The sequence below is a fragment of the Silene latifolia genome, chromosome 9, assembly GCF_048544455.1.
Source record: "Silene latifolia isolate original U9 population chromosome 9, ASM4854445v1, whole genome shotgun sequence".
NCBI classification, from domain to species: domain Eukaryota; kingdom Viridiplantae; phylum Streptophyta; class Magnoliopsida; order Caryophyllales; family Caryophyllaceae; genus Silene; species Silene latifolia.
The window spans coordinates 121,915,252-122,059,430 of NC_133534.1; the positions used below are offsets into that span (position 1 = coordinate 121,915,252).

The 144,179-nt window shown below is 39.1% G+C and overlaps 1 protein-coding gene and 2 non-coding genes across 3 annotated transcripts; 2 read left to right on the plus strand and 1 right to left on the minus strand.

Annotated features, from left to right (window-relative positions):
• Window positions 1-37,413: 37,413 nt before the first annotated feature.
• On the plus strand, window positions 37,414-37,520 carry LOC141603477 (small nucleolar RNA R71). The gene has a single exon (XR_012525351.1). It is a non-coding gene; the product is annotated as a small nucleolar RNA R71 (small nucleolar RNA).
• Window positions 37,521-52,213: 14,693 nt separating this feature from the next.
• LOC141601537 (uncharacterized) lies at window positions 52,214-92,448 on the plus strand. Its single transcript, XM_074421831.1, has 9 exons — window positions 52,214-52,292; window positions 88,017-88,658; window positions 88,701-88,946; window positions 89,185-89,485; window positions 89,573-90,453; window positions 90,547-90,804; window positions 90,893-91,479; window positions 91,793-92,028; window positions 92,145-92,448. The coding sequence occupies exons 1-9, from the start codon at window positions 52,214-52,216 to the stop codon at window positions 92,446-92,448; spliced, it is 3,534 nt and encodes a 1,177-aa protein (XP_074277932.1).
• A 13,397-nt stretch (window positions 92,449-105,845) lies between these two features.
• On the minus strand, window positions 105,846-105,952 carry LOC141603228 (small nucleolar RNA R71). The gene has a single exon (XR_012525119.1). It is a non-coding gene; the product is annotated as a small nucleolar RNA R71 (small nucleolar RNA).
• Between the last annotated feature and the right edge of the window lie 38,227 nt (window positions 105,953-144,179).

A 144,179-nucleotide genomic window follows, 5' to 3' on the forward strand; every position in this document is an offset into this window, starting at 1 on the left:
TATATAATGAATGGCCTAAAACAAGAAAAAGGCCGACTATCTAATTCATTCAAAATTTCATCCAACCGAATTTTTACCCGCAACCCTGACCTGCGGCAGTGCACGGGTCAAATTGCGGTGACCAATCACTCGATTAACGACGACATCGCATCACCAAAGGGACTAAGGCTCGGTTTTAAGACAATCAACAAAACATTACAATTATCACTATAAAATTCATTTTGAGCCTATAATTACAATTTCATTTTGTAAACTATCCTAACATGTGATAATTATCAATATAACATAATTTATCTACCATTAACATAACTTTTAGTTACTAATATGATTCACTTCACAAGTTTAACCATGTGTACTTATTCTAATTACATCCTTAATGAACCTAAAATGACAGAAAAACATGGAAAACCGCGAAACAAGCAACGGGCCGACCCGGGCCAGCCGTGGGCCTGCCACGGGCCTGCCGGCCTGCTGCCCGTCACCCTATTCCTCTTTTTTTTTCCGTTTTTTCTTCACTTTAACTCGTTTTAACATCATCTAATCATTAATTAATCGTTCCATTACTAATATCCTAACTTAAACTAATCAAAAGGCATAAATTAAGCATGCATGCAACCATATTTTAACATGTGAAAATTATTACTTAAACCAAAAATCACAAAACATCCAAAACAACAAAGATTGTGACGATCTTTCGTCGAGTAACTCGAAATATGTTACCTTAAGCTAGAAAAAGAGCAATTAGCACCTCAAAACCCAAACCCTAACGACACCAGCCGCTATCCTCTACAATATACGAGTCCCCGAACTCGTCTTCCAATCCTTCACCTAAATAAACAATTAAAACACAATAATAAGCATATAAAACCGAAAATACCGAAATTTCATCTTAAAACAACTTAATGAAAACTAAAGTTAGAACATACTAAGTTGTAGATCTCGGCGAGGGGATTCCGGAAAGGTAAATTTCGTGAAAATCCGATAAGAAACGAAGGAATTATGGCCAAAACAGCTTGAATTTAGGATGAAATGTGTTTGGTTTTGTTTTAGAGGATGGAAGATGAAGATAGGAACAAAAATCAGAAAAAAGAAAGAAAAGGGGGAAGGGGGTGCCGTGTAAGGGAGAAGGAAAGGAGGAAAGGAGGTGCGGGATTTTTAGTCGGGATTTTTACGAGTCGGTTTTGACTCGTTTCAATAATAATTAAATCCGTAAGTCAAACGCAAAATCCGTCAAGACCAAAGTTTTTAAACACGAGATTACAAGAAAATTGAGTATTCATACGACCCATTTCCAATTTCGTTTACCCAACGTTCAAAAGAATTGTCATTTTCCCCCCGATACGCCCTTATTTCGAAATAAAAAGTTTTACACGGTTTAAACTATTTTTAAACATTTCAAAACTATCAAAATAAATACTTTTCTTCAAAATATAATAAAATTATATTTCTTTGAATTATTTTTACTTTAAATACACTAATGTCAAATTTTACTTGATTAATTAATTATTTTCGAAATATATTAACGGTCCGAAATTTACGGGGCGTTACAATCACTCCTCCTTTTAAAAAGTTTCGCCCTCGAAACTTAGAAGGAGAAATTATAGTTATAAGAAAATATAGGTATCTTTTCAATGAAACGGTGATACTCTTGTTGATCAGACAAGAACATCCATATTCATATCAAGATATAAAAATATTTCTACACTAATAAATGAGAAAACCCATTATTGGGACGTCTCTAACAACGAGATTTAACATTCACTAATGTTAAAATCATTGAAAATCATAAAAGCATTTTCAAAATTTTAGTTTAAAGTTCTATAATAAGAATAATATCTTTACTAATTATGATTAAATACGGCTTAGTACCGCGGAAAAGAAGTAAGAAAAAGGAATCATTACACAAAACGAGAAAGGTTCACTCAATTTTCCAACCACAGAGTCATCTTACTAGATCCTCCAAACATCAACAGGGCAACAATCAGAGGCCACACTAATCCAAAGAGCCATCTGTACCACTCATCGACAAGTCTATGCATAAGCTAATCCTTGAGACAATCCTATTCTCTACAATATTCCAATTCCAATAGAAAGATTCCTCAAAGGGTTCAATATAAGGTCCAAATTTACAATAACATTCCAAAACAACTTTCATAAGCCTAAGGTTAAGGCTTCCAACAAAGTTATATTCGTATCCAACTAGTGTCAACTATGGTTCCTCAAACATTCTACAAGGTTTTCATTTCAAAACAAGGTAGTAACATACCAATCCCAAAATAAAAAAAAATCAATAGGATCTCACGTTCCTTTATCCTTTTATTTATTAAGGATTGCCAAAAGCGGAACTACACTCAACTACAACACTGTCCCATCATCTCAAGTACTCAATGCGACCTCAAGGTCTATCAAACTATAGGTTTAACAAATTCTTCTCAATACTAAGTCTCTCTCAACTCAAAAACTCTCAAGAGCCAATTAATACCAAATCACATCACCAATCCATTCTAGTCATCTACATCCCCAAGGAGTATTCTTTCAAATTTGATATCCTAAACTTACTTACTATCTAATTCTCAAGGAACAAGGTCATAATTGTAATAACACTATATCACCTTAGAGTTCCTAAAACCATTAATTGAAATTATGTTCCTTGACCTAACAATTGGTGTCAACCATACCATTACCTCAATAGTAATCAATATCGCTCACTAAGACCAACTAATAATCCCACCTTTAACATATCTCACACGGTAACATATACATTATCAAACCCTCATCTCCAAAGTGATTATGAAAGCCCAACCCAAACTCGGCTACTTAGTCAAACCTATATCCTCAAATCACATCTCACAAACTCTGTAAACATGGTCAACAGGGTACCAACTATACTAAGGAGGTAAGGAGTGATAACGGAATAGAGAAACAAGTAAAACATTTTCGAAGGGTGCATGCATCGACAAGTTAGGAAACTAAGGAGTCGACCGTAAAGATAACGGTTGACAAAAATAAGAGGTATTCGAGTTAAGAAGATATCTCGGGAAAGAAGAAGTTACGTAAAATTTAGCATAAAAACAGGGTTCAAAGATCGTTAAAGAGAAGGAAAGGAGAAAAAAAAGACATAATGGAAGGGTTATCGCTTACCAAACACTCATCAAAGCTTATGATCGATATGATAAGGTTACATCACTAAGGTGCTCAACAAAGCCCCAAAAGTCTACCAAATTATAAGACTAACAAGGATTCCACAATGGTAGATATTCCTCAACTCAATTGGTTCTAAGAGCCAAAATCAGTTCACCACACAAATTCATTTATTACCACCCATGTCCCAAAATATCTCCTTTACAATTCTCGTCATTGAACTTCACTTACTATGTCATCCCCAAGTACCATAGCTTGTCTACTCTATCATCTCACCACTTAATACTTCTAGTCTCCGATACCATAAATTGGAATCACATCCTTGAACTCATGAACTACATCGAACAATATTCCACCAAAATTCCCAAATCCAGATATGATTAATAAGGTCAACCATGTGTTCTCAAATTTCGAAAGGTCAACAAGGCTACTCTATACTAGATTTGGTCAACTCAAAAGGTTTAACAAACTAACTAATTCCAAAGTACGATACCAAACCATTAAGCAACGTCAATATCCTATTGTATTCCTTTCAAGGCCTACAAGGATTAGGGCTAACTATCATTCCTTTAATTCTCCATAAGAAACATCGAGACTCTCAAATGAAGTAGCTCAGGTTCATTCCATCTTATGTGCTAAGGTAGTACCTCATACTCAATCACCTATATCAAACAAGCTCTCAATAGACATAAATCCAAAGGTGTTCCTAAACTCACTAGGCTTTCATATCATGCACAACTAACAAGTCTCACCAAAGGATCCCAAGTTATATTCTCCTATACCACTCAAACCTTAACCAATCAATTTCTCAACTCTTTCACACCCTCCAAAGTTACATTCTCTCAAAACCGGGTTCTCTTGAACAAGGGGACTATCCTGTGGAATACAAGGAAGGTGTCCACATGGACTTTATTATAAGAAGAAAACGAACCCAAGATGAATCGGGAGAAAGAATTGAAAGGTAGTTACCAAGGCGAGAGAAGAGGAATTTGAAAGACGAATAAACAACGAGATTTGAAAATTAAGGTAAGATTGCATTATCTACATCTATTGGAGAGCCATCTTACAAAAGAGAAAATCAATTAGTACCTAACAATTAGCAATCACAAACAGACTACCACATAAAATCCTAAATCTACCCATCCTACCCATCTCTCAAGTTTATTATTTAAAGGTCAAGTGATTTTAAGTGGGGTGCACAAACGTGCGTCGGGAGCAATAGGCTCTGATACCAACTTTGACACCCTTAAATCTAGCCTTAAATTAATTACGTAAATTCTACAGAAAAACTGGTAGGATATGTTTGTAAATGGTTCAGCTAGTCAAAAACCTGCAATTTCAAAAAATTTTCTAACTAAACCATTCACAACCAATCCAACTCAAGAAGTCCAACATTCCCAATAGACGGGGGCCAACACCTGCAATTGCTAACAATCTAACTTACTTACACCGCTAAAGGTAAGAAAATTACATAATGATACAACCCAAAATAGAAAAGGGAGACATATGTCCCTCCAAATTATTTACAAAACCAAAATTAAAAGGTTATATACATAACCAAAAGATAAAAGGTTTCTACAAAAGAAAGCCAAACTAGGTCCAAGGTTCCTTGCTCACTAGCTCGTCTGTGACCCCCAACAAAGCATCAACAACCTGTCAATCGCATTTTATACAAACACGAAAGCCACAATTCAATGGGGAGTAACTTCGAGTCCTCCCAGCCACGAATCGTCAAAATTAATGTAACATGTAATGTAACATGTAAACAATTTGATAAACCATTTACTTATCATGTATTCTAACAAATGACCCCTAAACTGACCAAACTAAACTATCATGTGAATCATATAACAAGTAGTAATCCAAACTTTATCAATCAGAACAAGCTTACATCTCACCTATTACGATTCATAAAATCACCATACAAGAAAGGGCAATATATCAAAGACAGGCATAAGTTCTTAGCACCGTCAATAGTCACTTTGTAACTCGAGTCTATACCACGAGGTAGGGAAGGTAATCGAACCGGTATCTTGGCTCAGCGGTTAATATTAATAAAACATGGCCAAGAGACAACACAACCCTAGCCTAAAATCTGCGCAGACCTAGACATGCGGATACACACCACCGCACCCAAGACCCACAACTTTTTTTAAAACAAAGTGAAGTGAGTACCCTAAGGACACCACCGAAGGGTTGGCTAGTACTTAAGCCGACCCCATACTATCAAAATAAGTACCGAGGTCATGCCCCAACTTGGATATAAATCCACTAGTCGGGAACACAAAGGCTATCAAGCAGTGAACATATACTCGTCAAAGACTATAAAGACTTATCTATGATGAAGGCCGAAGTACTCACCTAGGACCTAGTCCCACTAGTCCCGACTTGAATACTTTAGCCCACACCACACAAGACTCACCACACAAGTCAATTAAGACACCCACTTAACCATAAGAGGGCAAAAAGTCCAACTTACCAACATAAATTCTAATATTCTATCATGTGAAAGGCTATATAAATGTCTATTCAGCAGATAAACCAACAGAATCCTCAATACAAATTTCCAATTCTAACAATATTAATCAAATTAAAGGCTTCAGGGAATGTAGGGCCGTTTCTACAATATAAAAAGCTACTTAAATTCAACTAACTACACATGTGAAATAAATATATAATGAATGGCCTAAAACAAGAAAAAGGCCGACTATCTAATTCATTCAAAATTTCATCCAACCGAATTTTTACCGCAACCCTGACCTGCGACAGTACGGGTCAAATTGCGGTGACCAATCACTCAATTAATCGACATCGCATCGATCCAAAGGGACTAAGGCTCGGTTTTTCAGACAATCAACAAAACATTACAATTATCACTATAAAATTCATTTTGAGCCTATAATTACAATTTCATTTTGTAAACTATCCTAACATGTGATAATTATCAATATAACATAATTTATCTACCATTAACATAACTTTTAGTTACTAATATGATTCACTTCACAAGTTTAACCATGTGTACTTATTCTAATTACATCCTTAATGAACCTAAAATGACAGACAAAACATGGAAAACCGCGAAACAAGCAACGGGCCGACCCGGGCTAGCCGTGGGCCTGCCACGGGCCTGCCGGCCTGCTGCCCGTCACCCTATTCCTCTTTTTTTTTCCGTTTTTTCTTCACTTTAACTCGTTTTAACATCATCTAATCATTAATTAATCGTTCCATTACTAATATCCTAACTTAAACTAATCAGAAGGCATAAATTAAGCATGCATGCAACCATATTTTAACATGTGAAAATTATTACTTAAACCAAAAATCACAAAACATCCAAAACAACAAAGATTGTGACGATCTTTCGTCGAGTAACTCGAAATATGTTACCTTAAGCTAGAAAAAGAGCAATTAGCACCTCAAAACCCAAACCCTAACGACACCAGCCGCTATCCTCTACAATATACGAGTCCCCGAACTCGTCTTCCAATCCTTCACCTAAATAAACAATTAAAACACAATAATAAGCATATAAAACCGAAAATACCGAAATTTCATCTTAAAACAACTTAATGAAAACTGAAGTTAGAACATACTAAGTTGTAGATCTCGCGAGGGATTAGGAAAGGTAAATTTCGTGAAAATCCGATAAGAAACGAAGGAATTATGGCCAAAACAGCTTGAATTTAGGATGAAATGTGTTTGGTTTTGTTTTAGAGGATGGAAGATGAAGATAGGAACAAAAATCAGAAAAAAGAAAGAAAAGGGGGAAGGGGGTGCCGTGTAAGGGAGAAGGAAAGGAGGAAAGGAGGTGCGGGATTTTTAGTCGGGATTTTTACGAGTCGGTTTTGACTCGTTTCAATAATAATTAAATCCGTAAGTCAAACGCAAAATCCGTCAAGACCAAAGTTTTTAAACACGAGATTACAAGAAAATTGAGTATTCATACGACCCATTTCCAATTTCGTTTACCCAACGTTCAAAAGAATTGTCATTTTCCCCCCGATACGCCCTTATTTCGAAATAAAAAGTTTTACACGGTTTAAACTATTTTTAAACATTTCAAAACAATCAAAATAAATACTTTTCTTCAAAATATAATAAAATTATATTTCTTTGAATTATTTTTACTTTAAATACACTAATGTCAAATTTTACTTGATTAATTAATTATTTTCGAAATATATTAACGGTCCGAAATTTACGGGGCGTTACAATATGTCTACTTAATGAAGCATAAAAGTGAGTCCTTTGAGAAATTCAAGGAATACCAGAAGAGGGTTGAGAACCAACTGGGTAGAAAGGTTAAAGCACTCTGTTCAGATCGGGGTGGTGAATATCTTTCAAATGAGTTTGATCAACACCTTAAAGACTGTGGAATCGTTCTACAGTTAACTCCACCTGGAACACCTCAATTAAATGGTGTGTCCGAACAGAGAAATCGAACCTTACTTGATATGGTTCGATCCATGATGAGTCACACGGTAGTGCCTGATTCATTATGGGGTTTTGCTCTTTTGTCAGTTGCTCTTATACTTAACCGAAGTCCGACTAAATCTGTCGACAAGACTCCATATGAAATGTGGAAGGGAACGGTCCCTAACTTGTCCTTTATTTGGGTTTGGGACTGCGAGGCTTATGTCAAGTGGAGACACGAGGATAAGCTCGGCCCGCGATCGGTCACGACATACTTTATAGGTTATCCAAAAGGAACATTTGGTCATTACTTCTATTCGCCTATCGAACATCGAGTTTTTGTTGCGGCTAGTGCGACGTTCTTAGAGAAAGAATTTCTCGAGAACAAGACGAGTAATAGAACCTTCGAGCTGTCAGAGATTCCAGAACCAACAACGGAGGAACAGATGGAGGAAGTTGTTCCTCCAACTGATGATACGGTTAATATTCCTGAGGAACCTAGGAGGTCGGGTAGAGTCTCTCATCCTCCGGACAGATACATTGGTATGGTCGAGGAGAATGATGTTTTACTCCTAGAGAGTAATGAACCCGCTACCTATAAAGGTGCTATGGCCTGTTCCAACTCAAAGCTATGGCTCGAAGCCATGCAATCCGAGATGGACTCCATGTATGAGAATGACATATGGGATCTAGTTGATTTACCTAACAAGGTAAAACCTCTACAGTGCAAATGGCTTTACAAAATAAAGTGTTCTGTAGACGCGCAACCAGATACCTATAAGGCACGACTAGTGGCAAAAGGTTTTACTCAAGTGCACGGATTGCATTATGATGAGATTTTTGCACCTGTAGTCATGCTACGTTCCATTCGGATAATCTTAGCGATTGCCGCTTTTCATGATTATGAAATTTGGCAAATGGATGTGAAAACCGCCTTCTTAAACGGTTATTTGTAGGAAGAGTTGTACATGGTGCAACCCGAAGGTTTCAAAGATCCTGAACATCCTAAGAAAGTATGCAAGCTTAAGCGCTCCATTTATGGACTTAAGCAAGCTTCTCAGAGTTGGAATCATCGTTTCGACCAGGCGATAAAAGAGTATGGTTTCACTCGATCGGTCGAAGAACCATGCTTATATATCAAGTCGAGTGGGTGCAAGATTGTATTCTTGATATTGTATGACGATGACATACTCCTGATTGGGAATGACATTCCTCTCCTATCTTCGGTTAAAGAATGGTTGAAGAACCATTTCCATATAAAAGATCTGGGTGAGGCACAACGCATTTTGGGAATCCGTATCTACCGAGATAGATCACGACGGACGTTATCACTTAGTCAGGAGTCTTATTTGGATAAGATTCTTGAGAAGTTCAGCATGACCAACTCCAAGAAGGGGAACCTTCCAATGACGCCGGGATGCGGTTGAGCAAGTCTCGCCATCCCACGACGCCCTGAAAGGATTGAGCGCATGAGTCGTGTTCCTTATGCATCCGCAATAGGATCAATCATGTACGCCATGATATGCACACGTCCAGACGTGGCATATGCATTGAGTATGACGAGTCGGTACCAAAAGAATCCGGTGAAACACACTTTGGATAATCTGTTAAAAATATCCTTAAGTACCTACGGAGGACTAAGGATAGGGTATTGACTTATGGAGGCGATACTAAGCTATGCGCAATCGGTTACGCAGATGCTAGCTTCCAAACGGATCGAGATGATTCAAAATCTCAATCCGGGTTCGTCTTCACTCTTAATGGTCTTTGCGGTCGGTGGAAGAGTTCCAAACAGAGTGTTGTAGCAGATTCTACTACTGAATCCAAGTACTATGCCGCTTCGGAAGCAGCTAAGGAAGCGATATGGATGCGTCAATTCTTACAAGGACTTACGATAGTTCCTAGTTCGAATGACCCGATCACCATCTATTGTGACAATAGAGGTGCCATCTTCCAGGCTAAGGAGCCTAAGTCTAGAAACAAATCTAGACATGTACATCGGAAAGCTCACCTGATCCGTGATTACGTGGAGCAAGAAGAGATAGTGATTGACAAGATTGCGACGGATGATAACATCACGGACCCTCTCACTAAACCGTTGAATTTTGATAAGCATGAAGGGCACGTTATTTCCATGGGAATTAAACGTGTTCCTAAGTTGTAGTAGTTGATTATGAATTTGATACATTATCTTTTTCATATACTATTTATAACTTCATCGTTTTATTATAATATTTTGTTTTTCATGTGGATTGTACTGACAACTTTGAACGCCACAAAGTGAACTGAATTACATTATATTTTGTTTGGTCCGTAATTGCCTCCAAGAGCTGATAACTCTGGCTATTATATTGTGCAGTCGATTGATGGTGGGTTCAACGAACCATAAGTCAAACGGTTGACTGATCGTTCACAAATACGAGATTATAACGATACCTCGTAGGACAAATTTTTTGTGACAACGTAATGGAGTCCTAAATGTTTAAAAACATTCGGTGCCAGGTCGTGGATAGGACATCCATTGTGTTCCTAGAGTCGATTCTTTTGACTATCGACTGTCTCTTGAGATTAAGGCAGTTTTTGGGTGACTTTGGTTTCTTTCTCACGATCTGCCGTAAGAATCGGAGGCTAAGTAGATTTTTTCTGGGTCATTTCATACTGTGCTTACATCTGCAGGATTCGAGTTGAGGAAAATATCCAACCCTTATCAGGTATAGTTATTTCTCAGGGCCACTCGAGGAGTTTGATAGGCTATCACACACCTATGCAAAAAATACCCTTTGGTACAACAAATGAATGTAGTATCTAAGGGGTCGAATCCCACAGAGAGCTCGGTGGTTATTATTTAGTTGTTATGAAATGAGTTTTATCCTAGTAGAAAATGGTTGGTGGGATTGAGTTGATTTATAAATAATGATGTAAAAACTGTGAATAAAACAATATATGAGAATATGCAAAAACAATATGATTAAAAGATTGTCTAGGGAAATTGGGTCACACATGCAAATTTATAAATGTATCATGTTAAACTCGGATTAGGTAACGTTAACTAATTGTTTAGGTCATTAGACACCCACCTCTCGGCATTAGTGTCCCAACCATAGAACAGGTCCTAGAGAAACTCTCGTCCATGACTAGGTCGTCCTACTACACATGCTTAGTCTAATTCAATTCCGTGCCTCTCGACTTATAGAATGAATGAACAAACTTAATCAATGAATAAGGCCTTTAAACATAGATTAAACGTGACGATGCAAACATGTGATAGAAACAATTTATCAATTTAACTTAGCCTCATTTTAACATTTACAATTTACTTAGTCATGCATGGTTTCCTTTATTCCCTAGACAAAGGAAATTACTCTAACATGTTGGAGTTGTAAACTAAACTAATGTTAATTAGAATGATAGATAACATAGTGCAAATAAGAAATAGAATTACCTTGAAGTAGGAAATGGAAATGAAGAACAAATGCAAATGGAAATAACTTGAAATGAAGCTTGAAAATAACTTGAACTTGATAGTAGAAATGTTGTAACAAACTAATATAAACTAAAACTAAACTAAACTAAACTACCTACTAATATTTAGAGAGAATTTAGGAAGAAAAATATGTGTAAGAGGTGTCCAAGAAGTGTCGACCAAAGCTTCTATTTATAGGAGTGAAGGGAGTAACGGAAATAAGCTACAGGGGGCTAAACCCGATCGGGGCCACCCAACCCCGATCGGGGTCATGTATTTCTCAAATTTCTCTTAATTTCGTCTTAACTTTGCACTTAATGTTGATGCGGAATCCGATGCTTATGTCTTAATGCGTTCGTCTAAGGTATCTTAAGCATCCTTTGGCATCCAATGCAAACTCTTATCATGGGCTTTCATTTGGATTTCATTTCTTTACATATCCACCAACTAAGATTGGTTTCCTCTTGCTCGGGTTTTCCAATTTCTTCCCAAAATGCCCCTATGCTTCTCGAAACTCCTTTGCATGATCAAGACTTGCTCTCATTAGCCTCGTGAACTCTTTTACTTGCTACTTTGACGGGAAAAAGCTACTAAAAGCTTAATTTCCTACAAAACACAATAGAAAACAAGCAAGCACAACTAGAACACGGAATTAGCTCACAAACACTAACATTAGTGCAAATGACATGTAAAATAGAGCTAAAATAAGGGGTTAAAATGTATATAAAATGGACCTATCAGAGTTGTAACTGAAATGCATGGCCATGCTCGAATGATGATTCGTTTATCAGTTAAGTTACTCTCTAGTCGGGGAAACCACTCTTGATACTGATCGCTTGTAAAATACGACCTTTTTGAATACGGATTTGAAATTGTTTTACATTGAGTGGGAGAAATTTTAGGATATGAGAATCGGTTATCGCACATACGCTTGTGAGGACAAGTGGGAGTTTGTTGGAGCTAGTGTCCTCCACAAATTAGTGTGATAACATTTTTAAATCTCTTACAGGTTCACAAGGGTATACTTCGTATTTTAATCAGATCAGTTGATTAATGATTACCTAATAACGGTTGGCTTGCTAGAAAGTTTGACGTTATTATCATACAGATGGCGGTGATCAGCTGGTCCCTAAAGGTCACACCTATAGGATGTGTTTGAGAGATGTGGTTATAGGAATATAATCACATTGATGCCTTATATGACTAAACAGTTAGTCAATGTGTTGATGAGACAATTATTTAATGAAGATTAAATAATATTAGTTGAGACGAATTAACTGTCAATTCGTAAATTGAATATAATAAGTTATATTTAATTAAATGTATATAATGTTAGCTTGGACGAATTAATATGTTAATTCGTAATTAAATGTAATCGGTTATATTTAATATCAACAAGATGAATGTGTCATAGTGGTAATAGTGAGGGTACTCAAACCAAGAGGTTATGGGTTCGATCCTCACTAGATGACAATTTATATATAACACATTTTATACATTTTTGGAATAACCGAAAATAAGGAAATTATACTATCTTATTTTCGGATATGGGCCGGAAATTAAAAAAAGAAAAATCTACCCTAATTGCTCAACCTACACGGTTTATAGGTAGAGTATGAGTAGCTTTTTCTAACCTAATTTTTCCTATCCCATTCTTGCCTCCATCTCATCAGAAGAAAAACACAAAAACCTAAAAATTAATTAGTTAATTTTTGGATCGATTCTAGCATAATCAAAGGGCATTTCTCATATCGTCTTGGGTGCAACTGATAGGCTAATATCAACTTTGATATTGTTCTTAGGCCGTTTTTGCTAGGACCGAAGGTTATTTCTTAATCCTTTACAATTTTGTTTATGCAATTTATTTATGACTAGTTTCATCATGTTATAATTCGTTATAGTCCTAAAATTTAAAGGGATGCATACAGATAAATCCCACAGTTACCAATTCCCCATTTACTATAAAGGCCGCACCTTCTTTGCCATGGTCGATCGTAAGCCACCTTTCGATTAAGAGTTGAAGAATATTGTATTTCTGGGTGAACTTCTTATTGACATTCAAGGTTGACTCAAGATAGATGAAATCAAGTTTGGTGAAATGATTAGTCCCCTTCCTAGAAATAAGAGTATTTCCCACAACCTTGTGCCACACCCTTATGCCCGGATGGTGAACATAAAGGGCCCGACACTCATGGTATGATTCGAATTTTCTTCTGGTGATAGCTTTCCATAAAGGGCGCGATCATATTTTGAAGGTTTCTTCACATAAGTCGAGTCATTATCAATACCGAACACCTTGCCAAACTCATTAAAGGACATCTTTCTATCCACATACTTAAGGCGGAATTCAATATTCCTTCGAGTCTACACCTTTGTGACTTTCAATGAACTTAGAAATTCTAAGGTGAGGGAAGGGTAGGTCAATTCTTGCATATCAAATAATGTAAGCAACCCCATAGACTCAAAGAAGTTCTTGGTTCTTTCAAAGACACCCAATTTGGTCAAAGCATCTTGGCAAATAAACTTGGTGGGCAAAATCGATTTCTTAGCAAGAGACATAAAATTTTTCCTATGAGAATCGGATGTGAAAGTTACCTCCGGATATTCATGTAATTGCTCAATAACCGGAATAGGAGTAGTAGCTTACACCATAGGAAGAGGAGTTTCTTGAATTTCCACTCTTGCTTGTTGAACCACTAAAGCTTTGGAAGCTTGAAGAGCTTGTTGCCTCTTTGAAAGATTTGATTTTGTAGGTGCCTTGTTTCCACCTTTAGTCCTAGCCATTGTTCTTCTCCTTGTATGTATCAACAATCAATGATTTTGCTTGAATTCTTCTAGTATCCTCAAGCTTTAATGAATCCCAAATCGATTTAGGATTTTCGAAATTTGCTTATAACCCTAGAAAATCGATTCAATTTTTGAGGATTTGGATGTTTGAATGGCTTTTTGTTGATAAAGGAGTGATTTTATTGAGTTTTGAGGAAATTTGGGTTTGATTTTGGTGAATTTGGTTGAGGAAATTAAGTTTTATGGGTGGAGGGATTGAGGGTTTTGAGTGTTTTGAAAGTGTGTTTGTGTTTTGTATAGAATGAAATGAAATGGGAAAGGGGGTTTTAAATCCCATGTTTTTGAATTTCAGCAGAGGGAGACGAGCGTCTTATGCACGGGACGCTCGGATTGTAATTCAGTCAGCATTAGAAAATGAAACCCGTGTTGAGATGAGTATCTTCAGGAGGAGACGAGCGAATTCTGGCTTGAGACGAGCGGATTGTTCTGGGGACGCTTGGATTCATAGTCAGAGTAAAATCCCAAATTTTGATGTAACCAGGACGAGCGGATTCTCACTGAGACGAGCGTCTTTGGACTGAGACAAGCGGATTCATGAGGAGACGCTCAGATTGTAGTTTAGTACCAAATTCTTCTTTTCAGCTCTGCCAGGACGAGCATCGCTCTGTCAGGACGCTCGGATTTTCATCCAAGATGAGCGGGTTCTTCTTGAGACGCTTGGATCATCCCTTTACCTCACGGGTTCAGTTCCACCCGTGGGTATTTTCATATCTCAAGTCATTTCTTCTTCATTCCTTTGGTCTTCATTGTGGGTGCACTACGAAGGCTCGAATAGCCTAGGCAATTGCTATCCCCACACTAAGTCAAAACACTACACATCAAGAAATATTTGAGTCCCTCCCTCACTTTCTCTCAAAATGATAATCTTGATCAAAATGTACAAATGTAAATCCAAAATTGACAAAAATGCAATACAAGAATAAAAATGCGAGTTAAGGGGTTAGAATATTTACAAGTGGTGGTTTAGGGAGTACTCCACCAAACTCTCACTCTTGAGATGAGATGTCAAGGGGGCATAGCCAAGGTGTTGTTGATGTTGCTTAACACCTTGTAGAAGTAGTCGAAGGCTTGTTCATTGTCATTATAAAGATCTTCAACAGATCTTTGCACATTGTGTTCTTTATGGTGGTGACTTAAGTCAAAGTGGTCACCAAAGCCTTGGTCTATAGCATTGCCAATGTAGGGATTGACTAACCCATCGAATTCATCATCCCATAGACCACATACTTTACTAGCTTGATTCCCTATAGTATCATGAGTTGATGGAAACAACTCCTCTTTCTTGTTATCATGGCCAATGAGGCCTTCTTCATTACTTGTCATGAGTGGTGGTGAGCTATTCAAGCTCTCATTGTTGCAAATTCTGTTGGGGTTGGTGTCCTTAACAGTTAGTGCAAGGACTCATAAACCTCTAAAAGGATCAAAGGGCATACTTTGGTATTATTATCAGTTGATCCACGTTTATCAATAACGGTTGGCTTGCTAGATAAGTTTGACGTTATTGTCATACAGATGGCGGTGATCAACTGGTCCCTAAAAGTCACACCTATAGGATACGTTCGAGAGATGTGACGGTGTGAAAATACTGTCATATAGATGCCAAAATTGACTAACCAGTTAGTCCGAGTTATTTGACTAGTAATTAGTCAAATATGTGATGTTGAGATATTATATTTAATAAGGATTAAATATCATGGGCTAAGGCGAATTAACCAGTTAATTCGTAAAATTAAATATACGTGATTTATATTTAATTAAATGTATATTGAATGTAATTATACAATCTTTTTGTTTTGTCGGACACGAATTAATAATTCACTAACCCGTATTATTAGCCGATGCCTTAATTTCCGATAACCGATATGATTTATAATCAGACCGCGTCATATACACTTAGCGAGTTTTGGACCGGACCGCAAGCTTAAGTGAAGAGGAAATTAAAAAGCCCATGAGGCTCCCTCCTCACGGTTTGGCCGAGCCATCCAAGGACATAAGGAGAGCTTCTCCTCTTGTCTAACCTAATGTTCATCAGTGAAAGAAATTAGGGTTTCGAAAAAGAGCATTCTTCTCTGGAGAAACCGAGATCTCACATCTCAAGCAAACTCACATCAGTTCTCCCAATATTGCAAGGCAATCGGAGAACACTATTCTAGCACAAGGGCATATCTCGGACAAAGTCTTGGGTGCAACGATTAGGAGGAAATCTGCTTAGATTTCTGTTCTTTACGCCGCAATTTAAAGGACCCGAGGTTGATTTCTATACACTTATCGTTTCTATTGTATTTATGTTTTATGACGATATTCGCATGTTAAATTTACGTTATAGTCCTAAATTTAAAGGGTAGTATACGGATATTAACCCACAAGTGGTATCAGAGCGAGGCCACGTAAATTTTCTATGTGTTTTTCATAAAACGTTTTGAGACGATCATGTTTTGTCTAGAAAACCGTGCGGCTGGAATTTTATTTCAGTTGTTTTCTGTTTTTTTTGTAAACCGTGTCATGTTTACACACGGCTGACCCTTGTTTTCAATTTGTTTTATACATATTGTTGTTTTATACGGAGATTAAAACAATATGTCAAGTTTTATCAAATTGTTAAATTTGTTTTGATGCGTTTTGATAAAAAATTGAAATTGTTTCTGTCTCGAAAACAGTTTTCACGAGGGTTTTTAAGTTTTCAGAGACTTTTGCACTCGATCGACCAAGTTTCTAATCGATCGAGTGGCTTTTCTGTATGATTTTTGCTCGATCGAGTCCCTGTTGTACTCGATCGACCCTGACCCAAATCTTTTTGCTCGATCGAGTCCACGCTGTACTCGATCGACCAGCTTTTAAAACCCCACTGCTCGATCGAGAGGTCCTCGTACTCGATCGAGCAGTATTGCTGATATAGGTACTCGATCGACCACCAGTGTTGTCGATCGAGCACCTCCTGATTAGCATACCTCTCGATCGACTTGCGGTTGATCGATCGAGCCCCTCTGTCCCTCGATCGAGCACTCGTGTCCCTGGATCGAGGGATTTTCGTCTTTAATGACTTTGAAAATTTGTTTCTTTTGATTTAAATTTTCTTTTGGCTTCAATATGTACTTTATACGGATATAGTACACTCGCTTAATAGTGAATCGGTTCACTCACGTACCATATAGTTGTTTTAAAGCGTCTTTAAAATGACGGATTATAATGGATTAAAATTAAATGATAGAAGCGGTTTTATCACATGTATTTTAATCATTAAAAGGTGGTTTGGATAAATTTAACATAATTACGGAATTATGTCACGAATGAATTTGTTTTAGTTGATGCATTTTTATTTATCGTTAATTTATGAATGCCGTGAATGCCTTTTATTACGTATTTAAATTTTTGCAATCAGTTGTAACTTAGTGTGGCCTTAGTAGAACGTGTTACCGTAATGATGGAACACGGTCTTGGTTGTATTTTGAGATCTTGTATCTCCGTTTTGGATTTTTCACTTGTAATTACAGTTTTAATTAGAATGTAAATAGGTTTATATTTGTAATTTTAAATTGTAATTTTTGAGAAGACTAAAGATGGAGACCGGATGCTCACTCCCGCTACTTGGATCAAGATGGAACATCAAGACAAGCTTTTCGGGTCCAACGGTGGATTCCAAAGTTGTATCTTGTTCTTTTACTAGGATAGGCCACACTAGGAATTTTTATTTACGTATCGCATTCCTTTTTTTTATGCAACGATAATATGCATCATATTCCGCCTAAAAACCAAACCACCTATAACTTATTGCATGAAAAACCGACACATATAGAGGTCACGAGTTAGTTTTCATTGACATTCTCATGTCACACGTTTCTAAGCCATCTTCCAAATAAATTCATTCACGACAGACGCTAGTTATTCGTTCACTTAAAATGAATTATAATTTTGTTGATGGGATCTTCCTCGTATAAACCAAAATTGAGAACGGTCTTTATAGGTCAAACTCCAATGAGTCCCTTCTTCGTCGGTAGGCATACTATGACCCCTTCTACGTCGGGTAAGTTGGAACCGATTGACCTATTTTATCTCAACACTATGGTCACTCGTACGATCCTGTGACTATGGTGGACTATAGATAGGATTTACGGAAATCTATCGACCAAGAGTTCTTCCGGAAGAATTAGCTAAACAGTTGGCTTATCAATTTACAGAAATTGAGTCTTGGGATCACTTGTATCATTCTTGAGGGAGATCAATTATGCAAGTGCGAGAGTCTACATGTTTAAAATGAATTTTAAAATAGACTTAAATCACCTCGATGAGTTGCTTATTTCGTTTTGTTTTTCTTTCTTTTTCGGTGTAGATCACGTTTTTAAATCGCTAAACATCAAATGGTGGTTCAAGTGATAACCCAATGCCAAGTGCCACATTGGACCGTGAGTCCTGGCTTAGGATCTTCATGAGTCGATGAATCGGTCCACTCGATCAAGAATGACGGATCCAACCGCGGATCGGGAGGCAAAGATTACGGAATGCCGCTGGCGACGGAAAGCTCAAATATCGCTTGAGCCCATGCCGTTAAACCCAGGTCCCACGGCCGGAATTAACGAAATCAACAAGTATAACGATTTCGCTTTAGAAGCTGGTGCGGTAAAGAACGTACTTATTTTTGCAATGGAACCCAATTTGCAGAAACGCTTCATAGCCCAAGGTGCAAACAAGATTTTCACCACGCTCACTAAGGAATTCTCGAAAGCACCGAGAATCGTGACCTATGAGCATACCACTCGCTTCTTTGATGCGAGACTCCAGAAGGGCCAACCGGTTAGCCCACACATTCTCAGCATGATTGAGAATGTCGAGAAGCTGGAGACCTTTAACTGTAACATCAGCGAGAATATTGTTATCGACCGTATTCTTCACTCACTCCACGATGGTTATTCGCAATTCAGAGCGAATTACTATATGAATGATTTGAAGAAAACTCCCCATGAATGGCACTCCCTCCTCGCATGCACCGAGAAGGACATGAAGTGCAGTGGGAGTTCAAACAGGATGTCCTCGTTGTGTCAAACAAAGGGAAAGGTAAGGGCAAAGCTCCGGCAAACCTAACAAAGAGGTAAGGCGAAGTTCAAGAAGTCGGGTTCAGGGAAGAGTGGTCCTGGTGAGGCGAGTAACTCATCAGGCATGACAAAGAGCAAGAGTGAAAACAAGGAATGCCATCATTGCCACAAGACTGGGCATTGGAGACGCACATGTCCTGTTTATCATGAGGACTTAAAGGCAGGTCGTGTTAAACCTGTTGGTATGTCTTCTCTCTCTCTTCTACTTTTATTCATATGATTGAGATTAACCACGCAAGTTACGGAACTTGGGTACTTGATACTGGTTGTGGTTCTCATCTGTGTAATCATGTGCAGGGGCTCCGAAACATCGAACCCCTCGTAAAGGGTGAGGTGGACCTGCGTGTTGGGAATGGAGCAAGAGTAGCTGCCATCTCCAAGGGGACATATGTGATCCAGCTTCCAAGCGGATTTGAGTTGTCATTATATGACTGCTATTATGTACCTAGTCTTTCCAAAAACATTATTTCAGTTTCTGCGCTTGATAAACATGGTTTTTCATTTGTAATAGAAAACAATGCTTGCATTTTCTCATTACACGATATGATTTACGGCAAGGCAGTTTCCATGAACGGAATTTATGTTTTAGATCAGACCTCGGAAATATTACACGTAATGAATAAAAAGTTAAAGGTTGGTGACAAAGATCAAACATATCTATGGTAATCGCCGCCGTATGGGACACATTAATGAGAAACGCGTGAAAAACGGCTCATCAAACATGGAGCTATCTCGGCCTTTGATTTTCAATCATTTGGCACGTGTGAATCATGTCTCATCGGTAAGATGACTCGGATTTCCTTCAAAGGTGTTGGAATGCGCGCTGCGGACCTATTAGGGCTCATACACACGGATGTATGTGGTCCTATGTCAATCACCGCACGAGAAGGCTATAGGTATTTCATCACTTTCACGGACGATTTGAGTAGATATGGCTATGTCTACTTAATGAAGCACAAAAGTGAATCCTTTGAGAAATTCAAGGAATACCAAAATAGGGTACAGAACCTATTAGGTAGAAAGATTAAAACACTACGTTCAGATCGTGGTGGCGAGTATCTTTCTCACGAGTTTGATCAACACCGAAGGACCGTGGGGTTGCCCTACGTTAACTCCACCTGGAACACCTCGGTGAACGGTGTGTCCGAACGGAGAAATCGAACACTACTTGATATGGTTCGATCCATGATGAGTCACACGGTTTTACCCGATTCATTGTGGGGTCATGCTCTTATGTCGCCGCTCTAATACTTAACCAAGTCCGTCTAAAGTTGTTGACAAGACTCCATATGAACTATGGAAGGGAACGGTCCCCAACTTGTCCTTTATACGGGTTTGGGGCTGCGAGGCTTATGTCAAGTGGAGACACGAGGATAAGCTCGGCCCGCGATCGGTCAAGACATACTTTATAGGTTATCCTAAAGGAACACGTGGTCATTACTTCTATTCGCCAACCGAACAACGTTTTTTTGTTGCGGCTAGTGCGACATTCTTAGAGAAGGAATTTCTCGAGAATGCAAAGAGTGATAAAACCTTCGACCTGTCGGAGATTCCAGAACCAAACACCGAGCAACCATTGGAGGAACCAATTCCTTCAATCCCATTTGCGGTGAATATTCTGAGGAACCTAGGAGGTCGGGTAGAGTCTCTATTCCTCCGGACAGATACATTGGTATGGTCGAGGAACATGACATAGATGACGTTCTACTCTTAACGAGTAGTGAACCCGCAACCTATAAAGGTGCCATGACAAGTTCTGACTCAAAGCTATGGCTTGAGGCCATGCAATCCGAGATGGACTCCATGTATGAGAACAACGTGTGGGATCTTGTTGACTTACCTGCTAAGGTTCGTCCCCTTCAATGCAAATGGCTTTACAAGATAAAGCATTCTCGTGGAAGGTCAAAGCAAGATATCTACAAAGCACGACTAGTTGCTAAGGGTTTCACCCAAGTGCCAGGTTTGCACTACGATGAGATTTTTGCACCCGTAGTCATGCTGCGTTCCATTCGGATTATCTTAGCGATTGCCGCTTTTCATGACTATGAAATTTGGCAAATGGACGTGAAAACCGCCTTCTTAAACGGCTTTTTGGAGGAAGAGTTGTACATGGTACAACCCGAAGGTTTCATCGATCCTGAACATCCTAAGAAAGTATGCAAACTTAAGCGTTCCATTTATGGACTTAAGCAAGCATCAAGGAGTTGGAATCATCGCTTCGACCAAGTGATAAAAGACAATGGATTCACTCGATCTGTCGAGGAACCATGTCTATATATCAAGTCGAGTGGGAGCAAGATTGTCTTCCTAATATTGTATGTTGACGACATACTCCTGATTGGGAATGACATACCTCTCTTAACTTCGGTGAAAGTATGGTTGAAAAACCATTTCCGGATGAAAGATCTGGGAGAGGCACAAAGAATTCTAGGCATCCGTATCTATCGAGATAGATCACGACGGATGTTATCTCTCGATCAGAGTCTTACATAGACAAAGTCCTAGAGAGATTCAAAGCATGACTAACTCCAAGAAGGGGTTTCTTCCTATGGCTCCAGGGGTGCATTTGAGCAAGTCTCGGCACCAGAGACACCGGAAGAGAAAGAGCGCATGACACGGATTCCTTATGCTTCGGCTATAGGATCAATCATGTATGCCATGATATGCACACGTCCGGACGTGGCATATGCATTGAGTATGACAAGTCGATTCCAACAAAGAACCAGGTGAACCACATTGGTTGGTGTCAAGAACATTCTTAAGTACCTACGGAGGACTAAAGATTGGGCATTGACTTATGGAGGCTCTCAAACGCTATGCGCAACCGATTCGCAGATGCTAGCTTCCAAAGGATCGTGATGACTCGAAATCTCGGTCGGGATTCGTTTTACTCTTAATGGCGCTGATCATTTGGAAGAGTTCGAAACAAAAACATTCTAAAGAGATTCTACGATCGAGTCCGAGTACTATGCCGCGTCGTCGAAGCAACAAAGGAAGCGATATGGATGCGTCAATTCTTACATGGGCTCTCTGTAGTGCCTAGTTCGAATGACCCGATCACCATCTATTGCGACAATAGTGGTGCCATCTTCCAAGCTAAGGAGCCAAAGTCTAGCAACAAATCTAGACATGTACAACGGAAAGCTCATCTAATCCGGGATTACGTGGAGCAAAAGGAAGTAGTGATAGAAAAGATTGCTACCGATGATAACATAGCAGATCCTCTCACTAAAGCATTACGACAAGATAAGCATGAAGGGCACGTAAATTCCATGGGAATCAAACGTGTTCTTGAGTTGTAGTACTCTTTTATGGATCGATTCATTCTCCTTTTTACTCTATACGACATCATCGTTTTGATATTTTTTATATATATATATTTTGTTTTTCATGTGGAATTGTACGACAATTTTGAACACCACAAAGTGAAATGAACAAACATCATATCTTGTTAGTCCTTAATTGCCCACATGAGCTGATAACTCGGCAATTATTCGTGACGTTGGTTGATGGTGGGTTCAACGAGCCATAAGTCAACAGGTTGGTGACCAATCACAGAGGCGATTTATACGGATATTTCGTAGGACACAATTGTGACATCGACGTGGAGTCCTAAATGTTTTATAACATTCGTTACCCGGTCGTGGATAGGACTTCCATGGTGATCCTAAGAGTCGATTCTTTGACTATCGATTGTCTCTTGAGACTACGACAGATTTTGGGTGACTTTGGTTTCTTTCTCACGGTCATCCGTAACAGGGGGCCAAGTAGATTTTTTCGGGTCATTTCATGTTTGTGCTTAGATCGGAAGGAGTCGAGTTGAAGGAAATATTCAGCCTTTATCAGGTACTCGATATTTCTCGGGGCCACTCGAGGAGTCAGAATCGAAATGCATGGCCATGCTCGGATACGGATTCGTTTTATCAGTTAAGTTACTCTCTAGTCGGGGAAACCACTCTAGATACAGATCGATTGTAAAATACGACCTTTGTGGATCCAGATCTGCAAATTGTTTTACATTGAGTGGGAGAGATTTTAAATGAATATGAGAATCGGTTATCGCACATACACTTGTTCGGACAAGTGGGAGTTTGTTGGAGCTTGTGTCCTCCAGTTAGTGCGGATAACGTCATTGCACATACACTTGTACGGACAAGTGGGAGCTTGTTGGGGTTGGTGTCCTTAACAGTTAGTGCAAGGACTCATAAACCTCTAAAAGGATCAAAGGGCATACTTTGGTATTATTATCAGTTGATCCACGTTTATCAATAACGGTTGGCTTGCTAGATAAGTTTGACGTTATTGTCATACAGATGGCGGTGATCAACTGGTCCCTAAAAGTCACACCTATAGGATACGTTCGAGAGATGTGACGGTGTGAAAATACTGTCATATAGATGCCAAAATTGACTAACCAGTTAGTCCGAGTTATTTGACTAGTAATTAGTCAAATATGTGATGTTGAGATATTATATTTAATAAGGATTAAATATCATGGGCTAAGGCGAATTAACCAGTTAATTCGTAAAATTAAATATACGTGATTTATATTTAATTAAATGTATATTGAATGTAATTATACAATACTGTTTTGTCGGACACGAATTAATAATTCAGCTAACCCGTATTATTAGCTGATGCCTTAATTTCCGATAACCGATAACAGTTTATAATCAGACCGCGTCATATACACTTAGCGAGTTTTGGACCGGACCGCAAGCTTAAGTGAAGAGGAAATTAAAAAGCCCATGAGGCTCCCTCCTCACGGTTTGGCCGAGCCATCCAAGGACATAAGGAGAGCTTCTCCTCTTGTCTAACCTAATGTTCATCAGTGAAAGAAATTAGGGTTTCGAAAAAGAGCATTCTTCTCTGGAGAAACCGAGATCTCACATCTCAAGCAAACTCACATCAGTTCTCCCAATATTGCAAGGCAATCGGAGAACACTATTCTAGCACAAGGGCATATCTCGGACAAAGTCTTGGGTGCAACGATTAGGAGGAAATCTGCTTAGATTTCTGTTCTTTACGCCGCAATTTAAAGGACCCGAGGTTGATTTCTATACACTTATCGTTTCTATTGTATTTATGTTTTATGACGATATTCGCATGTTAAATTTACGTTATAGTCCTAAATTTAAAGGGTAGTATACGGATATTAACCTACAAATTCCTTGCTCTTTGGACGGAGCATCTTGAAGATTATCCTCTTTCTTCTTCCATATGGGTGGTGATTCTTTACCCATAGCTTGTTTCTTGCATTGAGATGCCAACTTCTTCCTATCACTTTCTCGGCTATAATGATCGATCATGAAACATGGCTCATGTAAGCGGGGAGCTCTCATTGTCTTGTCGAGGTTAAAAGTGATTGTTTCATCTCCCACTTCAAGTGTGAGCTCTCCATGTTTCACATCAATCACCGCTCCCGTGGTATCTAAGAATGGTCTTCCTAAAATGATAGGAATATTGGATTCTTCTTCCATGTCAACAATAACAAAGTCCACCGGGATGAAGAACTTGCCAATTCTTACCGGCACATCCTCTCATACCCCTAAAGGTGTCTTCGTTGATCGATCCGCCATTTGAAGTGTGATATTAGTGCACTTGAGTTCTCCCATTCCTAGCCTTTTGCACACCGAGTATGTCATGACACTCACACTTGCCCCAAGGTCACATAAAGCTTTGTTGATTGTAGTGTCGCTAATGGTGCATGGAATAGAGAAACTTCCCGGATCCTTGAGTTTTGGAGGTGAAATTCCTTGTAGGATGGCACTACTCACCTTAGTGAATGCAATAGTCTCTAGCTTCCGGATGGACTTCTTCTTTGTGATAATATCTTTCATGTATTTGGCATAGGCCGGAACATGATTGATTAGTTCCGTGAATGGAATTGAGACTTCCAAGTTCTTCACAATCTCCATGAACTTTCCAAGTTGTTCATCGAACTTAGGTTTAGCTTGACGACTTAAAAATGGAAGTCTAATCACAATAGGCTCTTTCTCCTTAGCCTTCTCTTCATTCTTCTTTTTTTGAAACTTCTTGAATGGTGGTGGGTTTTTCTTCTTTCTTAGAGTTTTCAACAACTCTTTCCTTGTCACTAGCATTCACAACATCTTCATCAATGGGCCTCTTCGGCCCTTCATAACTTGTACCACTCCTCAAATGGATGGCACTCACTGAATCATGTCTTAAGGGATTACTTTGAGGTGGTAATTGCCCCTTTTGTCTTTGGGAGCTAGAAGATGTTAATTGAGACATTTGTGTCTCCAACATCTTTGTGTGAGCTAGTATGTTGTTGATGGTGATATCTTTTGTTTGGCTATCTTTTTGCATTTGAGTGAAAAATTCTTGTTGATGCTTTTGCATTTGGAGGACCGCTTTTTGAACATCAAAGCCTTGGTCATTGGATTGATTGTAAGGGGGTTGATTTTGATAACCTTGGCTTTGGTAAAAGGGTCTTTGAGCTTGATTTCTCATTGGAGGTGGGGTGTATGTTGGTTGAGGATTTTGAACATTTTGGCTTTTGTATGAAAGATTGGGATGAATTTGGTATTTTCATTGTAATAGTTGGAATAAGGGGTGCCACTCTTGTATGCTCTGAAAGCATTCACTTGTTTCCCTACATTCACTTTGGTCATGTCCCAAAGTTCCACAACTCTCACATACTCCACTTGGAATTGATGGTGTGTAGATACCTCATTTCTGCACCTCCCGCCAAACACCCAGTGATGATTGGGCCGCATGCCTAGCATATGTCGCGATTTTATGACGTTTCGTAAATCGGTTAATAAAAGTTAACTCAAACACTTGTGTCTACCTCATGGTCGTCATCTAGGTGTCATTACGGTTGTTTTCGCAGTAATTAGAGTTCATTTGGAGTACGGGTAAAAAACCGTCTTCATTTCCTAAAACCGTCAAATCCCGAGTCAATGCAATGTGCTTGTCTACCTAAGGTTAGGATGTCATAAGATGTCATGATTATATCTCATTTTGAGTCACATGTCATTTCATTAGGTTAAACTTAAAGTTTACATTACAAAATGTGCATTTCATTTAGCTAAAATGACAACCCGACCTTTAGGCCCATTTTACGAGGTGATAAGGACTTTTTTGGGTCGGGCCTATTTAACACAAAGTTCTAGATCTCTTTCTTAGCTTTCCAACGCAACCAAAATCACCTTAATCCGAGTTTTTTAGAGAAAGTTATGCCTAAAATACGACAGACTGTCAAACGCGCTTTCTTGCGCAGGAGGAACCCGCTGAGGAAAGGACGCAGCAAATGCTGCGCCTCTTCCAAGGGACGCAGCACCTGCTGCGCCTTTTCCTCAAGGTTTTCTTTTTGTCCAAGTTTCCGTGTTTAACCTAAGTCGGTTGTTTCCGGATCTTTCTCTCCTTACCCTACTTCCGTCGTGTGATTAGTATAAATAGGGACCTTCGTTCCTCATATTTCTCACGCGAGTGTCCGCCCTTCTCTTCTCCCTTTGCATTCTAAAACCACGCTCTTGCTTATTGGCGCCTACGTGCTTGAACTTTCGACCACGTAAGCTCGGATCCTTCCGAGTACCAGCCTCGTTTTGCATGACCGACCAATTTGACCAACTCCACTACACCATAATCAATTAATCAATTCAATTTGCTTTTAAATCCTTTTTCAAGGGCACTTTTATATTTGCATTATAGATCGAGTCTAGTTACCACTAAAAACCGATTTAGTTAAATCTCGCGACGCTAACATGTAAGTCTGAGGGTGTATAATCCTTCTTTTAATTATTGTTCTTTATTTTTGTAATCATCTTGTAAGGTTTATGTCAAAAATACTCTTAAAACCGATTTGTAAAACCATGTTTTAAAACCCTTTTTAAGGATTATCAGAAGGCAACCGTCGAGAAAGGACGCAGCAACTGCTGCGCCTCTTCGAAGGGACGCAGTACCTGTTGCGTCTCTTCGTGAGGCTGCCGCAGTTCCTGCTTCTTTTCTTCTTCTTTCGTCTTTTGTCAATTCGTTTGTTTTTATTTTCTTTCGTTTGTTCTTCGATTCTTTGACATAATAGCATAATAATTCCAACATGTAATACATTATTCATCGTCATTAGTGTTTAATTCATCATTAATCCCGACTTAAATCCCTTATAATTCATATTTGCGGGTTTTCGTCATCAAATCAATTCGGTTTTTAGAGATTCGATTCATTAATATTGAGTCTCCGGAATTCGATCTTTGATATATTCCCATCTGTTATTTATCATATCCATCATTAATTCGTCATTAATAGTTTGTTTAACCTAATTAATTTGTTAAATAATCTTATTAGTCTTGTAATAATTCATCCTAATTAGTTTCTTTCATGTTTCATCGTTTTTATGACCTCAGTCACATGTAAATAATATGTTAATCACTTTCATCCGAGTCAATCATTCATAATCAAGCATTAAAATCACCAACGAACATTAACGATTTGCAATTCCGGCTTCACATCCAGACTTGAGTCAAGGAACGGACGCAGCAAGTGCTGCGCCTCTTCCAAGGGACGCAGCTCTGCTGCGCCTGTTCCTGGTTGACTGCTGTCTCTGAACTCCTGTCTTGCTTTGACCTAGTTATTAGCTTACGTATTAATTAACTACTATTCGTATTATCACCTTTAATTCCTGTTCGTTAATTTGTTTATTTATTTCTTTCTCAAATTATCCGTTTTAGAAGTATTTTCGACTTAAATCCATAAATCCAATGTAATTATTGTAATTTTCTTTGTTGTATTTATTTTTCTTGTCTTGTATTGTATTGTATGTTTTCACATGTAATCGATCCTAAATCTCAACTTCGACCCAATTGTATGATAAATTACGTGATAACCGACTTAGCATTAATTCTCACATGTTAGGATCAAAACTTGGATGTTGCATTGCATGCATATAAATCGACAATATATCAAGTATGGACAATTTTCCCTAATCATTAGTAGAGGCCGCTATCGAGGCGGGCTGGATTAGGTGTTCGATCAAAAGAACTTCCTAATACGTACCCTCACCCCTTACTCTAGGTCTCTGTGAACATCCGTGTTCATTGGCATCCACGAGAGTCATTCTAGACATAGAATGCTAAGGGTAACGAGTGCTTAGTGTTTATGTCACTATTTTGTGTCTTGACATGGCACGAGGTATTCGAACGGTTTCTAATTTTCCACAATAAATTGGTGGCGACTCCACAAATGCAAACGCTTGTTCCCAAGCACCCCCGTGGGCCCATGTCCACAGTTTGGCGACTCCGCTGGGGAATAATACACTTACTTTAGCCAAAAGGGTGAAACTTGAACAAGGTTAGGGAATAATTTGTACAAGACAATTGTCGGTTTTCATAACTCGGTCTTCCTAGATCTTTTCATTCGGCCTTCCTAGGCCCAACCCAACCCATTCGACCAATCGTCCCGTCTAAACGGTCCTAATTCTTATTTGGGCCTAAGGATGGATATCGATTGACGTCATCCATACCATGGTACTTACTCTTGTTTGTATCAAGGACTTTCACTACTTGAGAAAATGGACTAGGAATCGGCCTTACTCTTGTTTGGTACGAGCCTCTCCACAGACCCCGGGTTTGATTGTTCGGTATGGCAACCCACCCTTTAAACCAAAACCCTTTTAAATGCACTCATCATCCCGTTATAATGCTTGTATATATGTTTGTATCATATGTGATCACCATTTTGTAAACAAAACCATTTTGTAAAATAAAATCCTTTTCAAAAATGTAAACATTTTCAAAACAGCGCAAAATAAGTCAAAACCCTGTCCATATGTCGAGTCAAACTTCGGGTCTAAAACCCATTTCAAAACCCGTGTAAAAAAAAAGAAACCGAAAAAAAAATCCAAATAAAAAAATCCAAAAAAAAACAAAAAAAACGTAAAAAAAAACAAAAACAATAATAAAAAGACGTTTCTAAAACAAAATATTTTCCAACAATGTAAATGTAAATATGTAAATTCAACTGGGCTAAGTTAGAGTCAAAATTCAACCCGACTATGTCCTAGTCGGAACTCTGTCGAGTCATAAACCCGTCTTCCTTTACATTTTGGGTCACTTCAAGTTCAAGTCAAGTCCTAAGGCGTCACGCCGGCATTTTGGACCCCCATTACCCCAATTCAGTTAGGATATAAAGATTTCCACACCTCGACTCACGCACTCGAGGCTAACACATCAAGTCATTCCAATATCCGTTTCTTGAATTCTACTAATGACACGTTCGGGACACACATACCCGAACCTCGAGTCAAGTCTGACTTAAACAACACAAATTAGAATTAACACGTGTCATCAATTCCGTCAATAAAGTGAATCATATGAAGGTCACTCCGTCAAAGGCAACACTCGAGTCTAAAATTATAGTCAAGCACCGTGAATTCAAACACGAGAAGTCGCTCACGACATTTCATGAATTCACAAGTCAAGTCTAGATTTGTCATCTCATCCCTTCCTTTGTTTGTTGCATTAGTATGCGTGATCCCATGTCGAATCAAGTTGTAATGCGCGTCATTTCTGTCGAGTAGGAATCCGGCAAGTTCTGTTAGTCAGCAAAGTCACGAAGGAGTTCAAGCCATAATCACCGTGTCTCTTCAAGACGTTTATGCCATGGTCCTAGGAGTTCAAGCTACAGTGGAAAATTTGAGCATTCGCGTCCTCACCTTCGAGAATGGAATGGTGGAAAAGAACACACCACCTGGAGAAACATCTAGTCTAGGTCGTCCAAAGCTTATCTCTTGCATTAACCATCGTCCTAGAAAGCCGAAAACAACTGAAAGGAAACCTGGGAGGCATCAAAGGGTGCTTACCGATTTAGGCATGTCTTATGCCGATGCTTTGAAGAGACTCTCTGCCCAAGGCAAGCTACATCCAATAGAACCGACTCCGGATCCACCTTTAGAGAAACAGATGAACCTCTGGAAGGGCAACAAATACTGCTTATATCACCAAGGTAGAGGCCATGATATTGAAGAGTGTTTTCTCTTGAAACACACCATCCAAAATATGATCGAAGAGGGCAAGCTTCCTAAGCCACCTTCTGTCGCGCAATCCAAGAAAATCGGCCCTCTTGGGTCTAATATCATTAAACATGACGAAGAATCATCTCTAGACTGTTCTCATCTCCTCGATCCTTATGACAACGGAGATGTCAACGTGATTGAAGACGACGATATCCAAAGTGAAATGCTCATGCTTTCCATTGCCTTCAACAACAAATTTTCAAAAATAGAGGGAGCTATTGATAGCCTAAACTCTCGGCTTTCCAACATAGAAAACCAGTTCGCCGAAATGGGTAAGAAGCTTGATGCCCAACCTCTCAAAATGAAAAGTGTCCAGACAAACCCTCAACTTGACAGTCTTAAGGAGAAAGCAACGAGTGGGCAATCCATTCCTAGTTCTTCTCATCCAAGAACCAAAATCAACAAAGGCAACCTCATGGAGCCTTCATCAAAGAAAGCTAACAACTCTTCAAGGTCATTCACAAAGGCTTCCGAGAAGAAAGATACACCCCCAAGAAAATTTACCAACATTGGTATTACTTACACCGATGCCCTTCATAGACTCATAGAACGACGAATGTTGAAGCCTATCGGTCCTACACCTGATCCAGAAAAGAAGGCTAAATTTTGGGATGAGAACGTCTATTGCCGGTATCACCGGGGCAAAGGACACGATACTGAGATGTGCCATAAGCTCAAGCATGTGATCTAAGATATGATTGAAAGCGGGAAATTGTCTCTCTCAACCTTTAACTCACACGACATGTTAGGCAATCCTCATGGATACACCACTTATCAGGAAACTCTTCTTGACTGTTATCCTTCAGTGTTCCCAATAATGAGGACGGGGTGCTCAATTGGGTGAATGCTCAAAGTTAGATGCCGAAGCTAGTTGCTGGAAGAGTAAACGTTCAAGCGTGGGCCGATGATTACGAGTCTAGATCTGAAATCGAGTCAAAGTCCGAGTCCGAGTCTTAGGCTTTATATCCCATAATTTTGTCATAGTGTTTCTTTGTGTCCATTTCCATTTCTAGTGACAACCTGGGGGCTGTCCCACGAGTCACATGTCTTTTCGAGTCTATGTTAAGTACATTCATTACTCATTTCAATAAAAATACACTTTTCATCCATATATTCTATCCTATATTATCTTTTATCCTTCTCCTGTGACAACAAGAACTGATGTGAAACTTTTTTTGTTAAAAAATAATAACGACAACGCATGGCAGGTTAATGTGAGTGCGCTTAAATGATGTTCCATTCCAAGTTGTAGAGGACCCGAAACTCCGTGTTCTTTTCTTACCTATTCCATGTCTGACAATAGAAACCACAATATAACCCTAGTCTAGGACGAGCATATCTCTAGAGATTCTAGGACGAATCCAGACTATCTCCCTTGTTGACAATCCATGATGGAAGGCAAGCCCATTCCCCACAATAAACAACCCGTGTTACTAAAATACCAACCCGTTTCACACTAAAGGTGCTAGTCTGACCCAAGTCCATCCAAGACGATACGAGCCATGATGAAAGACAAAAGGCTCAATCAAGAGAAACTGAGGTCAATATCCATGGCCACAATTATGCCCGTAATCCAAGACAAAAGAGTCAAAAGAAGAAGGCTCAATCAAACAAGTCAATATCGAAAGTCAATGTTATCCTCAAAAAACCGAATCAAAAATCTGAGCAAGAAGCCGAGATATATTCTAGGACAAGAATCTGAATCTGAATCAAGAACAAGTCTGAAATCAAATACTAAACGGAATACTCCTGAAGTCTATATAAAATCAAGTTACAGCATAGAACCTGAGACATCAATAAAGATGGTCAGCTAGCACCCTCACTTAGCCTTTCACACATCACACCCTAAGTCCTTCTCGAGACCGTTACCAGTGAGATAGTTAGGAATTTTGAGAATCCTCTAAAGCTTGTCAAGTATACCCATTCCTTTAGGGCCAAGACATGGAAGCTTGATCCCACGTCATTTTAACCTACCTTTATGTGCTCAGGCTACATCAAGCCAAGAGACTCCATTTCCAAGCCATATTACAAGCCATAACCCCATAAAGCCATAACTCCACAAAATCAAGCTCCAGAGATTTGTTCATCAAAGCCTCTTATCACCAAGCCCCATATTCCAAATATCCAATCCAGTTTCACCTTGACCCATACATGGAGTTTTAAAATACTTTTCTAGCTAGAACAGGACATACCCAATTCATCCTTAGGGTCCAGTTTCAAGTGCGCTCATATGACAAGGAAATTTTTACAGAACAAGTTAATCCTCTTTGGTCGATGATCAGAGGGAGTTATCTTAAATCGATTCTTCGAGTCACCAAAGGAATATACTCTCCTGACCCCTGCACTTTAAGGCCCTGACAACATAGCTTAGGCACACACCTGAACTACGAGCATGGGTTGATTTCACCTTTTTAGGTGGATACGTAGGCAGTCTTTTCTTACACAAGAAGGATACAACCACAACACCTAAACAAAATTAACCAAACCTCAGAACTACGATCTGGTTTGATTTCACTTCACGTGAATACGTAGGCAGTCCTCAAGGACACAACCATCCCAATTAACAACTTTTAACCACCTCACTCAACCATCCCAACTTTCAACCTCTATTTCAACCTTCCAGCCTCAATTAACATCCCTTCCACAACCAACACCTCTATACTGGGGGCTCCTTATTGTCGCCCAGCCTCTTTTTTTACCAAAGTCTAGAGTCATCTTCTCATCCTGGGGGCTTCTCTTCCCAGATGCCACCCTTCCTTTATTCCTCTAATTCTAGCTAGTGCTCGGTCCAGACAATGACAAAGGTCTTAGATCAATTCTCTAAGTTATCGTGCCTCAAGAGGGGTCTCTTTTACAGCAAACAGTGTCAAAAGATGTCCAAGTAGACAAATGATCCATGGCTCATGCCTTGCCTTTATATGCTTTCATCATTGTTGCAATTCTTCTACCTTTGGAACCGATACGCATTGTCACCCACACTTGGCTAGGGGTTGCGCATACTTAAACAAAGTCTGTCAAAGTCATCCCTGTGTCGCGTCAAATCTAAGTTAGTGTCGCGTCAGTCAAACCTAAGTCTACATTTCGCATCACGTCCATATAGGTCTATGTCATGTCAAGTCCTATGTTTAAAGCCCATTTGAATATGCATAACGCATTACAAACGACAAACTTCTTTGAACAAGTTTTAAACGACTTTTAAAAAGAAACGACTTTTGCAAAACCTATGTATTTCCTCATTCGAGGTCCATGTGATAATCGCTTACGTGCATATATTAGATTGCATTATTGTACGGCTACTAATCATGTAGGTAAGTATCAGAAGCAGTACTTTATCAAGACCTCGCTTGCCACAACGAGTGAATATTCTTTGACAGGTGTTTCGACACACCTCTATTCTGTTCCCCCAGCGAGAATACACGGATAGACATTCCCTCTTGAGACATGGAGATTAGTTCCCGATTATGTTCCCCTAGCGAGAGTACACGGATAGACATTCCCTCTCGAGACATGAAGATTAGTTCCCGATTATGTTCCCCCAGCGAAAGTTCACGGACAGACAATCTTCCCTCTCGAGACATGGAGATCAACATCAACTCCAAGACTTATCGAAGTTTGTTTGAAGACGACCCAAGCAGATTTCTCCCGGCAGTTTCTACCGACGTTTTTGTTTCCTCACGGAGTTCGGCAAAGGTGTCGTTCTCTAGAAGTTCCCAAACCAGAGCCTCCTTCCTTAGGTTCGTAAACCCAAAGTTAGGATTCTTACCTCTAGATTCTTAGATCCCAAAATGGCTTCCTTTAGGTTCATAAACCTTTAAGCTCCCACACGAACGACCTTAGGTTCATAAACCCATAAATCCTTTTGGAGTTCTCATACCTCAGAAATCTTAAACGCACGCGTTTAAAACAAGAATTAGTAACCCAGTAGTTCCTAAACTTAACCCTAGGATCCCAAATCCTCTTAGGTTCACAAGACTTTAAGTTCCCATACCAGCCGTCCTTTTATGTTCATATACCCAGGTTCACACACCTAGCTTCTTTTAAGTTTCCAAACTCCCTAGAGTTCATACAATTTTCCCCTTAGGATCACATTCCTTTAGGATCACCTTTTCTTAGAGTTCCTACACCCAAACCTTGATTACCCCTTAAGTTGAACTTATATTTAGCCTCCTTCCCGTTGATGCTTTCCTTTAGGGCCCACTCCCTAGCACAAATCCTTACATAACGTTTAGGTCTTACCCTTAGCTCCTACGCTTAACCTTAACTCTTATGAACCTCCAAAAGCATCTCAAGAAAGAAGTATCAGGTATGGTCTCTTCTTATGGCTGGCGAGCTTCCTTACGTATTCTAATGGACTTTAAACGACCCTCCCCGATAGTCGACAGACTTTAAAATGTTCCCGACGACAGGTCCTTGGTTCAGACCCCTTGAACCGCCTCGCGTCGCCATAGTCGTCAGGTTGTAATCTTCGATTGACCTGATGGCTATACTTTGTCTTTTGCCTTGTCCAAGCCTCGGTCAAAGTGGGGGCTCTGTAGATACCTCATTTCTGCACCTCCCGCCAAACACCCAGTGATGATTGGGCCGCATGTCTAGCATATGTCGCGATTTTATGACGTTTCGTAAATCGGTTAATAAATGGTAACTCAAACACTTGTGTCTACCTCATGGTCGTCATCTAGGTGTCATTACGGTCGTTTTGGCAGTAATTAGGGTTCATTTGGAGTCCGGGTCAAAAACCGTCTTCATTTCCTAAAACCGTCAAATCCCGAGTCAAAGCAATGTGCTTGTCTACCTAAGGTTAGGATGTCATAAGATGTCATGATTATATCTCATTTTGAGTCACATGTCATTTCATTAGGTTAAACTTAAAGTTTACATTACAAAATGTGCATTTTATTTAGCTAAAATGACAACCCGACCTTTAGGCCCATTTTACGAGGTGATAAGGACTTTTTTGGGTCGGGCCTATTTCACAAAAAGTTCTAGATCTCTTTCTTAGTTTTCCAACGCCACCAAAATAACCTTAATCCGAGTCTTGTAGAGAAAGTTATGCCTAAAATACGACAGACTCTCAAACGCGCTTTCTTGCGCAGGAGGAACCCGCTGAGGAAAGGACGCAGCAAATGCTGCGCCTCTTCCAAGGGACGCAGCACCTGCTGCGCCTTTTCCTCAAGGTTTTATTTTTGTCCAAGTTTCCGTGTTTAACCTAAGTCGGTTGTTTCCGGATCTTTCTCTCCTTACCCTACTTCCGTCGTGTGATTAGTATAAATAGGGACCTTCGTTCCTCATATTTCTCACGCGAGTGTCCGTCCTTCTCTTCTCCCTTTGCATTCTAAAACCACGCTCTTGCTTATTGGCGCCTACGTGCTTGAACTTTCGACCACGTAAGCTCGGATCCTTCCGAGTACCAGCCTCGTTTTGCATGACTGACCAATTTGACCAACTCCACTACACCATAATCAATTAATCAATTCAATTTGCTTTTAAATCCTTTTTCAAGGGCACTTTTATATTTCCATTATAGATCGAGTCGAGTTACCACTAAAAACCGATTTAGTTAAATCTCGCGACGCTAACATGTAAGTCTGAGGGTGTATAATCCTTCTTTTAATTATTGTTCTTTATTATTGTAATCATCTTGTAAGGTTTATGTCGAAAATACTCTTAAAACCGATTTGTAAAACCATGTTTTAAAACCCTTTTTACGGATTATCAGAAGACAACCGTCGAGAAAGGACGCAGCAACTGCTGCGCCTCTTCGAAGGGACGCAGTACCTGTTGCGTCTCTTCGTGAGGCTGCCGCAGTTCCTGCTTCCTTTCTTCTTCTTTCGTCTTTTGTCAATTCGTTTGTTTTTATTTTCTTTCGTTTGTTCTTCGATTCTTTGACATAATAGCATAATAATTCCAACATGTAATACATTATTCATCGTCATTAGGGTTTAATTCATCATTAATCCCGACTTAAATCCCTTATAATTCATATTTGCGGGTTTTCGTCATCAAATCAATTCGGTTTTTAGAGATTCGATTCATTAATATTGAGTCTCCGGAATTCGATCTTTGATATATTCCCATCTGTTATTTATCATATCCATCATTAATTCGTCATTAATAGTTTGTTTAACCTAATTAATTTGTTAAATAATCTTATTAGTCTTGTAATAATTCATCCTAATTAGTTTCTTTCATGTTTCATCGTTTTTATGACCTCATTCACATGTAAATAATATGTTAATCACTTTCATCCGAGTCAATCATTCATAATCAAGCATTAAAATCACCAACGAACATTAACGATTTGCAATTCCGGCTTCACAGCCAGAACTGAGTCAAGGAACGGACGCAGCAAGTGGTGCGCCTCTTCCAAGGGACGCAGCTCTGCCGCGCCTGTTCCTGGTTGACTTCTGTCTCTGAACTCCCGTCTTCCTTTGACCTAGTTATTAGTTTACGTATTATTTAACTACTATTCATATTATCACCTTTAATTCCTGTTCGTTAATTTGTTTATTTATTTCTTTCTCAAATTATCCGTTTTAGAAGTATTTTCGACATAAATCCATAAATCCAATGTAATTATTGTAATTTTCTTTGTTGTATTTATTTTTCTTGTCTTGTATTATATTGTATGTTTTCACATGTAATCGATCCTAAATCTCAACTTCGACCCAATTGTATGATAAATTACGTGATAACCGACTTAGCATTAATTCTCACATGTTAGGATCAAAACTTGGATGTTGCATTGCATGCATATAAATCGACAATATATCGAGTATGGACAATTTTCCCTAATCATTAGTAGAGGCCGCTATTGAGGCGGGTGGGACTAGGTGTTCGATCAAAAGAGCTTCCTAATACGTACCCTCACCCCTTACTCCAGATCTCTGTGAACATCCGTGTTCATTGACATCCACGAAAGTCATTCTAGACATAGAATGCTAAGGGTAACGAGTGCTTAGTGTTCATGTCACTATTTTGTGTCTTGACATGGCACGAGGTATTCGAACGATTTCCAATTTTCCACAATAAATTGGTGGCGATTCCACAAATGCAAACGCTTGTTCCCAAGCGCCCCCGTGGGCCCATGTCCATATGATGGTGCCACCATAGCATTAACATGTTGCTTGGGTGATTTGGAGGCCTCTTCAAGTTTAGCCATGGCCTTCTCAATTTTCAAATTAATGGTGTCAATGTGAGCACTTAGTTAAGCACCCAATTGAGTAATGGAATCCACCTCATGCTTTCCTCCTCTAGTAGCCTTCCGAGGTCTACTATATTGCGAGTTATGGACCGCCATTTCTTCAATTGTGTTCCATGTTTGATTGTCATCAACTTCGGTAAACTTACCATTGGATCCCATATTGAGAATGTTTCGAGAGTCTTCATATAGACCATTCCAAAATTGTTGTACAAGGAACCACTCGCTAAGTCCATGGTGTGGACAAGAACGACAAGTGTCCTTGAATCTCTCCCATGCTTCATACAAAGATTCCTCATCCCTTTGTTTGAACCCGGTGATTTGGGCTCTCAACATGTTAGTCTTTTCCGGAGGATAGAATTTCTTGTAGAAAGCAAGTGCCAATTTCTTCCAAGAATCAATACCAAGAGTAGCCTTGTCTAGGCTTTTCAACCATTGTTTTGCGGTACCAATCAAAGAAAAAGGAAATAAGACCCATCGGATTTGGTCTTGAGTAACTCCGGTTTGAGGAATCGCATTACAATAGTCACAAAAAGTCTCCATATGTGAGTGAGGGTCTTCACTAGGCATCCCTCCAAATTGACTTCTCTCAACTAATTGTATGAATGCGGATTTGGCAATGAAATTACCGGTTAAATGTTGTGGTGTAGGAGTACCATTTGGTAGGTTCTCCTCGGTTGGTACGGAATGTGATGAGAATTTAGGCATTGTGGGTTGATTTTGTGGTGGGTTTTGTATTGGGTTATCCTCTCATTCTCTTGCAAAAGGGTTGGTAAACTCAATGTTATTTGGTTGAATGTTCACAATTTCTCCAATACCTCTCAAAGTACCTCTAGCAAGTCTTCTATTGTTGGTCAAAGTTCTTTCTATTTCAAGATCAATGGGTAACAAGTTACTTTGTGATCTCCTAGACATGCAAAATATCAAACAACTTGAAAACAATTAGAACAACCTTGAAGAGATTGACTTCCCCAAGGTAAAGAAAGACAACTAAAAACAATTAATGAAAATCAAATCAAGTTAACACCGTCCCCGGCAACGACGCCATTTTTGGTGTAGGTTAAAACTCGTCGTCAAAAGCTACCTAACCAAAACAATATTTATAACTTTACAAACTACTCTTAGTAAAGAGACAAGTAAAGGTCGGATCCCAAGGGACGGGTATTGATGTAGGATTTTCAATTGCAAATGGTTGTGTCTTAGGGTGTCACAACTTGGGTTGAGATAGGAGATCAACTAAACTAATTAACAATATAAAAGCAAAGTAATAAAAGCAAGCAAGGTGATTAAAATGAGATGTAAACAATTGATTAAAAGCACTAGGGTGTCATGGGTTCAAAGGGGGTTCATGGGAGTTGATCATAGAAACATGTTCTCTACTAGATGCAAGCACTTATTGTTATGATGGGATCGAGTTGGTGTATAAGCTTACAATCCCTAAGAAGGTTTGGGTCCCGGAGCCGAATCGATTAGATTGTACAACACCTACAAGTCGACTTAGTCCTTCCTATCCAACTATATGCATGGTCTAATGAGACTCGAGTTGGTGTATAAGCTTACAAGTCTCATTGAAAAGATAAGGATGGGTAAAAAATGCAAGGATTCATAGGCTCGCATTTCATCAAACATAACATGTGCATAAGTTGAAATCACAACAAGCAAGCAAATTAATTATGAAAACATATTAGATTAAGCATGAATCAATCCCCATGTTGGTTTCCCCTAATTCCCCATTAACCCTAGTTAAGGAAACTACTCACTCATTATCAAGTTTATCATGCTAACAAGGTTGTCAATCATACTAGCAAGGCAAAACATGATGAATAAATGAAAATGATTAACAATAATTAAACAAGATTAAGAGAGAATTATACCTATGAAGATGATTCCAAATAATAATGCAAAGAATAATATAAGTACTTGATGATTGATGGAAGGTTGTCAATCCTCCAAATAAACCCAAATAATCTTCTAATTACCCAAAATAAATGAAGAACAATAGAGAATTTAAGAAAAGATTAAGTATTGAGATTTGTATTAAGACTAGATTAAAAGTTGATTACAAGATTAAGAGAGTATTAAGATAACATTAAGATTGCTTACTAATTGATTTCAACTTGATGATAATCTAGGTAGTACAAAGGGGTATTTATACTAAAGATTAAGTACAAAAATTAGGGTTACTAAGGGCTTAAATGACTATTAAGACCCTTAAGAAAAGTTGAGGAAATGCTCCTCTCCAAGGAAATGAGCATTTCCGTTTTGCTAGTCCCGTATGGATATGCTCGTCCCGAGCGGCTTGAGTCTTAGCACGGTGGGTTCTGTCATGTGATCCGAGCTAATCATAAAGGAGACGCTCGGATCCTTTGGCTTCAAGACGAGCGTCTTGACTGGAGGACGCTCAGATGGTGGTGAAGAAAGACGCCTGAATTGGTGGCAATCCGCTCGGATCCTGGGTCAGACAGCTTCTTTTCTCTTCGTTCCTCAACAATCCGCGGGGATCTTGTTGAGGATGCAAGGATCCTTTCGTCATTGCATGTTTTACTTTATGATCTACATATGCCTTATAGTATCGTCTTCTCTTTGATGCTTGGTCATTAGATGCGATCAATTTAGCTCTATTTCGCAATGTAAATGCAAGGTTAGCACTCCTTTCTTACCAAGGGGGACACAACCTCAAAGAATACACAAAATGGGAAACTAAAGATAGTAAATGACTCAATTATGCACTATAAAGCATAGGAACGAGGTTAATTCAGGGACTAAATGTGCTCAAATATGAGTCACATCAATTATTCAGTAACTGACCCCGTTGTTGTTTTGTAAAATCTGTGGTGATCCATTCGGGGATGGTGAGCAGATTGTGACAGGTGATGATGAGTATTAGCTATGGGGACAAGATAGGGAGTCATCACTCGAGTCTAGCTTCCGCTGTCATGAGATTTATCTTTTAGTTTTTGTTGTTGAACATTAGTAATCTTTATTTCGGTTTTGGTTTATGGAACATATAATCATTAACTATTTATACTTTAATAAATGTTGTTTTGGAATGGTAATTATGATATGCTAACCTCGGACAACTGAGATGGTAACAGTCTCTCATGCTAGGGTAGTCCTTGGGAAGCTACCTTGGTATGAGGGGGTGTTACGAAGTGGTATCAGAGCGACGATTCTGGAAACTAAAACAAATGAACCTAATGAACATAGGGAGTCTAAATAAATTGAACCCGGAGAGAGTTGTTTGGAGCTACCGCAAAGACTTGGGAGACGTCTCGAAGTCGCATTAAGGCCCTTACGATCTCAAGCCGGTCACATGGGGGAGTCTTGGGAATCGTTATGTGTTTCAAGTCATGTGTGTAGTACTTGTAGCTGCGAAACTTGTATATAGTTGTTGGATGAAGTGAAAGGATTCGACCATGGTGGTATATGATAAGGGAATTGCGTAGTTGTGTGTGTCAGATCCTGAAGCATGTTATGTGGTTACTACTTGGCTTTTGAAACGGGTAGTGGAGTGTCATATATATATTGAAAAGCATGTTTAAGTATGTTAACGAAATGTGAAATTGGAGTATATATAATGTGAGGTGGGATGTGTCTATATGATCATGATGATGTTAATGTTTGGTTTGTTGGTAGTAACATGTGATTACGGTTATGCGTCTACATACATGAATGTTGTGTTTAATTTTAATGCGGGTGTGATAAAAGTTCACATATATACTGTTTTTTTTAGAAGTATTGAGTTGTTATTGTTGCTTTATTCATGTTTTAAGTTGTTTTGTTAAGAAAAATTGATTTGTATGAAAACCGTTTATGAAAGGGTTGTCTTAAAACTATCATAAGTCTAGTTCTAGAAATGATGTTGTCGTGATTCCAATTGGAGGTGATAGCTCGTCCTTTTACGATTCTAACTATTGGTCACACGCCCAAAATGACCAAGTAACGAGTGAGATATGACTGTTTAACGAAAACTGAACGTTGCTGAGAACTGAGTTGGTACTCGACCTAGTAAGGTAATACTTGACCAAGTAAAGGCTACTCGGCCGAGTATTCCCAATACTTGATCGAGTAATCCTTCTGTGACAATTGGGTCAGCTTCTGGAGTCGAAAACTCGGCCGAGTAATATTGTTACTCGACCGAGTGTCCTGTACTCGATCGTGTGTCTTGTACTCGACCTAGTATGCCATGTACTCGACCGAGTACCTCAGTGGGCGGTCATTTTGAGTCGGTGGCTATGTTCTTACATTTGTTTTGAGTCGTGGGGTATGTGCACACGTATGTTTTGGGTCTTAAAGCATTCTTTATGTATGTGATGGTCTTGATACCTAAGTTACCAGCTACTATGATGTGGAGAATGCCGGCTTATGAAGGATATGTGTTGGGTAGGGAGGACATGACTATACGGGATTGTGATGGATAGTGGAAAGAATAAGTGAAGTTGACGAGTTGTTGAGATGAGGAGCACATTCTGTGAGCTATGGTGAGTGAATTCGTTGTTGACTTAAGTGGTGTAGTGATGATTGTATATGGTCAAGTGAAGATAGAGCAGTAATGTAAATTTGAGGAATGTTAGAAACAAAAGTTAAAATGAGGGATGTGAAAATTATGGTAATTTGGGATATATAGTGATTTCTGGAGAGAGATGATTATGACGATGTTGGATAAGGAGATGAAAATGGTGTCTAGAGAGCTTAGATCAAGGGATGCCGCAATAAGGATTTGTAGATAGTAGTTGCTATGGAGATTTATATTACTAGAAGGTGAGCCTAGTGTATAATCATTTGGGAGGTCACGGGATAAAGTGAAGCTTGGTTATCTAGGATTATTTGAAGAAGATGTAATGAATTAAGGAGAAATCATTGAGTGGTGGATCTATCAGTGGAGAGTATGAGTGAAAAGTGTGATGAGAAGGATTGTTGATAAGAAATGAATGAGAAATAATGACACAGGCTAATAGAATTTGATTTTTGGAAGTAATGGAAAGAGAAAGATAATGGTAAGTTGATTGAACGTTAACAAGAATTAGGGGACATGAAAGTCAGGCAACATAAAAATCTCTAAAAATTTTTTCTCTCTAACAACCTTTTCCTAAAACCGTTTTCTAACAAACTTTTTTCACTTCTTTTTCATGGCTTCCATCTAGTTTCTCTTCTCGCCTTCTCTAACGGCGCGAACTATGGGTCACATTTCTCATTCTAAGGCCTCCATAGCTCCATCCATGGCGGTGCTTTCAACTGAACCTCTAATTGAAGATAATGGTGGTGATTTGGGAGAGTTATCTCTGGCGCCAAATCCTCCGAATACGGTGAATGTATTGATTGCTTCCGCCATTAAAGCAGCTGGTATTTCTCAACCTTTTTCTTTAATTCGGTCTACTGGTCCTACTTCTACCTCCAAAGGTTTTTCTCTCTCGGCTAAGTCCCCAATTCAAACTATTAACTGTTCGATTAATTCCATCTCTGTTTCGGATTCTTCGGTGGATAATACTGTAGATAATACTGTTACTCATGTTCATGCGGATACTTTGCTTGATACTACTACTGTTTTGACTGTTGATAATACTGTTAAAGACACTGTTAAAGATACTACTGCAGATGCTATACATAATTCGGTCCCTACTTCATCTAAAATTGGGGGAAAATAGAGTTCTGTGGTTAATAAGCCTCAGAAGTTAGGTATGAACCTCTTTTATTGTGAACAAAGTGTTCAGTCTACTGAAATTGATCTTGAGGAATCTGACTTTGCTGCTGAACTTAAAATTTGGGAAAATACCTTAATGGGTCATGTTCTTGGATCTAAACCCTCTCTTAAAACTATCCAGGATTATGTTTCTTCTCATTGGGGCAATATTGATTCTCCTATTGTTCAGTATTTCAGAAGTGGGTGGTTCTCTTTTCGTTTTAACTCAGAAGAGGAAATGTCTAATGTTCTTAGGAAAGGGCCATGGAAAGTGGGCTCAAATTCTCTTATTCTTAAACACTGGTCCCCTTCTTTTTCTCTTGAAATGGAGAGGGTGGCTAGAGTTCCTGTTTGGATACTTTTCCCTGGTTTGGATCCCTACCTTTGGTCTGAGAAAGTTCTTAGTAAAATGGCTAGTAAGATAGGCAAACTCCTCTTTGCTGATCCTGCTATTACTGAGAAATCCAAGCTTTCCTTTGCTAGGATAATGGTGGAAGTTGATGTTTCTAAGGATCTTGCTACTCATGTAGTTCTCAATGTTCCCAACATTGGTTAAATCACTCAAAAAGTGGTCTATGAATGGTTGCCCTATTATTGTAGGGAGTGTGGCAAGCTTGGTCATACCTCTTCTACTTGCAAAAAGTTGTAGTCCAAACCCAAAAAGCCTGCAGTTGTGGTCCCTGCAGTGGAGCTAGGTGGTACCTCAAGATCATCAGGGAAGAAGACTAGTAGTGTGGAGGAGAAAGTAGACTCAGAATGCATTTTGCTAGGTCAGAGATCTCTTCCTCCTGCTAGCTCTATTTCCCAAGATGTTCCTGTAATGCACTCAGTATGCTCCAGTACTGCTGTCCCATCTGAGGGTTTGCTAACTACTAATTCTTTCCATGTTCTCACTGAGACTGTTCCTGTTACTGATAAGGAGGAGCTCCAGCTCATTTCTTCTAGCACTATAGAGCAAGGTGGTACCTCAGGTTCCTCTGGGCAGAAGACTAGCAGTGTGGTAGAGAATGTAGACTCAGGATGCTTAATGCTAGGTCAAAGATCTCTCCTACCTGATAGTTCTTCTTCTCATGATGTTCCTGTAATGCACTCAGAATGCTCTCCAACTTCAGCAGCTTTAAAAGATGGTCAGAGTACTAATAATTCTGTTACTTTTATGAAGAAGGGTCCTCTTGTTACTGAACTAGGTGGTACTTCATCTCTAACTGCAGGGGGGGTGGTTTTAATGAGGAGGAATGTAGGCTCAGAATGCCTTGAGCTAGGCCATAAATCCTCTTCTATTGAGCCTTCCTCTCCTGTAGCTAAAGATGAGATGCATCAAGCATGTTCAGCTCAGATTTTAGTGGTTATCCCTAGTGGGTCTGATCCTCCTGATATTTCTCAATGAAGGTTGCTTCCTGGAATGTTAGAGGATTCAATTGTCCTATAAAGGAGTGTGATGTTAAGGACTTCTTGGTGCACAATCAGCTTGATGTTCTTGCTATCTTGGAAACAAAGGGTTAAAGAAAATAAAGCAAGGAAAATTATAAGTAAGGTTTTTGCAAAGTGGAAGGTCATTTGTAATTACAATGCTCAATATAATGGCAGGATTTGGTTACTCTATAATCCTACTACTGTCTCTCTTAGTAATATTTTGAGTGAGGCTCAGTGGATTAGCTGCCATGTTCATCACCATCTTTCAAGTTCTGACTTCCAGCTGAGTGTTGTCTATGGTAGCAATGATGCTTCTGAGAGGCTTCATCTTTGGAATAGTCTCAATCAAATTTGCACACCTAAGCCTTGGATTGTCTTGGGTGATTTCAATGTTATTAGAAGTCCTGAGGAGAAATTGAGCTCTAATCCTCCTATTTTGCCAGATATGTTGGCTTTCAACTCCTGTTTGGCTTCCTGCTCTCTTGATGATATATCTAGTTCTGGCACTGATTTAACCTGGACTAACAAGCAGAATCAGCAGACAAGAGTTTGGTCAAAATTGGATAGGGTCCTTATTAATTCTAGCTGGGCCACTTCTTTTTCTTCTTCTAGTGCTCATTTTCATGAATCTGGGCTCTCTGACCATTCCCCAGTGGTGGTTACTGTGTTCACTGAAAGGAAAATCCCTAAAAGGTTTAGTTTTCTTAACAGCTGGATTGAACATCCTGACTATGAGGACACTGTCAAGAATGCTTGGAAGACTTCTAAAGCAGGCAGTCCCATATTTTGTTTTTTTGAGAAGCTTAAGAATGTTAAAGCTGCTCTTAAGAAATTGCACCAGTCTCATTTCAGTGGTATTTCTGATAAAGTTAAAACTGCTAGGCAAAAACTCAAGGATGTTCAGGCAAATTTGCTCACTGATCCTTTCTCCTCTACTCTCATTCTTGAGGAGAAACTTGCTATCAAAGAGTTTACTCGTCTCAAATCAATTGAGCTTTCTATCCTTTAACAAAGAGCAAAGATTACTCACTTACAATAAACTGATACTAATTCCAAGTTTTTCTTTGCTAAAATTGCTGAAAGAAGACATCAACAATTTGTTGGGTCCGTTAAGGATAAAAATGGTGTTATCTATTCTGGTCAGGAAGGAGTTACTCATGCTTTTCAAGACTATTACTCTGATCTTCTTGGTTCTAATCAACCTGTCTCAGTCCTGGATGCTGATTTGTTAAGACAAGATGGGTGTGTTTTGCCCACTGACCACATAAACCTTCTCAGGGATGTTACTCAGCTGGAAATTAAGGAAGCAGTTTTCAGTATTGATTCTAACAGCAGCCCAGAGGTTGATGGTTTTTCTTCAGGCTTTTTTAAATCTGCCTGGTCTATTATTGCTAAGGATTTTTGTGCTGCTGTCCTTAGTTTTCTCAGAATTGGTCATATGGCCAAGCAAGAAAATGCTACTCTTCTTTCTCTAATTCCAAAGAAGCAGGTCCCTGAATCAGTTTTGGACTACATGCCAATTTCTTGTTGCACTGTTTTCTACAAAACTATTAGCAAAATCCTGGCCAATAGACTCCAACATGTCTTACCCTCTATTGTTGGCAATGAGCAGGCTGCTTTTGTGAAAGGGAGAAGTATTTTTGAAAACATCATGCTTTCTCAGGCTCTTGTTCAAGGCTACAATAGGAGGAATATTTCTCCCAGATGCTTAATCAAAGTGGATATTAGAAAAGCATTTGACTCTCTCCAATGGGATTTTCTCTCTCAAATGCTTCAGGTTTTAGGGTTTCCTCCTTTATTTTCTAAGTGGATTATGGGTTGCATATCAAATACCTGGTATTCATTTAAGATAAATGGCAATATCTCTGGGTTTTTCCCTGGTAAAAATGGTATAAGGCAGGGAGACCTTCTTTCTCCTTACCTTTTTGTCCTAAGCATGTAAATTCTCTCAAGGTCTCTCAGAAGGATTTGCACTCAACCTCAGGTCTCCTACCATCCTAAATGTAGTATACTCAATATCACTCATTTGATCTTTGCTGATGATTTAATGCTTTTTGTAAGGGGAGATGTGCCCTCTGTTAATGCTGCTAAAACTGCTCTATCTGAGTTTGCTCTTTTCTCTGGTTTACATGCTAATATTGATAAAACTAATATCTACTTTGGTGGAGTTTCTCCTTCTATTATGCATGAGATTTTGGAAGCTACTGGATTTTCCCTAGGAGAATTCCCTTTCAGATATCTTGGGCTTCCTCTTGCAACCTCAAAGCTTAAACTTTCTATGTATGACTCTTTAATTACTAAAATTCAGAAATGCATTCACCACTGGTCTTCTCATGCTCTTTCCTATGCTGGAAGGGTTCAGCTCCTGAATTCAGTGCTTTTTGGGTTGGATAATTACTGGTGTTCTAGTCTCCTTCTTCCAAAGGAGGTCATTCATCACATAAATTAAATCAGTAAGGATTTCTTTTGGAATATTCCTGCGGGTACTAGAAGACTTGTGTTCAAAAGTTGGTCTGCTATTTGTGCTCCTTGGACCTATGGTGGCTTCAATATTAAGGATCTCCTCTCCTGGAATCAAGCCTTGCTCATGAAGTGGGTTTGGAAGCTTTCTCTTCCTGATACTGGCTTGTGGGCTCTTTGGATCAAGACCTATGTCCTGAAATAGGATTCTATTTGGACAGTAATCAGTAAAGATCAGTTCCCTTCTTGTTTCAGGGATATTCTCAAAATCAGGGACCTCTTTATCACTCTCTCAGGGTCTGCCCAACAAGCTCGGCTCCAGCTTAATGCTTGGTGTCTTTGGTTCCCATATTCCTGCTCACCTTCTCTACTTGTTCTTTAGACAGATTACTCCTGTTCGGGATTGGGCTACCAGTCTAACCTACTCAGGGATCCTACCTAGTCATAAAATTATTGCTTCTATGGCTGTTCAAGGGCAGCTTACTACTGTGGATAATCTTCAAAGAAGAGGGTTCTCCCTTGCAAATAGATGTTGTCTGTGTGAGTGCCATGAGGAGAACCATGCTCATCTCTTCTTCTATTGTCCTTTCTCTAATCATCTATGGTTTTCTGTTCTTCAGTGGATGAAAATTATCAGGCCTGCTTTATCTTTGCAGCAAGAACTCACTCTTCAGGTTTCTCTGCCAAATTGGAGGAAGCATTGGTATCAAATATCCATTGCTGCTGTGGTACATTCAATATGGACTGAACGGAATCGCAGGATTTTTGCTCCGGAGAAGCTCTCCCCTTTTGCTCTGCTAAACAAGCTTAAGTTCCAGATAGCTGTTCGTATGCATATGCGCCATTCTGAGCTTTTTATAGCTAGTGTTCAGTCTGATTAATGGCCTATTTCCTTTAGTTTTGTTGTTCTTTATTGGATAGTTTTGCAAATTGTAATTTATTTTCTTCTTAAGAAATGAAATGATAACTTTTTTGCAAAAAAAAAAAAGTCAGGCAACATGGAATTGTGTGATGCTACCATGAGGGCATGAGTTAGAGGAGTATATATATAAATTGCAGGGCGACTTGGCAGACCTGAGTTTGAGGATTTAAAGGAGTGGGAAGTTGGTAGAGTGTTTGTACGGTACGAGGCTATGGTGGTGAGGTGGATGATTATATAATCAAGGTTAAAGTTTGGATAGTTGTTGAGGTAAAATTTGTTGATGGATTTAATGTTCGTTATTTGGGGTGATAACCAGGAAAGGAAATGAATTGTTATATTTAGAGGTGATGGTAGTAGAGTAGTTACATGAAAGATTGTGGCGTCGTAGTGTTGTCACTAGTGGTTAAGAATGATGTTACATAGGGAAGTTAGCTGTTCTAAAGAGATTGATTTTGTGGAGACTGATTGGTATGTATGGTTGTGAGGGAGTATAAGATATGGATATAAGAGGTGGTAACTTACGTAATCAGGCTGGAATAGTTAGATTTAATTATGGGTCTATGATGTGTGTAAGTGATTGTGTGAGGTTCTGATCTCATGAGTAGTAGTATGGTATGATGTTCATAAAGTTGTTATCTAATTATTCTGTGTAATATGTTATGTTTTGGTGATTTAATAAGGCGGTATTAAGAAAGTTTTATTTTATCAAGGAAGTTGTACTGAGTCAGTTTTTAGGGGATTGTAAAAGTTGCGATGACTATCGATATGGTTGTTGTGCCTCGAGAGGCATTCCGGGCACGGTTATATAGATTGTTGTTTATTTACTGATGAGACAAACTTTCGAAAGTATATATCAGTTACTTAGATTGTTGTTTGTTTGCTGTCAGTGTCGGTCTGGGCATATAGTGTGTCGTTTTGTTTATTAATGTTTCTTACGAGTCTCGGCTTGGGAGTGTGGGTAGAGTAGGATATGGAAGAAAGTTGAGTATGTTTCCGTTGTTGTCATGGTATAGTGATATTCTGTTATTGGGACATAGTGGTGGCAAGAGTTTTGTGGAATGGGTGTATGCTGAGCTAGAAGCGGCAAGTGGTTCGTGATCTTTATTGGGACAGTGAGTGTATGGTGTTGGGAACTAGTATTATGTTGAGTATTGGATGAGTTTTACGGCAATAAACAGGAGAACTTGAGGATCTAGTGTGAGTGTATGTAACAGTTGTGAATCGTGAGTTATGATTGTGGAGATAAGTGTATGTATAAAGCAATATGTCATTTGTGGTAGAGGTTATGTGGTGTGCCGAATGAAATGAGGTATGAGAACAGCTAGAGTAAGAGAGCCTTGGGTATAGGAATGGATGTAGTAGGTGACTAGGTGTTGAGGCTATAGGCGGATATCGTTGACATGCGGTGGTGATGAGGATAATGAGAAGATATAGTTGAGGATAATGAGAAGATATAGTTAAGGATCTAGTATTAGTGAGTTTCAAGGACGTAACATTTATCTTAAAAGGAGTAGGATGCGATAAAGAGAGTTTGATGGTTGAACATGTTATAGTATAATTGAAAATGAGTGTTGGTGTAGAGTAAAGGATGGATTTGTGTTGTGGTTGATTTTATTACAGGTAATGGCAGTGCTTGTAGTAGTATGATGTTTACGAGTGTGAGTAAACTTCGATGGTGTTAAACGGATTGGGTGATGATGTTTATGTGTGTGAGTAAACTTCGAGGACGAAGTTCGTTTTAAGGGAGGTAAAATGTAACATTCCCGTATTGATGGTTGATCTTGTTTGGTGGATTGTCTTAGTATTGAGTTGCTAGTGAGCGTTTGGAAGTGAGACAGAGTTGGCAACACTTATGTTATGGTTATTCGATAATATTATGGAGTTAGTATCGAGAGGCTATGCTGTAGTTGTGACGATATCGTGAGCCGTGTTGTGGAAGTAAGCTTGGTTGACGGAGTTAGCATTAGGTGTTCATGTTTTATAGGTTGGGTTCAAACTTCGGGGACGAAGTTCTTTTTAAGGAGGGAAGACTGTAACACCACAGTTTTTCCTAAGTCTGCTACTCAGCCGAATATGGCTTACTCGGTCGAGTAAGTGTGTCGTGTGTTTCTGAACAACTCTCTGCCCAGGAATACTCGGCCGAGTATGGGAATACTCGACCGAGTAGAGGATACTCGGCCGAGTATACTCTATACTCGACCGAGTATCCGGTCTGACGGGTGTTATTTCCGCGGTTTTGATTAAATGATTAGAGATTATATATAAGTCATTTGTCAGTTTCTAAAATCATTTCTTCCAAAACATAAACTACGTTTCAGTCTCCTCTAATCATCTTCATCAATTCCAAGACAAAGGTCGTCGATTGTGGGTTCTAGAATCTTATTCCATGTCAATCGCTGTAGTAAGTGTCTTATCCTTGTTGACCTATTGTTGTTCTTATAAGTTAACAAACCTTAATTTGGGTTAATTTGGGGGTTTAGGGTTTGGTCATCATATGTGTGTTAATTGTTGATTATCATTATTGTAGGTGACGATGTGGTATTCGTTATGCATTTGTATGATTGATTGCAGTGTAGCGGATTGCGAAAAGGTAGGGTTTCCCTACTCGGTTTACTGTTTAATTAAATTGAGATTTATGTGGTAATTGTTGTACGATTGATATTGTGATCATTTGCTGGTGTTGTTTTGTGTTGGTGTTGGTGTTGTGATGATTGTGGTGGAGTCACTTGCGGGAGTTGCTTCATACCCTAGTTCGCCCTCCGTAGAACTCGCCACGGGAGGAGATGTGCACATTAAGGGACGGGGTTATTGCTCGTTGATAAGCGGGACCTTGGTGGGTGTGGCTGCGGTCCCCCACCGGGTTGTGAGTGGGAGTTGGAGTTATTGCTCGTTGATGAGCGGGACCTTGGTGGGTGTGGCTGCGGTCCCCCACTGGCTTGTGACTGGGAGTTGGAGTTATTGCTATTGCTCGTTGATGAGCTGGACCTTGGTGGGTGTGGCTGCCTTCCCCCACCGGCGTGTGATTCGGAGTTGGAGTTGGCTGATGATCAATGATTATCTTTCGTACTTGTCTTGCTTTGATTATTCAGTAACTGACCCCGTTGTTGTTTTGTAAAATCTGTGGTGATCCATTCGGGGATGGTGAGCAGATTGTGACAGGTGATGATGAGTATTAGCTATGGGGACAAGATTGGGAGTCATCACTCGAATCTAGCTTCCGTTGTCATGAGATTTATCTTTTAGTTTCAGTTGTTTAACATTAGTAATCTTTATTTCGGTTTTGGTTTATGGAACATGTAATCATTAATTATTTATACTTTAATAAATGTTGTTTTGGAATGGTAACTATGATATACTAACCTCGGGCAACCGAGATGGTAACAGTCTCTCATGTTAGGGTAGTCCTTGGTAACGTACCTTGGTATGAGGGGGTGTTACAAGTTGTTTCAAAACCTAGTTTTAACTCGACTGTTGAATCAACGCTTAACTTGGTACGAAGTAATAAAAACCCTAAATTAAGTTCTCAATTCAAGGAGAATATGTCCTCAGCCAAGGATATTGCATCCTCCATTCAGGACACTGTATCCTCATCCAAGGATACCGTGCCCTCGCTCAAGATACCGTATCCTCAAGCAAGGATACCGTAACCTCGGATTTAGAAAGGAAGATTAACTCGTTAAATGAACAAGTTTCTGATTTAACTAATAAACTTATTACTCTAAAAGCTGATTACACTGTCATGAAAAATTCTTTAACTAATAAGATCATTGAACTTCAATCTAAATTAGATAAAGCCAAAGATATTCCGGACAAAATTGTTGAAGCATGTTCCAATTGTGAAAAGCTAACAAAAGAGAAAGAAGAACTTAATGTTAAATTAAAAAATGCTTTTAATGTTAGTAAAAGTTGGAAAACAAGTGAAATGGTTTAAATTTTCTAACCAAACAATCCAATAGACATTTCAAAGAAGGGTTAGGTTATCAAACTAGATGTCGACAAGAATATGTTAAGAAGAATAACAAACCCTTTGATCGTGATTTTCTGAAAAGAGAATATGTTGGTTTGCCTGAGTATGTTATTTTCAATTTTTGTGGTAAAACATGTCATACCTTTTATTCGTGTGAAAAGCAAAGCATATATGAATAAGAATAAGAAGTATGCTAAGAATGCTAGGTTTGATACTGAAAAAGCTGATCACAATAAACAACATGCTAAACCAACAACGAATAACTATAATCATGATAGTTCAAACAAATAAAAGAATTATGCTAACCTTAATAAAACGAATCATAGTAGTTCGAGTAAAATGAATAACAATGGTAATCTTAATAAGCAGAATTGTAATTCGAACTATAATCATAAGGATAATTCTCATTATAGATCCAATAAGAAATACATGGTTAAATAAATGTGGATACGCAATGATTTACTTCCAGATATTAATAAAAGAAGACCCAACTTTGTGTGGGTGCCTAAAACCAACAAGTAAACTTCTTGCAGGTCAAGCCGAAGAGAAGCAATCAATGGTATGTCGATAGTGGTTGCTCGAGACAAATGGCTGGTGATAGATCAAAGTTTATTTCGCTGGAGACCTATAACGATGGTAATGTGACGTTTGGAGATAACAAAAAAGGTAAGATTATTGGTATTGGCAAAATAGGTATCTCTAACACTCATTCCATCGGTAATGTTTTATTAATAAAAGGTTTAAGGCACAATTTGCTTAGTATCTCTCAACTATGTGATCGTGGGAATAAGGTAGTATTTCATTCAAACGTTTGTCGTATTTTTCATGAAGGATCTAGTAATGTCATATTAGAAGGTAGAAGAAAGAACAATATTTATATTTGTGATATTAATGTTATACCATCTACTTCTCTAACATGTATGAGTGCAATTATTAATGATCCCTTAATATAGCATAACCGTTTTGGTCACATAAGTTCTTATAGTCTTAATAAATTGAAAAGGATGGATCTTGTTGACGGACTTCCCTCCGTAAAATTTGATACTGAAAACTTTGTGATAGTTGTGTTCGTTGTAATCATGTCCGATCATCTTTCAAGCTAAAAAAGGTTGTAAGTACTTCTAAACCTTTAGAACTTGTTCATATGGACTTATGTGGTCCTATGAAGGTAGAAGTAGAGCTGGTCATAGATACGTGTTCGTTCTAGTAGACGATTATTCAAGATTTGTTTGGCCTATCTTTTTAACTTCCAAGGATCAAACTTTTAACGAGTTTGATTGTTTAATAAAATTGGCTCAAAACAAATACTGTCATAATCAAAAATTAATTAGAACGGGTCACGGCGGTTCTGAATTTGACAATCAAACTTTCATTCAGTATTTTAGAGAGCGTGGTGTAGATCATAATTTCTGAAAGATCATAGATCCATATTAGACTCTCTAATAAAAATTAAATTATCTCATAATTTATCATTTTGATGATCTATGTAACATGCATGCAATATAAAAGCATATTAGAATAAAAGAAGAGGAAAATAATTTTCCTTACATTGAGAAATGGTAGTATTTGGGCACAACCAAGATCACCCATCTTGGTTGTTCTTGAGCTATTACGAATGGCAAGATCATCCAATCTTCAAATTAGAAGAGCTCCTTTAAGTTGCACCCAAGAACAAACCTCCAACTCATATGATTAATTTTAACTAGAAATTAACCATATAACCCTTGAATATTATGTAAATAATACTAACACTCTTAGTATTTATTTTGTTTTACTAACAATCTTAGTAAAAATGATGCTTACGATTTTTAGAGAGATAGACAAATTGTTGTTCACGTGCAAAAATGTACAAGTGAAGTAGTAGAAAAAAAAATGAACAACAATTTGGAGAGTATTTGGGGAAAGTGGCGGGTGGAAGGGTAGTGTGTAGGAGTCAACTTGTTTTTAATATTGTCCAATCTTTTGTCACATGCACAAAGATGTTATGACAACTTATGGAAGAAAAACAAGTAAAAGTGAAATGATTATGATCATCCACTAACTTCATTTACACGGTCCAATGTTCCATTTACGGGTCCATTTTGGTTCTTATATTTGTCGCACAAATACGTGTAAATTTGATTTAAACATCGTTTCATGTTTAAATGCTTCCAATTAATTTCGTCCAAATCACTCCGTATATATACGTGTACCACTACACATATTATTTACGTACTAATATTAATCACACTAATCAATTAGTACAATTATAGTGAATTAACAATTAATTAACTAAAACCCGTCTCATAAAACTTATTATTTAATTATCGCGTAATTAAATAATAACCGCCGCTCCTCGAGTTCGCAACTCGAAATCTCTCTAAATCAATTTAATCGACTAACTCTTAGTCAATTTAATCAAGGGACAAATTTAAACTATATCTCATATAATTAATTAGCTTTCGTGTTGGGGCTCGTTCCTTTAGGTGTGACCGAAAGGGATCAGCTGAACACCGCCGTCTCACGACAGTAACGTCAAACCCTAGTTGGCCAACCGTTACCGATCTACGTTGATCAGCTGACTAGTATTGCCAATGAATATCCCATGCATATTCCTTAATGAGATTTAATAATATTATCATGCACTATTGTGGAGGACAAAAACTCCAACAATCTCCCACTTGTCCGAGACAAGTTGTGCGATGATTATAACACACAATTGTGGATAACTCCTTATCTCAACAATATCCTCCTTGTACTCTACAAGGGTGTGTTACCAATTCTCTTGTCCGTTTTAACAACAATCTCCCACTCAATGCAAGGTGTCTTTCAGGTCGCACTTGCACATGAACATATCGTGAGTGGTTTTCTCGATCAGGAGTGTGACTACCTGACCGGAAAAATCTCCCATAGATTAATTTCGAGCGTGGCCACGCATTTGTAGTCATAACTCCTCGAGTGGCCTTGAGATGTTTAAACCCAACGTGGGTGGACAATTCCTGTATGCCATATCTATCCTATTGCACAATACAGATCACCATGACCCAGTAGATGTCCTTGGCCCCCTTTCACGGCATGACCTAGGACAAAAACCAAAGTCACTCGAAAACTGTACAGGCTCAGATAATAGTCTCCAGTTTAAAGAATCGACTCATAGGATTATCATAGAAGTCCCTGCCACGACCAGGCGTCTATAATAGATCTAAGGGACTCTATAAATGTCACTGCCCGGAAAAGTGTCCCACAGTCTGCCTATATAAATGACTAGTCATCCTTATGACCTTATAGTGCTGAACCTACCATCAATCGTCTTAAAATCTAGTCACTCCGAGACGTCACCTCATTAAGTAACTAGGGGCTAATACAATGTTCATCCTATTCACTTGAATTGGGGCTCAACATTGTCTCCACAACCAATTCGGATAAACAAGGTATTCATGTTTTCAGTCAAACTGAATAATTGAGTTCTTAAAGAAACTCTAACAATGAATGCGATAATCACTTATGTAAATATCAATACTCTATCCAATATTTTCATAACGATCTTTAGCAATTAAGGCATACTCCTCAATTACATTGAGATGACATAACCATCATGTCTACCTTATGCCTACGGCTTTGGTTAGAGGATTAGCAACAGTTGCATCACTCTAATTTCCATTGCTATTTTCCTTTGTTCTATGCAATCTTTTTATCACATAGAGCCTTTCTAAGTACATGTCTAAACAAGTTTTTAGACGCTGGTTCTAAAGCCAGTCAAACACTCCCACTGTTTTCACAGTCTCTTGGAAACGATATTCGGCTTACCGAACTACTCTAGTTCCATTAAAATCCGGATATCAATTATCTCTTTTACAACATCGGATGCTGTAATGTACTTAGCTTTCGTTCATGATTTGTATGTATAACACTTATACATACACATCCTTCATATGACATCTTTTATGTATGACACCTCATACATATTTGCTTTATACATGTATAACTTCTTATACATATATGTATAACTTCTTATGCATATTATTATTTATGCACATAGCACTCTTATATGATAACCATTCCTTAATGAGGCCCATAACATCTTATAAACATAGGAATGTTTCCGTGTAATCCTTTTACACAAAATTCATAAATTCCTCCAAACTACAAGAGTAAATCCTCAGTGCTTCTCAAGTACTCAAGGATGCTCTTGATAATCATCTAGTGACACTCACTAGGAAATGATTGGTAATGACTTCTCATATTCTCAACATGATAAGTCCCGACGAGAGAAGCTTTTAGCATATTTAATAGATCCTGCAGCGGAAGCACAAGAGATCATATTTATTGTTCAACAACTTGAACGAGTCAAGAATCTTATCACATAAGTCTCTTGATTGACTATAATGCTAATATCCATGGAGATCTATCTCATTAGATCCAGATATTTATGATGCGCCATGCTACTCTCAAATATTCACCCGAGAATATTTCTAGTCACTAATATGTCAAACACATATTTTAGACAAAGAAATATCATCTTAGCTACATTTCTAGTCATTAATATGTCAAGCACATATTTTAGACTAAGAAACTTACTTTAGCTTCCACTAAACTCCATGTATCATCATGGTACCTCGACACTCGAGTAATACCATTTTGATAGACTACATGATTGAACCCAAAGTTCTAACGCTTTGACGTATATAAGATCACAAAAGGGATCTTTCAAACATGGTAGGCTTCTTAACATTGACAAGATCAACAAAATTTCTCCCAAGGAAAGAATTTCGTTATTCTTTTGCCGAATCTCATCCTCATGAGAGGCTATATTGCTAAGAATATACGAATTGATAAAGGCATTTGGGTTGTCACAAACTCTCTATAACCAACCCAAATTTTAAACATCTTATGTAACCTTTACGACAAGATCAAGGTAACCAACCAAAGTATTCACCTTAAATCAAGTCTCTAAAACATCTCGTGTTTCCTTCCTTATCGCATCGTGTGCAAGGAGATCAATTCGAATTGCATGGTGACACGCCATCACATAGAGTTCATACTATATAAAAGCCTTTGATGAGGGTTTAAGATTCGTCACTTTTGAAAAGTAACGCAATATTATCGCAAAATTATCTCCTTATAACCACTGAGCCACAATAAAGAACGTCTTCTTGCATTATACTCAGTTTGTGGGTCTTGGCCTTCCGTAAGTTCAAAATTTCTCCCACTATGTCTTCCAGAAAATGAAAATCTTTACGGAAAAGACAAGATTATGAGCCACAAACTCTTTGTTCTCGTTTTGGAGGAGTAAAAACCAAGTGGTTCAATTTTGGATAACCCTCACAAATATACAAATTGGTTCTGAACATAAACATTTATGATCCCAAATGTATAAAAAGACAAGTTAGGGACCCTCCCTACCCATATCTCATATGGAGTCATTGAGGCTATTATAGCCGGGTTTTAAACTTTTAGTGAGAAAATAGCTTGCAAAATTGCGAAATACTCAAACTATATCTCATAAAGTTTGGTTTATCTTTTTGACTACACCATACTCTATGGTGTCCTTAGGAGTAGGTATATGTGATCTGGTTCACAATCTTCTTAGTGATTATCAAGGTCATTACTTGATATTACCCATTTGATCTTGAAAGTCATTACTTTGAAACTTCCGATCAACATCTTGATCTTGACGTGCTTTTGGTTTACTACTTCATTTTGAAAATATTCCACGTTTCAAAAATTACTTTTATGTCTTATTAAATAGATATGAGGCTTTCATATCTACTTAACATTACGGTAAAAGTAAGAAGTATATATATATATAACTATATATATATATATATATATATATATATATATATATATATATATATATATATATATATATATATAACCAACTATCGACCTTAAGCATCCGTATGTATATGGTCAATCACCTCACTATTGTGTTTCTTTTCTGCAAAAGAAAACACATAATACATGCACACATACCATAAGACTCACAATTAAATGGTTGTTCAATGTGCTTTTCGTTTACTCGTTTGAAACGAATTTACTTGAGGTTTGATCAATTGGGTTCACCAGATTAGAGACTTTAAAATCTACAAGATAGTATAACATTTAGTTTTCATGAAGAATGTAAAATTCCTCTAACTTAAGTGGTCTAAACCAACCACCAAGTTATCATAGGAGTAGGTACAACCTTTTGTTTTAAATCACATGAGTGATGCCTTCTATGTATAAACATAGATGATTACATTCTTTTAAAACCAAATTTAGGTACATTTGTCCCTATCGAAATTATTGCTACTCTAGCACCATTTCGATACAAAATGTCCTATGCTAGACGTCTTACGTTTTATCAATTCATGTAAACTTCTTTACAAAGAAATGACCCGTACTTGGTATCTCAAACCAAGATAGTGGAACTAGCCTATCCATTGAGTAGATGTCTCTTTCAACTTTGTTCTATCGCATACATCAAGGGTTGATACTTCTTAACTCCCACTCACTTTCACATTTCTCTTTGCTTCAATCAAGCAAAAATGAATCTCATGAAGACCTATCTTCATGTCATTCGTGATATTTTATACACTTAGTAAGAGTGAATTACTATAAGGTGAGTGCAACATGTGGCAAAATCTCAACTTCTTGCGAAATTGGACTACCTAACCATTCAATTGTTATAATATGCCTAAACTCTTTAGCGCATAAACAATAGATTTGGCCTTTATCGAAGTGAGCCATTTGACGGTATCATATTGGAGAATTATAAGTGTTTTTGAAAACTCTTTTCGCAAACTTTTGAATTACACTTGAGTAATTAAAACTAATATGTCATCATCATGACGGAGGAGGTGTCACTTCCGAAATCAAGACTCTCTTGATAAAATGTGACTTCCTTTTAAACTCGTAATATAGTTTGCGACATGAAACCCCTTTTTAACATGTATGGACGTTAATTAAGTTGTATAATAACCGCAAAAATCGTTGTAAGCTTATGTAGGTGAATTGGTAAATCATGTTACCAATCATTAATTCCTCCAAAGAAACCGCTTTCTATGAAAGAATGAAACAAGTATAACAATAAATAGAGAAAGGAGGATGAAGTGCGCGATGTCATACATTTATGAGAAAGAACGAAAAATAGGAAAAATTAACATTCAATGTTTTAATTTTACTTGTGAAACATCTTTAACAAGTTTTAACATTTATATAATGATCTCCCACTAAATTATATAAATGATTCCAAGACCCAAATATTAAACAAAAATGAGCATGGCTTGGGCGAAACATCCCATAATTGTGTAAATTCGGTAAGTCACGTTGACTAATTCTACCTCTAGAACTCTTGGTCGGCGAATTTCCTTAAATCCATCTACTAGCCCCGGAACACAAGACCGTCTTATATCCCGTTGAGTCCAAACAATTTTGGCGTGTGATAACCGCTTACCACCCTACTTACTCAAGGTAAAAAGAGAACACCCCGCTTGGGCGAGCATGGCTCTAATGAACAAGAGATTCATAGGTGTTACTAATTGATAAGGCTAATCTCAATTTTAGTTATGTGAGAGACCTTGTCAATTTAGTCATAAATTCCCTATAAGTGAACTAACTCGGTGAATGTAAATGACGTGAATTGACAATCGCGAAGATAAAATGCATGTGAATGGCGATTTTGGCATGCGCGAAAATAAAACAAGCAAACAAGTAAGCATATGAATAAATCCTAGTATGGCCACCTAGTTAATAAAACCTAGTCTATTACATTTCGGAAACCAACTCCTTGGTCCCTTGCCTCTTTATACCATAAGTGGCTCCTTCTTGTGGGATTTGGAACACCTTCCAAAAATAGACTCCGTCTCGATGTAATCCGTTTTTTGGGAACGCCGGTAAAAATAACTATTACAATTGAATTACATAGCTATTCCTATTATACATTAATTAATAAAATAAATAAAACTATTAATTAATTACAAACCGACGATACGAGATCGTATTTGAATTACAAACAAATCGCTATTCCCATTCATTTCGGGTAATAACGATTAAATTAAATTAGGGCATAGTAGGTACAACAAGATAAATACTTTAAATAAATGACAATCATTCATTCAACTTAAATAAATATGCTTAAAATGCTGTAAAATTATGCCAAAATCGCCCTATCCATCAATCGTTGGTATCCATCTCGGGTTTTTGTGGATTTAATCGATTTTTAACATGTAAAAATCAATAATCAACTCTTAAATCTCATTTAAGTCCAAAATAATTGTCCAAACTGTTTTGAACCTCAAAATTAGTCCTCACTAATGTTATGATAAATAATTAGTTTGATTTGGTGATAATTTGCTAATTTAATCGGTAAAATCATAATATTAAAGTAGAAATCGAAAATAATTTAAACATTACCCAAAAAATTGAAACAAAAATTTTGAGTATTCTGGAACACTCCCAAGAACACCAAAATGTCAGAAAAATTTCCCCAAAAATCCAGATAAAATTTATGAATAAAAAGATCGATATTTATCGGTTTTTAACCACTAAAACCAATAAACATCAAAACAAGGTGAAAACACATTTTAAAATTCACTTTTAACATTTAAATAATATTTTTAAATGTACATAAATTTATCATGGGCAGAATCAATTGTTTCGAAATTATGATTAATTTATTTCACTTTTATCGACTTTTATCTCATAAAATCAATAAACATGCAAAAGTTTCGAACCAACCTTCGACCTTTTGCATACAATCAATAAAAAACATGCATGAAATACCATAAAAAAATCCATGGACCGAATCAATTTTTAACTATTTTTAGTCAATTTTTAATTAAAATACGACATTTTGACTCGGTTTTTTACCATAAATCTTTAAAAATAGCAAAATAACTTCATAAATCACCAAACTTAACCACAAATCCTTTGAGATCAGTAGATATGCATGTCCCAAAAATTTCGTGCTCAAACCTCTTCTAACACACTTTTTGAGTTTTTATAAATTATCTCATAATTCATTAATATGCTTAAAATCAACATGCAAATTACAAGCATAAGCTCTGATACCACTTGAAACATCATAGATCCATATTAGACTCTCTAATAAAAATTAAATTATCTCATAATTTATCGTTTTGATGATCTATGTAACATGCATGCAATATAAAAGCATATTAGAATAAAAGAAGAGGAAAATAATTTTCCTTACATTGAGAAATGGTAGTATTTGGGCACAACCAAGATCACCCATCTTGGCTGTTCTTGAGCTATTAAGAATGACAAGATCATCCAATCTTCAAATTAGAAGATCTCCTTTAAGTTGCACCCAAGAACAAACCTCCAACTCATATGATTTATTTTAACTAGAAATTAACCATATAACCCTTGAATATTATGTAAATAATATTAACACTCTTAGTATTTATTTTGTTTTACTAACAATCTTAGTAAAAATGATGCTTATGATTTTTAGAGAGATAGACAAATTGTTGTTCACATGCAAAAATGTACAAGTGAAGTAGTAGAAAAAATGAACAACAATTTGGAGAGTATTTGGGGAAAGTGGCGGGTGGAAGGGTAGTGTGTAGGAGTCAACTTGTTTTTAATATTGTCCAATCTTTTGTCACATGCACAAAGATGTTATGACAACTTATGGAAGAAAAACAAGTAAAAGTGAAATGATTATGATCATCAACTAACTTCATTTACACGGTCCAATGTCCCATTTACGGGTCCATTTTGGTTCTTATATTTGTCGCACAAATACGTGTAAATTTTATTTAAACATCGTTTCATGTTTAAATGCTTCCAATTAATTTCGTCCAAATCACTCCGTAAATATACGTGTACCACTACACATATTATTTACGTACTAATATTAATCACATTAATCAATTAGTACAATTATAGTGAATTAACAATTAATTAACTAAAACCCGTCTCATAAAACTTATTATTTAATTATCGCGTAATTAAATAATAACCGCCGCTCCTCGAGTTCGCAACTCGAAATCTCTCGAAATCAATTTAATCGACTAACTCTTAGTCAATTTAATCAAGGGACTAATTTAAACTATATCTCATATAATTAATTAGCTTTCGTGTTGGGGCTCGTTCCTTTAGGTGTGACCGAAAGGGATCAGCTGAACACCGCCGTCTCACGACAGTAACGTCAAACCCTAGTTGGCCAACCGTTACCGATATACGTTGATCAACTGACTAGTATTGCCAATGAATATCCCATGCATATTCCTTAATGAGATTTAATAATATTATCATGCACTATTGTGGAGGACAAAAACTCCAACAATTTCTCCGCACCACAAACTCCACAACCGAATGGAGTTGTCGAAAGAATGAATAGAATTATTGAAGATATATCTCGCAGAATATTACTTTGTAGTGGTTTACCTAAGAATTTCTGGGTAGAAGCTGTAAATACCGCTTGTTAAATACATAATTTTGCTATGATTAGACCAATCAGACCAATCATTAAGAAAACCCCATATGAACTATTACGAGGTAGAAAACTGAATATTTCACACCTAAGATGTTTTGGTAGCAAGTGTTTCGTACACAACATTGGCAAAAACAGATTAGGTAAATTTGATCCTCGTAGTAATGAAGGTGTTTTCTTAGGATATTCTACTCATAGTAAAGCTTATAGAGTATATAAAAAAACGGACATTATGCGCAGAAGAAAGTATTCATGTTATCTTTGACGAATCTGATATACTTGATCGATATGAACAGGAAGAACTTGAAGATGATAATGATCCATATTTTTGGCTTACACATAAAGATCCGCCCGAGTTTTAACAGAACAAAAATCAAGAGATTAGTAGGACAAATTGTAACACCCAGATTATCCGGCCAAGATAATTGGAGCGTTACCATCTCGGTTTCCCGAGGTAGTGTTTCAAAACTCCAATCAAGAACATTTTATTAATGTAATGTTTAATGAATTACATAAATGTAAACAAATGAATAAATAAAATATAACTCGTGATATCTATACTCTTCTAGCCAACTAGACTCGTCTCGTGATATCATCAAGCTCGTCCCGTCTCCCGCGTACTATCCAAACAACCTGATCATAACCTCACAGCAAATCCGCATAAGCAATCCGTCACACGAGCTAGGTCCGTCTCGTAAAACCGTCTCATAAAACACATTTTCTAAAATACGATAATAATCAAATACGTATAAATATACTCATCTAATCATACAAATACGTATAAATATACTAATCCAATATGTATACCAATACGTATAATATACTAATATATATATATATACCAATACGTATAAATATATTAATACATTATATAAATATGTATACGACTAAATAGATACGACTTAACTTAATTAAATAAAACATGTCTTATTAATTAACCAAAAACCTGACTTAACCAACCACCACCACCTACTGCCGCCACCGTGGCTACCACCACCAGCCACGGTGGACCACGACCGGCAGCAGCCACAACCTACAACAATGACAACCACACGACAACTACAACAACCCCCACACCCGACACCCTTCCACTTTCACCACACAAACCACCAACCGTGGCCACCACCGGCCACGACCGACCTCACCAACACCCCCACCTTGACCCCCAACCTTAGTCGGCACCGACCCTCCACGACAACCACCAGGAACACGACACTAGCCACAACAACAACCCGACACATGCCTTAACCCGTGCCCGTACACCCTCCTTTCTACCCCAGATCCCGGCCACCACAGCCACCCTACCCACCACCCAAGACCACCACTACGACCTCCTAACTTCCCTCGACACAACCCACCCAACGTCCACCCAAAACAGTCACGAATGGTGGGTCAAGAACTCGTCTTAAGACCGTCACACAAAACAGCTATAACAACAATTTAACCTCAATAAAGTCACGGTCAAACCCTTATTTGGGTGGTCAACAGCGGTCAAATGGGTGGTCAACCACGACCAAAGGTGAGTCGGGGTCAAGGCGGGTCGATGATATAAATTAATTAAGATAAAAGACGGTATTACCTTACGATATCGAGGCGATGTGGCGGAATCTCCCTTGTTCTTCTAATCTCTCTTTTCTCCCTTTTTCTCTCTTGTAATTTGATGTTGGATTTTATGAGATTGCAAATGGAGAAGGGTAAGGGATAAGGGTGGATAAGGGTAGTATGTATATGTATGGTGGGAGTATATAATACATGTATAATGTATTATTATTATTTATTATTATAATCATTATTATTCCGTCTCAACATAAATCGTATAAATAAAATATTATTATTATATAATTATCAAATACGGAGTATTACAATCTTCCCCCCTAAAATAAACTTCGTCCCCAAAGTTTCACCTCACTCTTCCCTTTTCGACTATTCCCTCAAATCTCATGTGTACTCTCTTCCCAAAGTTCGGTGTTCCATTCTCACTACTTCCTCACAACTCTCACTATTTCCTCATATTCCGTACTTCCTTTTTCCTAAACTTCCGAATTGTTACATTCACTCCCCCTAAAAGAGAACTTCGTCCCGAAGTTCAATTATCAACTTCAAAATGCGGTCTCATACTCTCATTACTAAATTTCACAAATGACCATGTTCCAGGTTCAACATTCTCTCTTGCTGATTGTAAATCCATAAATGAATCACACATAGTTCTAATGCCATGATATACCCTACTCTACGAGCCTCCCAAACGTCAAGGACAAGGTTCAGCCCACGGTAGAAAACCCTAATCCCATAACAACACCCAACTCGATTGGTTCTAAGTCTACGCATAAGTCTCGGGGTATAACTCGATCACTATTATACGCATATAAATCACATATAATCTCATACATGTACATGTATGCCAATCAATCGTAAAAATGCGGATTCTAAGAAACAACCAAATAATGCAACATTACTCGACATGTGACTTAACCATGCTCAACATTCCCATTTTCCGGAAACCATGCCATGCATATAACGCGTCAAATCCCCCACATGATCACACATGTGTTTTCAACATCCATTCCCATCTATTATCAACACTTCCACTCATACGGAAGACCACAATCACAATCATGCAAATGATTACTATGCAACATACAACTTGTATATTTCCTCTTACTTTACACAACCAAATAGAATCACGTCGATAAACATACATCAAACAAGGTTATCATATCATTAATGTCATAAATAATCCACCCATGCCGAATCAACAATTTCCATTACTAGGCAAAATATCACACCATGTAATCAAACGTAAACAATTCACACATATCACCCATGTAAGGTCAATCATGGTCATTGATACGGTCGTTTATGTACCAAAAATAAAATACCTAAGTACTACTAACAGAAGTCAGCGGTAAGTAGGGTCGATCTCCACATGGAGGCTATTTTGCTAATTATCTGTTTAACTCAGTCTGTCAGAATGTCACAGAAATGGGGTTTAAATTATTTTACTAAACTATTAAGAGATTAAAAGAGAGAAATTAACAGTAAGAGAAGGGAACTAGGATTTTGGGTCATCAATAAACGTCAGTCAATCACAGCTAAGGTCATAGATCAGTCGATGTCTCAGTCTAAGGGGCAACGAATATCTCCTTTCGGTCTCAATTCGCCCTAAAATGCTATTAGCTTAACTTTCGCCCTCACTAAAGCATCCTATTGTTCACTGCAGGTCTCACCCCTTCCAACCTTTTGGTCCAGGTCAAGGTTTATCGATATTAAAAGGCTAATTGTGTCGACTCAACTAGCAGGATACAGTTAAAGCAGCGATTAACAACATAGACATAACTACAACGACAGATCTAATAACCTAATTAGCAATTAACATCGGTCTATAGAATCACCTAATCCTAGCAGAGGTATTTAGCTAGACATAATTAAATAAGGAGCAAGGAAGAGAGAAAGAACAATAAACATAAACATAAATTAAAGAGGAAAAGAAAGGGAAAGAAGTAATTACTGAAATAAATCCGGAAAGAAAGTAACAGTAGCAAAGTAACAGTGTATGGTAAAATCCGAGAGGAGAAGAGAAGAGAGAAGTGAGAAGCACCTCTAAATGACGTCCTAATCTTCCTATTTATAAGAAAATAGGATTATTAATTAACCTAATGAAGAAAATAAGCTAAAAAAGCCCAGCCCAAGGATAAACCACTCGATCGACCAAGAATAGTGCTCGATCGAGTAAATGTTATTATGGAACTGGTCGATCGAATGACTAAAGTGCTCGATCGACTGTTTATTAGACCTAAAACCACTCGATCGACTAGAAATGTCCTCGATCGAGTGATAACTAACTTCAGCAGCTCAAAATCACGTTAGTTTGGCTTTTGACTTGTCCTTTTAGCTCTCGAAATGGCTTCACGCATCCCAAGACAGCTATAATTCCAGCTTCAAATCTACTCTTCCTCCAAATGCATGCAGAACGAGCGGTAAATGGCTTGATTTCACTACTTTATGGTCCATTCCTGCAATTAAGACAAAATACACCAAAGTAGCATATTCGGGGCATTTCGTAGCATAAAACCACGATAAAAGCATAGAAATATGTGCATAAAATAGGCTAATAAGACTATATAAAATGCACGTATCAAATCTCCCCAAACCAAACCTTTACTCGTCCTCGAGTAAACTAAAATGCAACTAAAGGAACGGGAAAGATAACTCAGAGCTAGCTACAAATGCCCACTTAAGCCAATTTAATGCAAACAAACTAACACTTATAGCTAAACAGTCAAATGCAAACGAGTTATAAGATGTTTATAATAAAGCTGAACCGTCGACCTTGCAAGACCTTTAATAATGGACTCTCACGGGTCACTCTTCCCTTATGAAGCAAAGGGTGAACATATATATGTAAGAGAGAAAGACAAATAGTCGCTCACCTAGACTACGACCCACATAAGCATGCATGCAACTAATATGATAGACAATTCTAGCTACCGTACATACATTCCAACCAAACAAGGTCCTGTCACAGCCGAGGGCTTACAATAATATGGTAAAGTGAGGCAATGGGTAAGAAAAGGCAAAACATTTATGGGAATGTGGAGGTATAGGCGGCCAAGCTAGTACCTAAACAAAACCATATATCAACATCCGTTTCCAACTCAATTATGAATTAAGCGCATGCCCTTCATTTGGCAAAAAATCTCACCAAACCAAACTGAACTAACTCCTCAAAAGATATGTAAATAAAGCATAGGAGTAGAAACCGTCTCATCAAACAACATCTCTTTTTTCAAATTTTCTTTTCTTTTTCTATTTTTTTTCGGTTTCTTCTTTTCTTCTTTTTCGAATTCTTCTTTTTTCATTTTCGAATTCCTTTTTCACGTTATTTTTTCAACTTCTTTTTTTTTCTTTTTTTTTTTCATCAACCTCCTTTTCTTCTTTTCTACCAACTCCAAATCGATATAAAATGAACCAAATTTGGCATAATGAAATATATACCGCAAAAAACAATCTAAACTAGCTTGACACGGCAGGCTAAATTTGGATGTAGTTAAGGGTCAACAGGAAAATTTGGCTAATGTGGAGTTAAATGGGTAAAAATGAAAGAAAAGGGAATGTAAGCACCTCCCTGCATGTGACACCAACCACTAACCCGAATGTATGTAGGCAAAAAGCAATTGAATTTCATATATGTGCAAATTGATGATACATGATATGCAAGGAGTATACTACTCACAATCCTACATGAAACCGGTCACAAATGACACCAGTTTATAAGGCTCTAATCCTTAGAATATATAAGTAGGTTGCCAAAATCACAGGTCAAGTCTATTCGTTCAGCTAAATTTTAACATAAACTCGTAGATATGCAATAAGACAAAGCTAAAAAGATAATAGTTTAATGCAAGGCTTAAGCAAAAAGACACACATAGTGCAATTTCATCATGGAAATCGTCCGTTCCGACTCAACCTATATGCTAAAATAAACGTGAATTTTTGAAATTTTCTAATTTTTCAATTTTTTTGGGAATTTTATAAATTTTTAAGAATAAAAGACAATGCATACATAAATTAAATGTGATAACAGAAATGCAATAAAAACAAAATGCAGACACAGATATGGATGCATAACCTCCCCAAACCAAACCGTACAATGCCCCCATTGTACCAAAACATGGAAAGGAAACGCAAACTAAAGGAGAAAGGGAGTAGAATGCGGAAAAACTTACAAGACGCGAATAAAGGGACCTCCCCAAACCGACCATGAAATGGGAGGTTGCTAAAAGCCCGAAAAACCGTCTCAGGAAGCTAATCCAAGTCAATAACACTCGATAGCACTCGAACAGTGGCTGATCGAGTAGAATGGGCGTCCAAAACCGCTCGATCGAAAGGAATTTAGGTCGATCGAGTGGTTTTCTTTTTGCGTGTGGTCGATCGAGTGGAAAATCTGCTCGATCGAAAGGAATTGTCAGCAAAAGTGCTCGATCAAGTAGAAAAACTACTCGATCGAGTGATCCTCAGCGTGTTCTTACAAAATGCAATGAAAAGCAGCCCGCAAACTAACTAAACAAGCATACTAAAATAGTTTATGGTATAAAAACCATTTATTACAACTGAAATTAAATAAAATGCAAAATAAAATCGCCGGGTTGCCTCCGTAGGTAGCTTCGATCAGTCCGGCTCGACCTTCTTTTCATCATCCAACAAAGACAGATTATTGGCCCACTACTAGGCCTCGATCGGACGCGGTAGCTTCAAAGAATCGTCAGCGGACATCCGGCCTCCATGACTTGGCAATGTAAGAACAACGACTTCCCAAAGCATCCGGGTCCCAAATTATTGTCTCATCACGCAGCTTCTTCCTAGACGGTGTAGCTTTATCAACACTTCCTCCTGGGTCGTCTATCCAGGCAGTTCCGGATTCCAGACTCAGAGCACCCATCTCGCCTCTCGGGTATGTGAACTTGTCAAGACCTGTAAAAAGAGAAACAAAGCAATGTCCCTCCACTTCGCTCCCAGAATGGGGCGGAGGTGTTACAACATCAATGACAATATGTGACTCAAAAGACGGCTCAGACGGAATGTCAACGGAGTCTACAAGGGGAATATCATTGCAAGGTATGATAGGTATGGATTCCCTAGGGTCATCGGACATAGTAAAAACCAAGTCCTCTCCTCCGACCTGAAAGGTAAGTGTCCCTACCCCGACATCAACAATTGTGCCAGCAGTTGATGTGGGTGATGTCGTCGCTCATCCAATCAAACACATTTATAAAACTCAACATACAACTAGCTAGTGGTAAGTCGAGGTCGATCCATGGGACGGTGGTTACTCAAATGATTCAATCTAGTTATGGTTATGCTTGGGGTTGTCACAATTATAATGGGTTGATGATTCTAAGCTAATAAAGGCAATAAACAAGCAACAAAAGGAAAGATGTAAACAATTGATTAAAAAGCACTAGGGTGTCATGGGATTATAGGGGAATCATGGGATATGATCATACAAACATGTTCTCAAATTATAAGCAAGCAATTATTGTTGTGATGGATTGAGTTGGGTTATATCTTACAATCCTAGGAAAGTTTGGGTCCCGGAGCCGAATCGATTAGATTGTACAACACCTACAAGTCGACTTAATCTTCCCTACTCAACAACATGCATGGTCTAATGAGACTCGAGTTGGGTTATGTCTTACAAGTCTCATTGAAAAGATAGGAGATGATAGTAAATGCAAGGATTCATAGGCTTAGCATTTCATCAAACATAACATGTGCATGAGTTGAGATCAAAACAAGCAAGCAAATAAAACATGAAAGCATATTTATTTAAGCATGAATCATTCCCCGTGTTGGTTTCTCCTAATCACCCATTAACCCTAGCTAAGAGACTACTCACTCATCATCATATTGAACATGCTAGCAAGGTTGTCAATCATACTAACAAAGTGAAACATGATGAACAAATAAAAGTAATTAGCAATAATTAAATAGAGATTAAGAGATTATACCTACTAATGATTCCAATAACAAAGCAAGAATAATAGAAGTACTTGATGTTTGATTGAGAGGTTGTCAATCTCCCAATAATAACCCAAATAATCTTCAATTACCCAAAATAAAGGATGAACAAGAGAGAGATTAAAGAACTAAAACTTGTATTAGAACTTGATTAATTGTTGATTACAAAACTAAAGAGAGATTTTATTGATATTAACTACTCTAATTATTGATAAGAAGAACATGCTCCTCTAATTAGACTAATGGGGTATTTATAGTGAAAATTAGGGAGGATGCATTAGGGTTAACTAAGGGCTAAACTAGTAATTACACTTTTTAAGTTGAGCAAGGAGAAGCCGGTATTTTTGGAGAGAAGGGCTTCTCTTTTCGTAGCTTGAAGAATCTGGGCGTCCAAGGGTGAAGACGGGCTGATTGTAGTTCTCGTAGCAAGGAAAAAGTCTCCTGTCCAGGAATACGCCCGTCCCGAGCGAAATCCAGGCGTCCTGAGCCTCAACCCGAGCGGGTTGAAATTGACCCGAGCGGGTTGAGCTGTATCTTGAGCTCGGATTGTAAAACGGACGTTATTTCCTCATCCGGACTCCTATTGGAGTGATTCAAAAGCCTAGATCACTTGTTTTTTCGACGCCGTTCCATCTAGATTACTTTCAGAGCCAAAGGAGCAACTCTTGGTTCGGGTTTCGAGCGATTTCTTCATGCAATGCCTTCCTTGCTTTTCCTCCTTGCTTTAAACCTTATGACCCTTCTTTATACTCTTTATTCCTACATCATTGGTCATCATTCTTGCCTCCTCTTCATACTAGTCCATCTAATATCATCAAATGGCTTCCAAATATGCACAAAAGACGGGAATTTCCGCCTTATTATCTTCTTTTCTACAAAACATATGAAATGCGGTAGAAAAGCAAATAGGAAGGTTTTGACGGATAAAATGGCCATAGAATGTTATAATAGTATGCAAAATAGGCTCAATTAGGGGACTAAATGTGCGCTAATTATGGTCACATCAAATATCCCCAAACCGAACCTTTACTCGTCCCGAGTAAAGAGGTGACTAAAACTAGACCTTTATTTAAACTAACCTAATAACATAGCCGATATGAGACAATTAGCGGGTCTCACTCCGCCCCTTCAACTCACAACAAGACAAGTATGAGGTAGGATGCCTTCTTGCAAGGCAAGGTGGGTCTTGTCAAAATGGCGACACATCCAAACATTAAGCACACAAAATCAAATAATGGATGCATCTACAAAAGAATAGCCACTTTCCTCATCTATGTGGCGGAAATTATCTACAAGGGAAGCAATTCAAGGGTACACACTCCTTCATAGATGCAATTTGTTCAAACTACTAAGCCTAGAAGGATACCAATAAATCACCTCCAAAATGTGTCAAGCTAGGGTACCTTTGTCCTCAATCGTTAAATGCTTTTGTCAAGAGTAGACTCCCTATGGTGTTAGAAACACTGGAGGATCGCGGAATTCCCCCTCTTGCCTAGACAAGAAGAAGGGTCGTCCCCTCTCTACCATGCACAAAAATGGATACGATGGATAAAGGGATCGATATTATTTGAGTTTCATTTGGGAGTTTGCTTTGTTTTTGTTTTTCCCCCAATTTCTTATGGCATATAACATTTGAGAACACTTTCTTTGCCATTTCTTTTTGATTTTTGGCAATTTCAACACTTGACAACTTTCAAACTTTCTTTGCATTTATTTTTGAACATTTTCAAAGTCACCCCAATTAGTAACGAGGGTGCCTTGTATTTGAAGCTTAGGAGTTCTATTTTTGCTCCTCTTTTCATTTGATGCATTTTTGCAAACTTTCTTTCACTTTTCATTTCATTGAACTCAAATTGATTTCTTTTGGTGCCCATTCCCTTTGATGACAAAATGTATGGTAGAACATGGATGAATGATGGATGCATGGTTTCAAGGGTCACCTTGGAATAAACGGTAGCCAAGGATTTATCACACCACAAGGTACTCTTGACTAGGCCTTAATCCATGGGTCAAAGGATACTAGCATGACACGTCCTAGGGTGTTTTACAAGTATTCTAACAAGCAAAGTCTTAAGAAGAAAAAGCATCTACTAGGGCCTATATACACTTGTCAAGCTTCCCAAGTAGACGGTTTCACAAAATTGTTTCTAACATGCAACTACATGCCATGATGCAACTAACATATATACATCCTAATGCATATGATTCTACCAACTAATATGCCATATAAACTAAATGCAAGTCCTAAGTTCACATTGTTTATACCGCATCAATCAAAATAAAGCCACATAGTCATTAACATAAAGAGGAAAAAGGAGATTGGAAAGATCATACCATGCGGTCTTCAATATCCTCATGTCTCGGATGTGGCGTAGTCAATCAATGTGAAAAAGGATGGACAAACACAATATATACAAAACAATATATACAAACCTATACTACAAAGGAAATGAACATGTTTTTGATTTTTTTCAATTTTTCAAATTTTTATGGTTTGTGTTTTAGTGAAATTAAAAGACATATTTTTGTGATTTTTCGAAATTTTTCAATTTTTATGCATTTTTGGAATATAAATTCCCATCCCCCACTTTATTTTGGACATTGTCCTCAATGTACATGTAGGAGTAGGGATAAAAAGGAAAACATGTTTTTGAATTTTTTGATTATTTTGAAATAAAGTACAAATGCAATGATATGATATGAATGAATGCATGCTCTAACTAAATGCAATTCTATATGACATATATAACAAGTGAATGCAATCTACACTAGATGATGCATGTTTTCTAGTAGACAATGGTCACCTATTATCAAACCTCCCCAAACCGATTTAAACACTATTTCTAGTGTAGAAATGAATAGGTTTGGCCATTAGTAACTATGCATGAATTCTAATCTATATGCAACTATCTATATGAATCATAAATACAATGCAAGCTAATCTAATCATGTGAGATATATTACAATGCAAACTATACTATATGAACTAACTAATGTAAATGCAATATGAAATATAATACAAATGCAAGCCTAAAATATATGATATATGTATGTCGCTTCATGATTTAACCTCTCCAAACCGATTTTAAACACTATTTCTAATGTAGGAAGAAAGGGGTTTAATCATGAGTCAAATACATAAATGCAACTATACATGAGAGATAGGGAAAGAAAAGGGTTCTTACAATCATTGTAGGAGATGAAGATGGTAGATATGAAGCATATATAGCCATAACACGAGCCAAATGAGAGAAAATGAGGAATTCCAGGGTCAACCCGCTCCAGATAAACTCAACCCGCTCGGGTTGGTAGTGAACCCGCTCCAGATGATTTCAACCCGCTCGGGTTGACGACAAAAAGAAGGGCGTATTTCTTAAAATCCGCCTGGATTCTTGGGTAGGGAATTTTTCTTCTTTTCTTGGCCTTCAACCCGCCCGGATTTATCTCGGGATGGGCGTCTTTTTTTGAAATTATGGCTCAACACCTTTCCCTTGATAACACACTTACTCATAAGCCCAATTTTTCCATTTTCTTCATTTCTTGACATTTTTCATCTTCTCATTTTTATGAATTTCCTTCAAAAACTCAATTAAAAATATGAGATCCCTCCCTTTCATCTCTCATGCAATTAAATGAATGCAAAACTACACTAAATGCATATAAACAAATTAATGGTTATTGAGGAACTCCATCAAACCAAGGACTATCAATTAACAATTTCATAGAAAATTATCACTAGCACTCAAAGCACGTAGAAGTCGGTCAAATTCTTGGGAGTGGGACATGAATAGGCATGCATAGCAACACAAGATTATGCAATTGAAAAATGCCCAAGTAAAAGACCGAACAAGCATATCAAGAGCATCATGACAAAAATCATAAGAGAAATTATGGATGGTAGAACCATGAAATGGGTAGTTGGTTGGCAATTCATCCTCCAAATAGTCAAAATCACCACATTCGATGCAAGTACTCTCATTATCTTTTAAGGTGATTTCAAAGGTGTCTATTTGAGGTTCCCAAATGTCCTCATCAAATTCCTCATCCCAACAAGGTCCATTATCAAAGGGGTTGTCGTAACAAGGCTCACCAAGTTCAACACAATTGTCTCCCTCAAATATGTCATCCTCAAAGGGTGAGTTTTCACTCAAGCTCACATCCATATCATTCTCACTTTGCCCATTAACATCAAATTCCATGGAGGTTGATTTGATTGAAGCACAAGAAGAGTAGGATGACGGCATCCAAGCATTAGTTTCACAATCAAGAATGTACTCCTCCTCATCATCACTCTCCTCATCTAGCACTCCATCTTCCCAAGGTGGGGTAATTTTGTGGACAAAGTGGGTTGACTCAAGGTTATAGGAAGGTTTCTCATCCTCACAAATCTCATTTTCATCATAGTTTTCCTCAATGAATTTTTGAAATGTGGCTTTTATCACTTCCATACCTTCCTTGGCATTCTCAAAGATGTCATGTATAGTTTGCTTAAGACAATGGGTGGTCATGAACTCAACAAATTCCCAAAATTCCTCACAACTCATCTCACATATCCTACCACCACTCAAGTGAAATGCCAAGTTGCGGGTTTCAAGGTTCATGCCATTATAAACAACACAACATGCTTCATAATTTGAAATAGTAAAAACATGATGCCAAGCATGAGTCATATAATCTTCAAATCTTGCAACATATTTATCAAATGATTCATTTTCATATTGCCAAAAAGTGAATGTAGACATGTTGAGCATGTGAAAAAGAACAAGTACAAGAAATAAATTCCCAAGGAACCAAAATTCCTCAAGAAGAAGCACAACTAAAACTAGACAAAAGAACAATTCAAATAAACAACACCGTCCCCGGCAACGGCGCCATTTTGATGTGGGTGATGTCGTCGCTCATCCAATCAAACACATTTATAAAACTCAACATACAACTAGCTAGTGGTAAGTCGAGGTCGATCCATGGGACGGTGGTTACTCAAATTATTCAATCTAATTATGGTTATGCTTGGGGTTGTCACAATTATAATGGGTTGATGATTCTAAGCTAATAAAGGCAATAAACAAGCAACAAAAGGAAAGATGTAAACAATTGATTAAAAAGCACTAGGGTGTCATGGGATTATAGGGGAATCATGGGATATGATCATACAAACATGTTCTCAAATTATAAGCAAGCAATTATTGTTGTGATGGATTGAGTTGGGTTATATCTTACAATCCTAGGAAAGTTTGGGTCCCGGAGCCGAATCGATTAGATTGTACAACACCTACAAGTCGACTTAATCTTCCCTACTCAACAACATGCATGGTCTAATGAGACTCGAGTTGGGTTATGTCTTACAAGTCTCATTGAAAAGATAGGAGATGATAGTAAATGCAAGGATTCATAGGCTTAGCATTTCATCAAACATAACATGTGCATGAGTTGAGATCAAAACAAGCAAGCAAATAAAACATGAAAGCATATTTATTTAAGCATGAATCATTCCCTATGTTGGTTTCCCCTAATCACCCATTAACCCTAGCTAAGAGACTACTCACTCATCATCATATTGAACATGCTAGCAAGGTTGTCAATCATACTAACAAAGTGAAACATGATGAACAAATAAAAGTAATTAGCAATAATTAAAAAGAGATTAAGAGATTATACCTACTAATGATTCCAATAACAAAGCAAGAATAATAGAAGTACTTGATGTTTGATTGAGAGGTTGTCAATCTCCCAATAATAACCCAAATAATCTTCAATTACCCAAAATAAAGGATGAACAAGAGAGAGATTAAAGAACTAAAACTTGTATTAGAACTTGATTAATTGTTGATTACAAAACTAAAGAGAGATTTTATTGATATTAACTACTCTAATTATTGATAAGAAGAACATGCTCCTCTAATTAGACTAATGGGGTATTTATAGTGAAAATTAGGGAGGATGCATTAGGGTTAACTAAGGGCTAAACTAGTAATTACACTTTTTAAGTTGAGCAAGGAGAAGCCGGTATTTTTGGAGAGAAGGGCTTCTCTTTTCGTAGCTTGAAGAATCACGGGCGTCAAGGGTGAAGACGGGCTGATTGTAGTTCTCGTAGCAAGGAAAAAGTCTCCTGTCCAGGAATACGCCCGTCCCGAGCGAAATCCGGGCGTCCTGAGCCTCAACCCGAGCGGGTTGAAATTGACCCGAGCGGGTTGAAATTGACCCGAGCGGGTTGAGCTGTATCTTGAGCTCGGATTGTAAAACGGACGTTATTTCCTCATCCGGACTCCTATTGGAGTGATTCAAAAGCCTAGATCACTTGTTTTTTCGACGCCGTTCCATCTAGCATACTTTTAGAGCCAAAGGAGCAACTCTTGGTTCGGGTTTCGAGCGATTTCTTCATGCAATGCCTTCCTTGCTTTTCCTCCTTGCTTTAAACCTTATGACCCTTCTTTATACTCTTTATTCCTACATCATTGGTCATCATTCTTGCCTCCTCTTCATACTAGTCCATCTAATATCATCAAATGGCTTCCAAATATGCACAAAAGACGGGAATTTCCGCCTTATTATCTTCTTTTCTACAAAACATATGAAATGCGGTAGAAAAGCAAATAGGAAGGTTTTGACGGATAAAATGGCCATAGAATGTTATAATAGTATGCAAAATAGGCTCAATTAGGGGACTAAATGTGCGCTAATTATGGTCACATCAGCAGTGCACAGAAATGGTCGTCCCAAAATAATGGGAACATTGCGGTCTTCGGGTATGTTTAAGACAATGAAATCTGCGGGAATATAGAAATTCCCGATCCTAACAGGTACGTCATGTAAAGCTCCTTTGACCCGTACATAAGAGTAATTAGCCAACTGGATAGTCGTTCTAGCGCGCGTAAACTTAGTCAGTTTCAATTTCAATGCCAGCGACAAAGGTAAAATGTTGACACTAGAATCGAGGTCACATAAAAGCATTATCAAACGAATGGGTCCCTATAGAACACGGAATAGGAAAACGACTTGGATCAGACATATTAAGGGGGGTCCCATTCCGAAGAAGTGTGCTACACTCTTCAGTCATAGCTACATTCATTATCGTCTCATTGGCATCCCTCTCAGACCAATCAATTTGAGAAATAAAATTAGCATAAGTAGGTACCTGAGTGATCATCTCATCGTAATGAGCAGCGACATTGAAAGCTCGTATGCGGTCCAGAAATCTACGGTGTGGCAGCAATCGTTGTGGATAAGGAAGTGACCGAACAGTAATACTACTCGATCGAGTAGTTTCCTCATCATCTATTGTCGGCTCATCCGTGCTAGGGGCAATTACCGTCTCAGCTGCTTCTTCATCAACCTCTTCAGTGGAATCCATCCCGTAAATCGCAGCTTCAAGTGTATCCGACTCGGCTGTGAACAAGGAAGGTTCACCGTAACCGTTATCATCATCAAACTCGTCACCCAAAACAAACCCAAGTGACGAATCAAAGCTCTCAATGGCCAACTCACTCGATCGAGAGGATTTACTACTCGATCGACCACTTTCCTCCTGATTTCCACTCGATCGAGTAGAAATATCACTCGATCGAGCACTTTCTCCTGGAAATTCACTCGATCGACTAATGTTAGTCACTCGATCGAGTGATTCCTCCTGTACAGGGCTAAAATCTTCGCATAAACTCTTGAAATACGATAGAAATTCGTCATCCGAGTCATAGAAATCATTCTCAGCATTGGGCGACACGGGTTCTTCATAAGACGGAATGATGTCGGTGTTGATAGCATACACCGTCTCACATTGCTCTTGCTCGGTAATTAATTGATCACACCGAGCCCCTAGCTTCTTTATACGGCTATCAAATTCCGCACTAGAATTATGACACTGTAGTGCAAGTGCCAATATTGTTGACTTCAGTTCTTCCACCTCATCTTTCCTAGCAGGTGAAGGGGTTGGTTGCGGTGGAAACAAATAACATGGCTGTTGATAGCCTTGTTGCAGCAACGGTTGTGGTCGAGGAGTGACATCATAGTAACTACCACAACCCCAAGAATCTTTCCTCTCCCAATTGGTCGTTTATGTACCAAAAATAAAATACCTAAGTACTACTAACAGAAGTCAGCGGTAAGTAGGGTCGATCTCCACAGGGAGGCTATTTTGCTAATTATCTGTTTAACTCAGTCTGTCAGAATGTCACAGAAATGGGGTTTAAATTATTTTACTAAACTATTAAGAGATTAAAAGAGAGAAATTAACAGTAAGAGAAGGGAACTAGGATTTCGGGTCATCAATAAACGTCAGTCAATCACAGCTAAGGTCATAGATCAGTCGATGTCTCAGTCTAAGGGGCAACGAATATCTCCTTTCGGTCTCAATTCGCCCTAAAATGCTATTAGCTTAACTTTCGCCCTCACTAAAGCATCCTATTGTTCACTGCAGGTCTCACCCCTTCCAACCTTTCGGTCCAGGTCAAGGTTTACCGATATTAAAATGCTAATTGTGTCGACTCAACTAGCAGGATACAGTTAAAGCAGCGATTAACAACATAGACATAATTACAACGACAGATCTAATAACCTAATTAGCAATTAACATCGGTCTATAGAATCACCTAATCCTAGCATAGGTATTTAGCTAGAAATAATTAAATAAGGAGCAAGGAAGAGAGAAAGAACAATAAACATAAACATAAATTAAAGAGGAAAAGAAAGGAAAAGAAGTAATTACTGAAATAAATCCGGAATGAAAGTAACAGTAGCAAAGTAACAGTGTATGGTAAAATCAGAGAGGAGAAGAGAAGAGAGAAGTGAGAAGCACCTCTAAATGACGTCCTAATCTTCCTATTTATAAGAAAATAGGATTATTAATTAACCTAATGACGAAAATAAGCTAAAAAAGCCCAGCCCAAGGATAAACCACTCGATCGAGTGGAATAAAACCACTCGATCGAGCAAACTCAGCCAAAAACTGCTCGATCGACCAAGAATAGTGCTCGATCGAGTAAATGCTATTATGGAACTGGTCGATCGAATGACTAAAGTGCTCGATCGACTGTTTATTAGACCTAAAACCACTCGATCGACTAGAAATGTCCTCGATCGAGTGATAACTAACTTCAGCAGCTCAAAATGACGTTAGTTTGACTTTTGACTTGTCCTTTTAGCTCTCGAAATGGCATCACGCATCCCAAGACAGCTATAATTCCCGCTTCAAATCTACTCTTCCTCCAAATGCATGCAGAACGAGCGGTAAATGGCTTGATTTCACTACTTTATGGTCCATTCCTGCAATTAAGACAAAATACACCAAAGTAGCATATTCGGGGCATTTCGTAGCATAAAACCACGATAAAAGCATAGAAATACGTGCATAAAATAGGCTAATAAGACTATATAAAATGCATGTATCAGTCATCCAACTCAAGTCAACTAATATAAACCGCGAAACAAGGGTACATGCTCAATATTTGGTCAAATATCCATAAAACAAGGGTCAAGCAGTCCACTCGGCCGAGTTTAGAAGGCCACTCAGCCGAGTAGGAGACCACTCGGTCGAGTGCATGGTACACTCAGTCGAGTGTCATCTGGGGCAAAATGTTTTCATTCGCAACTTGGTTCCAAACTTCCCATTTCATCGCACAAATGGTAATAAATCCCGATGGTGACTCATATACAATTAAACAACCGAATCAAACACAGTTATTTGCTTTATGGCCATTATTACTACACAGCTTAGATAAAACATCCAAGGCATACTACCAATACAACCATACTATTTCATTGCCAACAACTGCACCGTAGTTCGACACTCTAGTCACATCGGCAGATACAACACCTTACACTAATTCATGGACACAGCCCAATTACTCATCACTCTTAAGGAATAATAACAACATCATCACTTGTTCAAGCATTACAACAGAATCACGATGTACACCGTGGCCATTTTTACAATAACGTTTGGGAGGAAATTCTACAAACAAATTCGATACTACCACTGTCAGGGTCGGAGTCCGCCACAACCACTTTGACGTGTCATGTCTATGCACTTAGGTTAACGGTTACATTATACCTCTGTCTTACTCTCATGGCTGCAAAACCAAACTTGGTTATACCAAATTCACAATTGTGTATGCCCCGATTATTAGAACTCGACTCATCCATAATTAGGTCACCTCACACGGATTAACTCGAAAATTACAATAATTCCTCATTGAATGTCGGTTGCCACTTACAAAATTTCCAACTCATCTCTTGCTCTAGTACTCTATATGTAGCATTCCATATTCCTAATTCTTATCACCATTTATTCAACTCACATCATTCCCTAAAGCAAATTTCACACCGTCAAACTACTTTTACCATTCATACTATCACTCATCTTTCAACTCTCAGATTACCGCAACTAATCCCTCATCATTTCACAAGTTCTAACTCAACCATATGCTAACCAAAACATCTGGGTAGTGCTAAAAAAGTGCATCCTCACATGTCCTCGAATTGCGTTCACTATCTATGTGTCCGCACCACCGCTAAGAATCCAAATTCTGGTTGTATTCCACTCATCATTTGTAAGTTGTCTCTCATGATCAATTCACCATACTCAAAGCATCACATGGGCTAACTACCGTTCTAGTGTCCCCAAATTATCAAACTTATGACTATGTCCAAATTCACTCATCTTATCGGAAACATACGCCTAAGACTAAGGTGAGAAAACAGCCTTTTGGGTCACACGCAACTCTATGCCCGGATATCCCGGGTTAACTCAACGGATAAGGATGATAGGAATTAAAACAAGCTAGAACGGATATGGAAACGATAGGAAACCAAATAACACGGAGGGATAGGAAATCCATGACGACACCTTAAAATTGCCCTAATAGCACACTTGAAATAGGATGAACTTTGGAAAACGATGCAACTTCAAAACTCAACTCTAATGAAATTTTACTCAAACTTTACAGAATACGAAATGCTATATTAAAACTTTAATATAAGGGTCATTTGTTTCAAATTCCTCGAAAACTTTAATACGGAGTAATCCGTCATAGGATGGTACATGTCGTTATAGGCCAAGTTTAAAATATTACTATTAGATTGGTGCAAAATATAACTTAGAAAAGTTGAAATTCGGGTAGGTATACCATTCTTTTTCGAAAATACATTTTTAAGACGGAGAAACTTCTTATGCACGACTCCACAAAACGTTGCAATCGAAGATTAGAATAATAAGGAATAAACGAAGTACGTCACGAGCAAAAAATCTAAGCTTATTTATATTTTCTCAACATTTTCGGAAAATTTGTCAACCATTAAGGCGGGAAATTTTGATTCACACCATTTTAGAGCAAAATCTCAAAATACTATTATAGTTTTACAATACCATTTAAACCATATTTGGGTAAAATCAAAATTGTTCATACTCCTCACTTGGTTCAAAATTTTAGGCTAAAATTTACGATGAAATCCTCGTTTTCAAGACAAGGTACGACACTACTAGGGATGATAGTAGTCTTTGTAAAGTGATTAAAACAAGTTCCAACTAGAAAAATCAAAGATTAAGGTAAACTTTCAAGATGAAATTTTTATACACAAGACAAAATTCGGCATTAACAAGTGTCAAGCCTTTCTTGTTCAATATGACCCAACAACAAACACGAAAATTTGATCATCGATTCAAAAGAACAAGTTTCTAAGTTCATCCATGGTGGGAAAGAAAAAAAATTTATCGAAAAAAATCCGATTTTTGACCACTCTAATGATATAGAAAATCCATCATTACTATGAAATTGAACAAGTCATGCAATTATTTAATAAAACCTTGAATAAACATGTGTATATAAAAAAAAATCATTTCAATTTGCAACATGAAGAAGATGAGTTCAACTACATGGTCGAAATTTGAGAAAATGGCTCAAGAAAAGTGGACTAGCTAGGTGTAATTGAAACATTAAATCACAATATGAAAATTTTGAATTATTTTAAGGTAAATCGATGCCGAAGTTACGAGGTTCGAGGTAGAAATGAAAAGATAAGGCAGAAAAAGCAAATTTCATACGAATTTGTCACCTAAACAAACCCACTCGGTCGAGTGCCGCTCCACTCGGTCTAGTGACAGGTTACTCGATCGAGTGGAATCCTTCCAGAAGTTTTCCAATTTCTTAAATTTGCCCACTCGGTCGAGTGACAGGTCCACTCGGTCGAGTAAACTGTCCATTCAGCCGAGTGACTCATCTACTCGGTCGAATGACTGGTCAGCACGCTCGAGTACTACTCTACTCGATTGGGTTTGGCATCACACTCACTATATTTGGTACATTACTCCCAAATTCATAACTATTCTACCACTAACCATCATCATTCATGCTATAACAACGACAGTAGCAAGCTCAAATACGCATACGATATCTACGTGCCAAGACTCGGGACTACCGTCCTACATATCAACATACACCAATCATATCTACGATAAACTACTCACATGAGTCTACTTATCCATTTATCACATGCTATTATACTCTACACAAACGAGTCTATCATACGATAACTTATAACGAGTAATAACACACACGTATTCACACCACATTTTACATATTATCATGCATCAAATGGACCAAGATATCATACAAGGTACTTAACCATGATCAAAACTACATGTAATCACACAACTTTTCATTTGAGTAAGTAAATCATGTAAGATGCTAAACAAAATTCATATCACGCATATAATCATGCAACATTTCACATTTCCCGACTCATAACCACCCACGTAGTGACCAACTGAGATGATAGGCACTAGCTTTGGCATGAGGGCGCCTACCCATCCAAAACCGATCTCCTATTGTACTCATGTCGGGTTCATTTTAATTAGACTCTCCTAGATTCATTTTGGTTCATTGGTTTGAGTTCCAAAATCGTCGCTCTGATACCACTTTGTAACACCCCGATTATCCGGCCAAGATAATTGGAGCGTTACCATCTCTGTTTCTCGAGGTAGTGTTTCAAAACTCCAATCAAGAACATTTTGTTAATGTAATGTTTAATGAATTACATAAACGTAAACAAATGAATAAATAAAATACAACTCGTGATATCTATACTCTTCTAGCCAACTAGACTCATCTCGTGATATCATCAAGCTTGTCCCGTCTCCCGCGTACTATCCAAACAACCTGGTCATAACCTCACAGCAAATCCGCATAAGCAATCCATCACACGAGCTAGATCCGTCTCGTAAAACCGTCTCATAAAACACATTTCCTAAAATACGATAATAATACGAATACGTATAAATATACTCATCTAATAATACAAATATGTATAAATATACTAATCCAGTACGTATACCAATACATATAAATATACTAATATATATATACCAATACGTATCAATATATTAATATATTAATACATTATACTAATACGTATACGACTAAATAGATATGACTTAACTTAATTAAATAAAACCCGTCTTATTAATTAACCAAAAACTCGACTTAACCATCCACCACCACCAGCCACGGTGGACCACGGCTGGCAGCAGCCACGACCCACAAGAATGATAACCACAACAACCCCTACACCTGACACCCTTCCACTTTCACCACACAAACCACTAACCATGGCCACCACCGGCCACGACCGACCTCACCAACACCCCCACCTTGACCCCCAACCTTAGTCGGCACCGACCCTCCACAACAACCACCAGACACACGACACTAGCCACAACAACAACAACTCGACACATGCCCTAACCCGCGCCCGTACACCCTTCTTTCTACCCCAGATCCCGGCCACCACAGCCACCCTACCCACAACCCAAGACCACCACTATTACCTCCTCAGTTCCCTCGACTCAACCCACCCAAGGTCCGCCCAAAACAGCCACGAATAGTGGGTCAACAACTCGTCTTAAGACCGTCGCACAAAACAGCTATAATAACAATTTAACCCCTTTAAAGGCACGACCAAACCCTTATTTAGGTGGTCAATGGCGGTCAAATGGGTGGTCAAACACGGCCAAAGGTGAGTCGGGGTCAAGGCGGGTCGATGATATAAATTAATTAAGATAAAAGACGGTATTACCTTATGATATCGAGGCGAGGTGATGGAATCTCCCTTGTTCTTCTAATCTCTCTTTTCTCCCTTTTTCTCTCTTGTAATTTGATGTTGGATTTTATGAGATTTCAAATGGATAAGGGTGGATAAGGGTAGTATGTATATGTATGGTGGGAGTATATAATACATGTATAATGTATTATTATTATTTTTACTTATTATTATAATCATTATTATTCCGTCTCAACATAACTCGTATAAATAACATATTATCATTATTATATAATTATCAAATACGGAGTATTACACAAATGCCGAGAACACGCACAAAGAAAATGAAGTAACGAATCAAGCATGAGCCAATGTTGACTCATCTATACCCTCTAAATCTAAAGAATCCTCTAAAGACTCTTTGGGAAATGAAGTTATTAACGATTCAGCACGAAACTCTAGCTTGAATTTAGGGGGAACGTCTGAGGATACCGTAACCTCAACCAAGGGTACCGTTACCTTGAGTGAGGGGAACGTAACCTCACCCGAGGACAACGTCTCCTCAGATCAGAATGTCACCAATATTCCATCTACATCAAAGAAATGGAAATACCAAAGCTCTCATCCATTAAGTGCTATCATTAGTAATCCTAATGCTGGAGTACAAAAACGTAAGTCAGTTAAAAATAATATGTGCATTTTAAATTCGTTCCTTTCAATGATTCAACCTAACTATATCAAAGTTGCACTAACCGATTCCGATTGGATAGTTGCAATGCAAGATGGGTTAGAACAATTTGAAAGTGATGCGTGCATTTTATATAGACTTTTTGTACCGTATTTTCACGCATTTCTAATGTATTTTGTGTAGTGTTTAGCTATAAATGTCCCCCGAATAGTCTACTTTGGTTTGTCTTGTATTATTTGTAGGTATGAACCGGAGAAGAGTATAATCAAGCTTAAAACCTGTCCTTTTGTATACATTTTGGAGATGAGTTGAGTCAAAGCTTGGAAACTACTAATTTATGATGCGCATAGAAGTAAGGTAGCTAGGCGAGCAAAGGAAGAGCTTCATATAACCAGTACCTACTTTGAAGGGCCCTATCTCGAGTTATACAAATGATAATCAGGTAAATAAAATTGGAGATAAAAGCTTATCCCCTTAGCTTTCCAACGCCATGAAAATTGCTTGATTCGGACAAGTAACGAAGAAATGGCGGCCATTTGAAATTCAGTGCGCGAAGCAGGAATTACGCGCTGAGACCACTCGATCGAGTACTTTATATGCTCGATCGAGTACTTTATATGCTCGATCAAGTAATTCACTTACTCGATCGACTACTTTGATTCTTACTATATTCGATCGAGTGCGTTAGTATTTGATCGAGAGCTTTTGGGGAAGATATCTCTCGATCGACTAACTTTATGTTGGTCGATCGAGTAAAACCAAGTCTAACGCAACGCTTATTTAGTCGAGATCTATTTTATCCTATCTTATTTTTATCTTATAATAAGTATCTCTCCTATTTAAGAGATAATTAGGTCATATTAGGGGGGGATTCATTATTATTTTCCACGATTGGCAGTAGATTAGAGCAGATTAGTATTGCGTAGTTCTCTTCTCCTATTTTTCGGATCTTAAACTCTGTAATTTATCTTCCCTTCTCTTAATTCTAGTATTAATTCTTTATCCCTTTGTATCTCTAATTCCCTTAATTTCTCTTCCTTTAATCTCTTTGTTAATTTAGTTTATGATATTTTGTTTCTTCTCTCTTATTATTATGTTATTATTAATTATCGCTATTGTTATTGTTAATTTCATTATAATTATTATGAGTAGCTAATTTCCTTGCTAGGATTTAGGCGAATCAATGAGTTGATGATAGTTGATAAATAGGTTTGCATATCTGTTGTTGTTATCATGTCTTTGTTGTTATAAGTAGCATTTAATGAATTGATGCGTTGGAAAGCTAAGACAATAAGCTTTCACCTACAATTTGAATCTCCATCATCGAAACTTTACAACTTTAGATAGGACCGTTTCAAAATGCCCCTAAAACAACCAATCACATTTTCAGGTATGACACATTTGCTCAAGCTTCCTATTAGTCTTTCATAATCTACCTTGTACTTATACATACAAAAAGGGTCCTATAACCCTAGAATATAAGGGGTATTACAAAATGTGTGCTTCGTTATTTAATTGGAACAAGTAAACTTTATCTGTTTATCCTATGTTTGATAGTTTTGATCTGAAAGGGTATTCGGATGCAGATTATGAAGGATGCTTCGTAGATAGAAAAAGTACTTCTGATAAGGCTGAAGTCGTATCACCTTAATCAAATAAATCCTATCCCAGTACTAACAAAATAGCTAGTGGTAAGACAAGTATCGAATCCACAGGGAGGCGGTAATATTCAGTTTGCTAATATTTAGATCGTCTTAGAGTAACCGATTTTCTTGTGGATTTGTTTGGTTTGTTTTCTAACAACTAATTGCAAGTGAAATAAGTATGATAAACAATGATATTAAGAAGTCTAGGCCGCCGGTTCGCTAGGTCAATTATACGGGGGTATATCTTAATCAATTGTTAAGTCACTCAAACTATCTAAGGTTACAAGATTGATTAATTCTATTATGCCCTTTAGATTCAGTTTAACATGCAATCGCTGTAATTAAACACAACCTATCTGATTATCGCAACCTATATTAATCCTAACCCAGTCGGTGAAAGTATTAATTCGTTACACTAATTATAGATTCAGGCCTTAAATCAAATAACTAGAATAAGAACAACAATCAAACGATAGTTTATACGATATTACTAACAATTAATTCATAACCCCCTTTCTAATCAACCTAGATCCTCTTTACCCTAGATGAAAGGTTTAGCCACTTATACTAATAAGATTAACAACAATAAAGATTTATGAAAGCATAATTAAAGACATAAAACTAGAACAAAGGAATAATAGCATAAACTTGATTAATAATTAACGAAGAACGATTAAAGTACCTTAACAATTAATGAGGAAAGATTGTAGATCTCAACGTATGCTAGCCGTCTAAACTAAGAGTATTTTCGAGTGCAGAATATTATAAAAGCGTCCTCTAATAATTCTCACGAGTTTAGAATATATAGTACAAATAAGACGTGTTTTAGGAAAATTTGGAAAAGATCTCAGCACAAAGGATCCTCGATCGAGCCTAATGCTACTCGATTGAGGACACTTCACTCGATCGAGCCTGATGTTACTCGATCGAGGATTTTGTCTCCTCAGCTTATCTTCGTCTTAACTTCACTTTTTATCTTCAAGTCTCCTTGTTTCCAGTGCCATGCCTCGTGTATTCCGCTATGCCATATCCGCAATGCTCATCTTTACTTGATTCACCTCGTAATGCGTCATTTCTGCATTAAAACACAAAGTAGCGGCAGTATCGACATTTCACTATAAAAGGCATATAAATAACATAATAAGCACGGAAACCGTGTCAAAACCATCATAAAAGGAGTCATAAAAGTGTATATAAAAGTGATACATCAAACTCCCCCAAACCAACTCTTTGCTTGTCCCTAAGCAAAGCACTAACACCATACAAAAGTCAACATAAAAATAGTGAATGAATAACTCAGAGCTAATGTCGATGCACATACAAATCCCAAGCTATCCATATCTATTACAAAGTAATGACAAAAAATTGTACAAATAAAACAAATTCAAAGGCACGGGCAATAGAAGAACGTAGCTCAACTCAAGATCATGATACCGTGACTCAGCCAAATACTTTTCAATCTTGCAAGACAAATTATTTGGATTCTCGCGGATTCACTCATGCACTCATAAGGGGTAAGTTATAAATGGGATAGAAAGAATTAAGACACTCACTCAACTTATGAAACATGCATGCAATCTAATGTGATAGAAATTTCTCCAACTACTACGCATTCACAACAATGATAAAAGTACATGTATCAAGGACAATAGGGTGGCAAATGGGCAAGGGTATAGAAGTGGTTTGTGCCAAAGCACGGATGGATATGTGAGGCTAAGACGGTAGTCGCAGCGCTAAACAAAAAATCAATTCTAATGGTAATAAACACAAACCATCCTAACTAGAGAAATCATGTTTTTAGAGAGAGAAAACTCTTCATTCTCTCTACTCTTTTAGGGTTTCTTCCCTGCAAAATGGCAAGGAAGAAATTACCTAAAAAATTACCAAAAAAATCGCAAAATAAAATTCGTAAACCTCAAGCTAAAATCAAACTGTCATTTAGTAATTGCCCTGAACTCAATTTAGATATGGATATCCCAGAATCGTCATCGTCTTTGGCTTGCCCTCAAAGTGAAGATGCGAAAACCACGAAGACTCTGGGGAAATTGTTGGAATTTCGGTCATAAACTTGTCGGCTATTGTGGAAGATGTGCAATCGGGCACGGAGGATGAAAGTGATGGGGTCCCTGATGATGAAGATGGTTGGACGAAGGTCTCTGGTAAGTCTCGTGTCTCGTCCTTGTCTCCTCGTGCTACTGATTCTCCGTTGCTGCAATTAACTCCTGAAGATGTTGCCCCTGAGATAGAGTATTGGTCCAATACTGTAGTCTGTTATGTGTTAGGGGCTAATCCTCCTTGGGAACTACTTTCGGGCTTCATAAATCGTTTATGGGGGAAATATAAATATGATAAGATTTCATTTCTTCCTAATGGTGCTTTCTTAGTTCATTTCCCTACCCTTGAATACAAAAACTTGGTGCTTCAACAAGGTTTCCCTATGTATGATAATAAGCCTCTTATTGTCAAACCATGGGCAGAAGATTGCAGTCTGGCTAAGGAACGTGTTAAGAAAGTCCCTATTTGGATCAAGTTGTGTGGTCTTTCTTTAAAATTCTGGGGTGCCTCTAGTCTAGAGAAAATTTCCTCCTTGATTGGTAAATTCATGATATGTGATGAGCCTACTATGGAAAAGACTAGATTAGGGTACGCTAGGATTATGGTTGAAGTTGAAGTGGGTCAACAATTTCCTGAGAAAATTTATTTTAATGATGAGAAAGGGATTGAAGTCTGTGTGTTGGTTGAATATGACTAGAAACCTGATTTGTGTTCAGTGTGTAAGGGTATTTGGCATATTTCTGGTGCTTGTAAGAAAGCTAGTGTGCCTAAACCTAAACCTCAACCTCAAAAGAGACAGGAATGGAGGCCTGTGCAAAGAAAGCCTCCTGTTGTGAACAGTCCAGTGGCTAAAGTCACTACTAACAGTCCAGTGGCTAAAGCCACTACTGTCACGCCTGGTGTCACTGTAAGGAATAGCATGCCTAGTTCACCTGTCTTATCTCCAGTCACTGTTGTTTCAAGTTTGGCCAGATAGGAATTCCAGCCTCCACCTTCTATGGGAGCTCCTGGATCTCCTACTTATGCTGAAGTGCTTTCTAGTCCTAAGAAGCACTTGAATGGGGGACAGGATAACCCACCAGGAGAGTTATTAAATGAATAATATAGGGTGTTGGAACGTGAGGGGTATGAATAAATTAGCTAAGCAGGGTGAAATAAAACATTTTATCTTTCAAAATAAAGTTGGGTTATATGGTTTAGTTGAGACAAAAATCAAAGATAATGATTGTTCTGGTGTGTTAGCTGGCTTTGGTCTTCAATGGAGAGGTGTGAATAACATTCAGTATCATCATGGTGGTAGAGTTTCGCTTATTTGGATTGATCAGATATTTGATGTTCACATCATGTCTATGTCTGATCAACATATCACTGCAAGGGTCACTGAACTAGCATCCTCTGATACTTTTCTCTTTACTGTTGTTTATGGTTCAAATGATGATAATGATAGATTAAAGCTTTGGGAGGATTTAAAAAGAGTGAAAGATAACTGGAGGGGACCTTGGTGTGTCTGTGGAGACTTTAATAATCTTCTTGCTTTACATGAGAGAATTGGCAAACCTGTACTCTAGAATGATATAGTGGAGTTTAGGGATTGTGTTGATTATTGTGAGCTTGTGGATATTAAAGCACAAGGGGCTTATTTTACCTTGAATAATAAACATGATCCTACTACCAGAGTGTTTTCCAGATTGGACAGAGTCATGATTAACCTTGAATGGATGAACATGTATCCTGACTCTCATGCTTACTTCTTACTAGAGGGCATGTTTGATCATAACCCTAGTATTTGCTATAGAAGAATGGAAAGGCAGCATAGACCTCACTTCAGATATTTCAATATGTGGGGGCAAGATCCTCATTTCTTAGATATTATTAAGCATACTTGGCAAAAGAAAGTGACAGGCTCTTGGATGTTCCAGGTAGTTACTAACCAGAGGAATTTGAAGCAGCCTCTGAAGCAACTAAATAGAGCTAGATTTGCTGATGTGGAAAAGGCAGTGGAAGTAGCTAAACTCAGATTATCTGATCTCCAAAGTCAGATACATAAAAATCCTACTAATCACACTATTTTACAAGAGGAATCAGATGCTGCTGAGGAGTATAAGGACCTTTGTAGAGCTCATCATAGCTATCTCAGTCAGAAGGCAAAGGTGGCCTGGTTATGTGAAGGTGATGAGAATTCTAAATTTTTTCATAATCAAATTAAGTCAAGGCAAATGCATAATAAAATTCTTCAAATCAAGGATACTAATGGGTTGCTACATACTGATCTACATAACATTGAGAAGGCTTTTCTTGGGTATTATCAAGATCTTCTGGGTAGCAGCACTGACACTCTGGATGTTCATGTTCCTACTGTAAGGGAGGGTAAATTAGTGACTGAGCAGCATAGGAGCATTTTACTGAAACCTGTTTCTATTCAGGAAGTTAAAGAGGCTATTTTCAGTTTTCCAGCTACAAAATCTCCTGGTCCAGATGGATTTACCAGTCAATTTTAGAGAGATTCATGGGACATTATTGGGAAAGATATAACTGAGGCTGTGCTTGATTTCTTTACTTTAGGTAATCTCTTGAAACAATTAAACACCACTACTCTCACCCTTATCCCCAAAGTTAAGCACCCTGTGAGTGTCCTTGAGTATAGACCTATTGCTTGTTGCAATGTTCTATATAAGTGGATCACTAAGATTTTGTGTACTAGATTGAGTGAGGTGCTTCCTATTATTGTTCATAGTAGTCAGGGTGGATTTATTAAAGGTCGCAATATTGTTGAAAAATGTCTTGATTTGCCAAGACTTAGTTCGTTTATACAACAGGAAGGTTGCCTCACCTAGGTGTCTTATCAAAATTGACCTTAGAAAGGCTTATGATACTGTTGAGTGGAAGTTTGTGCATCAAATGTTAATAGCTTTGAGGTTCCCTTCTAAGGTCATTCATCTTATAATGACTTGTGTTACTTCCCCTTCCTACTCTCTGAATGTCAATGGGAACACTTTTGGTTTTTTCCAAGGCAAGAGGGGGTTGAGGCAAGGGGATCCTATGTCCCCTTTGATTTTTACACTCTGTATGGAATATCTGTCAAGGATTTTGGATGCTGTTGCTCAGCAAGATGGATTTAGATTTCATCCTATGTGTGGTCAGCTAAGGCTCAATTATCTTTTATTTGCGGATGATCTTTTATTGTTTTGCAAAGGCAATGATAACTCCATCATGTGGATTTTGAAGGCCTTCTCTACCTTTTCTTCCACTTCTGGTCTCTCATTGAACAAGGATAAGACTGACAAGTATTTCAATGGAGTTAAGAAGGAGCTAATGGAGGACATTGTTAAAATTTCTGGATTCAGAATTGGTACCCTCCCTTTTAAGTATCTTGGGGTCCCTATTTCTTCTAAGAAAATTACTAAGTTTGAGGGGCATAAACTTATTGAAAGGATTGTTCTAAGGATTAGATCTCTGGGTGCAAGGCATTTGTCTTATGCTGGCAGATTAATTCTGGTAAGATCTATTTTATCCACACTGCATTCATACTGGGCATCTATCTTTCTTATTCCTTCTGGTATTATGCACAAGGTTGACTCTATCTGAAGGAATTTCCTTTGGGGCGGTAGAGATTCAGACTAGAAAGCTCTTAATATCAAATGGGAAACTTGTTGTACACCTAAAGAGGAGGGGGGGTTTGGGCCTAAAAAATGCTAAGGTGTGGAACAAGGCTTTGTTGGGTAAGTACACCAGTTGGTTGGCTTCAAAAAAGGATCATTTGTGGGTAAAGTGGATTAATCAAGTTTATATGAAAGGTTGTGATTGGCAGGAGTATACTCCCCCTCCTGATTGTAGCTGGTCTTGGAAGAAAATAGCTCAAGTTAAGGATGTGTTTAAGGCAGGGTATACTGGCAATCAGTGGCAGGCTAATCCTAATGGCTACACTGTTGCTGCAGGTTATAATTGGTTAAGAGTTTCTGCACCTAAGGTTCCATGGAGACATTTGTGTTGGAATAATCTTAATGTCCTAAGAACTTCATTTATTTTTTGGGCTAGTCAGCACAAGTAGTTACTCACCCTTGACAGACTTCAGAAAAGGGGCACAGTTCAGACTAATATTTGCTTCATCTGTGGATTAATCCTAAAACTCATGAGCACTTATTTATCTTATGTGAGTATAGCAGACGGTGTATGGAGTTGATGCAACAGAAGATTCATATCAGATTCTCAGCTGCACATATGGTTAATTGGTTTTCCAAGAATAAAACTAAGAGTAGAATGCAAAGAGTGGTGTCTGGTGCCTGCTTTGTAGGTCTAATTTCTGAAATTTGGCATGTCAGGAACTGTGCACGATTATCCCTCCAGGTGACTGCTCCTATGGTGTTAGTGAATCAAGTTTGGAAGGAGACTAAAGATCGGTTGCTACACAAGAACAGAAGGATGCTTAGTACTTTTGATCAGCAGTGGCTTGATTCTATTGTGTAATGTTTAGTGATTTATAGCTGTTATTCTTTGTATACTCTAAACATTATATTTTTTGATTATATATACTTACCCTTCATAAAAAAAAAAACTAGAGAAATCATCTCAACTTTGACAACATATGAGAGAACATGAAAGACTCTCCAAAAATGCATTAGACTCTAGTTCACACCACTTATAATCTCTTAACAAAAGCAAATGAAGCAATATGTCTTTTTCTTTTATTTCTTTTTCTCTTCTTTTTTTTTCGGACCTTTTCTTTTTTCGTATCTTTTTTTTTCCTCTTTTTCTTTCTTTGCTTCATATTTTTCTTCTTCTTTTCCAACATAAGAGTTTAACACAATTGCTATAAAACTTAAGCAACTACCCACATGACATAAAAGTTCCAATCCCAACCAAAGTAGCAAAAATAGACATGAGATTCAAGCAACTACGACTGTCCCGAAAAGGTTGGCAAATTCTAGATTGTAGTTATGAAAGTAGGATATGAAATGGCTACAAGTGTTGAAACGGGCTAACAAAAAGGATAATGTATGGCTTATTTGAACGGTAAGAATCACCTTTCCTCATGTACTTAATCATATGAACGCGCAAAAAGTTAAGAAACTAATGTCACACTTATGCAGTTTGATATTACACATTCCAGAAGGAGAACCACACTCTTCATCCTAATTGACAACTGAGACCAGTTTATTAATGTTCTTGGCCTAGGAAGCTCTATAGGCCTTAGAAATTTAAGTGGTTTACCAACATAATATTGCCAAATTTACTTGGCATACGGCATATTATTACGGCCAAGACTTGAGTTTTGAGCTATTTTTTTCGGAAATAACATGTCAAAATAATGTATATAGACAACTAAAGTGGGATTCAAATGTAAAGACAAAGCAAATTATCATCATTGCTAAACAATTCACCAAGACTCGACCTAAAATAAAGAAAAACATGTTTTGGTATTTTTGAAATTTTTTAATTTTTATGGAAATTTTAATTTCTAATAGCACACAAGATAAATAAAGCACACAACTGAAAGTAAATCACACAACAGAAATAAATATACTCCCCAAACCTAAATGTCATAGTGTCCTCATTGTGATGCCTACAACATAGCAATCACAACAAACCCAGCAACGTAAAGGACACTACTAACCAAGGGAATAGGGAAATAAGAAATACAATAAAATAAATTACAAGGAAAGATAATACCAGCTGTAAAGCAAAAGCTCCCCCAAACCAGCTGTAAAGTGAGGGGTGTAGTGACTAGCTGTCACTACTGCGCATATCCATCATCATCATTGCCAGCATGGGTGGCCTCATCATACCCATCAATCTCCTGGAACAAAACATCTAGATTTAGGTCAGGAACACGGCCAGCACGGCCTCCACGTCGACCATCACATCGACCACGACCTCTAGTACGGGCACTCTAGAACCAACAACTGCCCCAGAAGTAGAAGCTGCAAACTGGCCTCTCTGAGAAAGAGGAACCCCAACATCCTTAGCAAAATCACCAACAGGCCGAATAGGCCGAATAGAGTATAAAATGGACGACCAAGAGAACCAAAGTCCCAAATAAACTGCCCACACTCCTCAGGAGTAACACAATAGATATGAAAAACCTGACTATCATCTCCGGGAGTAGTGTAGTAACTCGGTGCAGTGCCAGTGTACTAAACTCCCCCAGACAAAGTAATAGCATCCATCTGCTCCCACAACCGCCTTTGAGTCAAGGCAGTGTTAATCCCCTCAATAACTGGATCAAAATGATAAATCATAATAGGACGTAGAGGCAAAAGAAGGAGTAGTAGGCCGTGACTGGTAAGAACCAGGTAGGTGGGTAGGGGTGCTCGGCATGGCCTACGGCGCTCGCCAATGGTAGTGGTGGTGCTAGATGAGGGTAAAGTAACCGGTAGCTCACCAGGGATTAACTGATCAAGTAAGTGTGGGGTGCAGGTCGCTCCTCAGACTCGTCCTCCTCTAAAGCAGAAATAGCTGGCAGCTTAGCATTGGGCAATAACATATAAAAATAATCCCTCACCCTCCATTAATGAGCAGTACCACCAAGAATGTTAAGATAGTGGATACCATAGCGTAAGTGGTCATCATACACCAAGGGCTCATGATCAAGCATTGGCTCGTAAGGAGCCTCACCCTGAAAATTGCATAACCGTCGTGCAAACTTAGTAACAATAGCTCCACAATCTAAGTCCGCATATTTCCCAGTCATACAGTCAAGAGCCGAGCAAATAAGAGCCGGGGGACTGAACATGAAGGGGGTTCCCTGAAAAGGGTTAAGATAGCTAGCCAGCAACAAAACCTCTATGGACTGAGCTTTACTCCTATCGTGCCTCCCAAACAACAACTAGCTGAAATATCTCAAAATTAGCCTAAGGCAAACATGTTTCACATCAAGTAAGGCCACAGATCTGACATCTGCGTCTGCAAAACCAGTAAATAGGGGAAGAATCTAACAGCAGATAAACCAGCAGGAGTATATAAATAACCATCAGTGTGGAGGTCAAGGCCTAAGAAGTGGGAAATTTGGGTAAAAGTCAATGAACGCTCAACATTGAACGACCTAAACCGAATCATATGATCTTATGGGAGATAAACTTATGAACTAAGAAACTCAAGTGTCAAAGGTCGGTAGGAAAGCTTATGCAAATCAAATAAACTCTTCAACCCAATTTGGTAGAACATATCATACATGGCCGACTCTATCTTCAAAGTGCGCAATACCTTTCTATCCACACACCTAGTAGGAAACGTATCATGTTTTGCCATCAATTCCACAAACATTTGCCCGTTGCTCACTATCCCGAAATTCAACAAATGGAAATTCATCAATTGGTAGAAGCTCTTGTTCCTCCTCCTCGGAAGTCTCTGCCACCATCGGTTGACGGACGGGGGCGCGCCTCTCCCGTGGTCTCTTGTTGCCTTGTCCTCTGCTCGACATACCTGCAAAAGACAGTCATATAATCACAAACCAATTAAATGCCCAAAGCAGTCCAAGTTTTTAAGACTAGGTGAGTCGGAAATTTCGATTTTGGGATCGAAAATCACACATAAACTATGTAGATGGCAAGGAAATTGTAATTACATGACAAATAATGAAGATTCCAAGCAAATAAACACAATTACCAACCAATTTAATGAATATAATCAACCCGGATTTATGAACCCTAATTCTCAAATTTTCAAGATTAGGCCTTTAATTCATCAATTAATGGGTTAAAAAGTAAGGAAATAGCAATTGTATATGAGCAATGGAAGATTCAAAACAATAAACACAAGATTTAAGCAACAAAAATCAGATTTTCGGACCAAAGGAGGTAAAAATCGGGACACTTACTTGATGAGATATGAGCAATTAATCACACAAATAAGCACAAAGGAGTGAATTAATTCACTAGAAAGCAATGTAGCACAAATTAGAATGAAGTTTGATGATGATATGAGGGATTTGAGTAATGAGTGTTGTGAGTTTGAATGAGAGAATAGCTAGAAAGTGACAGAATAAGCAATAGGCATGTAATGTAAGGAGAAAAGAAAGAAAAGAGCCGGTCTTTTTAACGCGGAACCCGGTCCAGAACGGTTCCTCGATCAATCTTGCTGTTACTCGATCGAGGCACCAATTTTCAGAAAGGCCAACTCTCGACATTGCAATTTTTAATTAATTCTGTTTGTTCCTCGATCGAGTCTAATGTTACTCGATCGAGTGCTCAGGTTTTACGATCAATCCTGCATCAACTCGATCGAGGCACCAGTTTCTGTTCACTTTCTTACAATTACGTCAGTTTCCGCCTTGCAATCTGTCTCAGCTGCAAGAATACTTGGAAACACATCAAATTCTCTCCCTCTCATCACTCAAAATATATGAAATAACATGATTAAAATTGTTTTAAAGAAATTTAAAATACTAATTACAAAATATTACAATTTAAACTCCGAGCTGCCTCTTGGTAGCGTTGGTTTAAGCGGTCCTGCACGACCGTATTACCTCATCAGTAAGAGGAATCAACGGTGAAGAGGTCAACGACCTCTATCACCCCAACATGGGCACCTTCATAGTAGATTTTCAAACCTTGCCCATTCACTTTAAATGTCTCACCTTTTGTGAGTTCGCAGTATAACTGACCCAAATTTGTTCACCTCAGCAACTGTGAATGGTCCAGACCATATACTCCTTAGCTTACTTGGGAACAAACGCAAACGAGAATTAAATAATAATACCTTTTCACCAACATGGAATTCTCGTTGCAGGATATGCTTGTCATGCCACTTCTTTCTTTGTTCCTTGTACACTTGAGCACTAGCATAGGCATGCAGTCGAAACTCATCAAGCTCATTCAACTGCATCAATCTTCTCTCACCCGCCAGTGAGGGATCTATATTCAGCTCTTTTATGGCCCATATAGCCTTGTACTAAAGCTCCACAGGTAGATGGCAAGATTTGCCATAGACTAAACGGTAAGCCCATAAAGTATCATCAAGCTTTTGACTCCAATCTTTTCTATTCTCGCTCACTACCTTCTCCAAGATTTATTTCAATTCTCTTTTGGAAACCTCAACTTGCCCACTAGTCTGAGGATGATAGGCCAATCCTCTACGGTGTGTAATGCCATATTTCTTCAACAAAAAGTTAAGATGACGTTCATTAAAGTGCTTACCCCATCACTAATCACTGCGGGGGGTACTCCATACCGTGGAAAGATAATTTTTTAAAACAAATTCACAATAGATTTAGCATCACAAGTGGGGGTGGCAATTGCTTCCACCCATTTAGAAACATAATCTACAGCAACTAAAATATATTGATTCCCATGAGAAGTAGGGAATGACCCTTGGTAGTTAATACCCCAAACATCAAAAATCTCTACTTTTGAGATCCTAGTTTGAGGCATCTCGTGCCTCTGCGAAGTATTACCCATCCTTTGACATGCATCACAAGAACGGACAAAAGTAGTAACATCTTTCAAGATAGTTGGCCAAAAGAAGCCCGACTGCATTACCTTAGCAAAGGTCCTAGATGGACCATGATGGCCACCATAAGAAGAAGAGTTACAATGAGAGAGAATGGCATATACCTTGATACCGTCGTTTAGTACCAAAAATAAATGCCTAAAACAACTAACATAAGCTAGTGGAAGTAGGGTCGATCTCCACAAGGAGATGGGAAAATGTTTGCTAAACTAAGTTCGTCTGAGTAACTATTTCTTGGGGGTTTTAATAGTTTGTTCTAATCTATGGAGGTCAAAAGAGAAATAGAGCAAAGAGAAATAAAGAAGAAAGTTGACAAAAATCAAGCAGAGAGAAACAGCTAAGACAATCGGTTCACCATGATTCTTAAGAAATATAGTCTATGGTCTTAGGTCAATGTAAATTCGATCTATAGGGTAGTCAAAAGGTCCTTCCGGTCCGCTATTCTCCCTAAAACAATTCTAACTTAGCTTTCGCCCTCTTTAGAATGCTCTAATGTTCACTGCAGGTCTTACCTATTCCAATCTTTCGATCCCGGTGAGGGTGTACCAAGGTTAATTGCCTAATTGCGTCGACTCAAGCAGACAAGAACAATTATTTGCAGTGATTAACAACATAAATCTAAATCGCACCAAATTCTAATCACCTATTCACAATTCCCTTAAAATCATGGCTCCCCTATATCTTAGCAAAAGAAATTAGCTATGCATGACTATTGAATAAACAATAACAACACATAAACTAAGAAAAATCAACATAGTAGAAATCTAAGAAGAGAATAACAAAAGTAGAGATTAAAAGAATGAGAACAATAAAGCAAAGTAATTGATTAAGAATTAAGAGTAGAGAATACCGATTACAAAGAGAAACAATCAAGAATTAGGTTTCCAAGTATCAAGTTCTAAGAGAGAGTAAGGGGAAGAAGAAGTCAAAGGTCCGAGAGGAGAGAGAGAGCTTATGACTGCCGTCATTCCCCCTTTTATTCCTAATTACAAAAGCAAATCTCAAAAATAACTAAAAATCCGCACAAGACACCAAAGCTCTCGATCGAGTGAATTAAAACCACTAGATCGAGAATAAAACTCGACACACAGTTCGATCGAAGAAACAGGGTGTTCGATCGAAGACTTCAAAAGACAGTCATCTCGATCGAGTAAAGGAAAAGTTCGATCGAGGTATTCCAAGAGGATAAAGCATTCGATCGACCATTTTGAGTAGCAATATAGGTTGATCGAGCATCAGCACGGTTGGACTTCTTGAACACCTTCCGAAGCCACTTCACGCATCTCTAAGTGACAAATTCCAAGCTTCGGTTTCTCCTTATCCAAAATGCACATGATTGGGACAGCTTTAGGCCGAATTTCGCTCCTTTCTGGTTCATGCCTGCAATTATTACAAGACAAACCAAAGTAGACTATTCGGGGGCATTTGTAGCTAGATGCCACGTAAATAACATAGAAATGCGTGTGAAAGTGAGGTAAAAACCTTATATAAAATACACACATCAAATCTCCCCAAACCCAACCTTTGCTTGTCCCCAAGCAAACTATGAATGCAACTAAAGACAACTAATGGAATGGGACCAACTCATCAGCTACAAATCGTCCACCCAAGCCAATTTAATGCAACAACTAACGAAGTGGCGAGAAGTAAGTGCAAACGAGTTAAATCAATGTTTTAAACTATTGAACCGTCGACATTGCTAGTCTCATAAATATCAGACTCTCACAGGTCGTTCGTCACACAAATTAAGCACAAGGTGAAAATATAAGCATGAGATAGAAATAAGTAGAGACACTCACCTAACTCGACCTATAAGAACATGCATGCAGCCTAACATGAATGAAGTCTCTACAACCATACATATGCATTCCAACCAACTAATGACCAAGACATACGCCAAGGACTTACATTTGGGTAAGTGAGGTAATGGGTAAGAAGGGGCTAAAATGAATTTGGAGATGTGGAGTTAATAGCGAAGCTAGCAACGACGGATCCAAACTTAGAAACTTCCCAACATCATACTCAATATATAACAATGTAAAACAATGCCAATTTGCAGCACGCAAACTCACTAACCATCATAATATCGTTGGCTCCCCATAGGATACAAGTATAACATGGGAGCGAAAATCACAACATAATATTTTTCGGCTCGTGATTTTTCATAATCTTCCTTTTCATTTTCATATTTCTTTTTTATTTTCACAATTTTTTTCTTTTCATTCTTTTCCACTCCCTTCGACATTTTCACCAACTTCTCAAACCAGATATAACCATATTGGAACATTCCCAATGGCCACTATTACTAGCTCAGCTAGGGTAGACAGAATTATAGATTGTAGCTATACGGGACAAAATAGGTAATTTGGCTATGTGAAGCTCATAGGTAAAATGAAATAAAGGGAATTGCCTCTCCTAACATGTGCCACCAACCACAGACCCGAATGCATACAGGTATTAAGTAGACTTAATTCATGCTTATGCAATTTGATGTTACATGCCTTACAGAGAGTACTACTCACATCCTATATGACACTGGTCATGAATGTCACCAGTTTATCAAGCTCTAAACCTTAGAATTTAAATGTAGCTTGCCAATATAAGAGTCAAGTCTATTCGCTCAGATAAGTTTGAAACATAAACTCGTAGATTATGCATTACCAATGCCAACAAAATGTTAGGAATGAGCACGGCAAAGGTAAAAGACTCAAAGTAGCATAAAAGTTCAACGTTCCAACTCAACCTATGGACTGAAATAGACGTGCATTTTGTTTTTGAATTTTTATGGAATTTTTGAATTAAAACAGCAATGCATGCGAAAATAGATAAACATGCAAACTGAAATGCAACAAAACGATATACAGACACAGATATGGATGCATACCTCCCCAAACCATACCGTACAATGCCATCATTGTACCAAAAACAGGGAAAGGAATGCAAACTGAAGAGAAAAGGAGAACGGAGGTCGGAACACTTACAAAATAGGCGTGATTGAGGGACCTCCCCAAACCAACCATGAACATGGGAGGTCGCAAATAGCCCATTAACGTCGCAACGAACGAATAGGACTACCGGGACTCGATCGAAAAGGGTAGAGGAGCTCGATCGAGTAGAGTAGATGGCAGAAGTGGCGATCGAGGAGAAGAGGCTCTCGATCGAAAAAGGCGATTAGGCAGGTACTCGATCGAAAAGACCAGGCGTTCGATCGAGTGAAAGGGGTAGCAGAAGTGTTCGATCGAGTTAGTAATGCTCTCGATCGAACTGCTCTTGTGCGGGACCTGCACAACGTAGCAACTATCCAACGGAACTAACAAAATAACTTAATTGTTCAGCAATGTTTATAAAACTAACGTCTAAGCATACAAAACAAATAAAAAAGGTTTAAACAAAAATACAGCAAAAACAGGTCGGGTTGCCTCTCGGATAGCGCAGGTTTAAGAGGTCCTGCACGACCTTTTGTGTGTAATTATCTGGCGCATCAGGATTATCGAAGTAGAGAACTTCAACTCTGCCATCCGTTTCATTTGCCTCATGGTAGTGCTTCACATATTGGCCATTGACCTTGAGTTGCCCTCGGAACGTTGTAATTCAACGGACCCAAATTTGGTGACACCAGTCACTGTATAAGGGCCGCTCCACCTAGACTTCAGCTTACCAAGAAATAAGCGCAGTCGGGCATTAAACAGCAACACCTTCTGACCGACATAGAATTCTCGAGGTATGATCCGTTTGTCGTGCCATCGCTTCGTTTTCTCTTTATAAATGCGTGAGCTATCATAAGCATTTAGCCTAAATTCTTCCAGCTCATCTAGCTGCAATAAACGATTCTGACCACACAGCTTAGGATTATTGTTTAATTCATGAATAACCCACCAAGCCTTACACTCTACCTCAATAGGTAAATGACAGGGCTTCCCATAAACCAACCGATATGGTGATGCACCAATTGGTGTTTTAAAGGCAGTCCGATAAGCCCACAATGTGTCATCTAATTTAAGACTCCAATCCTTCTGTGATTTAGAAACTACTTTAGCCAAAATCTCCTTTAGTTTCTTGTTAGAGACCTCAACCTGCCCACTAGTTTGGGGATGGTACCCCAGACCACGACGATGTTGGACACTGAATTTAGACAAAATAGAAGTAAGTTTCTTTTCTTTAAAATGCATTCCCCCATCACTAATGACGACCCTAAGGACACCAAATTGGGGAAAAATAATCTTTTTAAACATCTTAATCACGGTCTTGGCATCATAATTAGGTGAAGCAATCGCTTCCACCCATTTAGACACATAATCTACTGCTACCAAAATATACCTGTTACCTTTACTAGACGGGAATGGTCCTTGGAAATCAATGCCCCAGACAACAAAAACCTCAACCTTTAGGATGCCGTTTTGTGGCATCTCATGTCTCTTATAAATATTCCTAGAGCATTGGCAGGCGTCACAAGCTGAAACAAACACTTTAGCATCGGTAAATAAAGTAGGCCAGTAAAAACCAAATTGAAGTACCTTAGCCACGGTACGCAACAAACCGTGGTGACTACCATAAGGAGATGAATGACAGCCCTCCAATATTACTTTGGTCTCCTACTGCGGAATACACCGTCTGTAGAGACCGTCTGCACACTCCTTACATAAATAAGGATCATGCCAGAAATACTGCTTAGCGTTATAGAGAAAACACTTCTTCTGCTGATAAGAAAGGTCAGGTGGCAGCTCGCCACTGAGAACATAGTTAGCCAAATATGCATACCATGGATCATGGTTAGTATTAACAAGAACAGCAAATAAGGAATCATCAGGAAAAGAATCATCAATAGGTAATGAATCCTCTCCTTCCTGTTGCGATAATCTCGACAGATGGTCAGCTACTATAATCTCTGCGCCCTTCTTAACTTTGATCTGTAAATCAAATTCCTGGAGAAGAAGTATCCATCTCAGCAGTCGTGGTTTAGCTTCCTTCTTAGCAAGAAGGTGTCTCAGCGCTACATGGTCAATAAAAACAGTAACATCAGACCCTATTAAATAAGAACGAAATTTCTCCAGCGCATAAACCACAGCTAACAGCTCTTTCTCAGTAGTGGTGTACTTCACTTGAGCCTCATCCAGAGTTTGGCTCGCATAGTAGATTTCATTCAAGGCCTTGTCTTTCCAATGGCCTAAAACCGCTCCTAGTGCATAGTCGCTAGCATCGCACATAATTTCAAACGGCAAGTCCCAGTTAGAGGGCTGAATAATCGGTGCTGAAATCAAGGCCTGCTTCAACCTGTTAAAAGCAGAAAGGCATTCATCAGTAAATGCAAAGGGGGCATCCTTAAGCAATAGCTGTGTAAGTGGTTTAGCAATATTTGAAAAATCCTTGATGAACCGGCGATAAAAGCCAGCATGACCAAGGAAACTCCTCACTTCTTTAACATTAACAGGAGGAGGCAATTGGTGAATCACTTGCACCTTTTATTTATCAACTTCGATGCCTCTATCAGAGATTAAGTGCCCTAAGACAACTCCCTCGTTGACCATGAAATGGCACTTCTCCCAGTTAAGCAAAAGATTAACCTTAATGCAGCGCTGCAACACTTTATCAAGGTTAGACAGACAATTAGCAAAATCACTTCCATAGACACTAAAATCGTCCATAAAGACTTCCATAATAGACTCTATATACTCAGAAAATATCCCCATCATGCACCTTTGAAAGGTGACAGGGGCATTACACAAACCAAAAGGCATCCTGCGATAAGCAAAAACATCTTGAGGGCAAGTAAAAGTAGTCTTTTCCTGATCATCCGGATGAATAGGGATCTGAAAGAACCCGGAGTATCCATCTAGATAACAGAAAAACTTATGAAAGCTAACCTCTCTACCATCTGTATTCTATGCACATCCGCCAACCAGTTACTACTCTAGTGGGTATCAATTTGTTTTTATCATTCTTAACCACAGTAGTCCCTCCTTTCTTAAGAACTACCTGAACCGGATGATGTAACCAATATTTGAGCATATTTAGTCCCCAAATTAGCCTCGGTCCTATGCTTTTTAGTGCATAATTGGGTCATTAACTATCTTTAGTCTTTCGTTTTGCATATTCTTTGAGGTTTTGATCCCTTGGTAGGAAAGGAGTAAGAACCTTGCATTTTCGTGGCAAAATGGAGCTAAATTGATCGAATCTAATGACCAAGCATCAAAGTGAAGACAAGACTAGAAGACCTATGTAAATAATGAAGTAAATGGGTAATGATGAGAAGATCCTTGCATCTCCAACAAAATCCTTGAGGATTATTGGAGGAAGAAAAGAAGAGAAGCTTGCTGAGCTACTATCCAGGCGTCGCAGCCACGGAACGAGCGTCCTGGTTGGCTACAATCCGAGCGTCCCATAGCCAGTATGCTCGTCCTGACCATCCACAATCCGAGAGTCGCATCCCTCAGGCCGCTCGGATCCCTTCCCAGTGCAGCACGTCTCTCCCTCAGTCCGCTCGAGATGAGCATATTCTTTGAAGACTAGCGAAGCGGAGATGAGCATCTCCTTCGAGAGGAGCACTTCCTCAACTTTTCTTAAGGGTCTTAATCGTCATTTAAGCCCTTAGTAACCCTAATTTATGTGCCTAATCCTTAGTATAAATACCCCATTGTACTAATTAGATTACCATCCAATCTTAATATCCTTCTTATGCTCTTTTGATGTTCTAACCTCATCTTAATCTTGTAATCAACTCTTAATTAAGCATTAATACAAATCTCATTTCTTTAATTTCTCTATTGTTCATCCTTTATTTTGGGTAATTGAAGATTATTTGGGTATTATTGGGAGATTGACAACCTTCCATCAATCATCAAGTACTTCTATTATTCTTTGCTTATTATTTTGGAATCATCATTAGGTATAATTCTCTTAATCCCCTTTTAATTATTATTAATCATTTCCATTCATTCATCATATTTTACCTTGTTAATATGATTGACAACCTTGTTAGCATGATAAACGTGATAATGAGTGAGTAGTCTCTTAACTAGGATTAATGGGGAATTAGGGGAAACCAACATGGGGGATGATTCATGCTTAATCTAATATGTTCACATAATTTATTTTCTTGCTTGTTGTGATCTCAACTTATGCACATGTTATGTTTGATGAAATGCGAGCCTATGAATCCTTGCATTTTTTACCCATCACTTACCTTTTCAATGAGACTTGTAAGACATAAACCAACTCGAGTCTCATTAGACCATGCATATAGTTGAGTAGGGAGGATTAAGTCGACTTGTAGGTGTTGTAAAATCTAATTGATTCGGCTCCGGGAGCCAAACCTTCCTAGGATTGTAAGATATAAACCAACTCGATCCTATCACAACAATAATTGCTTGCTTATAATTTGAGAATATGTTTGTATGATCAATTCCCATGTATCCCCTATGAACTCATGACACCCTAGTGCTTTTAATCAATCGTTTACATCTCATTAATGATCTTACTTGTTTATTTACATTGTTATTTAGTTTAGTGATCTCTTATCTCAACCCAAATTGTGACACCCTTAGACACGACCATTTGCAATCGAAAATCCTACATCAATACCCGTCCCTTAGGATCCGACCTTTACTTACCTCTTTACTAATAGTAGAGTAGTTTGTGAAGTTATATATATTATTTTGGTCTAGGTAACTTTTGACGGCGAGTAACAAAACCGACGAACCAAAAATGGCGCCGTTGCCAGGGACGGTGCTAACTTGATTTGATTTTCTTTGATTGTTCTTAGTTGTGTCTTTCTTTGCCTTAGGGAAGTAAAACTCCTCAAGGTTTGTTCTAATTGTTTTCAAGTTGTTTGATATTTTGCATGTCTAGAAGATCACAAGGTAACTTGTTACCCATTGATCACGAAATTGAATGAACTTTGACAAACAATAGAAGACTTGCTAGAAATACATTGAGAGGTATTGGTGAGATTGTGGATATTCTAACCAAACAATATTGAGTTCATCAACCCTTTTGCAAGAGAAGGAGAAGATAACCCAACAAATAACCCACCACAAAATCAACCCACAATGCCTAAATTTTCATCACATTCCGTACCAACCGAGGAGAACCTACCAAATGGTACTCCCACACCACAACATTTGACCGGTAATTTCATTGCAAAATCCGCATTTATCCAATTAGTCGAAAGAAGCCAATTTGGGGGGATGCCTAGTGAAGACCCTCATTCTCATATGGAGATTTTTTGTGACTATTGTGATACGATTTCTCAAACCGGAGTGACTCAAGACCAAATTCGATGGGTCTTATTTCCTTTTTCTTTGATTCGTACCGCGAAACAATGGCTAAAGAGCCTTGATAAGGCTACTCTTGGTATTGACTCTTGGAAGAAATTGGCACTTGCTTTCTGCAAAAAATTCTATCCTACAGAAAAGACTAACATGCTAAGAGCCCAAATCACGGGGTTCAAACAAAGGGACGAAGAATCTTTGTATGAAGCTTGGGAGCGATTCAAAGGAACTTGTCGCTCATGTCCTCATCATGGTATTAGCGAGTGGTTCTTGGTACAACAATTTTGGAATGATCTTTATGAATACTCCAGAAACATTCTCAACATGGGATCAAATGGTATGTTCACTGAAGTTGATGATAATCAAACATGGAACAAGATTGAGGAAATGGCGGTCCATAACTCACAATATAGTAGACCTCGGAAGGCTACTAGAGGAGGAAAGCATGAAGTGGACTCTATTACTCAATTGGGTGCTCAACTTAGTGCTCATATTGATACCATTAATTTGAAGTTTGAGAAGGCTATGGCTAAACTTGAAGAAGCCTCCAAATCACCTAAGCAACATGTTAATGCCATGGTGGCATCTTCATCAATTCCAAGTGGAATATGTGAGAGTTGTGGAACTTTGGGACATGACCAAAGTGAATGTAGGGGAACAAGTGAATGCTTTCCAAAGCATACAAGAGTGGTACCCCTTATTCTAACTACTACAATGAAAACACCAAATTCCATCCCAACCTCTCATACAAAAGCCAAAATGTTCAAAACCCTCAACCAACATACACCCCACCTCCAATGAGAAACCAAAATCAAAGACCTTTTTACAACCAAAACCAAGGTTACCAAAATCAAACTCCATACACTCAATCAAATGACCAAGGTTTTGATGTTCAAAAACCGGTCCTCCAAATGCAAAAGAACCAACAAGAGTTTTTCATTCAAATGCAAAAGGATAGCCAAGCAAAAGACATCACCATTAATAATATACTAGCTCACACAAAGATTTTGGAGACCCAAATGTCTCAATTAGCATCTTCAAGTTCAAAAAGACAAAAGGGGCAATTACCACCTCAAGGTAATCCCCCAAGACAAGAATCGGTGAGTGCCATCCATTTGAGGAGTGGTACAAGGTATGAAGGGCCGAATAGGCCCGTTGATGAAGATGTTGTGAATGCTAGTGACAAGGAAAGAGTTGTTGAAAACTCTAAAGAAGAAGAATCCACCATTCAAGAAGTTTCAAAGAAGGATGAAGAGAAGGCCAAAGAGAAGGAGCCTATTGTGATTAGACTTCCTTTTCCAAGTCGTCAAGCTAAGCCTAAGTTTGATGACCAACTTGGAAAATTCATGGAGATTGTGAAGAATTTGGAAGTCTCAATTCCATTTACGGAATTAATCAATCATGTTCCGGCCTATGCAAAGTATATGAAAGATATTCTTACGAAGAAGAAATCCATCCGGAAGCTTGAGACTATTGCTTTCACTAAAGTGAGTAGTGCCATCCTAAAAGGAAGTTCACCTCCAAAACTAAAGGATCCGGGAAGTTTCTCCATTCCATGCACTATTGGCGACACCACGATCAACAAAGCTTTATGTGACCTTGGGGCAAGTGTGAGTGTTATGCCGTATTCGGTGTGCAAGAGGCTAGGAATGGGAGAACTCAAGTGCACCAATATCACGCTTCAAATGGCGGATATGTTGGAGCTTGTGTCCTCCACAAATTAGTGTGATAACATTTATAAATCTCTTATAGGTTCACAAGGGTATACTTGGTATTTTATCAGTTGATTAACGATTACCTAATAACGGTTGGCTTGCTAGAATAAATGTTATCACATTAATTTATGGAGGACACAAGCTCCAACAAACTCCCACTTGTCCTCACAAGTGTATGTGCGATAACCGATTCTCATATCCTAAAATTTCTCCCACTCAATGTAAAACAATTTGCAAATCCGTATTCACAAAGGTCGTATTTTACAAGCGATCATTATCAAGAGTGGTTTCCCCGACTAGAGAGTAACTTAACTGATAAACGAATCATCATTCGAGCATGGCCATGCATTTCAGTTAGAACTCCTCGAGTGGCCTTGAGAAATTATTACTATACCTGATAAAGGTTGGATGTTTTCCTCAACTCGAATCCTGCCGATGTAATCACAGTATGAAATGACCCAAAAAAATCTACTTAGCCTCCAGTTACGGCACACCGTGAGAAAGAAACCAAAGTCACCCAAAAACTGCCTTAATCTCAAGAGACAGTCGATAGTCAAAAGAATCGACTCTAGGAACACAATGGATGTCCTATCCACGACCTGGCACCGAATGTTTTTAAACATTTAGGACTCCATTACGTTGTCACAAAATTTTTGTCCTACGAGGTATCGTTATAATCTCGCATTTGTGATCGATCAGTCAACAGTTTGACTTATGGCTCGTTGAACCCACCATCAATCGACTGCACAATATAATAGCCAGAGTTATCAGCTCATTAAGGCGATTACGGACCAAACAAAAATATAATGTATTTCAGTTCACTTTGTGGTGTTCAATGTTGTCAGTAAAATCCACATGAAAAATAAAATACTATAATAAAACGATGAAGTTATAAATAGTATATGAAAAAGATAATGTATCAAATCCATAATCAACTACTACAACTCAGGAAAACGTTTAATTCCCGTGGAAATAACGTGCCCTTCATGCTTATCAAAATTCAACGGTTTAGTGAGAGGGTCCGCGATGTTATCATCCGTCGCAATCTTGTCAATCACTATCTCTTCTTGCTCCATGTAATCACGGATCAGGTGAGCTTTCCGATGTACATGTCTAGATTTGTTGCTAGACTTTGGCTCCTTAGCCTGGAAGATGGCACCTCTATTATCAAAATAGATGGTGATCGGGTCATTCAAACTAGGAACTATCGTAAGTCCTTGTAAGAATTGACGCATCCATATCGCTTCCTTAGCTGCTTCCGAAGCGGCATAGTACTCGGATTCAGTGGTAGAATCTGCTACAACACTCTGTTTGGAACTCTTCCAGCTGACCGCAGCACCATTAAGAGTGAAGACGAACCCGGACTGAGATTTTGAATCATCTCGATCCGTTTGGAAGCTAGCATCTGCGTAACCGATTGCGCATAGCTTAGAATCGCCTCCATAAGTCAATACCCTATCCTTAGTCCTCCGTAGGTACTTGAGGATATTTTTAACAGCTATCCAGTGTGTTTCATCTGGATTCTTTTGGTACCGACTCGTCATACTCAATGCATATGCCACGTCTGGACGTGTGCATATCATGGCATACATGATTGATCCTATTGTAGATGCATAAGGAACATGACTCATGCGCTCAATCCCTTCAGGCGTCGTGGGTGACTGAGACTTGCACAATTGCATCCCAGACGTCATTGGAAGGTTCCCCTTCTTGGAGTTGGTCATGCTGAACTTCTCAAGAATCTTATCCAAATAAGACTCCTGACTAAGTGATAACATCCGTCGTGATCTATCTCGGTAGATACGGATTCCCAAAATGCGTTGTGCCTCACCCAGATCTTTCATCTGGAAATGGTTCTTCAACCATTCTTTAACCGAAGATACGAGAGGAATATCATTCCCAATCAAGAGTATGTCATCGACATACAATATCAAGAATACAATCTTGCTCCCACTCGACTTGATATATAAGCACGGTTCCTCGACCGATCGTGTGAAACCATACTCTTTTATCACCTGGTCGAAACGATGATTCCAACTCCGAGAAGCTTGCTTAAGTCCATAAATGGAACGCTTAAGCTTGCATACTTTCTTAGGATGTTCAGGATCTATGAAACCTTCGGGTTTCACCATGTACAACTCTTCCTCCAAATAACCGTTTAAGAAGGCGGTTTTCACATCCATTTGCCAAATTTCATAATCATGAAAAGCGGCAATCGCTAAGATTATCCGAATGGAACGTAGCATGACTACAGGTGCAAAAATCTCATCATAATGCAATCCGTGCACTTGAGTGAAACCGTTTGCCACTAGTCGTGCCTTATAGGTATTTGGTTGCGCGTCTACAGAACGCTTTATTTTGTAAAGCCATTTGCACTGTAGAGGTTTTACCTTATTAGGTTAACCAACAAGATCCCACACGTCATTCTCATACATAGAGTCCGTCTCGGATTGCATGGCTTCGAGCCATAACTTTGAGTCGGAACAGAACATAGCACCTTTATAGGTAGCGGGTTCATTACTCTCTAGGAGTAAAACGTCATTCTCCTCGACCATACCAATGTATCTGTCCAAAGGATTAGAGACTCTACTGTGGGTTAATATCCGTATACTACCCTTTAATTGTAGGATTATAACGCAAAATTTACATGTGATTATAGTCATAAAACGAAAAACATAATGAAACGATAAAGATATAGAGATAACCTTCGGTCCTAGTGCAAAAGGCAATGAGAGATCAAGTTAGATCCCCTCCTAATCGTTGCACCCAAGATGTCCGAGTAATGCCCTTGTGCTAGAGAGAATCCCCTAATTGCCTTGCAATATCGAGGGGATTGTTTTGTCGATTTGTGTTGGATGAGAGATCGGGATTCGGGAGGCACAATTCCCAAAACCCTAATTATTTTAGCAAAATGAATATTAGGTTAGAAGGGAGGAGTAACTCTCCCTTTTGATCCCTCTCATTCGGCCGTGGGTTTCTTAGGGAGGAGTGGGCTTGTCCACTTCCTCCTTATTAAACTCGTGGTCCGATAAAATCCGCTAAGATGTATACGACGCGGTCTAATTATAAATCGTTATCGGTTATCGGAAATTAAAGCATCAACTAATAATACGGGTTAGTTGAATTATTAATACATGTCCGACAAAAAAATATTGTATAATTATATTCAATATACATTTAATTAAATATAATACGCTTATATTTAATTTTACGAATTAATCGGTTAATTCGCCTTTAGCCCATGATATTTAATCCGTATTAAATATAAGATCTCAACATCACATTTTGACTAATTATTAGTCAAATAACTCGACTAACGGTTAGTCAAATTTGGCATCTACATGATTGTATTTTCATACCGTCACATCACTCAAACGTATCCTATAGGTGTGACTTTTAGGGACCAGTTGATCACCGCCATCTTTATGACAATAACGTCAAACTTATCTAGCAAGCCAACCGTTATTGATAAACGTGGATCAACCGATAATAATACCAAAAGTATGCCCTTTGATCCTTTTAGAGGTTTATAAGTCCTTGCACTAATTGTTAAGGACACCAACCCCAACAAGCTCCCACTTGTCCGTACAAGTGTATGTGCAATGACGTTATCCGCACTAACTGGAGGACACAAGCTCCAACAAACTCCCACTTGTCCGTACAAGTGTATGTGCGATAACCGATTCTCATATTCATTTAAAATTTCTCCCACTCAATGTAAAACAATTTGCAGATCCGGATCCACAAAGGTCGTATTTTACAATCGATCCGTATCTAGAGTGGTTTCCCCGACTAGAGAGTAACTTAACCGATAAAACGAATCCGTATCCGAGCATGGCCATGCATTTCGATTCTGACTCCTCGAGTGGCCCCGAGAAATATCAAGTACACGATAAAGGCTGAATATTTCCTTCAACTCGACTCCTTCCGATCTAAGCACAAAGCATGAAATGACCGGAAAAAATCTACTTGGCCCCCGTTACGGATGACCGTGAGAAAGAAACCAAAGTCACCCAAAATCGGCCTTAGTCTCAAGAGACAGTCGATAGTCAAAAGAATCGACTCTTAGGATCACCATGGAAGTCCTATCCACGACCGGGCATCGAATGTTATAAAACATTTAGGACTCCACGTCGATGTCACAATTGTTTCCTACGAAATATCCGTATATATCGCCTCTGTGATTGGTCAGTCAACCTGTTGACTTATGGCTCGTTGAACCCACCATCAACCAACGTCACAAAATAATTGCCAGAGTTATCAGCTCATGTGGGCAATTAAGGACCAAAAATATAATGTTTGTTCAGTTCACTTTGTGGTGTTCAAAAATTGTCGCACAATTCCACATGAAAAACAAAATATATAAAAAATATCAACACGATGATGTTGTATAGAGTACAAAAGCGAATGAATCTAATCCATAAAAGAGTACTACAACTTAGGAACACGTTTAATTCCCATGGAATTAACGTGCCCTTCATGCTTATCTTGTCGCAATGCTTTAGTGAGAGGATCTGCTATGTTATCATCTGTAGCAATCTTTTCTATCACTACTTCCTTTTGCTCCACGTAATCTCGGATTAGATGAGCTTTCCGTTGTACATGTCTAGACTTGTTGCTAGACTTTGGCTCCTTAGCCTGGAAGATGGCACCACTATTGTCGCAATAGATGGTGATCGGGTCATTCGAACTAGGCACTACGGATAGTCCATGTAAGAATTGACGCATCCATATCGCTTCCTTTGTAGCTTCAGACGCGGCATAGTACTCGGACTCGGTCGTAGAATTTGTCAGAATCGTTTGCTTGGAACTCTTCCGGTGATCGCAGCGCCATTAAGAGTAAAAACGAATCAGACCGTGATTTCGAGTCATCTCGATCCGTTTGGAAGCTAGCATCTGCGAATCGGTTGCGCATAACTTTTGTTCGCCTCCATAAGTCAAAGCCCAATCTTTAGTCCTCCGTAGGTACTTAAGAATGTTCTTGACAGCCAGCCAATGTGATTCACCTGGATGCTGTTGGAATCGACTTGTCATACTCAATGCATATGCCACGTCGGACGTGTGCATATCATGGCATACATGATAGATCCTATTGCCGAGGCATAAGGAATCCGTGCCATGCGCTCTTTCTCTTCCGGTGTCTCTGGTGCCTGAGACTTGCTCAAATGCACCCCTGGAGACATAGGAAGGAACCCCTTCTTGGAGTTAGTCATCTTTGAATCTCTCTAGGACTTTGTCTATGTAAGACTCTGACCGAGAGATAACATCCGTCGTGATCTATCTCGATAGATACGGATGCCTCGAATTCTTTGTGCCTCACCCAGATCTTTCATCCGGAAATGGTTTTTCAACCATACTTTCACCGAAGATAAGAGAGGTATGTCGTTCCCAATCAGGAGTATGTCGTCAACATACAATATTAGGAAGACAATCTTGCTCCCACTCGACTTGATATATAGACATGGTTCCTCGACAGATCGAGTAAATCCATTTTCTTTTATCACTTGGTCGAAGCGATGATTCCAACTCCTTGATGCTTGCTTAAGTCCATAAATGGAACGCTTAAGCTTGCACACTTTCTTAGGATGTACTGGATCGATGAAACCTTCGGGTTGTACCATGTACAACTCTTCCTCCAAAAACCGTTTAAGAAGGCGGTTTTCACATCCATTTGCCAAATTTCATAGTCATGAAAAGCGGCAATCGCTAAGATAATCCGAATGGAACGCAAAGATAACTACGGGTGCAAAAATCTCATCGTAGTGCAAACCTGGCACTTGGGTGAAACCTTTAGCAACTAGTCGTGCTTTGTAGATATCTTGTTGACCTTCCACAGAATGCTTTATCTTGTAAAGCCATTTGCATTGAAGGGGACGAACCTTAGCAGGTAAGTCAACAAGATCCCACACGTTGTTCTCATATATGGAGTCCATCTCGGATTGCATGGCATCAAGCCATAGCTTTGAGTCAGAACTGGTCATGGCACCTTTATAGGTTGCGGGTTCACTACTCGTTAAGAGTAGAACGTCATCTATGTCATGTTCCTCGACCATACCGATGTATCTGTCCGGAGGAATAGAGACTCTTCCCGACCTCCTAGGTTCCTCAGGAATGTTAACCGCAGCCGGGATTGAAGGAATAGGTTCCTCCAATAGTTGCTCGTTATTTGGTTTCGGAATCTCCGACAGGTCGAAGGTTCTATCACTCTTTGCATTCTCGAGAAATTCCTTCTCTAAGAATGTCGCACTAGCCGCAACAAAAACACGTTGTTCGGTTGGCGAATAAAAGTAATGACCAAGTGTTCCTTTAGGATAACCTATAAAGTATGTCTTGACCGATCGCGGGCCGAGCTTATCCTCGTGTCTCCACTTGACATAAGCCTCGCAGCCCCAAACCCGTATAAAGGACAAGTTAGGGACCGTTCCCTTCCATAGTTCATATGGAGTCTTGTCAACAGCTTTAGACGGACTTCGTTTAAGTATTAGAGCGGCTGACAAAAGAGCATAACCCCATAATGAATCAGGTAAAACCGTGTGACTCATCATGGATCAAACCATATCAAGTAAGGTTCAATTTCTCCGTTCGGACACTCCATTCAATTGAGGTGTTCCAGGTGGAGTTAACTGTAGGGCAATCCCACAGTCCTTCAGGTGTTGATCAAACTCGTGAGAAAGATACTCGCCACCACGATCTGAACGTAGTGTTTTAATCTTTCTACCCAATAGGTTCTGTACCCTATTCTGGTATTCCTTGAATTTCTCAAAGGATTCACTTTTGTGCTTCATTAAGTAGACATAGCCATATCTACTTAAATCGTCCGTGAAAGTGATGAAATACCTATAGCCTTCTCGTGCGGTGATTGACATAGGTCCACATACATCCGTGTGTATGAGTCCTAATAGGTCAGCAGCGCGCATTCCAACACCTTTGAAGGAAATACGAGTCATCTTACCGATGAGACATGATTCACACGTGCCAAATGATTGAAAATCAAAGGCCGAGATCGCTCCATTTTTGATGAGCTGTTTTACGCGTTTCTCATTAATGTGTCCCATACGGCAATGCCATAGATATGTTTGATCTTTGTCACCAACCTTTAACTTTTTATTCATTACGTGTAATATTTCCGTGGTCTGATCTAAAACATAAATTCCGTTCATGGAGACTGCCTTGCCATAAATCATATCGTGTAAAGAGAAAATGCAAGCATTATTTTCTATTACAAATGAAAAACCAAGTTTGTCAAGTGCGTAAACCGAAATAAAGTTTTTCGAAAGACTAGGAACATAATAGCGATCATATAATGACAACTCAAATCCGCTAGGAAGTGGATCACATATGTCCCCTTTGAGATGGCAGCCACTCTTGCTCCATTCCCAACACGCAGTTCCACCTCACCCTTTACGAGGGGTTCGATGTTTTTGAGCCCCCGCACATGATTACACAGATGAGAACCACAACCAGGATCAAGTACCCAAGTTCCGAAACTTGCGTGGTTAATCTCAATCATATGAATAAAAGTAGAAGAGAGAGAAGACATACCAACAGGTTTAACACGACCTGCCTTTAAGTCCTCATGATAAACAGGACATGTGCGTCTCCAATGCCCAGTCATGTGGCAATGATGGCATTCCATGTTTTCTTTCTTGCTCTTTGTCGCGCCTGATGAGTTGCTCGACTCACCAGGACCACTCTTTCCTGTACCCGACTTCTTAAACTTCGCCTTACCTCTCGCTAGGTTTGCTCGAGCTTTGCCCTTACCTTTCCCTTTGTTTGACACAACGAGAACATCATGTTTCATGCTCCCACTGAACTTCATGTCCTTCTCGGTGCATACGAGGAGGAGTGCGGTTCATGGGGAGTCTTCTTCAAATCATTCATATAGTAATTCGCTCTAAATTGCGAATAACCATCGTGGAGTGAGTGAAGTATGCGGTCGATAACAATGTTCTCGCCGATGTTACGATTAAAGGTCTCCGTTTCTCGACATTCTCAATCATGCCGAGAATGTGTGGGCTAACCGGTTGGCCCTTCCGAGTCTCACATCAAAGAAGCGAGTGGTATGCTCATAGGTCACGATTCTCGGTGCTTTCGAGAATTCCTTGGTGAGCGTGGTGAAAATCTTGTTTGCACCATGGGCTATGAAGCGTTTCGGCAAATTGGGTTCCATTGCAAAAATGAGTACGTTTTTAATCGCACCCGCTTCCATACATAAATCATTAAACTTGGTGATTTCAGCAGCTCTAGCCGTGGGACCTGGGTTTGCCGGGATGGGCTCCAAGAGATATTTGAGCTTCCGTCGGCGCGGCAGCATTCCGTAATGCCGCCTCCCGGCCCGCGAAGTTTGATCCATCATTCTTGATCGAGTGGACCGATTCATCCGATTCATGAAGATCCGGCCAGGACTCACGGTCCAATGTGGCACTTGGCATTGGGTTATCAGTAGAACCAGACATTTGTTATTAGCAGTTTAAAAGTTCGTGATCTACATTGAAAAAGAAAGAAAAACAAAAACGAAATAAGCAACTCATCGAGGTGATTTAAGTCTATTTAAAATTCATTTTAACATGTAGACTCAATGCACTTGCATAATTGATCTCCCTCAAGAATGATACAAGTGATCCCAAGACTCAATTTCTGTAAATTGATAAGCCAACTGTTTAGCTAATTCTTCCGGAAGAACTCTTGGTCGATAGATTTCCGTAAATCCTATCTATAGTCCACCATAGTCACAGGATCGTACGAGTGACCATAATGTTGAGATAAAATAGGTCAATCGGTTCCAACTTACCCGACGTAGAAGGGGTCATAGTATGCCTACCGACGAAGAAGGGACTCATTGGAGTTTGACCTATAAAGACCGTTCTCAATTTTGGTTTATACGAGGAAGATCCCATCAACTTAATTATAATTCATTTTAAGTGAACGAATAACTAGCGTCTGCGTGAATGAATCAATTTAGGTGATGGCTTAAAAATCGTGTGACATGAGAATGTCAATGAAAACTAACTCGTGACCTCTATATGTGTCAGTTTTCATGCAATAATTAGGTGGTTTGGTTTTTAGGCGGAATATGATGCATATTATCGTTACGAAAAATAAATAAATGAATGCAATACGTAAATAAAAATTCCTAGTGTGGCCTATCCTAGTAAAATAAAACATAAAACAACTTTGGAATCCACCGTTGGACCCGAGAAGCTTGTCTTGATGTTCCATCTTGATCCATGTAGCGGGAGCGAGCATCCGGTCTCCATCTTTGGTCTTCTCAAAAATTACAATTTAAAATTTACAAATATAAACCTATTTACATTCTAAATAAAAAACTGTAATTAAAAGAAATAAAAATGGAGATACGAGATCTCAAAATACAACCAAGACCGTGTTCCATCATTACGGTAACACGTTCTACTAAGGCCACACTAAGTTACAACCGTTTGCAAAATAAATAAATACGTAATGAAAGGCATTCAAAACATTCAAAATTAACGATAAATAAAATGCATCAACTAAATTAAATTTATTCGTGACATAATTCCGTAATTATGTTAAATTTTTTATCCAAACCACCAAAGATTATTAAAATTACATGACAAAACCGCTTTAGTCAAGTTAATTTTAATCCGAGATAATCCGTTACAATAAATCGTTTTAAAGTAACTTTATTTTACGTGGGTGAACCGTTTCACTAATCAAGCGAGAGCATAAAAACACTTTATGCAATAAAAAGGGTCGAAAAAAAAAACAGAATTTTTTTTTTTTTTTCTTCTGTACTGCTGTACGTGAACAGTACCAGTGGCCCAAAAAAATTTTTTTTTTTTTTTAAAATCGGCTGAAATGCCGAGAGCCTCTAAAGGCAAAAAAAATCGGCTAAAACGAGATCAAACAAGTGATCAAACAACAAAATGATTTGTAAAAACTCAATTGCAATTTTAATCTAATCCGTATAGAAATCAAATTACAATTGTTAATCTTCAACATATTGCAATAATTATCGGTTAAAATTACAACATGTGAAGAACGATTGAAAACAAGAGATCAAACGATCTAACAAAATTTTGTGGCACGCAAATCAATGCAATAAAAACAGAAAACAGGCCGTGTTCATGAAGGCCACACAGTTTTCATAAAAAAAACAGATTTGTCGAAACAAAAATAGCCACACGAAATTTTATGCAATCATTTTGACCGATCTTTAACATATAGCGATGAATATCGATTACATAGACAATATGCAAAGATCAAAAAGTAAACAATCATTACCGTGTAAACTAGACACGGATCCCAACACAAAAAAAAAAAAAACGCAGCAAATTTTTTTTTTTTTTTTTTTTTTTTTTTTAAAAAAATGCCGAGACAAAAATAGGCAGCCGTGACCAATTTTTTTTGAACAAAAATTCATCGTTTCAACAATCGTTTGATGAAAAACACATATAAAAATTTACGTGGCCTCGCTCTGATACCACTTGTGGGTTAATATCCGTATACTACCCTTTAATTGTAGGATTATAACGCAAAATTTACATGTGATTATAGTCATAAAACGAAAAACATAATGAAACGATAAAGATATAGAGATAACCTTCGGTCCTAGTGCAAAAGGCAATGAGAGATCAAGTTAGATCCCCTCCTAATCGTTGCACCCAAGATGTCCGAGTAATGCCCTTGTGCTAGAGAGAATCCCCTAATTGCCTTGCAATATCGAGGGGATTGTTTTGTCAGTTTGTGTTGGATGAGAGATCCGGGATTCGGGAGGCACAATTCCCAAAACCCTAATTATTTTAGCAAAATGAATATTAGGTTAGAAGGGAGGAGTAACTCTCCCTTTTGATCCCTCTCATTCGGCCGTGGGTTTCTTAGGGAGGAGTGGGCTTGTCCACTTCCTCCTTATTAAACTCGTGGTCCGATAAAATCCGCTAAGATGTATACGACGCGGTCTAATTATAAACTGTTATCGGTTATCGGAAATTAAAGCATCAACTAATAATACGGGTTAGTTGAATTATTAATACATGTCCGACAAAACAGTATTGTATAATTATATTCAATATACATTTAATTAAATATAATACGCTTATATTTAATTTTACGAATTAACTGGTTAATTCGCCTTTAGCCCATGATATTTAATCCGTATTAAATATAAGATCTCAACATCACATTTTGACTAATTATTAGTCAAATAACTCAGACTAACTGGTTATTCAAATTTGGCATCTACATGACTGTATTTTCATACCGTCACATCACTCAAACGTATCCTATAGGTGTGACTTTTAGGGACCAGTTGATCACCGCCATCTTTATGACAATAACGTCAAACTTATCTAGCAAGCCAACCGTTATTGATAAACGTGGATCAACTGATAATAATACCAAAAGTATGCCCTTTGATCCTTTTAGAGATTTATAAGTCCTTGCACTAACTGTTAAGGACACCAACCCCAACATCTACCCGACCTCGTAGGTTCCTCAGGAATATTAACCGTATCATCAGTTGGAGGAACAACTTCCTCCATCCGTTCCTTGGTTGTTGGTTCTGGAATCTCCGACAGCTCAAAGGTTCTATTACTCATCTTGTTCTCGAGAAATTCTTTCTCTAAGAACGTCGCACTAGCCGCAACAAAAACTCGATGTTCGGTAGGCGAGTAGAAGTAATGACCAAATGTTCCTTTTGGAAAACCTATAAAGTATGTCTTGACCGATCGCGGGCCGAGCTTATCCTCGTGTCTCCACTTGACATAAGCCTCGCAGCCCCAAACCCGAATAAAGGACAAGTTAGGCACCGTTCCCTTCCACATTTCATATGGAGTCTTGTCGACAGCTTTAGTCGGACTTCGGTTAAGTATAAGAGCGGCTGACAAAAGAGCAAAACCCCACAATGAATCAGGCACTACCGTGTGACTCATCATGGATCGAACCATATCAAGTAAGGTTCGATTTCTCCGTTCGGACACACCATTTAATTGAGGTGTTCCAGGTGGAGTTAACTGTAGAACGATTCCGCAGTCTTTAAGGTGTTGATCAAACTCATTTGAAAGATATTCGCCACCCCGATCTGAACGGAGTGCTTTAACCTTTCTACCCAGTTGGTTTTCAACCCTGTTCTGGTATTCCTTGAATATCTCAAAGGACTCACTTTTATGCTTCATTAAGTAGACATATCCGTATCTACTCAAATCGTCTGTGAAAGTGATAAAATATCTATACCCATCTCTAGCGGTAATTGACATATGTCCACAAACATCAGTATGTATGAGTCCTAATAGGTCACTAGCGTGCATTCCAACATCTTTGAAGGAAATTCGAGTCATTTTGCCAATGAGACATGATTCACACGTGCCATATGTAGAAAATTCGAATGCGGGAATAGTCCCATTATCGACGAGTTTCTTTACGCGTTTCTCATTTATGTGTCCCATTCGACAATGCCATAGATAGGTTTGATCTTTCTCACCAACCTTTAATTTCTTATTATTCATGTGTAATACTTCCGTGGTTTGATCTAAGATGTAAATTCCATTCATGGAAACCGCTTTACCATAAATCATTTCATTAAAAGAGAAAATACAGCTATTATCCTTTATTAAAAATGAAAATCCGTCTTTATCAAGTACGGAAACTGAAATAATATTCTTAGACAAACTGGGCACATAGTAACAGTTATTTAAAAATAACTCAAGACCACTAGGGAGTTGGATTACATATGTTCCCTTCGAGACAGAAGCAACTCGGCTCCATTCCCGACTCGCAGGTCCACATCACCCTTTCCGAGAGGTGTGATGTTTCTTAGGCCCTGCAAATGATTACACAGATGAGAACCACAACCAGTATCAAGTACCCAAGTTCCGAAACTTGCATGGTTAATCTCAATCATATGAATATAAGATGACATACCAACAGGAACGACGCGGCCTGCTTTGATGTCCTCACGGTACACGAGATAGTTCCTCCTCCAATGTCCAGTCTTGTGACAATGGTGGCACTCAATGTCACCGCCCTTGCTCTTTACCTTGCCCTGTGAGCCACTAGTCTCACCGGGCCCACTCTTACCGTTTCCTGGCTTCTTGAGTTTTGGCTTACCTACAGTTAGGTCGCCTGGAGCTTTGCCCTTACCTTTACCCTTGTTGGAAATCGTGAGAACATCCTGCTTCATGCTCCCACTCAATTTCATATCCTTCTCGATCTGTACGAGAAGGGAGTGTAGCTCATGAGGACTCTTTTTCAAGTCATTCATGTAGTAGTTCGCCCTGAAAAGGGCAAAACCATCGTGAAGAGAATGAAGCATTCGGTCAAAAATCTCTTATAGGTTCACAAGGGTATACTTTGTATTTTATCAGTAGATTAACGATTACCTAATAACGGTTGGCTTGCTAGAAAGTTTGACGTTATTATCATACTGATGGCGGTGATCAACTGGTCCCTAAAGGTCACACCTCAAGGATGTGTTTGAGAGATGTGGTTATGGAAATGTAATCACATTGATGCCTTATATGACTAAACAGTTAGTCAATGTGTTGATGAGACAATTATTTAATGCCGATTAAATAATATTAGTTGAAACGAATTAACTGTCAATTCGTAAATTGAATATAATAAGTTATATTCCCTGCAAGTCTGAGTGTTGGTTCCTCTTTCTATTTTCATGCTAGTCGGGTGTTGGTTCCTCTTTCCTTTTTTGGTAAGTTTTGTGTGGTCCAAATTCAATATCATGTGGGGTAGGGTGTTTTGTGTGGTCCAAATTCATTTCCTTAATTTTGATGTCAAAAGAAAGGGAACCAACACTCAGACTAGGAGGGAGTATTTAATTAATGTATATAATGTTAGCTTGGACGAATTAATATGTTAATTCATAATTAAATGTTATCGGTTATATTTAATCAGCAAATGATAATTATACGATATTGTCATAATATATTATTATTGACCCGTATTAATAAATCAACCGCAAGCTGTTGTGTATAGACTTGTTAATGCGGAATAATATAAATGACAATTTATATTTAATGCAATTTATACATTTTGCATACTACCAAAATAAGAAGATTTAATCTCCTTATTTTGGGTAAGTAAAAAAACCGAAAAAAGAGAAATTAATTCTCCTAATTTCGGAAATGGGCCGAAATATTAGAAGAAGAAAAATCTACCCTAATTGCTCCTCTTACTCGGTTTATAGGGAGATTAAGGAGGAATTTTTCTAACCTAATTTTCTAACGCATTCTCTTGCCTCTCATCTCAACAAAAAAATACCGAAAACCCTAATTAATTTACTGAAATTGAGGGATCGATTCTAGCAACAAGTGAAGGGCATATCTCATATCGTCTTGGGTGCAACTAATAGGCGAATATCATTGCGATATTGTTCTTAGGCCGAATTTTCTAGGACCGAAGGTTGTTTCTTCATCTCTTTACCTTTTTGTTTATGTAATTTAATTTTATGACTAGTATTCATCATTATAATTCGTTACAATCCTTAAATTTAAAGGGATGCATACAGATAAATCCCACAAGTGGTATCAGAGCCAAGGCCACAAATTTTAATTTTGATGATTTTCATAAAATTAGATGTAAACAATTTTAGGGTTTCGAAAGAAAAAAAAGGCACACGGCTGAAACTTTTTTTTATGCCGAATTGTTTTTTTTGCAGCCGCTTTTGTTCTTCTTTTGTTGTTTTGATTCCATTTGATTTATTAATATTATTGTTTTAATTGGTTGAAATGATAATATAATGAATTTGTAGATGTGTTGATTTAATAAAATTTAAATTGATATGTAAATGGAATTGCTTAGTTTTATTGATGATAAATTGTTTTTTGCTATATTGTTTTTGGCATAAATGGTTCTAAATTGTTGTTTAGAATCATGTTTCATAAATTTACATGTTTAAATTATAAGATGAATATGCCAATCTTGTTAATAGCAACAATAAGCGATTTTGTTCATCAATAATCATGTTTTTGATAATTTAGGGCTTAATGCCGATTTTAAGAAATTGGGACGGCTGTTTTAATTTTTTTTTAGCCGTGGAAAATTTGTTTTCTTCTGTTTCTGTTACTGTTCACGTATGGACAGAATTTAAAAAAAAAAAAAACTTTTTTTCTTTCGGTTTTTACAGAAAAACCGTGAAGAAAAAAAAAACCGGGCTGTTTTGTTTTTTTGCTGCATTGCCGAGAACTTTTATAAAAAAAAAAAATTTTTTTGTTGTTTTTGGCCAATAATTATAATTATACATTTTAATGTATGATTAATTGTAGTGAAAAGGTTCACATATAAAGATACTTAATTATTTTAAAGCGGTTTAAAATATTGATGGATTAAATTCATATTACAAGTTTAATATGAATTAAGATTGAAATTAATGTGATTAATTGAGGAATTGTAACTTAATTTGATAATTTAAATAGGTGGTTTGGATAAAATTAATCTACATAATTAAAGAATTATGTCTTGCATGTTTAATTTTTTTTAGTTGATGCTTTTCTTTTGTTGATTGAATCGTTGAATGAATTTATTTACGTATTTTTGTAATCGGTTGTAATTTGTAATACTTCGTGTGGCCTTAGTTAATTATGTTTTCGTAATGAAGGAAACATATTTTTTATGTAATTATGAGATCTCGAATCTCCTTTATTTTTCTTTAGTTTTTGGGTTTTGAAATTAGAATGTAATAAATAGGTTTATTATGTAAATTTATTTCTTGTAATTTTCAAAGAAGACTAAAGATGGAGATTGGAGCTCACTCCCGCTACATGGATCAAGATGGAACATCGAGACAAGCTTCTCGGGTCCAAGGATGGATTCCAAATTTGTATTTAATGTTCATTTTGATAGGATAGGCCACACTAGGACTTTTTTTTATGGTTTTTACATTTTTCATTCCTATTGCTTTTCATTCACATGATAGTTTATGCATCATTTTCCGCCTAAAACCAAACCACCTACTACTAAAATGCATGAAAATTGACACATATAGGTTGTATGTTAGTTTTCATAGACATACAGATGTCACATGTTTATTAAGCCATCATCTTAGTTTATTCATTCACGCATGCTAGATATTAGTTCACTTAAAATGAATTAAAATAAAGTTGATGGGATCTTCCTCTAAAACGGAAATTGAGATTAGTCTTTATAAGGGCAAACAACTATGAATCCCTTATTCGTCGGTAGGCATAATATGACCCCTTCTACGTTGGGTAAGTAGTTTGTGTTGACTTAGTTTATCTCAACATTATAGTCCGAAGAGTTTCTCGTGATTATGATGGACTAAAGATAGAATTTATAGAAATTTATCGACCAAGAATTCTAACAGTAGAATTAGCCAAAAGGTTGGCTTATCAATTTATAGATAATTGAGTCTTGGGATCATTTATATAATTCTTGAGGAAGGTCAATTGTATAAATGTTTTGAGTCTTCGCGTTATGACATTAGATCATTAGACTTAAATTAAAATGATGCACATGCTTATTATTTATTCTTCTTTTCGCAGTGTAGAACACGTTAACATTACTGTTACAACAAATGGCTGGAAATAACGAAATTCCAATGCCTAGTGCCACACTTGGACGCGAGTCCTGGCTGAAAGTTTTTATGGACAACATGAATCAGTACACGCGGCTGAAGAATGATGGGTCTAACTTTACGGATCGGGAGGCAAAGACTACGGAATGTCGCCATTGCGACGGTAAGCTCAAGTACTTAACTGAGCCAATACCGGTAAACCCAGGCCCCAATGCGGGAGTCAACGAGTCACTTGCTTATAGTGATTTCGTTATGGAAGCGGGTGCGATAAAGAACGTATTCATCTTTGCAATGGAAACCAATTTGCAGAGACGCTTCATTGCCCAAGGTGCGAACAAGATTTTCACCACGCTCACTAACGAGTTCTCAAAAGCACTGAGGATCGTTACTTTTTTTTTTGGTAAAAGGTAAGTATATTGATATCAAAAAAAATTACATCATAAAGTTCAAGTTGATTTACAACTACCATCTATGGCAACTACTATCTCTGACGACTACTATCAAAAAAATTACATCATAAGTTCAGGTGAATTACATAAGCTAGGTAAGCTTACATAACCAACTACTATCTCTGGCAGGAAGAGCGGAAGTATTCTTAGCCCAAAAACGTAAGACAACATCCTTGATAACATTCTTGACAATGTAATCAGGATGTATAACATAGCTATCAAGTCTGGCCTTGTTCCTCGCATTCCAAATAGCATAGGTAACACCTACATGACACGCAGACACAATATTCCTCTGAAGTTTACTGCGCATTCGCCCATTAGCAGTCCACTGAGACAGATTACTAGCTGAGAACTGGACTCCCAGCCGTCTTTGTAATGAGCTGATACACTTCATACTGAACTGGCAACTGAAAAAAAGGTGATCATGACATTCGTCAGCTGCAAGACAAAGGTAGCAAATAGGATCATGGCAGAAATCCATCTGAATCATACGGTCCTTGGTAAGCAATCTCTTGAGTTGAGCAACCCAAAAGATAAAAGACCACTTAAGGACATTCATATGATTCCAACATTCATGCCTCCAAACAACACAAGGTCTAATTTGTCTCATCCAATTATACCCTTCAACCACACTGTATTCCTTATCAGATGCTAACCAACAATCATTAGTATAGGCTTGCTTAAAGAGGGACATAGTATGAGCTATCTTTTTTCACGTCCAACTACAATCAAGAGGAGGATCTTAGTTGGACCAATGTCTACCCTTCATATAAATGTGGTTTATCCAACGAACCCAAAGGTGATCCTTCTTTTTAGCAAGCCACCAAATATACTTACCAAGCAAAGCTCTATTCCAGTTTTTCAAGTCCTTAATACCCAACACCCCTTCTTCTTTAGGGCTGCATCATCTATCCCAGCTTACGTTAGGGGATCTATGATAAGAATCTTTACCACTCCATAAAAAATTCCTACAAATTGCCCCAATCTTGTTTATTATGCCATTAGGAATAAGAAACATACTAGCCCAATAGGAGTGTAAGGAAGTGAGTACAGAAATTATAAGAGCCAATCTACCCGTGTATGATAGTTGTCTAGTGCCCCAAGATCTGATTCTAGCAGTTATTTTATCAGTGAGCTTCATACCATCATTCTTACTGATTTTATGGGAAGAGATAGGGACACCCAAATACTTGAAGGGCAGCTCCCCTTGTCTAAAACCAGAAACTTGAATAATATCAGCCATCACATGTGAGGGAACCCCATTGAAATATATATCTGACTTCTCCCAATTGAAACAGAGACCACTTGCCTTGGAGAAAGTGGAAAATGCTCTCAGCATCCACATAATTGAAGAAGCATTTCCCTTAGAGAATAGTAACAAATCATCCGCAAATAATAAGTGATTTAACTTAAGAGGACTGCATAAAGGGTGAAACCTGAAATCATCCTAGGTGCTGATGACATGAAGGACTCTTGATAAGTATTCCATACATATGGTAAATAAAAGAGGTGACAAGGGGTCTCCCTGTCTGAGTCCTCTTTTGCCTTTGAAAAAGCCAAAACTATTGCCATTTAAAGAAAGGGAATATGCAGTAGTAGTTACACAAATCATGATTTGGTCAATGAAACCAGTAGGGAAATTAAGAGCAATCAACATACTGTGCAGAAACGACCATTCAATAGTGTCATAAGCTTTCCTTAGGTCTATTTTAATGAGACATCTAGGTGAAGCACTCTTTCTTTTATAAAGTCTCACAAGATCCTGACAGATGAGGACATTCTCAACAATGTTCCTCCCCTTAATGAACCCACCCTGGTTGGGACTGATAATATCAGGTAGCACATCACTTAATCTAGCAAACAACAACTTAGCTATGCATTTGTAAATGACATTACAACATGCAATAGGTCGAAATTCAAGGACACTAGAAGGGTTAGCAACCTTAGGAATAAGAGTAACTAGAGTAGCATTCAGTTGCTTCAATAGCTGACCAGTGTTAAAGAAATCAGTGATGGCAGCACTAACATCATTACCTATAATATCCCAGGAGTCCTTGAAGAACTGGCTAGAATAGCCATCAGGTCCTGGTGCCTTGGATGAAGGTATAGAGAAGATGCATTTCTTAATCTCATCATAGGTGACAGGTCGCATAAGAAGAATTTTATGATGATTAGTTATAAGCTTACCAGTCCTGACTGTAGAGAAATGAACATGAGAAGTCTGTCTGCTGGTTCCAAGAAGCTCAGTGTAAAACTCCAAGAAAGCATTCTCAATGAGTACAGGTTCCTTATGAAGGGTACCATGAATATCTTTAATACTAAGCACTTTATTCTGAATGTGTCTTGCCTTTATCTGCTTATGGAAGAAACCAGTATTTTCATCCCCACCCTTAAGCCAATCAACCTTAGCTTTTTGTCTCAGAAAGCTCATTTGAGCTCTATGAAGAGTATTATATTTCTGAGCAGCTTGTTGTTCAGCCTCCCTGAGATTCATGTCATGAGGATTAAGATGCAACTTTGTCTGTAAACTATCCAACAGAAATCTGGCCAATTCAGCTGCATTATCAATATCAGATAATTTCTGCTTGTTAAGTTCTTTCAAAGGCTTCTTAAGGTTTCTCAGTTTGGACACCACTTGATACATTTTAATCCCAGCAATTAGTTTGCCCCATTCAGATTGAACAATGTTGTCAAACTCCTTGGACTGTCCCCACATGTTAAAGTATCTGAAGGAAGTTTTTCTAAGCATTGGAGCTGCTGATCTATAACATAAGGAGGGATTATGATCAAATAATCCTTCATTCAGAAAGTAGACATAAGAATCGGGATAAAGTTGAATCCACTTATGACTGATGAGACATCTATCTATCCTGGAAAACACCCTAGTAGAAGGGTCTTGTTTGTTATTCCAGGTATAGAAGGACCCCTGGGGTTTAAGATCCACCAGTTCACAATAGTCCACACATAATCTAAACTCCTCAATCTCACTCCATAGTACAGTACTTCCAACTCTTTCATTATAATGCAAGATAACATTAAAATCCCCTACAACACACCAAGCAATATTGCATTGGTCCTTCAAATCTTGAAGCTCTTGCCAGAGATGCAACCTCTCAGTATCAGAGTTAGACCCATAGACCACAGTAAACCAAAATTGATCCCCAGGCTGCCTATCAGTGACATCCACTGTAATCTACTGATCAGAAGAGTGCACTAAATGGTCATTAAAGATTTGAGGCAACCAAATAATCCATACTCTTCCCCCCAGGGTGATGCATATTATTATTGATACCAGACCACCTTTGACCAATATTATTCAACACAGTATTAAAATTAGTAGACTTAACCTTAGTTTCAACTAATCAATAAAGGCCTACTTTATTCTGATGCAGAAACCATTTAACATCAGCTTGTTTATTTAAACTATTAATACCCCTAACATTCCAACACCCAATATTATCCATGCTCATTGATTTGATGCTTTGGAGATCCCCCTTGACTGGTGGACTCAGTGACTACCTTGGTTGAAGTAACAGGTCTCTCCTTACTAGCTGTCACAGGTTGTGCCTTTGAAGGAGATCTTGGAGGAGAGGTAAGAGCACCAGTATAGGACAAATCTGCTGATACTCTGGTAGCCCCTCCCCCAGGGTCAGGTGCTGAAGCATTAGTAATCAGAATAGAAGCTGTTCCTATCATACTGGAAGACTGAGCAGTATTAGTTACCTTTGATGTAGGATCCACCACACCCTTTGAAGACACCCCAATTTTAGGTTTACATACCTGAGTCACTTTAGCTTTAGGTTTAGAGGGTTTTCTGCATTGACTCTGATGGTGTCCTATTCCTTTGCACACAGAACAAATGATAGGCCCTCCATTCATACTCCACAAGTACACAATTCTGATGACCATGTTCATCATTAAAGTACAATTTATCAGGAAACTCCTGACCCACTTTCACTTCAACCATTAAACGAGCATAGCCAAGCCTGGTCTTGTCTAAAGTAGCATTATCCGCCCTAACATACTGCCTTAAAAGGGAAGAGAGCTTGCGTAAACAATTCTCCCCTCAGAATTTTAATCCTAATCCACATAGTCTGACCCAAATTGGCACACTTTTAACAGGAGTTTTGATTAATAGAGCATCCTCAGTCCATGGATAAACAACAATGGGCTTATTGTCAAACATAGGGTAACCCTGTTGAAGGACAAGGTTTTGGCACTCCAAAGTAGGAAAGCGAACAATAAACACCCCATTAGGGAGAAAAGAAATCTTGTCATAAAAAAAAAAAACGAGGATCGTTACTTATGAGCATACCGGTCGTGTAATACTCCGTATTTATATGTCTTGGGGTACTCTATCGAGTAGCCCTTACTCTGTCGAGTAAGGGCAAGTTGCGGAATAAAACAGTTTCTGACCTGTTGGGTACTCGATCGAGTAGCTGGGGCACTCGATCGAGTAGGGGGGTACTCGATCGAGTACCTTGGGTACTCGATCGAGTGTCCGGTTTTACGGGGGAGTTTTCTCGGGTTTTGTTAATTACGCGATTAAGGTATTTAAACATATTCGTAATTGTTTTAAATCACTTTTTACAAAACCTAAAACCTGTTTAAGAGAGAAAGCAACTAGTCTTCTTCCTAATCGCGTTCTTGACAATTCCCGGAGTTCAGACGGTCAGTTCGTATCGTAGTTCACGTCGTTGGATTCCTTGCGTCGAGGGTAAGCTTTTAATATAATTTATATAATGTTTTGTTAAGATTGATGAAACCCTAATTTAGGAATTGGGGGTTTTTATGAGTAGTATTGGAATGGTAGCATCTATGTGTGTATGGTAGGAGGAGAATTCGTAGAGGAGCCGTTTTGATACAGCTGTAGATACCGTCTGCGTGTTGTGCTTTCCAGGTAGGATTTCTACTCGTATTAGTCCCATAATGGGATATTGGTGATGTGCTGTAGTTAGTTGTTTAATATGATGATTGTGATTGTGATTGTGATTGTGATTGTGATTGTGATTGTGATTGGGTTCTATGGCTCTCGAGATGCGTTCTCGGCTGAGTGGGGTCACTTGCGGGAGTGATCTCACGCCCTAGTTTCGCCCTTCGTGGAACCCGCCACGAAAGGGGATGTGCACATTAATGGACAGGGTTATCGCTCGTACGATGAGCGGGGCTTAGGTGGGAACGGCTGCGGTCCCCCCCAGCGTGGTGGGTCCAGTGGACGGTCGAGATTGAGATGATGGGAGTTGGTGGTGTGTGTGTGTGTGTGAGTTCAATTTGTATGTTTGTCTTGTTATTCTTTGTTTATATTGATTGTGTTATTAGTAATCGACCGGTGTTGTTTTGTAAAACTGCGGTAATCCATTCGGTGATGGTGAGCGAGATATTGAGCAGTATAGAGATGAGTACGGGATAGCCGGGATGGCCACGACATGACGATAGAGTCTTCCATTTGTAGTTTAGCATTTACTTACATTTCGATTGAGAAAGATAGTTTGGAATAATGTATTGTACTTTCAGTTTGGTTTCGAGGATTGTACTTATTCATTAAACTATTTACAATAAATGTTGTTTCTGTTTTGTCTATTTGATTATCATACCTCGGGCGACCGAGATGGTGATGTCTTCATACCTGAGTGGTCCTGGTAAGGCACTCGGAGTATGGGGGTGTTACAAATGGTATCAGAGCGACGATCCTGAAACCTGTAACCAATGAACTTAATGAACATAGGGAGTCAATTAAAATGAACCCGGGGTAGAAGTTGTAGGAGCTAGTGCAAAGGCTTGGGAGACGTCCTAAAGTCGCGGGGGTCGCCCTACATTTTTGAACCGGTCACATGGGGGGAATGTGTGTGTTGAGTCATGTGTGTGCTTAGTAACTTGCGTAACAATGTGATGGAATGTGTGATTGTTGGATGTTGAAGGAGAAGTTGAGAATGTGAAAGAAAAGTAATATATGTGTAGACTTGATGTTGGAATAACATGTTGGATGTTTACAATGTGGCTTTAATGGCATGATGAATTGATCTTGTTGATAGTAGAGTAGATGCGTAGCATATTTATTATGATATCATGTGATTTTATAAGGTGAGCATGTTAGCATATGACGTAATATGCGGGTAGCTCTTACGTAATAGTGATACTCGATCGAGTGAGACTGACTCGATCGGGTGGGTTTTTGGCGATTTTGAGTCCAGAATCGAGTTTTGGGGCACTCGATCGAGTAACTAGGGGTACTCGATCGAGTAGGGGGTCACTCGATCGAGTAGCCTAGATACTCGATCGAGTAGGTTGGAGATCAGAAGGTCTGTTTGGTTCTGGAGTTTGGGTACTCGATCGAGTACATGGGGGCACTCGATCGAGTAGCCCGTTACTCGATCGAGTGGGTTTGGATACTCGATCGAGTAGGTTCTGGACAGCGCGTTTTCGTGTTTTGAGGTCTAGTACGTGTGTTTATGTTTACCCTTTCTTATATAGCTTCAAGATGCCGCCCAAGAGAAATGCTTTGTATGCGAGAGCTGAGCTTATGACTACGGACGACATCGTCAAGATGTTAGAGCACCAGGATGCTCTTACTGAGACCCTGAAGAGAGTGAATGAGGACAAGGATAAGAGTAAGGAGAAGGAGGTTGACCATGCTAAAGTCAGCCTCTATATTGCGAGGTTTAACCCGAAGGAGTACAAGGGAGTTGAGGAGCCTAACCTTCTTGATAGTTGGCTGAGGGAGATGGAGAACATACTAGATTTAGTTCGTTGTCCTGATGAGATGAGAGTGGATCAGCCGCATTCTATCCGAGGGAGGCGCTGGCAAGTGGTGGGATTCGGTGAAAGTGAGTGCTAAGGAGATATATACCAACCGGGGTTACCCGCTATACCTTGGGAGGAGTTTCGTAGGGTGTGAGGAAGGAGTTCGTGCGGAACATGTGAGGAGTAAGTTGAGAGAGGAGTTCGACAAGTTTAAGATGACCGCCGAGATGTCTCGTGGCTGAGTACTACAGGCAGTTCAATGAGAAATCTAGATATGCCGAGGATATGGGTTTGAGTGAGGAGAATCTGGCTTTGAGGTTTGAGAGAGGGCTAACCACGAAAATTATGGATAAGTTACCCGTGGGAGTCCTTGCGATGTAAAGGAAGCGTATGAGAGGGTGGGAGAGCCGAGAGACTAGTGGAGATGGCTCGGGGAGAGGTCGGGTGGAGAGAAGAGGAAGTCGAGAGCGAGGGTGGTGGCCAATCTAATTTCAAGAAAGGCAACCACAATCAATCTAAGGGGTTTTTTCTTCGGGTCCGGGTTTAGTCTTTGGAACTTCCTTTGGGAGAGGCCGTGGGAGTATGAGCAATAGCTGGGGAGTGACTGCTTTGGTTGTGGTGGCGTAGGCCACAAGAGACATGAGTGCACGAGTGCACCGGGATCTTTCCGGAGACTGCGCAGAGCTTCGCGAGCAAAGACCGGCGGGATCATGGCCAAACCGGGAGGTCGAGCTACCGAGTGGAGGCAACCGCAACGGCGGTAATTCTTATCGAAGACACCGACGAACAACAACAACAACAATCAAGGGTCGGGTGCTAAGCCGACCGCATCAGCCAATAATGTCCGGGAGGTGGGCGGAAGACCGATGGCAAGTTGTTCATGATGGACAAGAAGGGTGAGGAGGATGCGCACGTTATCACCGGTACATTCCTTGTTAATGGTATTCCTACGTTTGTTTTGTTTGATTCGGGGGCTTCTCAGTCGTTTGTGTCTTCGAGTCATGTAAAACAGTTGGGTTTGAGAGTATATGAGTCTGTTAGGGAGCAAGTTTTCATACCTTCGGGTGAGTCTGTATCGTGTGGGAGGTTGTTTAGAGATGTATCTTTGATAGTTGGGCAAGTCGATTTCTCTGTAGACTTGCTAGAGTTTCCTTTTAATGGTTTTGAGATGATAGTTGGGATGGATTGGTTAGGAAAGTATAAAGCTAAGATAGTCTGTCATCAAAAGAAAGTGTCCCTAAGAGGCCCTAAGGGTGTTAGTGTGTCTTACCGTGGGTTTCTAGTCAAACCCAAAGTTAAGTTGATTGCAGCTGTCACCTTGAAGTCGTATCTGAGGAAGGGATGTCCTCTGATTTTGTGCCATGTGAGAGATGACCGGATAGAGAGCCCTGATTGACGAGATACCAAAGTGGTGGGAGAGTTTGCGAGATGTTTTTCCGGAGGAGATTCGGGGTTGCCACCGAAGAGGGAGATAGATTTCACCGTTGAGTTGAAGCCGGGGACGGGGCCAATCTCTAAGGCACCGTACCATATGGGTCCTAAGGAGATGGAGGAGCTTAGGAAGCAGTTGGATGATTTGATAGAGAAGGGATACATTAGACCAAGTGTATCGCCTTGGGAGCACCAGTTCTTTTCGTGAAGAAGAAAGATGGGAGTTTGAGGTCGTGCATAGACTACGGGAGAGTGAACCGTGTGACGATAAAGAACAAGTATCCTTTGCCAAGGATAGATGACCTGTTTGATCGGTTGAGTGGTGCAACAGTCTTTTCTAAGATTGATTTGAGGTCGGGGTACCATCGGGTGAAGATTAGAGAGGTGGACATACCAAGACTGACTTTCACGTCGAGGTATGGCCATTATGAGTATGTGGTGATGCCATTTGGGTTGTCTAATGCGCTGGCAGTGTTTATGGATTTGATGAATAGGATCTTGAGGACAGTTCTTGGACCGATTCGTGGTGGTGTTTATCGATGATATCTTAGTCTACTCTAAGACTAAGGAGGAGCATGAGGAGCATCTGAGGATCGTGTTGCAGACTTTGAGGGATCATGAGTTGTATACTAAGCTGTCCAAGTGTGAGTTCTGGTTAGAGAAAGTTGCCTTTCTGGGGCATGTAATCTCTAAAGATGGGGTAGTTGTGGATCCGGCGAAGATTGAGGCAGTGACAAAGTGGGAAGCAGAAGAATGTTCTTGAGGTTAGGAGTTTCTTGGGTTTAGCTGGATACTACAGACGGTTCGTGAAAGATTTCTCCAAGATAGCTAGACCGATGACGGCGTTGATGAGGAAAGAGAACAGGTTTCGTTGGGATGAGGGTTGTGAGACGGCGTTCCAAACATTAAAGGAGCGTTTGACCACAGCTCCTGTCCTAGCATTGCCTGAGGGGAGCGAGAATTTCGAGGTTTATACGGATGCCTCGAAGAATGGGTTGGGGTGTGTGTTGATGCAGAATGGTAAAGTGATTGCCTATGCTTCTAGGCAGTTGAAGCCTTATGAGGAGAACTACCCTACTCATGATCTGGAGTTGGGTGCAGTGGTGTTTGCTCTCAAGATTTGGAGACATTACCTTTATGGAGCAATCTTTAAGGTATTTTCTGATCACAAGAGTCTCAAGTACATCTTCACGCAGAAGGAGCTGAACATGAGACAGAGGAGGTGGATGGAGTTGATTGGCGATTACGACATGGAAATCATCTACCATGAAGGGAAAGCCAATGTTGTTGCTGATGCTTTGAGTAGAAAGAGTGTACATTCTCTGTGTACAGCTCTATCTTTGATGAGGCTGAGAGATGAGGTAGCGAGCTTTGGGATACATATGATGCAGAAAGGAGATGCCATGGGTGATATGACAGTACATATGGAGTTTTATGATGACATTCGGGATAAGCAGGCTTTGGATCCTAAGATAGTGGAGTGGAGAGCTGGGGTGGAGAAAGGGACAGTGTCCCGGTTTTCCATTCATACGGATGGTAGCTTGAGGTTTGATGGTAGGTGGTGTGTTCCTAATGACGAGGAGTTGAAAAAGACAATCATGACAGAGGCGCATTGCACACCATATTCAGTTCATCCGGGTGGAGACAAGCTTTACAAAGATTTGAAGAAAACGTTTTGGTGGCCTGGGATGAAGAAAGAGACAGCTGAGTTTGTGTCCCGTTGTTTGACATGCCAAAGAGTTAAAGGGGAACAGAGAAGACCACAAGGTAAGATTCAGTCTTTAGAGGTGCCTGAGTGGAAGTGGGAATCCATTTCCATGGATTTCATTGTGGGTTTTTGCCAAGAGTCAACAAGGTAACAATATGATTTGGGTGATAGTGGATCGTCTGACCAAGTCGGCTCACTTTGTTCCAATGAAAGATACATGGACTAAGGCACAATTGGCTATGGCCTATCGAAAGAACGTGTTGAAGTTACATGGAGTCCCTAAGGACATAGTGTCTGACAGACATGCGAGGTTTATATCGAGGTTTTGGAAGGAGTTGCAGGAATCGTTGGGAACAGCTTTGAAGATGAGTACAACATTTCATCCTGCGACAGATGGGCAGACTGAGAGAACAATCAAGACCCTTGAGGATATGTTGCGAGCTTGTGTGATGGATTTTGGTGGTAGCTGGGAGCAGAGGTTAGACTTGATAGAATTTTCTTACAACAACAGCTATCACACCAGTATTGGTATGGCACCGTTTGAGGCTTTATATGGGAGGAGATGTAGGAGTCCAATCTGTTGGGACGATAGTGCTGAGGCAGTGGTTTTAGGACCAGAGATGGTGCATGAGATGGTAGAACAGATTAAGATGATCAGGGAACGGATGAGAGCAGTCCAGGATCGACAAAAGAGTTATGCAGACCTACATCGTCGGGACATAGAGTTTCAAGTTGGGGACAAGGTTCTTCTGAAAGTGTCTCCGATGCGTGGAGTTATGAGATTTGGGAAGAAAGGCAAGCTAAGTCAGAAGTTTATAGGGCCTTATGAGATCTTAGAGCGAGTTGGGGAAGTTGCTTATCGTCTGGCGTTACCAGCTGCATTAGGAGAGAGTACATAATGTGTTTCATGTATCGCAGCTGCGGAAGTATGTGAGTGACCCGTCACATGTGTTGGAGGCAGAGAGCTTAGAGCTGGATGAGTCTTTATCATATCTGGAGGTGCCTAAGCAGATCCTAGACCGAAAGGTTAGAAAGACCAGGAGTGGTGAGACAGTTTTGCTTAAGATCCTTTGGTCTAACCACGAGACCGAGGAAGCTACATGGGAGGCAGAGGATATCATGAAAGAGCGTTACCCCTTCCTTTTTGATCAGGTATGTATGGTTACGGGGACGTAACCTTGTTTCTTTTAGGGGGGTAGGAGATGATCGCGAGCAGTTTTTAAGAGTTTTACACACCTTTTTGTATGTTGCGTCGGTAGGTTGTCGGGATGAGTTGGGTAAGTAGCGTGTTTTATGTTGAGTCTTGTTTTGGTTGTTGAGTCGGGAACGTTTTGGAGTACCTTTGTTTTAGTAGTGGTTTGAACTTCGGGGACGAAGTTCCTTTTAAGGAGGGAAGACTGTAATACTCCGTATTTATACGTCTTGGGGTACTCTATCGAGTAGCCCTTACTCTGTCGAGTAAGGGCAAGTTGCGGAATAAAACAGTTTCTGACCTGTTGGGTACTCGATCGAGTAGCTGGGGCACTCGATCGAGTAGGGGGGTACTCGATCGAGTACCTTGGGTACTCGATCGAGTGTCCGGTTTTACGGGGGAGTTTTCTCGGGTTTTGTTAATTACGCGATTAAGGTATTTAAACATATTCGTAATTGTTTTAAATCACTTTTTACAAAACCTAAAACCTGTTTAAGAGAGAAAGCAACTAGTCTTCTTCCTAATCGCGTTCTTGACAATTCCCGGAGTTCAGACGGTCAGTTCGTATCGTAGTTCGCGTCGTTGGATTCCTTGCGTCGAGGGTAAGCTTTTAATATAATTTATATAATGTTTTGTTAAGATTGATGAAACCCTAATTTAGGAATTGGGGGGTTTTTATGAGTAGTATTGGAATGGTAGCATCTATGTGTGTATGGTAGGAGGAGAATTCGTAGAGGAGCCGTTTTGATACAAATTTGTAGATACCGTCTGCGTGTTGTGCTTTCCAGGTAGGATTTCCTACTCAGTATTAGTCCCATAATGGGATATTGGTGATGTGCTGTAGTTAGTTGTTTAATATGATGATTGTGATTGTGATTGTGATTGTGATTGTGATTGTGATTGGGTTCTATGGCTCTCGAGATGCGTTCTCGGCTGAGTGGGGTCACTTGCGGGAGTGATCTCACGCCCTAGTTTCGCCCTTCGTGGAACCCGCCACGAAAGGGGATGTGCACATTAATGGACAGGGTTATCGCTCGTACGATGAGCGGGGCTTAGGTGGGAACGGCTGCGGTCCCCCCAGCGCGGTGGGTCCAGTGGACGGTCATTATTGAGATGATGGGAGTTGGTGGTGTGTGTGTGTGTGTTAATTTTGTATGTTTGTCTTGTTATTCTTTGTTTATATTGATTGTGTGATTAGTGCGACCCGGTGTTGTTTTGTAAAAAAACTGCGGTGATCCATTCGGGGATGGTGAGCGAGATATTGAGCGAGGTATAGAGATGAGTACTTGGGATATCTGGGATGGCCACGACATGACGATAGAGTCTTCCGCTGTAGTTTAGCATTTATTTACATTTCAGTTGAGAACAGATAGTTTGGAATAATGTATTGTACTTTCAGTTTGGTTTCGAGGATTTTACTTATTTATTAAACTATTTACAATAAATGTTGTTTCTGTTTTGTCTATTTGATAATCATACCTCGGGCGACCGAGATGGTGATGTCTTCATACCTGAGTGGTCCTGGTAAGGCACTCGGAGTATGGGGGTGTTACAGGTCGCTTCTTTGATGCAAAACTCCAAAAAGGGCCAACCGGTTAGCCCACACATTCTTAACATGATTGAGAATGTCGAGAAGTTGGAGGCACTTGATTGCAAAATCAGTGAGAGCATTGTCATTGACCGAATGCTTCATTCTCTTCACGATGGTTTTGCCCTTTTCAGGGCGAACTACTACATGAATGACTTGAAAAAGAGTCCTCATGAGCTACACTCCCTTCTCGTACAGACCGAGAAGGATATGAAATTGAGTAGGAGCATGAAGCAGGATGTTCTCACGATTTCCAACAAGGGTAAAGGTAAGGGCAAAGCTCCAGGCGACCTAACTGTAGGTAAGCCAAAATTCAAGAAGCCAGGAAACGGTAAGAGTGGGCCCGGTGAGACTAGTGGCTCACAGGGCAAGGCAAAGAGCAAGGGCGGTGACATTGAGTGCCACCATTGTCACAAGACTGGACATTGGAGGAGGAACTGTCCCGTGTACCGTGAGGACATCAAAGTAGGCCGCGTCGTTCCTGTTGGTATGTCATCTTATATTCATATGATTGAGATTAACCATGCAAGTTTCGGAACTTGGGTACTTGATACTGGTTGTGGTTCTCATCTCTGTAATCATTTGCAGGGCCTAAGAAACATCACACCTCTCGGAAAGGGTGATGTGGACCTACGAGTCGGGAATGGAACCAGAGTTGCTGCTGTCTCGAAGGGAACATATGTAATCCAACTCCCTAGTGGCATTGAGTTATTTTTAAATAACTGTTACTATATACCCAGTTTGTCTAAGAACATTATTTCAGTTTCCGTACTTGATAAATACGCGTCGGGTTGTAACTTAAGAAGTCGAGTCGAGAATTTTAAGGGAGAAAAGAGGGGGCGGATACTCGCGTAAATCTCAAATGGGTGGCATTTGAGGGGTATTTATAGCGAAATGAGTGGTTTTGTGAGTTTTGAGCGACGTGGCCACTTGGGCTGCTTAAAGAGGCGCGAGCCACGTCGCGGTTCTTCGAGTTGTGTTGTCACTTTCACAACAAACGCAATCATGATTTGTTCTATCCTAGGTTTTGTAGTTACATGTTTGGTACTTGACCAACATGAATCCGGGAAAACTTAAGGTAGAAGGTTTGAAATGTTTTGTTTTTGGTGGTTGACTCGGTTTGACTCGTTGTTGGAGTCGGGATTTGAATTTTTGAGTCGGTTTTTGGTCCGGTGTCGGTTTTGACTCTAGTTAGTGTCATTGCGACCCCGTCGTCGTGCATTAAACACTCCAGGTATTTTTGAAATGTTTTGAGATGTTTTATTTTCGAAATAGTTTTAAGTTTTCCGACGTAAAGTTGTACACAAACTGTCGATCAAATGCAGCGATTCCAAAACATGTTGTAGTCCGATAATCATCGGGTGTTTGTTAGAGTCTCAGCAGATACTGGGTATCTACAGAGCCCCCACATTGACTGAGGCTTGGACAGGGCGAAATTCAAACTAGGGTCCCCAGGTAAATCGAAGATTACAACCTGGAGACCCAAGCGACGTCGAGGCGGCTCGAAAGGATTCGGGCCGGGGACCTGCCGTCGGGAAGGGCAACGCCAAGGCTACTCGAGGGTACGAGTCAAGGACCTGCCGCCGGGAACAGTTTAGAGTCTGTCGACTATCCGTGTGGGTCGTTTAAAGTTCGTTAGACTACGTGCAAAGGCTCGCCAGCCATAGGAATGAGTCATACCTGAGGCATCTTCGGATATGTCCTTGCACTTTTGCGGACAAAGGCTCGCCAGTTGTGGTAAGGAAATGTACCCGAGGTATCTTCGGGATCTGTCCTTGAGAGGTTGCGGACAAAGGCTCGCCAGCCAATGGTAAGGAAATGTACCCGAGGCATCTTCTAGATCTGTCCTTGAAAGGTTGCGGACAAAGGCTCGCCAGCCAATGGTAAGGAAATGAACCCGAAGCATATTTGGGATCTGTCCTTGAAAGGTTGCGGACAGAGCTTCGCCAGCCGATGGTAAGGAAATGTACCCGAGGCATCTTCGGGATCTGTCCTTCAAAGGTTGCGGACAAAGGCTCGCCAGCCAATGGAAAGGAAATGTACCCGAGGCATCTTCGGGATTTGTCCTTGAAAGGTTGCGGACAGAGGCTCGCCAGCCGATGGTAAGGAAATGTACCCGAGGCATCTTCGGGATCTGTCCTTGAAAGGTTGCGGATAGAGGCTCGCCAGCCAATGGTAAGGAAATGTACCCGAGGCATTTTGGGATTTGTCCTTGAAAGGTTGCGGACAAAGTATCGCCAGCAATGATAAGGAAATGTACCCGAGGCATCTTCGGGATCTGTCCTTGAAAGGTTGCGGACAGAGGCTCGCCAGCCGATGGTAAGGAAATGTACCTGAGGCATCTTCGGGATCTGTCCTTGATGTTTGCAGACAAAGGCTCGCCAGCCGATGGTAAGGAAATGTACCCGAGGCATCTTCGGGATCTTTCCTTGAAAGGTTGCGGACAAAGGCTCGCCAGCCGATGGTAAGGAAATGTACCTGAGGCATCTTCGGGATCTGTCCTTGATGTTTGCGGACAAAGGCTCGCCAGCCGATGGTAATGAAATGTACCCGAGGCATCTTCGGGATCTTTCCTTGAAAGGTTGCGGACAAAGGCTCGCCAGCCATGGGGCGGTCGGTTTATGGACTATGAGACTAGCCGCATCAAATGGGCTTGTTTGAACGTAGCGAACTCGTGATGCCGCCGTGGAAATAGTGAACTTGGACTTTTCACTATCACTATTTTTGAAATGAGCGGGCTCCGCGGGGAAGCCCCCTGCTGGTATTAGAAGGAATAGTGAATTTGGAATCTTCACCATTCGTCGTTCTTTTTTTTTTTGAATTTGAAGTGGCGGTTTCGATCGCCGTTGAATTCGAATTTTGAAGGAAATAGCAAATTTTAAATTTTGCTATTACGTTTGAAGTGACGGTTTATATGCCGCCGTTGACATTTGATGGAAATAGTGAATTTGGAATTTTCACTATTAATTGAAGTGACGGTTTATGTGCCGCCGTTGAATTCGAATTTTGAAGGAAATAGCAAATTTTAAATTTTGCTATTACGTTTGAAGTGACGGTTTATATGCCGCCGTTGACATTTGATGGAAATAGTGAATTTGGAATCTTCACTATTATTTGAAGTGACGGTTTATGTGCCGTCGTTGACATGCGTGGTGAGAATAGTGGAATTCAATTTCCAACTATTATTTTGAGCATGACGGTTTTAATTGCCGTCGCTTAAAATTTGAAGAAATAGCGGTTTTTGAATTTTCGCTATTATTTTTGAAATTTTTTGAAGGAAAATAGTGAATTTGATTTCACTATTATTTTTGAAGTTGGCGGTTTTGATCGCTGTTTGCTCGAAATTTTTGAAAATAGCGAATTTTAAATTTTCACTATTTTTGTCTTTGAGGAAATGACGATTTTCCATATCGTCAATGAAAATCCGAATTTGTTGTGTGGAAATTGGGCTAAAGCCCAAATTTCGGTGAAAAAGCAAGTGGGCACCTGATTGAGGCGGGAGCCACCTGGCGAATCAAAGGGGCTTCTCTTTTTTTCTGTAAAAGACGCGTGTTGAGGCTGCATACCATTCATCATCTCGTCTTCTTCCTTTCGACCCAAAAACCCGCAAAAATTGCCATTGAAGGACCTTTGCTAGCTTCCACTCGTGCCATAATCCACAATGTCATCTCAAGGTAAGTATTTCCTCTTGAATCCATTTAAATTTGTTGATCTTTAGCTTGATTGAATTAGGGCGAATTTTACCCTAAAAAAATCGAAATGGGCGTTTTTGATTGAGTCCATTTCGAGTGAAATTGATGCTTGCATTAGGTTAGAAACCTGTTTAGGAGTATAGGGGTGTTTTTAGTTTGCATTTTGGTCCCCGTTTCCGCTCCCTATGCTCAAAAAACTCGAGTAAGGTGAGACACCGTCTCACTTGGCAATGGCAAGTTTATTTGCTTGGATAATGGGTCCCACTAGGTTGTATTGTAGTTGGGAAAACCCGTATTCGCCACTTATGGACCTTCGTTAGATATTGGGGAGGCAAAATTGGATTTTTGCCTTTTGTGACGGTCTTACGTCTAACAAAATAAGCGTCTGTATGGGCTTGAATTGAGTCAGTTTGCCTTAAAATGGACCTCATTGGTAATTTAGATCACCTTGAGGCGTGATAAAATCACGTTTGCCTTTTTGCGGTCGTTTTTGAATTTTTGACCGGTTTGGGCTCAAATTAGCGTATGGATTGCCTTTTTGAGCCGTAGAAAAATACCCCATTGTGTCGGGAATGTATTTTAGGTTGTTGGCGGGCCCTGTAGGGGCCTTGAAATGTCGTTCTTGTGGTTTTGACTCGTCTTTTGCTTGAAAAGATGGGCGAGTCGTTTTTGTTTGTTTGTTGCGAATGGTTTTGTTTGGTTGGATTTTGGGCGGGATTGCCCTTGTTTTGCATTGCAGGTTGTTGTTTTTGTTTGGATTTATCCATTTCATGCCGTCGCAATGCCGAAATTTCGGCTGACGTTTTTTGTTTGTTGTTTTGATGACAGGGTATCGTTTGGGACCTATGGGGTCTGTTGTTGAGGCCTTGGAGGAGGAAGTCGATCCTAGAGGGGGAGTGACGACTGTAGAGGCTGCCGGACTTGAGGCGGTGGTGGAGGATGCTTCCGTAGAGGAGGAGAGGCGGCTGACGTGGCTGGTTTGTCCTTTTCGTTGTGGCTCATAGACAGGATGGCTGATGATTGGGGGTCAGCACCGGAGTGGTGCATTGCATCATGGTTCTTGGCCTTCTCATCATCCGAAGTCTGCAAGACACTGTCTTCATTTTTGTCGTGGAGCATGAACGGGGTATTACCATAATGGTAATCACCTCTGCTTCCGTTGTTGCTCCTTTGTTTCTTGTGTGGCTCCCTTTCTTTTCTGTTTGAGAGGATAGAGAGCGCTTAGTTTGGTAGGTGGCAAATAGCCCCCAATTTGTTGTCTTAGGCCAGTGTCTGTATGATAGACGGTTGTTTTAGGCCAGTGTCTGTATGATAGATGTCTGTACTGAACCCTGTTTGTACGGTCAGTTGCCCGTATCAAACGCGTGTCAATGTATTTTACGTGAGGAGGTTTGTATATATGTGTTTTTGGATTGTGGTTTATTTTGTGATTTTTGGCTTTTTTTGTGTTTCGGAGGAGCGCTGTCGGCTGTTGATTCTCCTTTTGCTTTGCACTAGTTCCTGCATCGTTAGTGTAGAAAACAAGCAACAGATAGCACCTACGCATAAATGTAAATACGTAAAAGCATTTGATTGAAAACCAAAATTAACCAAGATGACTTGAAGTTAAAATTGAAATTTTGAAAATTCCGAGACAAATCGTCACGTTCGGAATTGAAAAGGAGTTGACTTGAAAATTTGAGCAATTAACTCGTGTCGTGAATTAAATTGCGTCGAAATCATTGAAATTGACTCGAAAAATTCAAACTCAAGCCGTCAGGAAAGAATTTTTTAGAAAAGGATTTTTGCGAGTATATTTGATTTTTGATTTTTGAGGTCAAGACTCGAATTTGTGAGTGCTTGAATTTTTGAGGATAATTGACGTTGTGCTATCAATCTTCGATTTTGATGTTTGATGGAAAATTGCGAAAAAGCGAAAAATTTTCGGAATTTCGACTGACATGGAATCGATCCATCGCGGATGGGGGCGACTGGCCCTTCCCCCCTTAAAAAAGAAAGAAAGATCCGTATGTTTGAAGCTGCGTTATGGAAACCGTGTCGGATTTCGTAAAACGCGAAAACAAGGAAATGTGAGTGTGAGGAAGCACAAAATATCCTGAATCATCCCGAAGAGGCGCGAGCTTCCCGGCGGGAGGTTTGAGGTGTCAGGAGAAAACACATGTTGAAAGAGACAAGTCAACAGCGGGAATCCTGGGGAAGCCTCAAAGAGGCGCGAGCAGCCTGGCGATGGAAGCCGACTCTCCCCTTTTTCTGAAAAACGCGCTGATCATTTTGTATAAATAGGGACGTTTGCGCTTCATTGTTTCATCATCCGAAACACAAAAACAACTCTACAAAACCTCTTCTTCTTCCACAAAAATATTTCATAGATGCTTTTGAGAACGCATTGCGACAATGGTGCCGGGATTTGTTGCCTCCCGAAAATTATCAACTTGATTGCATGGGAGTTGGTCAATTGTTGGTGCTTCGTCAAGTCAAGGTGCAACCTTCGTTTCTTGAAGCATGTTCTCGGTTTTGGTATTCGAAACATCATGTTTTCGTTTTCCCGAAGGGTGAGCTTTGTCCTCTTGTCGAAGAAGTTGGAGCCATTGGTGGGTGGCCGGGTTGTGTTCCGATGCTTCCTCCGACTCGGTTGTGCTACACGGAGAAATTCCGTTCTATGTTGGGCTTATCAATAAGCCAAATCAACTTTCTTCTTGCTCCACATGGTGTGGATATGTTGGCTCTTATCAACATCTTTTCAAACCGGTTAGATGCTAATGTCTCGGAGGTGGTAAGGAGAAGGGCTCTTACATTTTGCCTTGTCCATGTGTACCTCTTTGTTGATGTCTTGAAGAAGGAGGGGCCAAGATGCCATGGTAGCATGACCCTTATCCATGTGATTGAGCAAATGGAGCATGGTAGAGATCCATCATGGTTGGTGCTTGGAGAGATTATCCAAGCCCTGGACAAGGAAGGCTCTTGTGGAGAAGCTCCCTCTTTCGGATCCCCAAGGATCCTTCAAGTGTGGCTATTACAGAGGCTAAGGTATGTAGAGCCTCCGGTTGATTCTTCTTCTTATTCCTTCCGTCACCTTACCATGAGGAAGAAGTTGTACCCGGATAGTTTCGCTTCCACCGAGGCCTATTGGGCCGCAAGATTGGCGGAGAAGGGTGGTCCTCATATCCGTTGGGTGGTGCCGTGGTGGCACTTGAGGTCCTTCACGGGGTTGCCCGCTTCGGGTGCTAGTCCTCGTTCTTTGATGGTGGTGGGTTTGAAGGTTGTTTCCTTCATATATCCCGAAAGGCTCATGAGGCAAATGGGGGCGTCAACAAAAGGGTGCTCGCTCAAGATACTCTTGTCCAAGAAAATGTTTTCCGGAACTCCGAGCTTGTGGAGTTCTTCGAAAGATGGTGCGCCCCTCGGCCGCTTTGGGAGGTGCCAAACCCCGCTGCCAAGGCATGGGT

Bases quoted from the DNA above. Each gene is read 5' to 3' on its own strand.
- LOC141601537 (XM_074421831.1), top strand. From the start codon at position 52,214: ATGGCTGGTGATAGATCAAAGTTTATTTCGCTGGAGACCTATAACGAT. The intron at 52,293-88,016 runs GTAAGATTATTG...CTATTGTGGAAG, and splicing joins GTTTGGAGATAACAAAAAAG to ATGTGCAATCGGGCACGGAG. The intron at 90,454-90,546 runs GTCCAGATGGAT...TCTTTACTTTAG, and splicing joins TCCAGCTACAAAATCTCCTG to GTAATCTCTTGAAACAATTA.